Genomic DNA, 144179 nt, shown 5'->3' with positions numbered 1-144179 from the left:
TACGGCGAGGAGGAGACGAATACAGAAAAATAAAGTGGGAAGACATCTCGTTAAAGCAACATTGTGAACTTAAATTAGAAGATTTAGAGTTTAAAGAGAAACAGACGAAGACGATGACAGTGTATAACATTCGAAGCACAATAAATGAGAATAAAGTATTTCGGCCAACATTGTTTTCATATAGATAACCTGTAAATATCTACAAATGTTATATGAACAAGCGTCCAGGTGATGTTTGTGACACTCACCGGCCATTTTACCATGCTCATGTAATTCACGTACTTACTATTGGGCAAAAAAAGTAATTGTTTTATGGGCACATGTTGGGGCAAGAAAGTATACATAATTGGCTTCAAAGCGAATTATAGACTCGAGTGTCAGAAATATATATGTCAAAAACTAATAGAAAACAATGTTCCATACACAGGCTATACACGTCACTGGCCACAAAAATCATAACTCTCTCATCAAGTACCAAAAACGTAGTAACAAACATAAATGTGTTCTGTCAGACCTGCTTTCTTCTAACTTTGTTAAACATCTCCATGGTGCCACACTTGAATCAAAGATGTACATGAAATCAGACATGACAAATAATGCACTTATCAATCAGTAAAAATCATCTGTCCACACCTTATTCCGTTTGCAGATTCCCCTGTAACATATCCTTGCAATACTAATTGTACATGATTATCCGCTAGAGTCTGTGTTGGGAGGGTCGTTCATACCCCAGGGATAATTTTACAATCACTGTTAATTACAACACCATGATACCAGTTTCACCTTCTCCGGAGAAAAGGCGAAATTATATATGATAGTGACAGAGATCTCTAATTACCCAAGAATAACCAAACGCATGGTCACTCACGCTGCATGTGACTCTTCATTATGGCAGATATAGAAGTGTGCATCCAGTATTGTTTCATTATTTACCATAGAACATTTCTAACTTCGAACTGATGAAAAATGAAACATTTTGTAATAAATATGCATTTATTATTGCTAATTTCATATTAGATGAATCTATTAAATGTGAGAATACCTCAATACTATCAAACGTTTTAGATTTTGTTTTTGTTCTAACGAGTAAAAATTATTTACTTCAGATGGTCATGTCACAGCCCTCATTAACATATTGGTATGAATAAGCCGTACGTAAAACAAATGTAGATGATATAGTTTAAATATATCGATTTTGATATATTGCAGGGCAAGGTAAGTTGCTTTAATATCGGCTCAAAATGTGAATGGATCAACTGGCATACCGAAAACATAAAAATTGTACAAAGAGCTACCTCGCTAAGCGCTCAGAATTAAGAGGTTGGTGCCAGGACTGGACGGCTTGGTGTCAGGATAATGTGAATGGGTGGGACATCAAGCATCATGTCTGGAGCATGATGTCCCAGTGCTAAACATCACTATAAACTGTCACTCTGCAGACATCGTAGCGATATGACTGCAAAGTGTGTTAAGCTACGTTACAAATCAAACTCTCTCTCTCTCACACACACAACATACATATATCACTGGCTGCAGTGACCTTTAGGATACAATCACTAGGAATGTAAGTTTTATGCACAGGTGTGCTTAGTACTTTATGTTTAACTTGTTTCGCCTGCTTAAACAGAAAGCTTAATTTCACCATTTTTAACAATATTAAAGCTGCTCTCTGCATTTGATAGAAACTTCGGTTTAATATTTATACATATCTAGCATTTCCACACTGATATGCTAGGAATATATGTCATGTCTGCCTCACGAGATTATGCAGAACAATCGTTTTATCAATGCAAACAATGTTTACGTTTTCTCTTAGCATTTATGAAAGTCACATGTGTTCAATACCTTTCACTCAGATGTTCGTTAACAACAGACATAACATTATCATTTGTATTATCACCATCAGTCAGCCGTTTCAACACCCCGGCAGCAAATTTTTGCAAACACATCACTGCATTCATTATTGATATTAGATAGCAAATCGCAAACAAACACAAACAAAAATGGTAGTTAAGTCCCAGTCCTGATGAATGCTAAGTACCTGGAAATGAATATCTTTATTTGTGACCGATGGCAATGCTGCTGAATATGTGAAAAGTACAGGAACAATGTGTGTTAAGTATAGGTGTTAGAGTAGAACTCGTATGGCAACGTTACATTTGCAAATGTTACCATTGCATCTCACTTGTCTATTAATCCCCTTAAGATGAGCAATTATGACGCGGATTTAGGCGTCTCTTAGATGTGATGGTAAGGTGTATCAATGCCATTTCCGGTATTAGTAAGAACAATATAGTCATCTGCCGATTTATTGCTGTCTGCCTGTGTGTCGCTGGTTGATATTGTCTTAATTATTCCACTGGAAGTTACAGCACGCAGTGGCAAGGGTCTCTCTGCAATCTTTACATCAATGTAAAGGGACTCAACATACCAGAGCTCGCCTGTGCCTATATCAACAACGTCCCGGCTGGTAATCTCATTCAAATCCGCTTTGTTTCCAATCCTGGTTAACTCCTCATTCGTTGGTCCGCAAATATCAACTGACGTTCCGCATGCTATTAAAAGTACTTTTTAAGTGACACGATACAATCAGTACATATTTACTGGCTTGGTGGATGCTCGAGTTCATGCACAGCTTTAACAAGCAGATGTTCGCATATAGGACATCATATAAGACCCGCCGTATGAGTTTATCACCACAGCGGTGAATAAAACAGCGGTGGATAACTTTGTCGTCTATATTAATATTAAGCAACTTCAAATAGTGGTACAGGATCATGTGAGCAAACTTATAAATGATGATGAGGAGTTACCACGTATGCGTCCCAGTGTGTTTTAGGTCTAGTTGTCAAATATAGATGAACGTTGCCGGTTTACTTTTTCATCCCGCAAATATAAGACAAGAAAGTTTGACTGGATTTACCTTCGAGAATAAATCTAAATTGGACGGGTCATCTACGAGGCGACAACCGATAACCACTGAAGCTCGTGATTATTTTGCTTCCACAAATGGATAGTGAAAGACCTTTTATGTTTTTATGCATACACCAAATGCCCATTGATCAGCCATCCTGAATGCAGTACCTACGCCTTTGCAACCTCGTGAGCATCAGCTTCTACAAATGCTGAAATGCCCACATGGAACTGAATTATTACACATGATTTTGAATATGCGCCACATGTGAGTTGAACAATTATAATGCTCTGAGGTTTTATTTCATGTTGCCGCATTAGGGTCAGGCATGAAGGGACAATTCAATTTAACATTGTCGGAGAAAGCCTTAATGTGACCTTGTAATCTTTTCGAATTAATGTTAATTTTCGCAAGTTGATACTAAGATAGATCTTAACTTCGTCATAAGAAATCATTTTTTTTTAAAAGGTAAGAGATTTAAATACTGTGTTATGATTAAATGAATTCTTTATATGCACGTCAAGGGTCATCATTTGGCCAAACGTGTCCTCCGTAGCAGCCACCTATCTCAGGTATCACATATATGCAAATTGTATAACCACCGCTGACAGGGCAGCGGCGTGTGGATCATCGGTTTGAAGTATCCCACTTACATGTGGATAAAACTGGCTGTTAATATCAGATGGCATACAAACTCCAGGTAATCTAACGAAACGTCAAACATTGTGTGCATAGTATGGACATCATACTAGGGTATCCACGTTCGAAATTATCATTATTGTCAATAAGCACGTATTCAGCCTTTGTTTTACGCAATCCTGCATGAATTTTTATGCGACATACAAAGATACAATTTATGATCTGCATTATCAAATATGTTCATTTAAAACCTCATAGACTGGCCGGCATCTATTTCATACTCGTTGATGTATTTGGCAAGTACGATAACTATAGTGGCAATATCAACATTGTTGATAATTGCTTCGGTTTACTTTCCGTTTTGATGACATAATGAGAGCAATTAAGCAACGCACCATATGCCATTATTGACAGATCTAACCTGCGTTGTAGTAGCGTAATTGTTATTAAAGACATATACAAATGTTTCAAATGTTTATTAAAAAAACGGAAGAAAGAACTTCGATGTTTCCTCCGTTTATAATTATTCTTTTCCTGTCCTGAGTCCCTATTTGACTACAACGTTTGGTGCAGGTAACTCCAGCATACCCAAGTGAGACGTGTGATCCTCCGAATAATCTTATTAATCAATGGTTAATCTTAAATGTTCCTGTTGCAAATCCAATAACATTCCAGATACATCGGCGAACTCTAGTCATAAGTTACTTGTAAATACTTATGCGACTATTCTTGTCCGCTCCAACGTAAACTTTAGAACTGTCACGCCGAACTACAAGTGTTTATGTTTATCTAATTCCAACGTTTTAAAAGAAGTCTAAATATAGCACTTATTACAACATGGTATATTATCATTTTAGATTGAAGTGAAGAAAGACAATTCTGAAACTAATTCGCATAAAACAACTGTCCATTAGCTTCCATTAAGGCGTTAATTCCTCTAATTTTACCTTCAAATCAATTATATTTAATCATAAATCAGATTTGCTATCTACTTTAATATTGTAAACGTGATACATGGGACTATCCAGACATTTAGCGGCAGTATCAACTGAAAATATATTTTCACAATTGACTCATTCGCACAAAATTATCTCCAAAATCATTAAGTAACCTAATTTTTTCTTTAGTAAGTCTAACCCTAAGAAGTAGTAACTTGTGATATTACGGCATGATGCCTGTAATATGTATTTACATTTCATTAATGTAGTTGTAAGACATCTAATGCAAGTGATCTTTAATGGAAATATTGAAACAGACGAGACCTCTTTTCTCAAATTCCCTTTGTCGAGTCAAATCAAACAATGGCTGCCAAACATTTTAAACGCAAACAAAATATTCGAGAAGGCGGGGTTAAAAATGTTTTCCCACGAACGCAGCCAGTCAGATAAGAGACCATTGTACAATAATTTCATGGTCTTTATTGGACTAATCAGAAGCACATAAAGTGATATGTACACATGTACAATATAATAAAATATGAAACTTCACTCACTTTAGGCAAAGTGTACCGATATATAATATGTACACGTATCAATAACATACCACGAGATATATAAATTTCCATTGAAAGGAAATGAGGTTTGCCTAAGTTTCCTTGTAATGAAAAATGTATACATCGAGTGGTATATCAATGATACAGCGTACATACTATATATATATATCTTTTTATTTATACCACGTACACGTTTTCATTTTATATGGGAGATAAAACTGACGGCTATAAACAGTGCACTTTATGGGAGTGAACTCTTCACAACCCCTTGCATGTATGTACGCTCAAACAAGATGTTTTGTCATGACTCATACTTTCCTGCACTTCAATCATATTAATTGCTATATGTTTTCTTTAGTAATTTTAAATGAAATCAAAACACAAGACTGATTGTTAACATCCATTTTTTTAAAAAATAATGTGCATGCAAACATTGAACTCGCAGCGTTCGTAGTCATGAACAGTAACATGGCGGTCATTTGCATCCATAGCAACACTACGACTCGAAACAAAAACATCAAAATAATGAAGGTTACAAGAAGTAATTAAACAATTTAGCCCTAACTACATATAATTGATATCGTTTCTGTCCATATTTTGCTATTCCTACTGACTGTCAGTGTCTCTTTCAATCATTATCCTACGTTTCCGCTGTGTGGTCCCTGTTTGAGAATTCGCCTGTTGAAAGACATTAACCAAGTTAGGGATCTCGTTCACGTTTTGCAGGAGGTTCATAACAAACATATTTTGTACGGTGATGTTTGATTCCGTAAAATGGGTTGCTGATAATCTGCTTAGTTTGAATATTAACGTTTGGGAACTTGATATAATGCAGTCTGTTTCTGAGCAGTTTGAAATTTAATTTGTTTTGTGGGTGGGGGTTTTCATCATCCTTAATTGGGCGACCAGTGTTGCTCAGGTAACTGGATTACGTTTGTTCTTATTTGTCACTAATGTTTGAGTAGCTGTTTATAGAATGTACATTTGTTTGTCATGAAATTGGCATCATATCAGTTGGGGAATGTTTTCGTTTCTTCGCTACTGAATTAGGCACGTGTGACTACTAGTGTTTTTTTATTTCTTTCTTTCTGTAGTGCTTGCTTTTTCTTTCATTTTTTCATGAACCATCCAAGTTTGTTAATTCTAATGACTTGTTTCCTAGACCATTTTAGGATTGCCGCTGAGACTGGCATAGTGTTGGGCACAATATAGAAAGGATCTTCACGTTGACAAAGGTCTACTGGCCTTGGCTCAGCATACCGTTTGCAGATAACAAGCAGATCTCTCTCTCTTTGTTGTTTTTGTTTTAATACATCTTAGGATGTCATTGACATTGTCTCCTGTTGTTGGTTTTGTCTGCCTTTCATTGAGTTTAATATACTCGAGGCCATTCGCGTCTTACTTTCATGTTGCATCCCCCCCCCATTTCAGATTGTAATATTCAGTTACTCCCCTCGAACCAAAATACACAGAGTTGTTAAACCACAGTGTGTTAACAATGGCTTCAGGTGTTTCAATCCCAAATAGTGTTTTTTATACAAGGCATTTATTTCTTCGTCTGTGATCACTTGACTCCAGTCGGGTTTATTTCCTTTTCATTTAGATTTTAAATCTCTGTGCTTAGCCCGAAGAGTTTCCATTCTTAATGCAAAATTTGTGCATGTTCCTCTCATGATTTTACTTATATATTTCTTGATTTTAAGGTCACGATGAATGGATCTGATTATGCTTTTTACGCTGTTCGGTTCAAACTCAGATCCATCGTTTATCCTAACACTGAATATAAAACTAGCCAGGTGATGATCCAATTCAGATGTCTGTATCTTGTGTAAATTTCTCAATTCATTTTTTTACTGCAAGAATTCTGTCACTAGCCTTATATCAAAAAGTGTCTTTTTTAAAGTCTTTGCATTCTGCTTTCTTTCTATAACTTTCGGTGCTATATCATCATGTTCATGGTGTACAAATCTGTCTTCCCTAACACAATTATCATTTTCTTTTACAAATGTCTCATCCCTGTCTCCATCAAACTCTCCAAGTGACTCACACTTTAGTAGATTAAATGTTGCTTCATCATTTTGATCCTAATCTGATGCCATTGTTTTCTTTTTTCCACATAGTTGCAGTGTTTGACTTGTGCCAGAGAGAGTGAGAGAGAGAGAGAGATATAGAGAGAGAGAGAGAGAGTGACTATAAACAGCCGTGTTGACATAGATGACAGCAGACGACAAAGGGTGGAGCTCAATGATATTTATTTCCTGAATTGAGTATGATTACTTTTTGGGGTATACAAATGTTAGTTTAAATACAAATAGTTTCATGAATATCATTAACATAATTTTTAGATACGGACAAAATGCACACCCTCTCTTAAGCTTCCCTCAAAGACACTCACATTTTCTGGCCATTTCAGAGAAAGTTTTATTTGGACAGAATATATAAGTTGCAACATATTAATTTTGTACGTTATTTTGCAAACAAATAACAAGCAATGGTCACAAATGCATTCCGATGGAGAGATGTAACCCACCTTTCAAAAGTGTAATGGGGATATAATGGCATAAAGAAGAAGCAGTGATTAGTCGAATGTCCTCTCCGATAATGTAATTTCCTTGCGGGAAGTGTAATTTCATTTATTATTCAAACACATATTATCCTTGCTTTTATCCCAGGTAAATATAATGCATCTCATGTAATGATGGGAAGCCTTTTATATCCACATGTGACAATATAAAGATATATATTTTAAAAATATGTGAGAACATAGGCATTAAAAACTATGAAAAATATTTCACCAACAATTGTTTACAGTCCACACTTAAGTATGTAATACAAATGTAAGTTCTGCCTGTTATGATAAAGTATCATGTATACTAGTTTAGAGCTCATTTTGAAGCCAAACTTCCAAAATATATGATGTAATGACGTGTGTGGTATGACAAAACTTAGGACTATTTAAAAATTAACCACATATGTTACTACGTTCAAAGTATAATCGTCCAGACCTTAAATTTTCATCCATTTGTTTATAGGTACGAATCTGAATTGATTTATACTTTTATTTTGTTTTCGGTAATATTAATCGTTTTTACCCAAAGGTATGTACCACTCGTGTCTGTAATTGTGAATTGGTTCAAAATCATTGCATCGATATTTATTTAATATTGCAGACAGAATGCCAAATATAATTTGGACATAATGCTCGCATTGCAAACAAATCTATTAGTTCATCAAGCCGCAAGGACAAGCGGCCGTATGGTACTACTCTACATTCGTCGTGTTTTGTCTGTCAATAGTTGTTTGTTACCTCTCTGGAGTCCCTTGTTTCGATCCAAATATAATCGAACATGAAATCTGTTTTTACAACCAACATGTCTCAGACAAGTTGGATAAAAAGCGCGATAAGTGGTTGTTAAATAGTCGACACTGTATTTGACTGGCTAGTCTTATTACCACTGGAATCATACTTTTGATCTGAGATACGTGTTACTTGGAATATATGTTTATGTCATTAACATCTCAGACCTGTTCGATAATGAGCAGAATTGAAGCACATTAGTGAGGTAAATTTAATCCGATTATCTGGGCTGTTAGCATAATAGAGGCTGGATTTCTGATCAATATATTCTGATACTGCATCTAATTGATTGGGATTCACGCATTTACTCGCCCAAAATATGTACGTGCTCCAATTTTGATAAACCTTGGTATATATGTGTCTGTTTAGTGGGATTATTATCATCGTGATCATGGACTAATTCGAATATAAGCAAGCGTCTGTGCATATTACCGACGCCTTTATCTTTTACGAAAAAAACAAATGTTATCATGATATAGTGAAATCTTATAATAAGTTCTTGCTCTATTGTATAAGTCTTCAAATTAAACTGGTATGCGGATCAGTTATGTTCCGGAGATGAGAGATATCATGTCCACTTTGTTTCTACCTCTGCTATATGTGCTTTAGTATCTGTAGTTTTATTTGACATTTATATGACAAACGAAACAACTAGTCTTTCACCGGTGGACGTTACGACCAGAGAGAATAATGACACCGTAGCTATAGATACAATACCAATAAGGGAGCTGTTATTATTGCGTTAATTAAAAACTAAATTGATGCGGTAAGGACATTTATAGAAAAAAGATTGCAAGTTTAAGTGGAACTGTGCCACAACCACTGCAGTAATGTAGTAACGTAAAGATAATTGTGTGATTGCTGCTGTTTATGTGGGAACATATATTGTTTCCACTGATGTATTTATGGCAGTTGCGGCCATATAATAGCTGCCATCAACGGGCGCACTAGGCGATCCTTGAAACCACCCACCAAGCCCACATACGTTCTCTTGTAAGTTAGCACCATATTTAGACTGGCGCCCCATGAGGCCGTCTTGTAAATCTATACAGAGGAGCCGCCTCTGGGTAATGGACTCTGCAACCTTGATAATGACAAGGATTTAGTTTACTCAGGGTACCATGCTACACAAACTTCAAACAATCCGGTGTTCGTCAAAACTGATCACTTCCATTTAGGCATTATGGAAATTCAAACTTCATGCAAGAAGTTGTTACCTCTAAAATACAAGAGCTTCACAAACCTCGAGATCTCATTTACAAATCTATGGTCAAAAACTAGTAACAGAAAGAAGACAAACAAATACATTTTGTAAAACTGATATGCTAGGAGCACTTGCTTTTACAATATTATTATTATTATTATTATTATTATTATTATTATTATTTTAGATCTGCAAGGTTGTGACGATTCACAGTCTAAACGCGTCTGCAAAGATAATTGTTGGAAAAAGATAATCCGTGGGTTATTTTAAATGTTGCGATAAGGACATTTACAGCGTGGGATTGTGTGGAGGCGGTAACAATACTGTTATTGGTGATGTGGATCATCTCGATGTTGTTGATGATGATGATAATGATGATGATGATGATGATGATGATGGAGACGACATGAGCATTATGATATTACTGTTCCTGATTGTATTTATCAATATCATGATTTGAAATCACAATCAAATGTTAGTAAGATAAAAGTACAGTTGAATTGTAATTACATCACTGGTCAAGCAAACTCACCTATTGATGTTATCTACGTCTACTATAGAGGATATGATGTTATCTAGAAAACAGATAAACACCGCCCCTGATGAGGACATAATAAACAGTGAAAACCTGTAAATAAAGTAAAACTTAAATAAAGGTATCGATGGTCTCTAAATATTGTCATTAAGTTCATTGACAATTTACATTTAGCAGATAATAACTTGCTTTTAACAGCAATTAACTTGACATTGTAAAACAGTAATTTGAGAATGGAATGTAAACTGTCATGGTTGTAGTAATATAACATCATTTGGAGAATTGTTTTAGCAACAAGCCAATATATATTATCAATGTGTTATGATTTTCAAGAGTATTGCTTATAATCCGCTATAATTGTAAAAGATCAGTGGGTGAAGTTCTAAGAAAGGTATCATCGACAAATAACCTTTGCTATGTATGGCTATTCCAGTCAGGTCCAGCGTATTGACTTAGGTCATGACTAGATTTTTCTTTATGTCCTTTCTGTATAAAACAGGTAAGAAATAACAGTTTGATTTCTAATATTGAAATGTTGTAATTGTTCATTATTATTTTTAAATAGTTTAACAGAAAGGATTACAGTTAAGCACCACTCAACGTTCCTTTACATGACTGGCCTGTACGTCCAAATGGAACAAACATATACAGTGTTTTTGTAGTGTTACCAAATTTATGGTCTTCTAAGAGCGAAAACCATCAACGTTTTGTAAAATTCAACAAACAATTTTTTTCGCCCTGGAATACAAAGCGAAAACTTAAAATGATCTTACAGTATCGTGATTTAAATCCCAAAATGTTCTAGAAATTCTATATAAGTTCAAGTGCATGAAGTTCCAATTGAATTTCAGTGGTATACCAAATACATTCAAATATTGAATGTGTTGATGTCTCTGTAGTCTCAAATATGCTAATATGACAGTGTCATGAAAATATAAACCAAAGGTTTTTGTTTGAAATAACCGTAATCTCAGATTAAAGTTCCAGTCCAAGATTATAATTTAGGATTTTGGAATTCCAGTGAATAATAATTTGAATAAATAGTTCCACCAAGTTGAAAAAACTGAACAAAATAATAAGGCTGACTATGCTTCAAGATGTTATGCCTGGAATGAGTAATTGTTTAGATAAACAATAATATGTAGCACTTTAATTTTTAATGGTCTCAATTACAATTTCCTCAATTTTCTGAGAAGACTGCGTCACTTGACGGAAACGTTCCTTTATGAAGCATTGAGGTCAGAATGAAGACTGTATCCATTTACTCAAGTTCATGTAAACTTGTTTATATTAATAGTGATCAAACGTTTAATCAACACGCATGCAGAAAATTTTAAATAAATAGTACATTGTTTTTTCAAAAATAATTGTCCCTGTATAGGTACACAGCGAACTTAACATTGGACAAGGTCGAGTACAAAATACAAATGTATATAACATGAAGTCATTAAGAAAAGCCAAAAGGTAATGCAAATTTAATATTCATAACAGTAGAATGCACTTTCCGATAAAGGTGTACGATTAGTGCTTGCTTGTAGTCCTAATATTGTCTAATAAAGTTGTCGATCTGAAGACGTCGGGGAAGTTATATTTCCATTTAAATTTTAAAGCGAATAATTCCTTAGAAGATTTTCATACTGGGAACTACATTTCTCATGTTCATATATTTCTTATGGCACTTAGGCTCGAATAGACAGTAACACAAGACAGAGTGAACACAACAAGCCTTTAAAAATACAATAATTTATTTCCCTGGGAAAATTCAGTAAAAATGAAAAAAATTAACTTATGATTTTCTAGAATTAAATCCAAAATTGATCCCCAAAAAACCCGAAAACAAACTTTTAGCAGTTCTAATAACAAAATGTTCTACTGATTTAACGCTCGAATCGCGACATAGAATCCAAGATAGAAACGCTGACGTATGCTACAATCTGTAGTGTTGATGTCTACAGTTCCTTCTAGAAATAAGAATTATCACTTCGGTTTCTGATAGCTGAATAAATATTTTTAAAAAACCGTGCTTGTTCCACAATATAACATGAGCACCCGTATTTTCCAGAAAAATTAAAGAATTAATCCTTTTGAATCCAAGTAATCTGAAATAAATCCAAACAGAATAACATACAAATAACAATTTAACAGCCCAACTTCTACTGATTAATTCTCCAAAACATGGGTTATATGGGCTTTCTTAAACGTAAGTAAGGGTCAAGTGATCATCTTCTGGAAGTTTATAGAAGCAAGTACTTGTCACAGCTCACGCTTACCCAGTGTGACACTGAAGAAAATCAATCATTTTTACTCTAAGAAATAAAGAAACAAAATTGTTTATATCTTAAAGACAAGTTCCCATCACGACTGTGGAAACAACCAATCATTCTAAAATAAAAAGAGCATGTTTCGGACAGATTTCTAACTGTTCCAGAAGTTGCACCACAACATATATTCGAAATTATTACGCTTAGATAAAATATATGAAAAACACAGATATGAGGGGAAACTGTTGCTACTGATACTACAACTAACACTATGTTTTTCAGTATTAACTCTGGGCAGAAACTAATGCATTCATTTTTCTGCCTGAAGGGAACGATAGCCGCTATATTTTGTTCAAGACATGGCCATGTCTAGGTCCTCTATAAACCTTGCTTCCCCACCGACTGACTTAGTCTTTTTTAAATGTATTTGCACTTGGTGGCTTAATTTTGACATATTATCGTGCCGTGAATTTTCCTATAGGTCAAAGATCACTTGACTTGCCGACGTCTGGTATGTCCAATTACTAATGTTGGCGCATACACCAGTACAACAATCCATATTCTATTAATAAGCTCAACCGCCTCCCACAACAAATATGATACGATTTGATCATAGCAAATTATGATTGAATTAATAAAAGATTAGTTATGAGTTAAGATTAACACAATAGTCATATTACTTATGTGTTACTTTGACACACTGAACAAATTAAAACTGGTGTGCGAAAAGAGAACATCATTTTAACGGCTGGTACAATCCTATGTGTGAGCAAGCAGTACTATCGAATAAGCCAGATTAAAAGATACGCAGTTAGGTATATGTATGTGCATGTGTGTATGTTATTTTGTATTGTATATTGTATACTGACTGTCCAGTTCAATCCACGAACACACACAAATAGTGTAAGTATTTCATTAGTTCTATTTCATTCACATCGAGTATCAATATATAAAGCTGCAAACATTATATAAATACAGACATTCAAGAAAATAAATGTGTTCAATAAAAATGCAAGTTATACGTGGATATTTCACATGAAAAACGTAAAACCACATACAACGTTCCCCGTTCATTTTTTCGTATATAATGAATGCATTTGAAAATAATTAAAAATATGCTTTGCTATGCATATACAATGCAACACGCATCTATTTTATATAAGCACTAATTGAAATAGACAGTTAACAAATAAAAGTATGTACTTACAGCGTTCTTTTGCATATCAGGGCCTAGCAACGTGGAATGAATTGCCCACAGAACTTAGACACAAAGACACTGTGATCCAATTCAAGAGTGCTCTCAAAACTTACTTATTTCGACTCCAAGAACAAAACTTAAAGACCTAATAATGCGTCATACCTTAAATATTCTCAGCATGTTTTTTATGTTATTTAATTTCATGGTGTTTGTTTTTGTAATCATATCATTATATATGATTTTTATCTTATTGGTGTTGTATAATGTTGTAAAGCGCTTAGAGCTTCTAAAGATTAGGTGCTATACAAAGTCCTCATTATTATTAATATTAGTATCAAGGCCATACTTTCGTACATGCATAGGTCTGTACGCTTCGGTCTATGTACCTTCCTACATAATTGCCTGCCTTCCTACCTACCTGCCTACAAATTTACAATACAACATAAAAATATATACTTGTCGCTGATATTCACAGCTTGATACAAATATAGGATGTGTCAATTTATACTTACACGTTGCCAAACACAGCCAAGTTTCAGCCACTGGTCTGAACCAATTGAGTGATATACTTTTGTGAGCGAAATACGCCTGAAGAAAATCAACCAATCATTTAACAACGTGTCTAATACTGCAGCCATGACGTTATGAGAGACAAAGTAAATAAAACGGTATTTTGGACAAAGGTATTAGAACTCAGAAACAATTCCTGTACAATAATAATATGTTTGTTAATAATATATCTGTAACATCTTCGAAGCCGTTTTTACTGAGGATCGATACTTTAATGGTACGCTATTTGATTCAATTCAGGATTACAGCATATGAGGAACAATAAGCTCAGTACATATTTCGTTTTGAACAACTTGAAGTTGTCACATGCATTATCTTTATTAATAATCTGCATCAAGTCAATGTACATCACGTAGATGTGGAAATACATATTTATATCATTTTGTCCCTCTATATGTATGTAGATGCGAAGGTGCTTAGGTTTTATATTTACATATTACGTCCGGCATATGTGTGTAAGATAATAACTTTCTTGTTCTACAAGAAATAAGACATTCTTGGAGAAATAAGGGTGGATAATGTAATAAAAACTTACAGTCAAATCCATTAAAAGTCTGACTGATTCTCTATCACAAAAAAGGTGAAAGGAATGTATAATACTTGAAAACAATTGGCGTTTTAACCAAAGTGTTTAAAACAAACCCCCAAAAGAAGTTAAAATTATCGACGAAACAAATCCAAACAAGCTGTTCAGATTTTCCATATCATATACTGCAGAAGCAATAAGAGGCAACAATACAAATTTGATAATTTTGTTTTCTTTTCAAACTGCATGTAAATATCTACTGCCTAACTATCTTTAGTTCCGAGATGTATATTTACGTATGTCCTATATATAGTTCGTCTGGAAATTGTAATGAAGAAGGTTTTTCATTAGTCGATTATAGTGTAAAAATAAGTCGGCCAGGGAAATGAACACTACATACAATCGATATTGTTTGCATGTTATCAATGATTATTTACACTGTTGAATCCGATCGCAATGAGTAACGCGAAGAACCAAACAGGAAAAAGTTCGCAACCCGGTTGTTGGAGTTACTTATAGTGTAAAATTATTTCATTGTCAATACATAGTTTTAGGAAGCAACACTATATTGTGTCATGACACTACATACCTCTCAGTCTAATCGGCTAAAATGATACATATGCATACCCATTCTCAATACTAACGTTTACTATTCTTTCAATGTTCAGTCGCTATCTCTTCTATATATACATATACTTAAATCATTCAGCGAAATGTACACTAGCATATTTGATTAGTGCGGTGATAATACCAGTTTTTAGCTTTGAAAAAACACACGCCATTGCCTGTGTATAAAACCTTGTATCTATATAAAGAAGAATAAATCCGTTTCAATATATCCAGTCTGATTCCACATTTACCTTTAAAGCATTATGTCTCTAAGCATGACACTCTCGGGAAACCGGATTACAGAGAAACCACCTTGGTAACCCTCATAGTCTTTACACCAATGTTAGTTCAGTCAGAGGTCAAATGTCATAGTCACTGTCCTTGATTCACCGTTTCCATCTTCGCAGTTATTAAGAACATTTATCTTTTTCTTATGTTATATCAAGTATTCACTTAATCCGTCCATGGTCTTAACCAGTTTTGTGAGGACAAATGCTTCGATCTAGGACCATGTCAGGTATCAACATCTTCTTCAAACTTTTCTTTATCATTGTGAATAGGTGAAAGACCGTTTTAATCGTTTTCGTCTTAGTTTATTCTGCATTCAAACACAACTTACACTGTTAATCTAAATCATAAAATTGTTTCAGGTCACCTGTTTAACTACTTCTCAGAATAGATGAGATTCTGGAAATTTGTATTTACCCGTTTCGTTAGTTTTTAGCTTGTTTATTGATCTAGTTGATAAATCATGCTTCCAATGTCGTACCTATAAATCAAAGTTAATCCGTTTCGTTGCAAATATAGAATAAGAGTTTTCACTGTTTATTATGTCCTCATCAGCGGCAGTCTTTATCTGTTTTATAGATAACATCACATCCTCTATAGTAGACGTAGATAACATCAATAGGTGAGTTTACTTGACCAGTGATGTAATACAGATATGTAATAAGGTGCTAACAAATTCGTTACCAGGCAGCAGCCTGTAATGTTTTAGATCAGGAAATAAAAAATGCATTTCAATTATTTTCCAAGAGATATCGTCATAGCAGTGCGATTATAACAAGTGAGACCAGACGAAGAATGCTTTTTGACCAGTCATTTGTAATGAAGTCTTAGTAGAGACTTGATGTATTAAAATTACGACGCAGACTTCTAACAATGTTAGATATGTTACTACCAATGTTAATATAACCTAATATGTTAGATCATTGCCATATTATTACAATTCAACTTTAATTTTATCTTACTAACATTCGAATTTGATTTCATATCATTATATTGATAAATACAAACAGGAACATTAATATCATAGTGCTAATGTCGTCTACATCATCATCATCATCATCATCATCATCATCATCATCATCATCATTGAGATTACCCACATCATCAATAACAGTATTGTTACCGCCTCCACACAGTCCCAGAATCCCACGGGGCCCCGAGTGGCCGAGTGGTCTAAAGCGCTCTCCGTTACTGATCACTGCCATCTCACCTCTGTCTGCGTGGGTTCGAGTCTCGGATTCAGCTAATGTAGGTATGTGAGAAAGCTTGCCAGTAGCTTCTCGTAGGTCTGGTGTTCTTTCCGGGGTTTTCCCGGGTTCTTCCTCCACCATTAATACTGGCCGCCATGCATAGCCTATCGTGTGCTGGAAAATGGCGTTAAACCCTACAACAACACAATCACACGTTGCAAATGTCCTCATTGCAACATTTAAAATAACCCACGTAGAATCCTTTTCCAACAATTATATGTGCAGACGCGTTTAGACTGTGAATCGTCACAACCACGTAGCTCTAAAATAATAATAATAATAATAATAATAATAATAATAATAATAATGATAACAATAATAATAATAATTACAACAATAATGATAATAATAATAATAAAATTATAAATAATCATGATTATTATTATCATTATTATTACTGCTACTATTACTTTATTAGTATTAATATTATTATCATTATTATTATCATTGTTATTATTATTATTATTATTATTATTATTAGCAGTAGTAGAAGGTCTGAAATAATAATAATAAATTAGTAGTAGTGCTAATAGTAGTAGTGATAGTAAACCCTATCCCATATTTGTGATGTTAATCCTAGGATCCGTATGACCGTTTGTCCTTCTGTCTGGCATTTGTTCACGCAACTAGTCCTGCAGTTTTCATAAATATCTTTGAAGCAAGTCATATATGTTATCATTGTCTAAATTAGAGCACATCAGCAATGTATGCTAGAGTTACTTCCCTGTTAAACTATCTCTTTGGCGCAACTAGTCTAAAAAAATTTGATGGATAACGGGGCAACCGATCAGATGTTATTGGCAACCCTGAAGATACGTAAAGCGAAATTTCCCAAGTTTTGCAAGAGTTATTGTCTATTTTGTCTTATAGCTTAACGCAATAAATGACACAGTTCAGTGAGCGCAGCATTGCCAGAATTACCTTGAAAGGTAGAAATTAGTGAGTGAAAAAGACTGTTAGCCAAACGAGATTCTGACACATTCATTTTCAGATGTACATATCGGTTGATCACTTTGTGCAATGTTAGCTGGAGTTCTTGTCTTTTTTGTTCCTATAGCATAATACAGTGCACAACACAGTTATGGCAGCACAGCAAGTCTAGCATTTTGTTTGTTTGTTCGTTTTTCTTGACCTCCATGAAACTTAAGAAATACTATAGCACTTACCAGCAAATGCTCATTTCGACATGTTACTTTGTTCCCACAGGTTGTGTTGCAATCATGGCCGATTTTGGTTTGTGGCATAATGTATTGTGCAATACATCCCTCAGCTTGTATTGGATTGACATAAAACATAGAAACAATTGTGATAATCACCTGAAGATGGTAAAATCGATAGATCACTCTGCTGTAATACTTCTCGTCAGTGGCATTACCATTATTGCCTTGTATCAAAATTCATCGTAAGACACAATCTCGTTACAAGACAAATAATCCCTGTTTAAATTGGATGAAAAGACACATGATACATCAAGATGTATATATAGGCATATATTTTAGTCCATGAATTTCTTTTAGAGCTTACATTGCTGTCCTGTGACGCCATTCTATGTCTAAATCTCCCCCTTCTCTCTCTCTCTCTCTCTCTCTCTCTCTGTATATGTTGATTTTCTTGGCTTAATATATAGTGCAGTATATGAACTTGTCTCATTCTTGCAACTATACTTGTAGCTTTTGATGGATTACCAGCAAACCTTAGAAGCTGTTATGGTCTTCATCACTCTGCACCATAGTCGCTAAATAAAGAAACTGCTATCTGGCGATTTACTATCCAATTTCAGTTATTACTCCTACGCCGATCAGCTCTGAGGTCATGTCAGTATATATAAAATAACACTTCCGGGTATATCATTGATTGATTTTGAAGTTTAGAATGTTGATTTGTCGGTCTCACATCAATTAATTAATAAAATAAATAATTAATAAAACCTTGATATTTAATTTAACAAAACAAGTATAGAATATTCAATTGATCGTGTATATAAATGAATAAAATGATTCACATCTAGATACTAAACAGATAAAAATGGCCCTACTTAAATGACATTCCTACGGGCATTTAGTTAATAATAATTTGCATAAAAGCCTGACTCCTGTATGCTGCGAAGACTTCAGAATTGCCTATTGGTAGATGTAATCTGGGTGGGCAAACTTGTGAAGTATTGTTTTAGCTTCGAGTGCCTTTGGGACTTTTCTGGATGTTTGTCTCATCGATTAGCCCACTTGGTAACTGTAATTGATATGTTCCAGCTCCTCTTAATAATAATTTAGCTGCTAAATATGTTTCTAACATGGACTTAATTTTGGTTTAATGTGGGACATTTAAGCGAAAAATGGAAAATTGCGATCAAAATTGGCTTACGTATTCGCAGCTGATGGATTTTGGTTTTATGAATTTCACTTTATATATATATATATATATATATATATATATATATATATATATATATATATATATATATATATATATATATATATTTGTTTGGCATGCCAGCTATATTGTCCTTGGTATAATCAATAATCTCCTGTAACCTAATATTTTTTTATATGTCCTTCTAAATGTACTCAGACAAACATGACTGCATATATAATCCGTTTTAGCCATTAACATTTCTATCGTATTTGCCATTTATCTTGCAATTGAATTTGTACATTAGCAATTTATATAATTGGAGCGCTCCACAACAAATTGGTTATCTTAATGTGAATTGCTTATATTTAGACCTACGAAGACTAATTCATCGCCCATAACATCGTTTCTGCCAAAAAAAAGGGCCTTATAGTGACATTTGATCAGTTTATTTTAATCTTTTCTCTCCATTGTTCCTTTCTAGAAAGTATTCATCTCTTACCGGAATACCTTGTTATGCAATACAATACATACATTTGAAGATAACCTCTTTCTTGCCTTCATCTGTTGCCATCAATCTCAAACGTACCGTCTGCTCAATGTAAACACTATGTCACGTGTGTTGCTTATCAAACAAAAACGTCTTTGCATCGTTTCAATGTAAACAAAGTTATTATTTAAAGCATATTTACTTTTCAAATGTTCACAATGATTTTTATACTGTGCGTTTTCTTCTTTCCAAGGAAAATAACCTATATTCTGGTGGAATGTTTTTTTCATGGAGCTAAAAAGAAGTGTTTGAAAATGTCATGTAGCTATAATGGAATCTCAAAGACCACTTTTAAAAATTGAACAGATGTTAAGATCTGCATGTGTGCCTAAAAAGAATGAAAATCTAAAAGCTAATTTTATAAACGCTTCTAAGTGACTAAATTTGTTCATCATCAGTTTCCACTTGTATGGATTGTTTTTACTGGGATGTATTTTCTCATGGACGTCGTACAGTGGCTTTTAGCTGGTAACAAATAAGCGCGAACGTGAGGTTTCCTGGTTGTCATACGTTATCTGCCCATACTCGTCTGGTCTCATGGTTTGTTTTGGATTGTCCATGCGTTATCTTTCTAAGCTAACTTACTCCATTTTCAATCAATAGGAATATGGCTTGCTATATTAAAAGTCCCATTTATAGGCTTGACATCTTCAGAGATGCATCATTCTAGTGATAAGGGCCTAAGTTATAACTTTAATACATGCATTCTTAATTTCCTTAAATTCGTTTGCAGCAATGTATATTTTTTATTCAATAGCCATGTATGTGTTCAAGTTTTATCATAATGAACTGTTCCAAGATATATACATACTAGTAGTTATCATTCAATATGTTTTAATCGTTAAGGGACGTGCAAAAGTTTAAAATGGGCGTTATAACTATTATATTTAACTTTTCAAGAATATATGTAAACGCCTTTATCCAAACATTCAGACTTCATATTTGTGAACCGTTTCGTTATGTCTAAAGGATGTTCAATGTTTAACCCTTACGCCAGTTTCTCTATTGATTGTTCAAGAAATTTAAAACTGTACCCAATCCTGAATGGCATTTGTTCCTGTGATTTTTATCCCCTACGTTAAGTCCACAAGTCTATCAACTCATTGTTTAGTGAAACACATATTCCTCACAATGGTCGGTTTAAATTTTACCTGTACATCTGCGTCAGTTTTAAACACTGTGTTAAAGAACATATGCATATTAAGGCCGGATAGGTTTTGGATGAAGAGTATTCTATAGTTAGAAAAATGTAATTTGAATTGCATGTCCTTTGAAATGGATGTCTATATCCGCCTGTAAAGCGACTGTGGTCATGTACATTTCGATCTGTTACTGGTTTCACAGATTTATTGTATATTTATTCACTGGAAATGTGTTCCATCTTCCTGTCTACGCGTATGGTTTGCGTTGTTTCGTCCCTCATATTCGAACTTTATGATTTTTACCCAAGTATCGTACCATACGTCTATGCAATCTCTGTACATTACTGGGCAATATCTGTTGAGACTTGATTAATGCCAGGAAACGTTAGCAAGTATATTTGGATGATTTTAATTCCCCGTATTTTACATATATAACCAAAGTCATTTCACATAGATGATAGAATGTATATGATCCAGGTGAAATTTAATTGTTATATTTGTATCATTAATTGCTTCAAACAAATGTTTCTATCCTTTCCAGACCTTTATCCAAACTGATATTTCGTTCTAGAAATGTATTCATCCATATATTAAACCACTTTTCTAGTCTTGTGCATTTATATATTTGTTGACAGTATAATGATCCAGTTTTTATATCTCTGAACAAAACTGACATACACGAAGAGAAAAATGAGTTGGAAAAATAGAAGCAGAGAGGCACACTGAGCAATAAGTATGTGTGTGTGTGTGTGTGTGTGTGTGTGTGTGTGTGTGAGAGAGAGAGAGAGAGAGAGAGAGAGAGAGAGAGTTGTATGTAAAACTTATATATTTTGATATACAGCATGAGTTGTATACTGTAAAGCCGCTTAGAGAAAGAACTTGATTCACGTAACATATCTGCAGTATATGCAACACGTTAAGCTGATATATACGATGTACATACTCTTCTACGACCTGATTTGGGTTCAGTTCCTAATGATTGTGTCCATAAATTAAGCGTAATACGTAGTAAAGAGTCCATAACAAACCGGTGCCTTATACAGTATACATGTTTGAGATACATGGCCTACATAAACTCCAATATAATGATTACTTTCTCGTGGCATAGGTAGAACAGTGTCAGTGCATCACACAAGTGTAATGTAGTTGTGCTATCAAGGATGTTGACGTTGTGGGAGGTGGTTGAGCTTATTAACAGAATATGGATTGTTGTACTGGTGTATGCGCCAACATTAGTTCTTGGACAAACCAGACGTCGGCAAGTCAAATGACCTTTGACCTATAGGAAAATCCACGGCACGTTAATATATCAAAATCAAGCCACCAAGTGCAAATACATTTAAAAAAGACTAGGTCAGTCGGTAGGAAAGCAAGGTTTATAGAGGACCTAGATATGGCTATGTCTTAAACAAGATATAGCGGCTATCGTTCCCTTCAGGCAGATAAATGAATAAATTAGTTTCTGTCCAAATCTAATGATGAAAAACATAGTGATAGTTGTAGTATCAGTAGCAAGTATCTGTGTTTTTCATATATTTTTTCTAAGCGTAGTAATTTTGGAAGAGAGTTTACAGACGACTGTCATACGAATTTATCTTGTGGTGCAAGTTAGTTAGAATAGTTAGAATAGTTAGAAATCTGTCCGAAACGGATAAGCAGAATGTGCAAACCAAACATACCTGTGTGCTGGCTGTTTCTAGTTGATACTGTGTTTATTGTAACATAGCTATCACATTCATTGGGCTTTAATACATGACGTACATTAATGGAAGGATACGACCATTCATTGTATTTTTTGATTTTACGAGACTTTGCTTGCTGTTTGTTTGCTTGTTTTTGGCAGGGTCTTTCACTTCTGGTTTCTTTATATGTGTTTTTATGCGACTAACTTATGTAAATCCATCACAACATGAGCTATTCAATATTTGACTAACCTCATCGTCACTGCACTATGTAAGTTGATCACAGTCATATAGACGTGCAACATGATAGCAGCTAAAGCACATTCCGGTGGCATCTGCTATTTTCATATTCGACCTATCTTTAAGGAATGTACAAAGCTAAGAAAGCAATTAAGACATTCTCTAATATATAATCAAAACTAACAGATATAAAACAGATATATTTATTTGCGACTTTATAAGAGATGTATGTAATTCTCTTTATCTTTGTATTTCACCTTTACCTGTAATTACCATTTATTGGAGCTGCCGTGGATCAATGGCTAATATTCTGCTTTCTCGAAACCAAGAATAAAGTCCTACGATCAGATTAGTCGACGCACTTATTTATTTTGAAAACAAACCACAAACTAGTATGTTATGTATATTTGATTTAATTATATCTGACTTAATATATATTTATTTCAACTGAATTGTTTGTCAGTTTTAAATTTTCTTATTTTTCATTGCATGATATTGCAATGTAAATTTATTCACTAGATATGATACTGTTTTAGAAAATAGTTTGATTTTGACTTTTAGTTTATAAACACCAGGTGTTGATCTAAATCCTGATCTTGTTTCAAAATTTGTAGAAACCTTCCTAAACATGCTCTCTTTTATTTTAAAATGATTGGTTGTATCGAAAGTCATGATGGGATCTTGTCATTAAGATATAAACATTTATTTTCTTTATTTCTTAGAGTAAAATGATTGTTTTTCGTCAGGGTCACACTGAGTAAGCTTGAGCTGTAACAAAAATACTTGCTTCTATTAACTTCCAGAAGATGATCATCTGACCCTTGTTTACGTTTTGTAAAGCCCATATTATCCATGCTTTGGAGAATTAATCTCATTAGAAGCTGGACTGTTAAACTGTTAGTTGTATCTTGTACTGTTTGGAGTTATTTAAAATTACTTGGTTTGGAGATATTTCAAATTACTTGGATTCAAAAGGATTAATTCTGTTATTTTTCTGGAAAATACGTGTGCTCATATACTATTGTGGAACAAGCACATTTTGTTTAATAAATATTTATTCAGGTATCAGAAACCGAATTGATAATTCTTATTTCAAAGAATTGTAGCATACGTGATCGTTTACATCTTTCTTTTACCTCGCGATTCGAACATTAAATCAGTAGAACATTTTGTTATTAGAACTGCTAACATTTTATTCTCGGATTATTTATGGATCAGTTTTGGATTTGATTCTATAAAACCGTAAGTTCATTGTTTTCTCATTTTTACAGAATTTTCCCAGTTAAATAAATTATTGTATTTTTAAAAGCTTGATGTTTTCACCCTTTCTTGTGTTACTGTCTATTTGATCCTAAGCAAGTGACATAAGAAATATATGATCTTGAGAAATGTAGTTCCCAATATAAAAATCGTACTAGGAATTATTCGCTTTAAAACTTAAATGGAAACATAACTTCCTCAATGTCTTTAGATCGTCGACTTTATTAGACAAGCAATCACCAATAGTACACCTTTATCGGAAAGTGCATTCTACTGTTATCGGAAAGTGCATTCTACTGTTATGAATATTAAATTTGCATTACTTGTTGGCTTTTCTTAATGACTACATGTTATATACATTTGCATTTTGTACTTGACCTTGTCCAATGTCAAGCTTGCTGTGTACCTATACAAGGACATTTATTTTTGAACAAACAATAGACTACTTAGCTAAACTTTTCTGCATGCGTGTGGATTAAATGTATTGATCAATAGTAATATAAACAAGTTTACATGAACTTGAGTAAAGGGATACAGTCTTCATTCTGACCTCAATGCTTCGAGAAGGAACGTTTTCGTCAAGTGACGGATTATTCTGAGAAAATTGAGAAAATTGTAATTGCAACCATTGGAAATTAGAGTGCTACATATTTTTGTTTATCTAAAAATAACTCATTCCAGCCATAACATCTTGAAGAATAGTCAGCATTATTGTTTTCTACAGTTTTACATCTGGGTGGAATTATTTATTCAAATTAAGTCCTAAATTATAATCTATAACTGGAACTTTAATTTGGAATTACCTTTATATCAAATAAGAACCTTTGGTTTATATTTTTCATGACATGACATATTATCATATTTGAGGTTACATGGACATCAACACATTCAATATTGGAATTTATTTGGTATATCACTGGAATACAATTGGAACTTCATACATTTGAACTTGTGATAGAATTTATAGAACATTTTGGGATTTAATTCACGATACTGTAAGATCATTTTAAGTTTTCGCTTTGTATTCCAGGGCGAAAAAATTGATTGTTGAATTTTGCAAAACGTTGATGGTTTTCGCTCTTAGAAGACCATATATTCGTAACACTACAAAGACACTGTATATTTTTGTTTCCATTTGGACTTACAGGCCAGTGATGTAAAGGAACGTTGTGTGGTGCTTTACTGTGATCTTTTCTGTTAAACTATATAAAAATAATGATGAACAATTACAACATTTCAATATTTATTACCTGTTTTTTATAGAAAGGACATAAAGAAAAATCTAGTCATGACCTAAGCCAACGCGCTGGACCCGACTAAAATAGCCATACATTGCAAAGGTTATTTGTCGATGATACCTTTCTTAGAACTTCACCCACAGATCTTTTACAATTATAGCGGATAATAAGCAATACTCTTGAAAATCCTAACACATAGACTTGTTGCTAAAACAATTCTCCAAATGATGTTATATTACTTACAACCATGACAATTTACATTCCATTCTCAGATTGTTGTTTTACAATGTCAAGTTGTTTGCTGTTAAAAGCAAATTATTATCTGCTAAATGTAAATTATCAATGAACTTAACTATAATATTTAGAGAGCATCAATACCTTTATACAAGCATAGCGTGGCTAATAAAAGAATAATGGACAAGACGGCCACGGAGTCTCCCACAAATAGCGACAGGTTTACTCCAAGATACCGAGATTGATGTTTGACACTACCACTTACATATATTTTGCCGTGTGCACGTATGTAATCGGATATACATTACTGTTATGTTTCACAGCAATTATTCAAATATTGTGAAAAATATTAATAGTTATTTTGCGCTGGAGGGCATTGGAAGATTAAAGTGTGATATTTATCAATAATGTGCCGTGTACGTGTTTTTTTACCAGCTGTGGAGGTCTCACGCATACATCATTAAACTGGCAATCTCCATTATCAATGTTTTATGACATTATTAGTACAGACAACAATCCCATTATTATAAGTAATTCATACTGGTAAACGAAGCAAGAAAAAAATCTAACTTTGCATGTATTTAGAAAGCATGGGTATGTTTTTGTCAGGTGATTGTTCTATTCCTATCGAATTATATATAATAAAGACAGTATGCACATACTAGATAATATTAGAGTAAGTACGTTCAAACTTCCCAGGACAAGAAACTCTGATCCTAAGTTAATAAAATAGGCGATTAAAGAGAGGCGTATTCCAAATAGAGTGGAAATAATCATGTGAAACATTTAGGCAGGTACAAAATAGGATAAAAAGTTGTATGGTATGTTCACTATATCTAAGTACAGTGTCTGTTTTCTTTTGATTTTGGATAAATTCAATTGAATCACAATAGGGAGAGCATGTTCATAAATATAGAAACAAAATCGTTACGATAGCGTTCTTAGTCATGTGGAATTATCACCGTTCTTTCGCATATGATAGGCTATACATTACAGACAGATATCACGGAAAGAATATTGTAGTGGAGGAAAACCCCATGAAGACCATGTGAATAATTGTGTACCCAAAAGAAGTTACTCGAAATGTTTCACGCGCAAAAATAGACTTATAGTAATGCACAGACGGATGAACATCATACCTTTGGAAGTAGTTACTAACCAAAATAGTAGTAGTGTTTGTATTATTACATGTGCATCAGTAGATTGCTCACACTATAGCCATAACTATACAATCATTTCTTAATATTAAGATAGTAACGTCCTTAGAATGTATATCATATTGATATATGATACTTTTGACCATGCACCTGGAGGTGTTATAGAGAGGGAATTTAAAAGTGTTCATGGTTGTATATCTCACTCATATGATAACTGGCACGTATGGCTAGTGACTCGTACATCTACATATGAATGACAAAAATCGAAGGATCTTGTTTCCTTACGTCCCTGCTTCAAAGCATAGAAATTGTCGATAGTCTCAACTTAAAATCAAAATCATATATGCAACTGACGACGATGGTACCGGGATTCCCCCCAAGACATTGGAATTTCATCCCTGCACATAGCTTGAAACCTATTGAGATTTCTACCTTATAACTGTGCATAGATGTACTAGACATCTACATACACATTTATACAATCAACTGGCACTTACATATTTATTCATCACTACGCGTTCCCAGTAACAAAGACACTGATCTCGCTATTTGAAAAAACAAATAGATCACCACCTGTGAACCTAAATACATCTGAATATAAAAAAATAAACTTAAGGAAAGAGTCAGCCCGACAGTAAAGCAAAATAGGCGGTCGCCAAGTTGTCAGTCTATAAAATGCGCCAAATTAGACAGATGCGAATTTACTTCTCTGTGGGTGAGGTGCGGAAAGGTCATAGTTTGCCCAAACCCTTTGGCCTGCCATAGTTCCACAAGCCAGTCACATTTACCTAGGACCTATATTTACACACAAATATTTAACATCATTACTATAAATGACATCACCCTTAAACCATTGGCATAATTACAGCGCATTAGATTACACTTTCATGAAGCATTGGCTAATAGAAAAGACTTTATTCTATCCAAGAGGTTCAAAGGTTATGATGGTGCCCAAAACGGGTAGGCGTGGGACGAGGTTCTTCATAAGCATAGAATTCTACTTGTAATTATTATATTCGCTTCTATTGTCAGTAGTAGCAGTAATAGCACTGGTATTGATGAAACAGCAAATGATTATGTTGCGTCTTGTCTCATATGATAATTAGTGAAAATAATCAAGATAATTCATCGTTTAATGTATATTAAGTAATAATAATAATAATAATAATAATAATAATAATAATAATAATAATAATAATTGTTATTATTATATATGTTATTATTAGAAGTTAACTAATGATAACAGAAATATAATTTTTAATCCTACAATCTTTCATTAAAAAAATACTACTATTTCCTTTAGTTGTGGTCACGTTTGCATATTTGTATCATTATCCTGCAGATTGTTATTTATGAGACAGTTGGTCTTTAATACAAAGTCCCATCTAATGATATTATTTTTGCATCAACCAAGACAGAGGAGGTGTGGAAGATAGAAAACATACATTTCTTAACTGTCACGATTCGTTTGAATCGTATAAGCTGTATGGTCTGTCCTGCAAATGACTTGAATCTGTTTAAATTGCTTGCCTGAAACACATATATAACATAGTTTGCCGACTTTCTATTCTCTCTGTGTCTTATCGAATTATCTATCTCATATGCAGAGCAAAGAGGTGACACAATCTGAACTGGTGTTGAAAATGTAATCATGGGTCACTAATTCATTCGATTCGGAAATTTATCTCATCTTTAGATCGAAATGGAAAGACTATTAATTTTCTGAAACATATATTCCACATATTGAAAGTTTTCCAAAACAGCAATAATACTAGTCAGTGAAAGTTAACAACACATCTTTTGAAAATAATACGGTGGATTGGAATCGAGATACAAGCGAAAGACAAAATAGTCAGTCTTTCATATAAGCGTCTATCCTTCTTTCAATCTCCCATGTTATCACTCATGCGGACACACATAAGGCGATAAATATATTTAGAATGGTCATATATAAATGAAACAAGGACAAAGTTGCAATTTAAAAAAGCTTGCATCCTAGATGCATAATACTAAAGACCAGAAAACATCAACTGGTTCAGTGAGCGTTCATCCGTAAATATAATTTGGGATGGAAAAAAGTCTTTTTGTAGCTGTATTTATTGTTGAATCTGGTAACATTAATGCGTACTTCTTTCATGACGTGCTGCTCTGTATCGAAGTTATCTAGCAAAGTAAATAAGTCCACATTTGCAAGACTAAAAAATTAGCGAGTTCATCCTTGACCTCTTCATGGGTTGCATATTTAGATAAGTCGCCTTGCTGAGTCTTACTCACGCGAAAGGATCTTCGCAGAATATCTACCATTATACTTTAAGATCTGTTAAAAACGACGGGTCTACTTGTATAATCGTACACGACATTATGAGGTGATAATATTGATGAGGACACAACGTCGAGTACAGCAATTACTACATGACAGCATATCGGAGGATCTGTAATTGTTTGTGTAGGTAAGGTTGAAATACCGGACTGGAGAGTTTATTGAAGAGTTTATTGTGTTTACGTAATTTAAAACTTATTTTAATGGAGCCAGTCCTATTGAATCGAAATAAATAATTCCACGTCGTTCAGTTGTGTATGCCACCCAGTGAGTACCAGGCCCTAAATTTTAAAGAGATTAATTATGCCAATTTCAATATTGTTAATTTGTTTTGGTAATTGATCACTCATAAAAACGCCTCAACTACACTAGCAGAAAGATTGAGTTTAATGCCTGTTTTTGATTGTTGTTACTATTGAAATGTCTGAGTTGACGTTCTGACAATGATTATTTTGGCCAACTGTGATCTGAGGTACTTTTAGTGATATTTGTATTCCACAGTTTGTTTTTACTGAATTTGATTGTAGCTTTTTACTCTGACCAGGAGTCAGAATAACACTAGCATGATGATATGTCAGTTTTATAAGTAACACGTTATTCTCAACTGAGATGTTACATGTTTTCTATCGGTACGCCAACAACTCGCATTCATCCGCCTGCACCTTCAAGTAACGTCGCTTTATCGCGGAGCATAACTGCAATGGCTATGTAACAACCAGCAGGACGTCGAGCTACACGGGCTCGAAAATGTATATCACCGACAGATTTCCCGAATAAATCTAAATATTCCAACGAAAAGTAATAGATCGTATATAATGTTCTGAAATTCCGCTGAGATATTTGTAAACCAGTTTCAACATTTTGATCACTCCCCATAAATATTGTCAACCTATGATAAGCACGTGCAATATGATTGTGCTCAAAATTCAGTAGCACCTTTTCAGAAGGTTCTTAATGTCCATTTATCCTTAAATCAACATCAGAAACTTCAAGTGTGTCAAACAACATTGGACTTCTTTCCTGGAAATCTATTCTACCATTTTCCTGAAAAACAATAAATATATGTCGTTGTGCAGACACTCCTTGCTGTGTTGCTATTTGACATGTAAATATACCAGCCGCATTGCTCTGAACGCTATCTGTAGTCATTGTCAACCATGATAGCAATGATATACCACCTGCATTCATCAGAGCAAGTAGTTTTTCTTTATCAGCAAGCAATGGATTCATTACCGGCATTCACAGTGACAATTTTGTTAGTATTACTTTACCAGCATCAACTGCTTTGGGTCGCCAAATTTGTATCATTGCCAGTGGCTGTTCTTACCAGTACCACAGTGTGTTTCGCTCCAAATACAACATTACTAACATTTCTACAAAATCAAAATATATCTGATAGTGGAATTGTACATGAAATTTCGTATCCATTTAACATTGATCTACGTACGGCTAATCCTAAGTTGAAATTTCCGTTCATCTTTACAGCTGTGTCCCCAGCTGCATTTAGTCTAACTTTGCTACTCTCGAGTTGATCAGTGGTATCATCTGCAAACTTCGTGTACTCATCGCTGTATCTTGTAGCAATATCAACATTTTCGAGAGACGATTCAATATTTTTTCCGTCAATCATGTATATAGCACTGATTAACAATGCCATGACACCATTACTAACAAAAAAACTTGACCAACTATTCAGTATGCTGTATCAACTGCTTTCAAAAGTATGCCTTCTACTTCACTAAACGCTTCAACAGGCAAATAATATATGCTTGATTTTGAACATGTAGTTCAATTCGACCACGCTGATTTGGTACACGTAAGTCATAAGAATAATATTGATCATCGCGCATAGATTCATCTTTAAGAACTGATCATCCATATCAAACGCTGAATCGGATATACGGTGGAACATTTTATTAAAATTATTATCGTATAACACGAAGACTACTTACTGCTATTACACTTGCTGTTTCATTTTTTATTTTCATTTTTGTATAGCTACATGCATAATTTTATTAGTCAAATCTGCAGGAACAAGTCCATTAGCAGCCATCTATGCTAGTGTTTGATTTGCAGCGTGATTTATTATTTTACTAATATTTACAGGCATAATTTCAGTGCTGGGTAATTTTACTGGCTGTGGTTTTCATCGCACTAATCGAGCTAATCTTTCTTTGATTAACGCAAATATTTTACCAACAAGATTACCAACAGAACTTAATGCTTTATCTCGAATAGTTTGAATAGCTTTCATCCCTAATTGTTTTGTAATCGGTACTGCTTTTGGAGCCATCCTTCTGAATAAACCCATAACAACATCACCGAGTCCTTCTCCGTAAATCGCTTTGTTCGTTGGTAATCGCGAATGTACTACCCTAGCTGTGACATGTCTACGTTGACCATTGTGTATGAACATTTTTTTCAAATTACAAGATTATTAATTAATTGTTTTCAATCGCTGTAATAATCACCTACAATTTCATTAATGAGAGACCGATACACGTTACAGTCCATAGCACTGTCTGTAAATAGCCTTCGGCAAATATCAGAGATTTCATTAATAATTTCTGAAGAATGATTTCCTGCACGTTTCCCTCCGATCAGAAGTCCTCGTAGTTCAACATCGGCGAGAACACTGTCAGGACAACTTCACTGAGTAACAAAGCCACTTCCAGTTTTTGGAATATATAATACTTCCTCTTCTTCTTCCTCTTCTTTCTGTTGTCGTCTTTGTTCTTCTCTCTTTTCATTATATTCTTTTACTGCTTTACGAAACTGTATTAGATTAAAATCATTCCAATTGATTTTATCTAAATTACCTACAGCTCAATATACATCAGCAAACCACTTTATGGTGCTCGCTTGGGAAGAAATTGAGGTAGGATAAATTTTCCTTTTCATGATATTCCAATACAGCTATATCAATTAATTAAGCAGGATTTTTATGTTCTTTATTTAATTTCAGATTTAAACATTTTCATGGAAGGACCTGGTTGACCATCAAATTTTCTTTAAAAAATCTAATGCCATCTGAACTTTTTCTGTGCTGGAAATTCTCGTATATATATTTCAAGTTTATCTATATTATTTAGATCTCTTATAAAATCAGGATCATTATCTCTAGCCTGACTAATACCTTTATAAGCTGGATATACCTATTTTCCCATTTTTTCGTATCTACAATTTCATACGAAGATTTTCAGTATTTTGTTCTGTAATTATAAGAATATAACCCCGATTTAGCTAAATCTATGTCATTAAGTTTTTTTTTATTTCATCAATAACTCCTTGGTCTAATTTTTCACTTATATTTGTTTTATCTCTTTTTGGTTTAGGTTCTGGTGCTTTATCAACAGCACTTTCAAGTATTTCTTCACCTTCAAATTCGGGTTGTGGCTGAGGGTCAGGTTGTGATTGAGCGGAAACTAGTTCGCCAGATAGATCTCTTAAACTCATTTTTTTCTGTTTAGTTCTTCTTGCTATCTTTTCAGAGTGCTCAGCAGTTCGTTTTGATGCTGGAAAAAGACCCTCTGTAGCTTCCGCAACTCATTCAGAAACCTTCGTAACAGGTTTATAAAATTGTACTTTATCTTCTGCATATTCAACTTGTGCTTTCCTGCGTTCTTGCAGTTTTTATTTGAGAGCATCACGAACAGGAAGATGTCTTCTAATTGCTTCTAATCTTTCTCGAGCTAGTCTACTAGTATAAGATTCCATTTTTATATAATAATGATTTAATTACTCATACATTTATATCAGCAGAGAGGGTGCGACCACAAATGAATGCTACGGTGGGTTAATGAAATTGTTAAAAACACGAACGAAAAAGATAACCCAATTAGAGAAGCTCACGGTCAGGTAGAGGTTTCGTTTTGACGTTATTGACCATACCTTTTTCGTTTCGTAATAACCTTTTTTTCCTCCAAACCTGGACCTTCCAGCAAGTGGTCTGTTCGCTCTCCCTGCTGCTACGGATATGGTACATATTAGAATATTAGACCAATATTTTATACATATAATCAGTAATAGTCAGGGTTCTTATTAGGACGTCCACGTTCATGAAACCGTCAAGGTTTAAAGAATGTCTTCAAAAAGACATACAAATTTCAGAACTGTTGATGGCAGTTCTGTAAAAGATTTCTCTTCATGCATTCTCAACTTTCAGATGAATAGTGGACAATGGACTTCGTACGGGTATAACAAAAAAATGAATAAAATTTGCAATGATAGAGACTCGAGTTTTCATGCTAATATCTTTACTGGGATAACAACCTTATCAGCTTTTAGGACTCGCCTTTGTGTTGTTTTTAACCATGTCAACTAATTAATGTTAGAAAGTTAACATTTAGAAATTCTCATAACGTTATATACACTCTTCATACTCGTAATCTATCAATATATATATATATAGTCTATTTCAAAGGTTAAAAAAATTTTAAGGTGAAAATTAAATTTAGCTATCAACCATTCTGACATTTATATTCATGATATGCAGAAACGATACCGATATTTCAAAGGAAACATGATTGATTATCTTTATTCAAAATGAGACTTTGTTGAACGAAAAAGATATCATTTGTGGCAGTCATTATTCGCCTTTGACATTATCATAAAGTTTAACAATTCAATTGCAACTAAAACCTTGTTTTCCATTTTTGGTTTCACTTTTTGTTCATTATTTTTGGTGTCTTGTGTGTCTTTGTTTGTGCTTTTGGTTTTTCTTTTCTTTTGTTTTTTCGGAATTATTATTTCGTTAATTCTACTAGATAAGGTTTTATGTAAACATGGTTATTATTAAAATAGAGATGCAGAGAGACTCGTTTAGAGAGATACAGGTGTATTATTTAATGTGTACAAAAACACAATCCGTATTGTGGTTTTGTATAGATGCACACCAACACTTTGGAGGACATATTTGTCCAATGGAGACAGCGTTTTTACCGATCGAAGAAGCTTTGCATGAAAGAATCGACCCTGCACCCTTCTAGTGACGAGACGAAATCCCTAGCGATGCTGCTGAGCTGCGCTCCCCAAATATAGTTCATAATAATCATAGGTGACCAAAGAGTATCCATGGCTTTAATTTCAAACTCTATCCTTAGTGCCGTAGTGACAGTTTACTCCGATAAATCATCAAACTCTTAAAAAAACCCAATATATAATCAATAGCACCAACACGTTGAATGTGTGACCGGTTTCGTTTATTGCTTCATCAGACTGAATTCAGTATCATTACTTACGCCATATTACACGATGGCCGCTATCGCTTATCCGGCTTGAAGCAACTGTTTCGTTTTCTGTGCCGTTTTTTCATGATATATGTGCTTGTTGCCTGTTTTCATCTACGTTATTGTGTACATCATGCATTGGCTTTCCAATTCGTATGTGTTTCTTCATATCCTTATTGTCAAAACGAAAACAATTATACTTTTTCTCAGGTCTCTTGCTCCACTGCTACAACTTCCTTTGTTGTTGAACAAACCGCCATCACGTGATACTCGCCAGTCAACCCGTTTATGCTATGATGGACCCTCGTTAATTCTTGTAAATGACCACTCCTTGGCTCTCCACACTACATTGTGCTCTAGACTAAACGAACTGGGACTACATTTATCATTACTTAAATGTAAACAAAAGCGAAAAAAAAAAATGTTTCAAAGCTGGCCGGCGTAGAACAGGAAGAAGAATTCCAGTTATCTCCCTTATTTCGGCTCAACAATTTAAAAAAAAAATTGACCGTTAATTTAGATAACCTAATTCAAATCCCTATTAATTCGTCAAACTTTGAACTTTGTCTCAACTATCCAAGAATACCTCGGCGTTAACATTATTCAATGCCCAATCAGTAGGACCACCGTAAAAGCGCACAAAAATAGATAATTTTATCAACAATCAGAATATCAACGTCTTTTTCCTGAACGAAACATGGCTAAAGACATCAGGCGATGAGTCCAATTGCGCAAATCTAACACCCACCGGTTACTCCATTAAGTCGTTCCCCCGCCACTCTCGCAGAGGTAGAATTGCGGTTATCACAAAGAATTCCCATGATCAAACGTCTTAACCACATCACAAATTTCAATTTCTACCACACATCGTTTGAATTAGTCTAAACCACACTTACACTGGAACCAAGGTCAGTCCATTTGTTCTGTCTATACCGCATCCTCCTCGTAGAAAAAACAAGCTGACTGAATCTCTCTTTTTGGAGCAGTTTCCGAATCTCCTGGAGTATGTAAATTCGATAGGTGACAACCTGATTATTCTCGGAGATTTCAACTTCACTTTGACTGTCCCGGAAACCCAAATCAAAACTCCTACGTTTCGATAATGTTTTCAATCTCAAACAGTCACTTAACCAACCCATCGTGAAACATTGCAACATCTTAGACTGGATTTTTAATAGACCTGATGGTAATATTATACTTCCCTTCCTGGTATCAAACGACCTTACATCAGATCACCTCTGCATTATATGCCATCTTGACGTATCAGTCCCTAACCATCCACCTTTATTTGCTACTAAGAGAAACCTCCGTATGATAAATAGAACCAAAGTAATGCACGACATCCAAGCAAACCTAATAACTTGCCTACCTCAAACAGCAGAACAATTCGATAACCGTCTGCGTTCATTGCTCGACAAACATGCCCCAGCCACCAAGTGCAGAGTATCAATTCAAACGTGTTCTCCATGGTATAGCAGTGTTAGAGACCAGCTTCGCAATGATAAAGGAGACTACCGTAAAGCTGCGAGGCTTTGACTTTCCACCAGGCTCACTATTCATAAGCAAATCTATGAAGCCGCTAAGAAGAACGTAACAAGCAAAATCCATGCAGCAAAATTAGCCCACTACAGTACTAAGATCATGGAAAGTTCCAGCCGCAAAGAGCTCTTCGAGATTACTGACAAGCTAATGTCAAGGAACAAATGTACACCACTTTCAACTACCTTCTCTCCAGTCGACCTTCAGGACCTGCTTGCAAATTTCTTCCGTGACAAAGTACAACCCATTAGAGATAAGCTTGACAATACAATTTAAATTGACTCGTCGTCACCATACATTTGGGATACATAATTTCAGTGGCAACCATTAGCAGCATTTGAACCTGTCTCTATGGATTTCGTACGTACAATCGTGATGAAGAGTGCATCAAAGTCATGTGAACCTGATCCAATTCCAACATCACTGTTGCTTGAGTGGTTAGGTCCAGTATTGTCTTCGCTAACTGATGTTATTAATACATGTCTCTCATCTGGGGAATTCCCATCATTTTCAAAGCCGCCATTGAAAGGCCTCTGCTGAAGAAACCAACACTCGACCATAACGATTTAAAGAACTGCCGCCCAGTTTCTTATCTCCCATTCATATCAAAAATCTTAGAAAAGGTTGTTCTACCCCAACTTTTATCTCTTCTGAATTCAAAAAGTCTTTTTAGCACTGTACAATCTGCATATTGCCCTTGCCAAAGTACTGAAACTACTCTTCTAAAAGTAGTTAATGACATTCGATCTGCTTTGGATAGTGGAAAGATTACAGTCCACACTCTAGTTGATTTTTCTGCAGCATTTGACATAATAGAGCATGATATATTACTTCACCGTCTTCAGCATGTATTTGGCATTCATGATACAGCCTTAATGTGGTTCAAGTCCTACATTGTCAACAGGACACAAATTATGTCTGCAAAAGGAATACACTGCGGCCCAGTTAATTTATTGTGTGGTGTTCCACAGGGGTCTGTTCGTGGACCTGTTTTCTTCATTCTATACACTCAGCCGCTCTCAAGTTTCATACATCGTCATCCAGTGCCTCATCAACTGTACGCTGATGACACCCAAAAATACAATTCTAGCACCCAAATGAAGTTGATGCTACCATCCAATGTGTAGACAGGTGCATTTCTGATGTAAAATCATGGATGACATGTAACAAGCTGCAGATGAATAATGAAAAAGCTGACGTCATTCTGATCACAACACAAAGACTTTCTCAGTCACATCATTAACTCAAACAATAGTTATCAGTAACACCAACATTAAATTCAAACAGTCAGTACGAAACCTAGGTGTCACTCTGGACAGTACTCTCCCGTTGCACCAGCGTGTCATGAACATACGCAAGGCTCTATCTCGTGAGCTGAGACGCACCAGCTCCATTCGCAAATATCTTTCAGTTGATGCCACTAAAGCGCTTATATGTTCATTAGTACTTTCAAGACTGGACCATTGTAACTCAATTATGTCTGGATCATCTCAATATCTACTTCCGAAACTTCAGAAAGTTCCAAACACAGCTACTCGGATCATATGTAGAGTACCACTATCAGAGCACACCTCACCGCTGCTCTGTACCCTACACTGGCTATCCATTTGATCCAGAATCAAACACAAAATGTGTTCTCTGTGCCACGTTTCACTGACGGACTCCAGTTCAATATACCAATCCGACCACACCCATGTGTACAAACCAGCAAGATACTTACGCTCCTCTTCTGACAGTCGTATACTCATCTTTTCCACTACCAAAACGAAGTCATATGGGCAACGTTCTTTTGCATACCATAGCCCGGCAACGTGGAATAAATTTCCCACTGAACTTAGACATAAAGACACAGTGGTACCATTCAAGAGTGCTCTTAAAGCTCACTTATTTCGATTGCCAGAACAAACTTAAAGACCTAATAAGGTTCCCTACATTAAATATTTACAGCATGGTTTTATATTTTCTAATTTCTTGGTGTTTGTTTATTGTAATAATATCATTTTATATGTTTTTTATTTTATAGATGTTGTCTAATGTTATAAAGCTCTTAGAGCTTCAAAAGATTATGCGCTAAAGAAAGTCCTTATTATTACTATTATTACTATTATTGTTATTATTATCATTATTATTATTATTGTTTTTATTATTATTATTATATTCTTCATCATTTAATGTTCTTTCTACTTCTTTAATATAATCTTCCTTATTCATTATTACTATGGTGCTAGACTTATCAGCTTTTAAATAATAATTCGTTCGTCTTGTGTTAAGTTACGTAAAGAATTTTGTTCTTCTTTAGATATTTTTGTAAAATGTTTTCTTTTGGGACTGCTATTTACAAATTTAAAAATTCTCGTTTAGTTGCTTCAATATAAATAAATAGAGATAAATATCTCTTCCACTAGAAGGTGTAAATGATGATTCTTTTGTATTTAAAAAGGGCTCATTTTGTAGTTAAATCTACTTTTATATTGTGAAGATTTACATGATTCTGAGAAAAAGTATTTTAATTTTAACGATCTTGTGTAAATATATATTGTATTCTAAATTCCAATATGGTATGACTATATATTATATAAAGAGCTATAAACATTTCTTTTAGAACATTAGTTATTTTCCCTTGACCATACTATACGTGGCTATTGTCATTACACCTGTTTTTGCTGGCGCATTCGCTGAACACCGACGTCAGAATACGTCGAAATAAGTGATGCGAAATTCTAAATCTATTATTGCATTCCCTAGCCCATTTTATGATTGACAATTACCGTTTACCTTGTGTTATCTGCTAGGATATATTGTGACTCAGCACACCTTGAGTGAAGGCAATGATAAAATTCAAAACTATGAAATAATCTGTTTACTAAAACTGCAGAATGGCTCATTTTAGAATCGATTATGCGCATGCAATGATAATGCGACTGCAAAAACAATATTTTTATTTAAATCGATGGATTTCAACCGGGATGCAAAATAAATTAGAATCAGAACCGATTTTGAAATGAAAAAGATTTGTAATCCATCTTTTCTAGTGAAATCGTGTTTGAATTTATTCAGAGCATTTTAACTCAACCAATCTGACTTGTAAAATGATGCTACAGCCAATATCTGGTTTCTAGCCATAAGGGGCGAAATCTTAACTCTGTAAAAGACGGTGCTGAAAATTATTATTTTATTCAATATTTATCTCATTTGTGTTTCTATGTCAAACAACAGAACCCGGGCATATTAATTGACGACCATTCCTGAGGTGTCATTTCCAAATTTATTTATGGCAATGCACGTCCAGGTTCCTCTATGATACCGTGGGTTGAAGTTCTGGATATGGGCAATTTCGTGCGAAGGAAACGTCACATTAGGCGGTACATATGCTTGTCCCTCTGGCTAAAAATAAAAAAGAATTATAGAAATTAAAACCATTTTAAGCTACATACATCATATTTATACATATAAACTTCTTCACAGATGCGTACATACTGTGATGCATACAAATACATACATAGGGTATTATAACTTTCTATATGATTGGCTATGGCTGATATGGCTGAGTGCATATTATGTACGTACGTTCACGGATAAGTACCTACTAACCGAACCCCCTACCTAACCCCTACCTACCAACCTATATACATACGTACTTACATACCTGCATTCATGCTTGCATGCATGCATACATCCATCCACCTACCCACCCACCCATCCATCCATTCATCCATCCATCCATCCATCCATCCATCCATACATACATACATACATGCATACATACATACATACATACATACATACATACATACATACATACATACATACATACATACATACATACATACATGCATGCATGCATACATGAAATGAGTATACAAAAATCATAGGGGTGCCAGATTGTATTAATACGTCTAAAATTATACAAATATTGAACAAGTCAAGATAATGAAGTAATATCTGAAAATATAGTAAGCTGGCACTGATAGGCAGGAATACTCGTAAAGACAGCAACAATTAATTTCATTTCGTCTAAATGGGCATAGAGCCCGGAGAAAATTGTTTGGAACTATAAATATTCCTACAAATTTAATCTTGTTTTACTATACAGGTTGAAGTTGTTTTTGTACTTGTTCCCAGCTACGAATATTGACGGGTTAAGGGACCTATCGACTTTCCTCTAAACTGCCAACCATACCATCTCGAGCATTCGCTTAAAATTCGCTGGCATTCACTCTCGTGCGTTTTGTCTATTTCCAATGACCTTAATTCAACAGTTGATATCATCTGAAAGCTTCTTCTTAATAGTGCAAATATAATAAATAATTTACTTCTAGTTACCATATGACCACAAATCACTAAATTCGTATTCCACAGTTGCATGGTTTGTATTGTTTCACATTTGTTTGGCTCCCATGCAATATTTTCCACAAACTGTGTATAGATGTGTGATATATTCATGAACAAGTCACGGAGCTACTTTCGCAAAGTTCTTCCCGAAAATCCAATCGTTAATATTTTGTATAATGGATAGGAGTTGTTAATATTTAAAAATGTGTTTCCCATCCTTTAGCCTTCTGTACATATTTGTGATTTTTTTCGGATTTATAACGAACAATACCCCGCAAAAAATCATTTACTAGGCATACATAGATATGCACTTTAAATTTTTTAAATTGTATGCATCAATATCAGCAACCAAATATTCCTCAAACACTACCTTACGTACTTTTCCACTTCTGAAGATGATCGAAAGGAAGATAAAATAACCAACTTCTTTGCATAAGGCTGGTAGAGAAACAAAGTTATATGTATTAAAACTTGAGATCTATAATATGTTATAGTTAGTATTGCTAGTCTGAACATAAGCAAACCCTTTTGAATTGATTCCGAGGATACTAATTATTTTGAAATCATTTTGATGGCTAACTGAAATCGCTTTCGAGTAAGGAAGACGACCTGTCTTAATATGATTATGCTCATAGTCTTCGTCGTTGACTTTTCATTGTCAGAATCGTGCAGTATGTTTCTATACTACAGGGATTTACATTGCAAAACACGTGTCTAAAATTAGTATCCGGTGTTCAGAACTTATTTTGATTGTAAACAAACAGTGTACGTAGCAGGTGTATTAGCTTTTGATTTATTAGATTTGTCCTTTGGAAGATAGACCTGATAAAGGTGGGGATGGAAACGAATTTATTGAGACACCAAAGAAACTTTCAACCAAGCAAACGAATGACCGCGATATCCTCAATATCCACCAGATATGCGAGACACGCAGTATTGAATCTAAGTTTTGATAATTGAATCAGTTATTTAGGGTCAATACAAATAGCACAGACAAGCATATTAAGGCAAAGCGTTTTCCCATCTCCCTCAAAGACGTGCCATTTTACAAGTCGGTAAAAAGCAGTCAATTTGAAAACCAAAAACAAGAACAGAAGAAGGCGGGTTTTGATAGAAAAGCAAGATACTCAGGGCCAATAAGCCATGGCTACAAAGTAGACTTATTTCTGCTGGCGAAATGGGCTTTCACATCGCAGCTCCTTTGCAATTTTCCCTTTTTGATTATTTTGAGACAATTCGTTAATTTATGTTTGGGTTAGAAGTCATACAGGTCATGTACATAGCTGTGGTCCCTACTAAAAAGAACATGCAAATGTCGTCTCTATCTGGTAATAACAAAGGCAATATATATATATATATATATATATATATATATATATATATATATATATATATATATATATATATATATATATATATACAATTTGGCATCTTGTATTCCCCTCAAGTGTTATTTCTTAGTTATTCTGCTAATCAAAATTACATGGGTTCCAAAAATTTATCCGCAGCGCGAAATTGTACTTGGTGCTAATTTCGACCACATTTCCAACAAAAATCACGTTCTCCTTACTGAACTCAAAACAAAATGAATGTATTATCCCCGAGCGAACAGTATCTAATTTTCTGTTTTCCGGAGAATTGTAATTAAAATAATTCATAGTTTCCCATATGATTCTAAACAAATAATGACAACAATATAAACAATTGTGCAACTGAAACGATACCAGTTAGGTGTACATCGTAAAACATTAATGCAGCTAATAAATGCAATCCGTCACAACTAGAAAATCGGGATTTAGTTGCATAGATAGAAAAATAAAAGTCTTACTATTCAAGACCAACTGGAATAGTTGCCTCGATGACTCTAAATTTCAATTTTAAGTAGACCGAAGCGAGATTTATTTATGAAAAGATTGACTGACTTCAAAGATTCATAGGCTGCGTCATGAATATTGTTGCGATCTGCTGTTGAACCTATAGCTGCTTATTTATTTTGGACTCTTGCATGAATTCAATGTTTTATGTTGTTCTTTTTTTTGTTCAGCCTAGGGTAGAAAAGCAAACTGAGTATACAATAGAAATATTACTAAGATTATATGGAATTACAAACTCGATTTTTAAGTAATAGTACACACATTAGACCCCTCAGTATTGCTCTGAAAATTCATTCATATTTTCCCAAATGCAGCAACCTATATTTTTTTCAGAACTTTGGGAGAATAAAGCTAGCTCATTTGCATGGCAAGAGTACTCACATACATACACCTTAGATAAGACGTAGATATGAACAAATAACAGAGAAATGAGCACATGACCGATACAACAACACTGTGCAATAAATATAATATGGGTATACAGCAATCAACCTCAAGGGTCCTCCACGTAGCATGTGACACGTCACTGTACTTACTAAGAGGTTTAACTCAAAGTGTTATATGTGAAGGGTTGAAGAATACGTCCTAATGCAGTTCTAATTACATTTGTTTTTATTTTCACCAAGAATTTCTACATTAAAACATATAATTGGAGGGAGGGATCATATTTCAAATTGATCCACACCAAAGGCAATGTGAACCAAATACCTTTCCTAAACGCATTTCTAACACAATGGCACCGTTCCGAGTAGTAACACGGCAAATGTTGTAGAGAAGACGTAATGCAGAAAGATCGTAAACGTGGTCTTGTTAAGGACAAAGCCAAAAAGAAACATAACAGAAAGTTTGCGGGAAACCATTTCGGCCATCATGTGAGACCCCAACCCTGACAGCAGAATTACAATGAAGAATCCAGTCACTTGAAATGAGATGCTACAGAACCATCCTTGGCATCTCTTACATGGACCACATCACAAATGAAGAAGTGCGTAACACCATCAATCGCAAAGTAGGCCATTTCGGCCATCCGGAATGCCGATACTGTCATATACATATCATCTGTATCGTTTTCTGACTCAAACATAAGGTTCTTGTACAAAGGTCATATGTTTTGTTCCTGTCCCAAAATGTATTGGAACTGAAAGAAAACTTCAGGAGTCTTACACTAAGAATTAGATGCAGGGAAACGTGAAATAAAGATCCTGGATAACCCTTTGTTGGTAACTAAGACCCGTACAGATTATATCTAAATAGCGAGAATGTTCCAAGCGCTAGAAAAGTTTCAACTCTAAATGCATTCGTGTCTGTGGTGGAAAATGAGATTACGTTGCACAGAGCCACACTATAAAGGGCACTTTAACCCGAGAGAAAAGACAGTTGCAGAGGAAGCTGTACGAAAATGAAGAGAGTGTCATGAAGCCAGAATACAAGAGATCCTGCCTTGATGTAATCAATACATATGACTACAGTGCTGAGGCGAAAATGACGCGTGTAGACTGAACATTTTATAAGAAGCTCGGCCAAGACCCAACAGCTGAACATGTTGAAATAGTGTCCAACATTAAACACCGACCTACCTCCTATCATTTGATCCCAAACCAGTTTTCTCTCTAAACTACACAAGGAACGGAACCCTTGGAGGTCAGTCATTTCTGAAAACATCCATCCCACGGGGAAAAAAAACAAAATCTGAACTAGTTGGTTTTCTACTTCAGCCTTTTCGTGGAAAAGCTGCCTTTGAAGATCCAAGCTTCTGCTTACAATCTCAACAAGATATCACAGCATGCAAGGAAGAATGCGATCGTCGATCTGATTCTTCACATCCAGCGTGATATTTTGTCAAACTTGTAAGAAATGGTCTTAAGATTAACAAGTTTCAAATGAACTACTTGATTTCCTACAAATCAATGGAAAGGCAATGGTTACAACAATTTCACCTGGTTGTGCCAATATTTTCACAGGAAGGCTCAAGCAAAATATCCTTAATGAGGCACCTAATAAATATCATGGCTGGTTCAAGCAAATAAGACACATGATAGATTTCTATATCTGTTCCACCTATGCAGAAACAGAGAAAGGCATTATGCCACTAATCTAGCAATGGCGACCATATTTCATTTGCTAGGCTTGCATCTCTCCTTTTTTCTGATTACTGTGCCCAGGCAAGTTCGGCATATTGTTTCTTTACCTGCAATTGACTTGTACTATGTGCCAGGATGGAGCATTCGGATTAACCCTTCTCAAACCTCGATGGAAAAAAGTGTTTTTTTTCAGCACACAAAAAAAAAATATTGATCAATACGGATAATGGAATGTGCAATTTATGATTCAATAAGTCATGCGCTAAAATCAATTTAACGTTTGGGCTCAGCACGTTAATAATGTTTGCCGCAGATATAAAGTAACGTGAAGAGTAATCCTGAAAACTCTTCGACAGCCAACGTAAGTACGTTTCTAGGGTTAACCTTTTGAGTTAAGATTCGCGAAGTTAAATAAAAGCCGCTCTATCATATTATTTTTAAGTGGTTATGTTTATATTAATATGTTTTGTCTTCTGTACAACGACGTAGAATTATTTGCCATAGCAGCAGAGAAGGCTGCTGCCCTGTTATGAAGATTTCTGGCGCTCATGGTTCGTATTTTTCTTAGGGACTAGAAAATTTATTTTCATTTTAGAGAGGAAAGTAAATGGACATCCACTGTCTTGCAAAATATTCATTATATTTATTTATACTTTTGAACGATTTTAGCAAATTTTTATATAGACTTTTTTCTACTTTACAATACTTCGAATATTTATATCGAATATAAAGTTGCTATGCTCTGATTAATGGATGAATCATTGATTTTAATTTCCTATATAGAAAATGTCCTATGTATGTGTTGTAACCATTTGAACCTTGCAACAAATCCTTATGACATAATACGCAACGTTTTGAGTTAAAGAGTCAACATATTTGCTAAAATAATCTATATCAAGGACGAAACTCACCTTGCTAAAGGTCCAGTATATTACTGGTACTGGATAACCAGTTACGTCACAATGCAAATTAAGTTCTCGGTCTTGCATAGCTGTTTGTGGCGATGACCAAACACTGACAACATCAGCTGGAGCTGTAATGTCAAAAATAAAATAGTCCTATATTTGTATTTCTGGGTTCCTCGACCACTTGTTCAATACACGGAGGTTTCATATACACACACCACCACCACCACAATTACCACAGCAATATCATTAAGTATGCTGCTATAGTTGATTATTGTTACCAAAATTACTATTAATATATGTTTCTAGAGTTACATCTACAACTACTGCCACTATAGTGCAACTGCTACTACTACCACTACTATCATTGCTGCTACTATAATGACCACTACCTCTAATACGTGTACAAATTACTGCTACAAATACCACTACTTTAATATCTATTCATGCTAGTGTCGTACATATCAGTACCATACCTCTGCCACAAGAAAGAAAGTGAACAGAGAGAAATAGCTGTGATATTTCCGTCTAATCCGCTACAGTTATTACATATATCAGTGTAGCTGTTACCGTGCTTCTGGTGCTACTATTATCAACACCACCACTAACACCACATCAATGAAGTGTATATCAGCATAAATACATATTACAACTACTACTACTATTTTTGTCTAATACAAAATAGAAAAATTAATGTTACAAATACGTCACGACGCAAATCTTTTATATACATAACAAAACAAAAGTAAAATCAACAATTTGGAGCTATTTATTATTGATACTTTTTATTTTTGACTTATATTCACTTTAAATATAGATGGCATGGATTCTTAAAGACTACATATTGTGGAGTATTCTAGAGGTTGATGTTACAATTGTACACCACAATTCAAGAAAATGATTCCATGTTATATACCTAATCAGTGCCGTAAAACTCACAACTGTTTAGATAAAAATGGCTACTTAGTGAACTGGAAAAGACCAATATTTGTTGAAGAGCATATTTTGTAAAATTCAACATATAATTTACCTCCCTAGAATAACAGGTGAAAACAAAATGGACAGATTTTACGGTATTTGAAGTTAAATACCAAATAATCCTAGCATTACAAACAAAAGTCCAATATAATAATGTTCAGAATACATTTTACTGGTATTCAAAAATAAATCCCACGCTGAAAGTGTTGATGTGCCTGTGATGACCCGATTAGTAATGATGTACTAACATTCGATCGTTGAATCACAGTTATAATATCCAAGATTACATCAATATAATAATTTCACTATAAATCAAAGTCACAATTTCCTAGAATTTTATATCGATGAACACCTTATATTTCCAGTTAAGAAATAATTTAATTAAATAAATTGCAGCTCAAACTAAATACAGTACACAACTCTCAGTCTGATTTCTGCTTCAGATGTTATTGCAGAATAATTAAGTTTCCCGACAACAAGATTTATATAACAAACTAAGACGTAAAAAGGAAAATCCGGAATAGGGAAAAATATTCGTTGTTCTAAAAGAATTACAAGATCTATTACAGTAGAACATGTGACTTTCATTACATAGTCCAGGATCTGGCTATATGAGAAGTACAAATATCCATGGCCCAGTTTAAGAGAATAGTCCTTATTGTAATCTTATGTTGTTTACGAAATTTGTAACTGATCATTTGACAAGGGCAGCTATTAGATCAAATTTTACATTCCCAAAAGCATATAATGTAATAAAAAAAAACTAAAGAAAACCCACTAACAAACAATGAAAATTAAATATACATAACAGTACTCTCGGGTGCAACAGCTACAAAAATTAATTTGATTCGTGGAATTCGACACATTCATGAAAATACAAAACTTTTCTCATCAGTGTTATGTAATGGGGAAAATAAGATAGTTGCTTTCAATACTAAACGAATATTCACGACGAGAAAACAAAAACGTGTGCAAGACCACATGGTGTAAACTATCAGATAAACTTATAGTTTATCGTTAAGGGATAATAATGACATGATCAAAACGATACAGGATGTCACGTTTTAAATTTTAGAACAAGTTACATGCTATGTTAAATGAAACATAATACATACGCAAAGGTAATCGTTGATCGGGAACTCATTAATAAAACCAGTGTGACACAAGATAGTATTGACATATTGAATGATACGAATAAGAAAGGACTTATATTATTTAGAACGAAAGTTTATATGCATTCAGAAGTGTTTTTATCAAGTTAAAGGTTTTATTCAATTCATACTATAACACATCAAAACATAGAGACACTCAAAACTGAATTGAACTCTAAAATTGGCATAGTTTCTTCCATTCCGTGGTAAAATGGATAGATTAAAACATCAAATAATTAGGTACAATTGAACTAGAAGAATAGAAAACAAAGCAATTCGTATATGTCTCGCGCATATTGTTTTTCGAGTGAAATTTATGTCAAACGAGAAATAAAATATGTAAGTCAGGTCGATTCTACATTTACCCAATAATAAGATATTGAACGAAGTAGACTATTCTCTATTTTAACGGTGACATTATTCCACAGGCAGTAATTACTAATAATTTATAAAACTATGGTCCGTCAGTTTCCTTAGTAGAAATTGCAAAGAATATATAATTTACAGAAAATTCGCATTAAAAATCAATCAATCAGATTTATAATTAAAAGTTAAAGGTTGCAAGCCTGACAGTAACTTATATTTAAATTTTACTGCTTGTAAATAATCGAGCGCTGCTTACAAATCCGACTTTAAAAATGTAGATGCCATATGAGCATGACCATAAAAATACAGACACTTGGACGGTGTTTCGTTTATAATATTGAGTATATTTCTGATTAAGAGATCATAAAATATGTTTGTAAACGGAAGATCTTATCTACGCGCGCAGATGTCAAATCAGTGGACGATTTGCACGATGTTGCCATCTGCAGAAGACAGCATGCAAATGGGGATTAAAACAATTTTTAGCAGACATTATACAAACGGGTACTAAATAAATTTGCCGACGATTATGAAACTGGAATTGAAATAGCGTGGCTACATGACAATTCAACTCTGAGATGTATTGTCCGATGCTAGTTTTTATATAGAAATGGCAATGAATCTCCTCAAACACCTGCCTCAATCTTTAGCCCCCTGCAACCAGCCACAAACTTCAAATCGCCAGATGACTTACAAACGAATTGACAAATCTTACAATAACCATTTCTAAATCACCAACAAAACAGTTTAGTTGAAAAGAATATCATTATATTTATATTGTTTCTATTTTAGTTTCATTATATTTATATTGTTTGTATTTAATTTTCTCAAGCCATTTGAGGGTCACATTTTCCACAAAACATGAAGCCCTTGGGACAGTAAATGGTAGGTCCCTGACATTACTGATACTTTGCTTCATCAACATCATTATAATAAGGATGGTTAAAGCGATGGTGTTTATGATGATGATAGGAAAATCGAATTGTAGTTATGTCGTGCTGATTATTATGTCGACTTGATCTTCAATTCTGAAATCTGTCTTACTCTCTGCTATATTGATTGTTGTCTTTTACCTCTGGGTAATAGATGGATTTAACGCGATTACCTAAAGCCATATTTTCCTAAAGTGAGCATGATACACTCTCCTCGCAGTCGACAATGCAAAACGGCGGCCATTGGGACCAAGATATTCGATACAGTGCCCGTAGGCTGTAGTTGCTTCGTTGCAGATTGGGTTCCCGCTATCGATGTAACTTACCAGAAAGAGGAGTTGCGCCTCGGTCTCACCCATCATCATAGATTTGATGAAACAATTTCCGAGACTAACCAGGTGCATATCGAGTTGGGTCACATCCGATGGTCATAAAAGCCTTGTGTGTATTTTAATTTGCTTCTTTTTTCATAATGTTCAATTATTGAACAGGTTCTTATTTATAACGGCGATCCCAAGGGTTTAAGATGGCTGTCTAGACGATGCTACGAAAGTACTTAATGGGGGCAGTTTAGCGATAATGGGAAAGTGCGTTACAAACCCCCTTGGGCAAGTTTAGCGACAATACTTTTTAGCACATACTGGGCAAGTGTAGCGACGAATGGAATTGAACATGGGGAATATTGGGCCTGTATAGCAACAAGGGAAAGTTGGGTTGTTGTATAGGGTAGCGGGTAAGTTCAGCTAGTGCAATGGGTAGCTGGTAGCGGATAAGTTCAAATAGTTCAGCGGGTAGCGATTAGCGGATGCCGGTTAAGTTCAGCTAGTTCATAAACTATACCAATAAAACAACGCTTGGCGGGGGCGGGTGTGACAGGATATAGATATAGACATAGACATACAAAACATATACAACACGTAATCATTAAAATCGACTAAAATAGGATTTGTAGACAAAGCGAATAAATATATTTTGGAGGCATATGAATGGCCCTGGAAAAAACCATTGTTTTCTTCTTTTTGTTCTTTTAATTTCTTCTTTTTCTCCACCAACTTCTTATTCTTTCTTGTACTTTCTGAAGAAACACCAAATATACCATCCACACACGAGAAGAATAAAAAATTAACACAAACTGAATCAGAATAAATATTATAATCAGAATAACTTAATCAGAATAAAAATATATATGAATCCGTTCAAGGATAAATATTATAAGCTGAATAAAAAGAAATCTAAACCTGAACAAAAATAAATCTGAATCCTTTGACAAAGTCAAGGTTAAATATATATACACTGGTCTGACATGTATATAAAGGGACCCATGGCGTTTAAATTGCAGTCATTTGATAGTTTGCAGTCAAGATGAAACGATCGCATCATGTCGTGGAAAAAGAGAAGAAAGTAAGAGGCAGAATCGTGACTTAACACCTCGCACAGTAGCTGAAATATTAGCTCAGTTTCGTGCCAAGCGAATTTGAAGATGACATGGGTGAGCCAGAATCCAGACCCAAAGATTCTACATGCAACCAAAGTCTACCACCACCACCCTTAGTAAACCTTCAAAAGTACTACCACATTCGAGTGACGGAAAAGCGCTCCTCTAGAAAATTTGGAACCACAGCTTACACTCACACGGCGAAGTTCAAAGATTTCAAGTCCGAAATACCATTGGAGAAAGCAGAGGGTTTTATCACAGAGGTGTGGGATTCTCTGTTATTCACACTAAAACGGCAACGTCAAGCCAAAGAAGACGATCGATTGACACTTTCTATTCATCACGGCAGTTTGAAGTCCCCTGTTTGGATCGAGTTGAGCAGACCATCAGAACTGAAGCTTTCCAAAATGATCGACAAGTTTCAACACGTGCAACAATCAAACGACAAGTTGTACATCGCTGATGGAAAAGCGACACTGTTCATGACCCACGATTCTCTTCCCCAAGAGACCAGACGCAAAAACATGTTTTTGCTTGACGACCTTCGCAGCGCCAAAAACAAAGAGCCTCGTCCGAATTAACAACACTCAAGACAAGATGTGTTTAGCCCGTGCCATCCTCGTAGGACGAATGTATGCCGACAAGATCGACACGTTAGATGGAAAAGAGTCTGGAAAACTATTCAACGATCGGACCGAGCGAAACCACGAATAGAAGAAGAACACCAATTACAGCAAGCGAGTCTATCCAAAGACACACATTGCGGGATTCCTGAATTGAAAAATTGCAAGGCGTCCTGGCTCCACGCTACACCTTGAAAGTACACTCGCAAAAAGTGCATGGACCTCTATTGCTTCGAGGCAAAGTTTTCAAAGGCGGAAAAACATCCACGTCTATTATCACGATGAACATTTCGATGCTATCACCAATATCGCCCCATTCCTGGGATATAGTTATTACTGTGAGAAATGCGACTATAGCTATAACAATCGAGAGCAATACAAGCATTGTGGATCGAAATGATCAGGATCTTTGTCCTCTAAACCCCGTCTTGACGAAAGACAACAGCGAGTGCTTTACTCAACTTGTCAATGCACTTTTTTCAGTCCTACCTGTTACAAACAACATCAAGAGACGCATGGTTCACAGAATAAAAGTGCTTGCCAACTGTTGTGCCCTACTTGTATTCTAGACAAGGCATACGTACCAACAGTTGCAAGGCACACTTATATTCAGGAAAGAAATGATGTCACATTTGTCGCCAAATCGTGGACTGGAACACATATGCTACATTCAAGAATACCAGCCCCAACATGAAGAAGATGACCAGAAGAAAGGCAATTTCATCTTTTTTTATTTCGAGTGCATGCAAGAGATTGGCATTCGCATTCCTAATTTCTGAGTGTCTCATCGAGCGTGCGAGAAGTGCATACAAGAACCTATTTTCAGTTATTGCCCTCACTGCAGTAAGATTCCTGGAGGGCGTGAAAAAATGTTTCGAGGACCGAACACGCTAGCCATTTTCGCCCAGTGGATCTAAGACCCCATCGACGAGACGTGGATTGATTGATTGAATGATTATATTTTTACGGCGCATCAGCACCAAGAGGCTATTTAGCGACAAACAAAAGGTTATATGTAGGGTTATTTAAAATTGGTAAAAGGTTTCGTATTGACCAGCGATATAAAACCAGAGTTGAATGTAAAACGACAAGATGAACAAAGTAATAAATAAAGCTTCCCGAACAACGTGGAATGTAAATGGTGTATCTTTATGATGACAGATGAAAAGATGTTGTATGTAAATTACGGTTTATACATCACTTAAAACTTCTTAACGTGATGGCATAAAAGTTGTAGCTTAGAATAAATATTTACTTCTTTTAAGAATTCTAGAATACAACTAACGTGTATTGTATCAAAACGTTCCTTCATGTCATGCACATTTTAGTACTAATCACGCGTAGGTTGTATGTCGAAACACTCCATCACAATGTGCTTAACAATGAATGGTTCATTGCAAGTAACGCACTCTGGTGGGTCTTCACCTTTTGGTATGAGTGGATTATATAAGTATGTCCAATTCGAATTCTTTCAATGACTACCTCCTGTCTACGGATGATTCTGTAGGAAGGAGTCCATTCTCCTAGGGTTGGCTTGATTGCATGAAGTTTGTTATTCACTGCATCATTCCATGATGCTTGGCACTTCTCACGTAATAACCTTTTGATACAAGGTTTAAAATCAGTGTACGGTATTTTAAAATCAGATGGTTCTTGAGTAAGGTCCATTTTAACAGCGCGATCTGCTTTTTCGTTACCTTTAATACCAATATGGCTTGGTAACCAACAGTATATTATATCGTGGGAGACACTCAGCTCGGTATTTTTGACGAGAATGTTTTTCAATAATGGGTTCTCTAGTTTTCTATTGTATAGTGACTGAAGTACTGATATTGAGTCGGAGAAAATGATGCTGTTTAAAATACGCTTGTTTTCGATATATTGCAGAGCAAGGCATATTGTTCTGATTTCGGCTTAGAAATAAATGATGTGCCATTTGGTAAGCGAAAGTGTGTTGTATTACTTCCACTAATGAAGGCTGCAGCAGCCTTTTCCTCGTCCTTTGATTCGTCGGTATAAAGTCTTGTGTAGTTTTTAAATTCGGTGAGGAGTTCATGATAAGAGTTGTCGAACATGGACGGGTTTGTCTCAGATTTTTTCCCATCATGTAGCGTAAAAAGTACTTTTGGTTGTTTAAGCAGCTAGGCTGGAGTTTCTGGAGTTGACGTTTTCTGAATTTTAGAAAGATCAATTTGTATACTGTCAAGGCTGGATGATACACTAATGCCAAAGAAATAAATGGCGTTTGGTTTATTTTCTAATAATGTTTTGTATTTGGGTTGAAAAACAGCCGAAGAAGCAGGGTTCAGAGGGTTTGATTTTAATTTGAGAGCATACTGTGCGGAAAGCATTTCTCTACGATGTTAACGGTAGTTCGTTCGCTTCAGCTAGAAGGGTTTCACACGGGGATGTATTAAATGCTTCCAGAGCGAGTCTTATCCCTTGATGATGAATTGGATCAAGCATTTTCAAATATGACTTTCTGGCTGAGCAATAAATAACGCAACCATAATCCAGTTTGGAGAGAATAAACGTTCTATATAAATTGAGGATTACGTTTTAATCAGTACCCCAGTCAGTGTGCGCTACTACTTTAAGTTCTTTACGTGTGGAATAAGAGTCAGTTTTCTGTCGAAGATAATACCTAAAAACTGTGTTTCCTCAACAACTGGAATAGGTGTTCTGTCAAGCGTGAGTTTAGGTTCGTCGTGATGTCTTCGTAACTGACAGATATGCATACATACCGTTTTTGATTTCGAGAATTTGAAACCGTTAGTACTGGCCCAATTTGGAATCTTGTTTATATTTGATTGTAGTTGTCTTTTGATTGCATGTATGTGCTTTGCTCAATAACATATTAGAAACTCATCAGCGTATAGAGAGAAATCCACACCAGGAATCAAACACTTGGTGATGCTATTAATTTTGATGTTGACAAGCGTCACAGATGAAATACTGCCCTGGTGCACACCCATCTCTTGCTCGTGCTGATAGGATAGAGCCCACTCGTACTTTGAATTATCTGTCTGAAAGAAAGTTTGATATGAAAGAGGCATACTGCTTTTTAGAACCAGATCGTGAAGTTCATTTAGTATCCAGTAGTTCCATGTCGTGTCATAGGCCTTTTCTAAATCAAAGAAAACCGCTACTAAATGTTCCTTCTTGATAAATGCATCGGGAATACGTGTTTCCAGTCTAACCAGATGATCATTGTTACTTCGGCCATATTGAAAGCTACTTTGGAAAGGAGATATTAAATTGGTAGTTTCCAGGTACCATACAAGTCGAGAATTGAACATTCGTTCCATTGTTTAGCACACACAGCTTGTTTGCAATAGGTCGATAGCTGTTAGGATCTGGGCTATATTTACCTGGTTTGCGAACTGGTATTGCTGCTTCTTTCCAAATGTTTGGTACATTACCGGTAATCCATTAATCATTGAAGATTTCCAGAATAACTGTTCATGGATGTTCTGGAAGGTGTTTCAAAAACTGGTAATGTATTTTGTCAGGCCAAGCGGATGTATCGTGTTCCTTATTTAGAGATTGCATCACCTCAAACAGTGTAAACGGTTGATTAGAACTTTCTGAGTTATTCGATGTGAATTTCAACCGTGTCTTTTCTTTTTGAGTTTTAAATCTTCTGAAGGCTTCTGAATAATTAGACGATAAGGATTTTTTGAGAAACTATCAGCAATTATATTAACTATGTCAAGTTTGGAATTAAAATTCTTGATGTTTAGTTTGAGATGTCGAAAGGAATTGTCTTTTCCCTTTCCACTTTTTTGCGGATTCTGACCCAAACGAGAATTTAATGTTGAAACATTTTTTCCATGACGCTCTTTTACTTTCTTTAATCGTGCGACGGGCTTAGACCCGAACAACACGGTACTTCGTGAAATTTTCAGGCGTTGGACGATTATTAAATTTTTTCAGAGCTTCTTGGCGTTGTGTAATGGCCTCTTTATAATCTTTTATAAACCACGGTTTTGGGTTCTTTCACAGCTTGGATTCTTCTACAATGTCGGTTAAATCAGATGTTAAATAATGAAAAGGGTTATAGTCGTTTAACACGGTATTCCTGTTAAGCCTAGCTGTGCAAAGTGTTTCAAATTTGGCCCAGTCGGCCTTCTTTAAATTCCATTGTACAATTGCTTCGTCAATTGTAGCGTCGTTGTTCTTAGGAGAGATTGGAAAGTGATCACTGCTGTGAAGGTCACCAGCGACCTTCCGTTCATAGTCCAAAAGCAGCGATGGGGAACAAATTGTCAAATCGATACTCGTGTATGTACCCTTTCCTGGATGCAAATATGTCGGTGATTTGTTGTCGTACAGAAACAAATCGTGTCTAGAAATGAAGTATTCTACTTTGTGGCCTCGGTCACTCGTATGGTTTGTTTCCCACAAAATGTTATGGACATTAAAATCCCGGAGTAAATCAAATGATGCGGGAAGTTGTTGAACAAGTTTGTCTAAAGCGTTTGGTACCACGTTGGTGTTTGGTGGTAAGAAAATAGAACAATATGTAGAGTGACGCTTACAACAATGGCTTGCAGATTTGTGTTTAAAGGGATGACACTATGAGGGACTCTATCGTTCACAGGAAGAGAAATTACTCCTGAGGCCATGCTAACATTTTGGGAGTTGGTGTTAAACAGGGAGTGGTTTTTAAGTGTAATGTTACCCGTATCTTTCAGGAATGTTTCCTGAAGGCATAGTACCGCAATATCATGTTCATTTAAAAGGAGGAGAATATCATTGTAATGTGCTCTAAGTATTCTACAGTTACATTGTATGATGGTGTTTCTTCATTATAAATTTAAATTGAAGATTGTGGTGCTAGGTTAGACCTTATGCTGAGGCGATTTGTGTGGTTATTTCTCTGGAGGAAGTACGGGGGTGAATTTTTCGTTTTTAGGTCTGGATAACCTTGAGCGCATGGAGCAGTGTCTTCTGCATCCATGTTCTAAAATGTCTCCAAACCTGTTATTGAGTTTGATGGGGTCATCTGACCCCACTGTTTGTCTGTTTCCATGAGCTTTTTTATTCTTTCGTGATTTCGGTGGTGGTGTATTAATAAAGGTTTTCTGAGTAGATGCCGTGTTTGTCTGCGCTTGGTAATGGGGGTGGGTGGGTTAGAACTTGGTTTTGAATCTGATGTATATGTTTGTGTTTGAGCGTCCTTTGTTGTTTTCGGATTGTTCTTCACTACAGTGGAGAAGGATGGGCCAGGATGGGCTGGTTTGACCTGTACGAGTTTTCTGGCTTCTGGATAGGGACTGTTAGATGTGTACATTACCCTCTGTATTTTCTTCTCCTGTTTCCAGGTCTCACAATCCCTTCCTCCCCCGACACGGGACGCAACCCTCGGCAAACAGGTTGCCTCTACTTAGTCGCCTCTTACGACACGTAGTGAGGCACGTCGTGCCAATTATACAATGCCGGACCCGCAGGGTGAGACGAGACGTGGAGCCCAGAGGACATCGAACGTTACGGAGATTGTTATCGCCATGCCAGAGTGATGGTTTACAATTTCTCGGGATACGATGGACAGTTTCGTTTGGGATACTATACGGAGCGAAGTACCGAAAGTCCGAAAGTGACTTTGAATGGAGTCAAGATCTTTTCCATTCAAGTGGGTCGAGTGCATTTTAAAGATTCAGTGAGTTACTTGGCCATGACTTTCAGCTGAATTCCTAAAACGCTTGGAATGACAGAAATGACAAAAGGCTATTTCCCGCAGTTTTTCAATCCCGGGAGCCAATCAACATGCCGTTCTACCCCATTTGCCTGATGCTCACTACTACGACCCCGATAACATGCGTACCGAACAACGAGAAGCCTTTTGCACTTGGTACAACAGTTACGCCTCGGACCCTTTTGACTTTCAGGCATACGTGTTAAAGTATTGTCGTTCCGACGTGGACATTTTACGGCGTTGCTGTGGAAAAGTTAGAGCATTATTCATGGAGCACGGCGGGACCTACCCTTTGAAAGAAGCCATCGCCATTGCCAAAATGTGCTCCCTTAGTCTACCGTCAACGATTCATGTCCAAAAGCTGTTAGAAGCCCTCAAACGACGAATTTTGTCAAACGTCAATACTCGGTCAAAGCCTTATGACGGCTTCATTGCTTGTGCAATAAAGAAGACAAATGGATCCTGTACGCATGAAACGGTAGAGGAGAAAGGCAATCGGAAGGGATTCGCTGGATGATTTGAATCTAGAAAACGCCATGATCGTGTACGAATTTACGGGTGCTTATTTCAAGCAAGGATAGTGGTTACAGCGTCCGCCTCGGATACGAGAGATCGTAGCTTTGATCCACGTCCGAGATATACCAAAGATGGTACTAACAGTTGCCTCGCTTGGCGCTTAGCACTGAGATGTTAGTGTTAGGACTGGTCGGCTCGGTGTCAAGATAATGTGACTGTTTGGGATATCATGCTACGTGGCTGCGGCATGATGCCCCAGTACTAGACATCACTATACACTGCCACAGTGCAGATATCGTAGCGGTATGGTTGAACAAGTGTTAAAGCTACTTTAAAAATCCAAATCACACACACACACACGCATTCCACGGATGTCCCATCTGCTACTCTCAACGTGACACTACAAATAAGTTTTGCAATGTAACATGGAAGACTTATACCGGGCAATTGTCAGTCTCGTTTGATTTTGGAACAGCAATAATTCCAAGTGGCGGAAATGTGGGAACACGAGTACGGTCACCGCTTGAAAACCGATCCCAAGTTTATATATATCGTGGAAAGTTAAAAGTTGGTGGACCATCTGAACGCACGGGACAGTTTGTACGAAAGACGAATGAATGTCAACTGTTTCCTGTACGAAGCCAACGAGGAGGAAGGAGAAGAAATCAAATACTTGGACGTATGTCCGCTATATTCTTACGTTTGAAATATTGCCACTTTATCACAGGGCACCCACAATTGCTGACCGAATACATCGACGTTGAAAACATTAGAGAATATGAAAGATTGATCGAGTACAAAGTATTACCTAGAATGGACCTGTTGCATCCTGTTTTTTCTCACCTATGCCAAGAAAAACTGACGTTTCCTTTGTGCCGTACTTGTACCGAAACGTGCAATCAAGACCAGCCTTATCAGCACACCCAGGAAAAACGCGCCTAGACAGGAACGTTGGTCAGAGTGGAACTGTTCAAAGCTCAGGAAATGGGATGCCAATTGTTAGAAGTGTACGACAGTTACCACTTTCCCAAGACAGAGATATACCACAAGGGCGACCAAACTCAGAAAGGCATTTTTGAAGACTACGTTGATGTCTTTTTAAAACTGATACAAGAAACCAGCAGTTATCCTTCCTGGTGCCACATTCCCGAAGAAATTCAAAGAGAAATACATGAAGCAGGAAGGCATCACTTTAGACCATGTGGAGAAAATTGAAGAAAGGCGATAGTTTGCCAAAGTGATGTTAATTTGCTTGTAGAGTAAAATGGCACAACGACCGTGTTTACCAAAGACGGAGTATTTGTCCGAACCATCCAGTTACTTACAGATGATTTACAACAAAACCAAATAAATGAAACTCGTGGACCTCCTGCGTGGGGACCTCACTTTAGTCAATTACAAGGAAGAACTGGACTTTGTAAAAGCTGACGAATTTGGAAACATTATCATTGCGGCATATATGACAGTTCATGGTCACTTAAAATTGTACGAAGCTTTGGAACTGCTAGGGACCACTCCGGTGGCCTAGTGGTTAGAGCGTCCGCCTATGAAGCGGGAGGTCGTGGGTTCGAGACATACCAAAGACTTACAAACATGGTACTAACAGCTACCTCGCTTGGCGATCAGCATTAACAGGTTAGTGTTAGGACTGGTCGGACTGGTGTCAGGATAATGTGACTGGGTGGGACATCATGCTACGTGTCTGCGGCATGATTCCCCAGTGCTAGACATCACTATAAACTGCCACACTGCAGACATCGTAGCGATATGACTGAAACATTATTAAAGCTACGTTAAAAATCCTTATCACAAACACACACACACACACACACAGAACTGTTGGGAGATCGCGTCCTATATTTTGACACGGACAGTTGCAACTACATCGATCGGCTGGGTCACCGGTATCCAGACATTGAAGGACACTGTTTAGGATTCGGGACGGACGTGCACTCCGACGACAAGATTCTAAGTTTTGCTAGTGGCTGTCCTAAAATTACTGCTACGAATACCGGGACCCACAAGGAAAAGTGCAAACGGAGTGTAAAGTGAAAGGATTGAATCTCAATTATCGCAAAAGTCGACTGGTGAACTTTGGCGTATTGAAAGAATCCTTGCAGTCTGTACAGGATGGAAACTTTAAAGTGACCACGAGCGAACCGCTCAAGATTGTATGTTTGCCCACAGACCAAATCTTCAGTCGACCTCTGGAAAAAGTGTATTAAATCGTATACCAGAAGCAAGTGCGACTTCCCAATCACTTAATTTTACCGTACGGACACGTAGAGTTTGGTCAGCATATAAAAAGGAAAACGTCCAAGACCGATAGTTCGTTGTAAGTACAAAGACCAAGCGAGCAAGCGAGAAAGATGAAAACATTTTAACAAACATAATTCAAGTTCGGAGATTCTCAAGTGGAGTGTGATGCTGTGCCTTGCGATGAGAGCGATGCCGTACACTGTGACCTCAGCGACTCAGTACCACAAAATGGGAACTTTGATATGACTACTTCAGCAGAACATCATGGGAACATTATAATAATAAATAATAATAATGAGGACTTTATATTGCGGCCAATACTAAGATGCTCTAAGCGCTTTATAACATTAGACAACACCTATAACATAAAAAACATATATAATGATATGATTACAAAAAAAACAAACACCATGAAATTAGAAAACAAAAAACATGCTGAATATATTTAAGAAGGAAAAATTATTAGGTCTTTAAGTTTGTTCTTGCAGTCGAAATAAGTGAGTTTTAAGAGCACTTTTGAATGGGATCATGGTGTCTTTTTGTCTAAGTTCAGTGGGCAATTCATTCCACGTTGCTGGGCCCTGGTATGCAAAAGAACGTTGTCCATATCACTTTGTTTTCATAGTGGGAATAATGAGTATACGATTGTCAGAAGAGAAGCATAAGTATCTTGCTGGTATGTACACATGGGTGAGGTCGGATAGGTATGTTGGACTGGAGTCCGTCAGGGAAACGTAGCACAGAAAACAAATTTTTTGTTTGATTCTGGATCGAATGGATAGCCAGTGTAGGGTACAGAGCAGTGGGGATGTGTGCTCCGATCGTTGTATTCTAAACATGATCCGAGCAGCTGTGTTTTGAACGTTTTGAAGTTTTTGGAGTAAATATTGAGATGAACCAGACAGAATTGAGTTACAATAGTCCAGTCTTGAAAGTAAGATAGAATTGAGTTACAATAGTCAAGTCTTGTAAGTACTAATGAACACACAAGTGTTTTAGTGGCATCAACTGAAAGATATTTGCGAATGGAGCTGATGCGTCTCAGCTCAAGATATGCAGCCTTGCATATGTTCATGACATGTTGGTGCAATGAGAGAGTACTGTCCAGAGTAACACCCAGGTTTCGTACTAACTGTGTGAATTTAATGTTGGTGTTGCTGATATTTATTGTGTGAGGTAAAGGATGTGAATGATTTGCAGACACAATATGTGTCCTGTTGACATTACAACTACTACTACTACTGGGGCCCCGAGTGGCCGAGTGGTCTAAAGCGCTCTCCGTTACGGATCACTGCCATCTCACCTCTGTCTGCGCCGGCTCGAGTCTCATATTCAGCCAGTGTGGGTATGTGAGAAAGCTTGCCAGGAGCTTCTCGTGGATCGGTGGTTCTTTCCGGGGAATTTCCCCTGGTTCTTCCTCCACCATTAATACTGGCTGCCATGTATAGCCTGTCGTGTGCTGAAAAATGGCGTTAAACCCCACAACAGCAACAGCAATAGCAACTACTACTACTACTACTGCTGTTGCTGCTACTAATACTAACACTACACTTACCATGGAAAGTGACGCTGTATAAGGCCATAACCAAAAATCGCATCAGTTATTTTTTATTAACAGGCACAGGAAATTCAGAGATAAGCTTGACCTTAGCATATATAGGTTTAACTTGTCCATGTGGAACGATGTGTACTAGAAATGTTACACTAGCAAGGCAGAATTCACTTTTAGATAAATTAATTGTCAAACATACATCTGTGAGTCTGTCAAAGAATTTCCGAATTGTTGCTAAATGTTCTTTCCAGGTGTCGTTGTAGATGATAACATCATCGATGTAAGCATCACAATCGTCTAAACCAGAGGTAATCATATTCATGAGACGTTGAAATGTACTTGGCGATCCTTTCATCCCAAACGGCAGTAATTTATATTGGTAAAGTCAATCTGGGGTCACGAATACCGAAATTTCCTTTGCTCTTTCCGTTAGTGGAATCTGCTAAAACCCTTTAAGAAGGTCAAATTTGGTGACATACTTGGCATTTCCGATCTTATCAACATAGTCATAGATCTTTGGTAATGAAAATGCATCTTGTTTTTGTCACACTATCTTTTGTACACTTTTTTCTTTTTTTTTGTCTTTGAGTAAAATGAATGGTGTTCGTCTGGGTCACACTGGGAAAACGTGATCTTTAACAAGTACCTAGTTTCTATAAGCTTCGAGAAGATGATCACGTGATAAGAAATTTATTTTGATTTCCAAAACCGAAGTGATAATTCTTGTTTCTACAAGGATCTGTAGACTTCAACACTACATATTGCAGCATACGTCATCCTCTTCCATCTTGGATTATTCGACGGGTTTCGAACTTGAAGTCAGTAGAACATTTTGTCAAAAGAGAGGAAAATTCAAATCAGAAAATTCCCAAGGCTCATCTAAAACCTATTCCTGCCTTTGAACAATCATTTAGTAGGATTATGGTAGGTTGTGTTGCTCCCTTACCTAAGACCAAATCAGGTAATCAATACATGATGGCCATTATGTGAGCGTCAGCAAGGTTTCCAAACACAATTCCCCTGAGCAATATAAAATCTAAAATAATAGTAAAAGCGTTGATAAAGCATTTTACTCAATTTGGCCTTCCCAACTCTATCCAATCGGGTCAAGGGTCACATTTTAGGTCTGGAACTCTCCAGCCTATTATCTTTGAATCTGACGTTCAGCAATTCAAGAGAAAAGTGAAATTATCTTTTGACAGAAATATAGCGGATACAAAACTTTTTTGTATTAATGGAGATCTGTCTGTCTTGCTCATTCTTCAAATTTTTCTTCAGGTTAGATATTACGGCCCTTATAAAATTAAGAAGAAAATGAATGACTTAAATAATATTAGTGCTCCTGGGATCTAAATAAATTATAGGAGTACTAGTATATTGAAAGAGATAGCCAGGTTAAACATGCAATTAATTTAGTTGTTGTTGTTGTTGTTATAGGGTTTAACACCATTTTTCAGCACAAGATAGGCTATACATGGCGGCCAGTATTTATGGTGGTGTAAGAACCTGGGAAAATCCCGGAAAGAACCACCGACCCACGAGAAGCTACCGGCAAGCTTTCTCACATATCCACATTGGCCGAGCCCGAGACTCGAACCTACGCAGATAATTTAGTTGTACAGGTCCCACTCATTGAAGATTTAAGTGAATGAATATCATCGGATTCTATATTGATATATGAGTGACAAATCGTCGGAATTCAGACATCATGAAAGATCTGGACCAGAAACGTTCAAATTTGCAAGAGCAAGAAAGAAATGAACATAAACAGTTATTATTTGAATATGAGCAAATATTTCCAGATGTTCCTACAAGGACAAACAAAACTTTCCATGACGTTGAAATTGTAAATTCCAAACCTGCCAAACACCACCCATACAGGATGAAACTTCTCGAACAGGAATACCTCAGAAAAGAAATTGAATATTTGCTGAAGAATGATTTTACAGAGCCCAGAAAAAGAGACTGGAGTTTACCATGCATACTTGTTCCAAAACCAGATAAAACATTCCGTATGTGTACTGATTATAGAAAGGTGAATAGTGTGACAAAAACAGATTCGTTCTCATTACCAAGAACCGATGACTGTATTGATAAGTTCGGGAATGCTAAGCATGTCACCAAATTTGACCTTCTGAAAGGAATTTGGTAGATTCCACTAACGGAAAGAGCAAAGGAAATTTCGGTATTCGTGACTCCAGATGGACTTTACCAATATAAAGTAAAGTCGTTTGGGATGAAAGGGTCGCCAAGTACATTGCAACGTTTCATGAATATGATTACCTCTGGTCTAGACAATTTTGATGCTTACATCGATGATGTCATCATCTACAACTACACCTGGAAAGAACATTTAGCAACAATTCGGAAATTCTTTGACAGACTCACAGATGCATGTTTGACAATTGATTGATCTAAAAGTGAGTTCTGCTAGTGTAACATTTCTAGAACACATCGTGGAACATGGATCAGTTAAATCTATGGATGTCAAAGTCAAGGCTATATCTGAATTTCCCGTGCATCGTAATAAAAAGCAACTGATGCTATTTTTGGATATGGCCCGATACTATCGAAAATTTTGTTCCAATTGTTCTATAATTGCTGAAGCCCTGACAAATTTACTGACTAAGAAGGACAAGTTCCTTTGGACTGAAAAATGTCAGGAGGCTTTTGATAAGTTGAAAGCCGTACTTAAAAGTGCGCCGGTTCTTACAGCTCCAGATTTCAGCCACTATTTGTTGTCGATGTCATGATGGGACATAGGGTTTAAGATGGAAACAATTTATTTTTCTTAGAGTAAATTGATTGGTTTTCGTCTGGGTCACACTGGGAAGACGTGATTTTTAACAAGTACCTAGTTTCTATACGCTTCGAGAGGACGATCACGTGACCCATTGTTTACGGTTAGAAGTCGATATAACCTATATTTTAGATAATTATTATTAGTAGAAGCTGGACTGTGAAACTAGAAGTTCTATGTTGTGCTGTTTGGAGTTATTTTAAATTGCGTGGATTCAAAAAGATTAATTATATTATTTTTCTTGAAAATACATGTGCTCATGTGAGATTCTTAATCAAAGACATTTCCTATAAGAAATTTATTTTGATTTCCAAAACCGGAGTGATAATTCTTGTTTCTACAAGGAACTGTAGACTTTAACATTACAGATTGCAGCATATGTCATCGTTTTCCATCTTGGATTCTTGGACGGGATTCGAAATTGAAATCAGTAGAACCTTTTGTTAGTAGGACTTACAAAAATTTATTCTTGGATAATTCTTGGATTATTTTTGGATTTGATTATAATGGAACCGTAAGTTCATAATTCTTCTCACTTTTATAGAAATTTTCCACGGAAATAAATTATTGTATTTTTTCGAAGCTTGTTGTTTTCACTCTTTCTTGTGCTACTGTTTATTCGAGCCTAAACACGTGACAGTATTTGTTCGCGTACGTTTGTGTGGATAGCATATTTGGGGTCTGTTTTTTCTCCTCTTCTCGTGTATGGATAGTATATTTGGGTTATTTTTCTGTTCCATTGTGTTGATAGTAGAGTGTGTGTTTGTATGAGTTCGCGTACGTTTGTTTGGATAGTATGTTTGGGTTCATTTTTTCCTCTTCCGTGTGTGGATAGTATATTGGGGGTTTGTTTTTCTTCTTCCCGTGCGTGGATAGTAGGGTGTGTGTGTTTGTACACGTTCGCGTACGTTTGTGTGGATATTATATTTGAGTGCTGTTTTTTCTTCTATTCCCGTGTGTGGATAGAAGAGTTTGTGTTCGTTTAATTTCGCGTACGTTTGTGTGGATAAGATATTTGGTTTTTGTTTCTCTGCTTCCCGTGTGTGGATATTTGAGTGTGTGTTTGAATGAGTTCGTATGCGTTTGTGTGGATAGTATATTTGTTTTTTTTTTCTTCCTCTTCCCGTTTGTTGATAGTTTAGTTGTGGTTTTGTTTTGTTTTTTGCTCCTTCCCGTATGTGGATTGTATATTTGGGGTTTTTTGTGCCCCTTCCCGTGTATGGATGTATATTTGGGTGAGGGAGTCTCCTCTTCCCGTGTTTGGATATTATATGTTGGGTTTGTTAAGAAATTATGAGAAAGAATAAGAAATTGGTGGAGAAAAAAAGGAAATTAAACCAAAGTCCCTTTTCAGGGCTACTAATATGTCTCGAAAAGATATTAATTCTCTTTGCCTAAAAACGCTTTTTAGTTGATTTTATAGATTAGGTGTTGTTGTTATCGTTGTTATTGTTGTAGAGTTTTCAACACAAGATAGGCTATACATGGCGGCCAGCATAAATGGTGGAGGAAGAACCCGGGAAAACCCCAGGAAGAATCACCGACCATCGAGAAGCTATAGGCAAGCTTTCTCACATACCCACATTGGCCGAGCCCGAGACTCGAACCCAGGCAGACAGAGGTGAGATGACAATGATCCGTAACGGTGAGCGCTTTAGACCACTCGGCCGTTCGGGGCCCACAGATTAGGTGTTGTATATATTCTATACGTCTGTGTCTATATCCCATCAGTCCCGCCCCGCCAAGCGTTGTTTTATTGGTATAGTTTATGAACTAGCTGAACTTAGCCGCCACCAGCTACCCGCTAAACTAGCTGAACTTACCAGCGACCCGCTACCAGCTACCCTATACAACAACCCAACTTTCCCTTGCTGCCATATAGGCCCAGTATTCCCTATGTTCAATACCCCTTGTCGCTAAACGTGCCCAGGATGTGCTAAAATGTCTTGTCGCTAAATGTGCCCAAGGGGGCTCTGTAATGTATTTTCCCCCTTTCGCTAAACAGCCCCCATTAACTACTACCGAAACATATAGGTATTTTATTTCCACTGGTTGCAGATGACCTTTCTTAAACGCGATAAAAATAATAACACAAAAGGCACAGCATATCCATGTATAATACAGTCCTGGGATTTCAGGATATTTTTGTTTTAGCTTTGATTCCAGCTTCATTTAGCTCTGAGACATTTTTATGATGTAAAAATAAATCAAATTATTACTTTGTGCTCCTTTATTTTCATTATAGTGTAACAGATCGATAATTTACATTTTTGTGAAACAGTCTCCTCACGTCTGATTGGTATAGTAAATTTTATCTTTAATTTCTACTGTTTTAATATCCGTATGCGAAAGGGGCTGCTTACTCTTTTTAGGTTGTCTAGCAATTATTATATGATTTTAAAAACACCCCACCTGTCATGCTGACCTATATTACAATAAAATATAAAAACAGAAGAATGGTCCACACTATCGATATTATATATATATATATATATATATATATATATATATATATATATATATATAGAGAGAGAGAGAGAGAGAGAGAGAGAGAGAGAGAGTGAGAGGTAAATCTTACCTTCTTTAATTGTGACTTGGATTCGGGCTGCCGCTATTGCTTCCTCTTTAGAAATTACACAGGTGTACATCCCCATCTTTGACTCCGTCATATTATGTATGTGCAAAATATTATCACGTTCAGAAAGGAATGTACCCTATAATAATAATAATAATAATAATAATAGGAAGAAGAAGAAGTAGAAGAAGATGATGATGACGACCACGACGACGATGGTGATGATGGTGATGATGATGATGATGATGAATCAGCATCATTCATCTACTTCATCTTCTTCTCCTATCTTTCTTCCCCTCCTCATTCCAAATATAGGTCTTTCAATAGGACGGGCCTTCCGCATTTACCTTCCACTCTTTGCAACATGTCGCATCACGTATCAGCCATTAAAGTACAGATTACAAATACGGATTATATATATTATTACGACGTAGGGACTTAATCTACGTAGCAAAGAAAAAGTGTCAACCAAGACGGCCTGTATGATTCAGATATATACATTTCTATCCCTAAGATATAAAGCGAAAGAAATATATAAAACAAACTTATATCGGTTAATGAATTCATTAAATCCTGAAGGTTCTATCCATTACAACTACTACAAATATATTCTAAAGATATTCTGAATTATAACAGTCATGTGCTTATGTGCGAACGCTACGTAAAAGTCACTATGTTTCGAAATCTAAAATGTCCTTTGACTCTGTTAGAAATATATCCAAAATGTCATTCAATGCTTCGTAATATTTCCGTCAGCAATAAACATTTCCTAGCCTTTCAATGTATCTTGTCTCTGCTGCAATTCCAAAAAACGATAATAATTTCAGTAGACAAATCAACCTACTCAATGTAAATATTCCAAGTTCGCTAGCTCGTAAGAACGCTGCGTACAAAGCTATGTATCAGTTAATACGCAACAGAAGAAGCACAATACTAGTTTTATTTACAAAATAAATCGTTTTGTTATTTCGAAATGTCAGAAAAACAACTGAGTCAGATTGTCTAATCAAAACGCCGGACAAGAGCCGTTCTCAGAAGCACCCGTGAAATTCATTCTTGTCACCCGTGACCTATTTGGATATGGAGTTCTTTACCTGAACTCCAGTACACTGATCTTGGATTTTTATAACTGAGAATAGTGTCACGCATTACACACTTAACGCGACCTCACCTGTAAATTGCATGATACAAGGTTAGAAAACAAGTATAAATTATGGTCATGAACTAAATGACAATTACTAACAGTAGCATTTTGAAGAAGAAAAAAAAAAATATATATATATCTATATACGGCACAACACTTTCAAATTCCTTCATTGCTATAAACAAACTTGATTTCCGCATAAATCATCGGGTGTGTTGATACGATTCTAAGACCTTAAATTATGAAATGGGAAGGAAGTGAAACCAATAAATTGGATAAAATCAAAAAAATAATTTAAGAGGAACGTACAATATTGTGAATTAAGCCCTAAGCAATACTAAATGTCATATCACAAGTCCAAAATTATAAACTGTTCCAAATAAGTTCCTGGAAGCTTGAATGAGTTCATGTATCACAATAATAATATCCAAACGATAGTTCAATGAGTCGTCAATAGCCCCAAGGCAGTGTTTTCATTCCAAACATCAATAAGAAATGTGTAATTCCAATGAGTAATTTAAATAACTGAGTCCTTATCAATTAGGTCTGAGCACAGCTATTTGTACTTCATCGGCCTTATATATATATATATATATATATATATATATATATATATATATATATATATATATATATATATATATATGTATGTATGTATATATATAGTTACAACGGTGTGCTCTTAAAGTACGTAACAGAAACAAATGAAGAAAACAAATTTTCTATAATTTAACAAATAATTTATTTCCCTGGAATATAAAGTACAAAATGAGAAAAAGATCTTACGCTATTGCGAATTAAATCATAAATGAATCCAAAAATTAAAGTCACAAGTCCTAGAAATAAAACGTCCTGAATAAAACTAAGTTCAAGTCCAAAAGAGATCCAAAATTGAATGCGATGACGTGTTTGTTATGGCCTGCGAAGTGCTGATGTGTCAACACTCACTTGTTGAAACACAGAAATATTATTCCAGGTTTGAATTCAGTATAAATTCTAAAGAATTTCTTTATACAAGAATTTTGTCAGAGCACTTTTGTATTTCCATAGAAAACAATCACGTGAATTCAATAATTTGAAGAAAATAAAATTCAGCTGAAACTGGTCACAACATGATACAACTTCGAATGCTAGATGTTAACGTACGACTGGGAAACTCCTCACCGTCACAAAATAATATAGTTCTCTGCATGACCTCAGGTTAATATTTTTAATTATGCAGATTGCATAAACCAGAGTTACCTCAGTTAAATTGCAATTCAGCGTTTGCATCCTCAGTGCTACAATTGTTGGGCATGTATGACTAAATTACTTGAAAATTTAACTAGGCTACATCTATTAATTTACACCAACACATTATAAATATCTGACAACAATTGTTTTAGTTTCCTCCTCCACCTCCTTTAAGGATTAATGATATATCATAAGGCATTTACCTTCGTTTCAGTTATATAAGACAGTGTGTTGAAAATAACTATGTCAACTTTAGATACTGAAAAAGGATAACAACAATTGCCTGCCTTTTCTCAAGCAATTTGTAAAACTCCTAGCCTTAAGGGTAGTCATAAATATTAATTCAGACGTATTCATTAAACAAAATGCTTATAAAGTTACAAATTTCAGCATATATATATATATATATATATATAGAGAGAGAGAGAGAGAGAGAGAGAGAGAGAGAGAGAGAAAGAAAGAGAGACAGACAGAGATAAAGACAGAGACGTACAAACAGCGAGTGTAGCCCCAATGCTTTCTAAGTTGCACCGAAAGGAGTATAACTGTGTACATAACCAAGGTATCGCATGAAAATCCATATCTAACATGTACCATGTGTCGAAATGTAGGTCAGTAATTATGCAAGCCTGTTCTCAAACATATTTTATTAATTGTTTACGTATTTTGTGACTGGCTATTTAAAAATGCCATCATCTCCCTCCTACGGGGGCTGCATTCAATTTTAAAATCGTTACCACATCTACGGACTACACCTAAGGTATCCCATGAGTTGAATGCTTGAAAGGTGAAGGAGTTAGTCGGCACTACTCGTACATGCACGCACGCATCTACCGGCAGCCGGAATCACATACTCAATCTTGCGTACGAGACGCGGTGACAATCAATGCAGGAATCTTCATTTTTTTAGTATTATGACTTTAGCATTAATGATCAAGTCTTGGTGCTCAGCATTTTCTCTTTTTGCTTAAAGTTCTTACCTCATTAAATATCCATGTGTAACTGACGTGTTGTGCATTTGACGTACAATTTAAACTTCCGTTGCCATGGTAGGTCAGTGACGTTGTCCCACTTATCTCAGCTTTGTATACGATACTCGTTAGTGTTGTAGCTTCTGTGATTGATGGTTGACTGCTTGTGTGGTACACCGCTGAAAGGAAGAATACTATTCTAAATGATTATTTACTGTACGTTATATATATATATATATATATATATATATATATATATATATATATATATATATATATATATATATATATATATATATATAACTGTGTGTGCAAACTGTACACATGCAAGCAAACCTTCTTGTTTCAAATTTCTGTACCAGTTAATTTAATATTGAAGTCATCGTAAATGCATTTGCATATGAATGTTTACACCACCTTCTTTCTACCTCGTCCTTAAATATCGAGGATCTGAAATTGCAGTGGTGATCAAACAATTATTATGAACTATTGCAATTAAACGGATTATAGATTAAGACTATCAATATTATGCATGAACATGTTGCTTTCGATTTTGCATTCACTGGTCCTGCATCAGAGATAGAAAATGTTCATCTGTAAATAGCAAACACAACTACATCTTTGAATTAATTTTTCCATACATGATGGTCGGACGAAATGACTGTCACCTTAAAGTATCCCATTTTATTTTCCACTTTATTTATTGCGTTCATTTACCTTATAATCTACGACAATGAATGACTTCTGTTTCCTTTATCTCAAAAGCAGTGTTAGTTTTGTTTTAAGATTGTCTGTATCTGTAAGAACACTGTTCAGTGAACGCACGTTCCTCTTTTGTCATATGACGTTTTTTAAATATGATGCAACGTTTTACGGGTACGAATTTCACTCAAGTAACATTCATTAACCAAATACATAGCTGATCCTGGACACGAAATTCAATCGCGGAACAATTTGTTTTCTTTTCGTTTTCCTTTGCTTCCTTTTGACAGCGGGTACCTATTTATATCTCTCGAAATAACCTATTTCATATTTTTATTTTTCCAGTTTTCATGTTCATAACTTTTAATCGAACTGGTGTTTAACTCTTGCCTGAATTCATTACATCCGGAACTGAATAGCTTCAAAACGTGAAAGAATTTCTCACCTCCTAAACTGGGCAAAAGTCCCGCAATCAGCAGTATCAATTTTGTGTTTTGCAAAATATATTTTAACACATTTTAAGAATAATCTTATTTAGTTCAAATTACGATGAAGGCATATATTTGATCGACGTAAGCAAGTCATCACAGGAAACACACACACGCACACGCACACACATATATACATGCATACATACATACATACATACATACATACATACATACAGACAGACAGACAGACAGACATACATTCATACATTCATACATACATACATACATAACATACATTCATACATACATACATATATACATACATACATACATGCTGGTAAAGTATTACTGACAAAACTTTCGTTATGGATGCCAGTAATGACTCCATCAATCGACGAAGGAGAACGGTTGCTCTCTTTTATGAGTCAATGTGGCAGATTAACATTATCGTGGTTGACCACATATAGTATGCAAAGTAATATTAATGGTTTATTTACATGGAAAATAGCATCACAGCAAGGTGTTTCAGCACCAAGACATATATTTGTTGTTTTCAAGATGTAACACGAGTAAACTCACAAACATGTTGTCCAATGATATTTGACAAACATGGAGTTAGTGAAGTTTCATAAAGGATAAACGGGCATCAAGAACCAGCTGAGAACATAATACTGAACTTTGAGAATAATCATGTTGCACGTGCATATCATCGTTTGATGACATTCATGGGACGTGAGCAAAATGTTGATTCTGGTCTGCAAATATCACAGCAAGATTTTAGAACGCTGTATCCATTTTATTACTTTTCTCTGGAACATTTGAATTTAGTCAGACTATCTGTCGTTTATATACACTTTCGAGCTCGTGTGGTAATATGAGCTTTTGCTACTTATAGAGCAATAACTGTCATACTTTCAGATAAAGTGATGGTGCTTGAAGGTATTAGTGGACGAATGAGAGTCACTGACGCCCCAGTAGAAAACGTGTAATTACATCGCTCATGATATTAAAATGACATATCACCATGTTAGTGTCAGTCTGACAAAGGGTCGGATTAAAAAGCTACAATTAGTATCAGCAAAAAACTGTTGAATGAAAATATCACTAAAAAGAGATCGGATCACAGGTGGTCAAAATAAACTATCATTGTCAGAACGTCAACTGAAGCAATTCAATAACTCCAAACAATGAAATACCGGTGTTTAACTTAATCTTTCTGCCGGTGCTATTAAATACGCAGTCAAGACGGGTGGTATATTTTCACTTCTTCCAGCTATACCAGAGTTAATAGCCGCTTCAGCCCCAGCAGTTGCAAAAGCAGCTGCATTTGGTGCTGTAGGAACTGCTGCTGGAATGACATTAAAGAAAGCGACAGGAAAAGGAAAAAATACTTCAAAAAACAAGAGAAGGGGCCTAAGATTACCAAGAACCCCTCACTGGTACGGAAAAGCTCTGACACTTCCAAGAACACTTCATTAGACGTAAAACATCTTCCTATGAAAAATGTTGATTTAATTGACGTTGTTAAAATAAATTAATATCAAACACTTCAGAGGTGTTTTTTGCGTGATGAATTACCAAGACAACCAAACCTTGTTGAAACCGGTATCATTAATCTCAATAAAAGATCTCGTACATGTACTCATTGGGTTGCATACGCAATTGATCCATGTGAATTGTTTTATTTCGATTCGTATGGACTGGCACCAACAAAAGAATTTCTAAAATATGTCAATAACTATAGAATCGCTGTAAAAAATACTCCCGTCTGGTATTCGGCATTACCAATAAAGACAATAAGCGATCCGCCAATATGTAGCCTTGAAGTAATTTCTCTACTCGACGTTGTGTTAAAATCTTCCGATTCAAGTCATAAAGTTGCACATACGTACACGAGTTCAGTTTTTATATAATTACTAAACATATAATGGTTAATATTTACGGAAGATCTTCTTCTATCAAAAGGAAATGAAGATGATATTGCTTTGTCGAATTACGCGACTGTAAATAATCTTGCTGATCTTATGAACCCCTCTGGAGTTGACCGGGATGAAATTGGTATGTTTCAGGATAAATGCGGTGTTTTAAAGACGAGTAACATTAAGTGGGTCGACATAGCTGGTAGAGTTCTCAGTGCTACCACACACAACATTGCAGCAATTACTGACGGCGGTAGAATCAGAGACTCAAATGTATCAATCGCAACTATCACAAATGATATTATAAAAAGTGTTGCTAATCGTTTACGATCCACCGGTGATACAATGACTGGTTCTCTCAATATGGCTAACAGTAAATTACTGTACTGAACTTGGAAAACCAGAATCAGACAATGATGCTGTAACAAAGAAATACATCGACAGTAGAAACCTCCCAATGATGAACTCATTAGTTTCAATTAATAATGAAATGCTCACATTTAAATCTAATTACACTACTCATGTGAACATATTTATACATTTTCGCAAAAGAATAAATGGAAACGTTAATGATCTCTTTGGGAAACCAGTAGTTACCGGTATTAAAGTCTCAGAAATTAACACAAAACTCGGCGATATTAAAACAGCTATGTCAGACATTGAAACGATTAGGTGTTATCAGATATCGTAATCATTTTCAGAGCTAATCACAATAGCGCAGAATAATATCGTTGATATTAGAAAAAAACTAGAAGATACTCACAGTGAAATTCCTGATAGTTTTAAAAAAGATTAACCTGATTAAAATTCCTCACAAGCAGATCATCTAGGTGGTATACACAGTATCATCATGATCATCAACATGGTCACAGCAAAATAACGCTATCAAACATACCGCGGAAGTCACTGGTGTGTATAGGCTGTCAGTGTTCAGCGGTGCAAAATTTAATATATTTAACACGTAACCCTGGCGTCATTCAACCGATATTTTTTTTTTTTTTCTGGAACCGTGACTATAGTGTTAAATAAAGGAGACGATGAAACATTTATGCTGGAATCATCTAATAAAAATTAACTACAGCGTCTTACTGGTGGTGTCTGAAATTTGTAACTGAAACACCTCAACTGATTGCTTCGTAATTAAAATATAATGAATTCCCCAATCGACGTTCAACGTTACAGCTGCAATCAAGTATGTGAGTGGCAAACCAAACTGAAAAGTATTGTTGACGAGTATACAGTTAAAGTAAACAAATATAGCAGACGTGTAGTTGTCGTTGACATAATTGTGTATTCGACGTCGACTGTTATGGCTGGAACGGCGTATTGCTATCAACAATAACAATAACATCACCAGCAATTATAACAATTTGTGTTTCAGCTGCAACAACTATTGTTAATATTCTTAATATCATCGCCAAAAAAAGTATGTACATGTACAAATACAAAATTGCATGAACTTACAATAAAATTACACAAAGCGACGCATGCCTACTCCAAATGAACTTCGTTGATATCATGAAGTCTTAATGTTGGAATAATATCAGATGCTGAGTTCAGAGAAATGATTAAAATTTACAAAGAAGAAATGACTGTATCAGAATCTAAGTCTGATTTAAATAATAATAATAATAATAATAATAATAATAATAATAATAATAATAATAATAATAATAATGACATGAAACGAATTACTACAACAAATTGTTGTGAATACAACTCCGTCAAAAAATAGCAATGATATCAGCAAGCTCAACAAATCCTGAGATCAGCGTAGATTTTCCAACTGAAATTCTAGCGAATGAAATAGCGCTAGCACAATTACGAGTATATCATAGTTGGCCAAATCTTAGATCAAAATCATTTGGTGGATTACCAGAAATAATGCACTGGTATTTGCAGATAAAATATATACCAGACAGAACTCCCAATTGGCAAATTGTTGGTATTCCACATTTAATTATCAACTTGAACAACTCAATGATGCATTCCATCGCATAATTAAATATATTATTAGTATTAGGATGTCCTGAGGTTCCGCCAGAATATCAAGGACCGTTAGAACCAAAACTCGCGGATTTTATCATAGACAAGAAAATATTCTTAAAGAATCCAGAATATCGAAAGAGCCTATGGAGACAGGTTACACATGACATAAGAGGGAAAATTTAGTTTACTGTATATGATAAGATTCCTCATGCATTAGAATGAAAATTGTATGATTTTAAACCAGGAACTGGAGAAGTATGTCTCGATGGAGCATGTATTGACACAATTTCTAGAGAGCTTAAATATGAACACACACATGCACCCGGTAATTTACGAAATTTATTTTCTAGTATAATTCTAATTCTGAAGAAATAAAACATTGAACAATAAAACATTTAAATCAGGTTACATCAGATCTTGATCGTGTTAACGAAAATATCGCATAAGCAGTGATTGACCCAGGTAAGGAAAGATTTGGTGCTGTAAATGTTAATATATCCAAAGGCGTATTTAAGCAATTATTGTAATACGGTTTAATATAACCGAAGAACAATTACCAACGTTTGCAAAACCAGAATTTACTACAGACTGGTTTAAAAACACCAGTCAACGATCTTATCGATGAAAATATTCCCAAAATACTTGACGCATGGAAATAAAACAGCCCCACCGGCAGATATTCTCTGACATAACAATGATCCATACAGCGCGGGCAGACGTATTTCGCCAGGAATTGTAAATATAACATCAACGATCGTAGTACATCTTATATCTGATGCAATTGATTGCAGTCTCAATTTGATCTTGAAAAAGCCAGTCAGGTTCAGCAGGGATATATTTTATGTACATTTGCACCTCAAGTACGTCCTGTATATTAGATCGCACAAGAAACCATTAATCCGGTCTATTTGCGACGTCATAATCCGATATTATCAAGGATGCCTTTCAAACTTACTGACCAATCCGGACACTTGCATGATTTGAGATACGCAATTTCAAATTTGAATCTGTATGCAAGATCATAGATCTTCACGTTAATGATTGATTTTCAATCCTGATTCTTAATCAGGGGAAATAAAATACATTATCCTTGATAAAGTGAAGACAAAATTTATTTTTTTACTGATTTTCGTTCAGATTTCAGGTAAATGTTACTCAAAATAACAAAAATTAGTTAGATTATTATATTTTGATGGGGTAAATGTGACTCAAAAAAATGTTTTAAAAAAACAGAAAATCTTACATGATAATAATATTGATAATAATAATAACAATAATAATAATAATAATAATAATAATAATAATAATAATAATTTCACCCTTGAAATTGTCAAGAAAAAATTATATATATTATAAGAGAATTTATTTTTTACTGATTCTCGTCCAGATTTCATATAAATAGTACTCAACCTTGACAAAGTCAAGGCAGCCAGATTCTATAATTTGATGAGGTAAATGTTACTCGAAATTGTGAAAATCCTACTGAAAAACAGATAATTACATAATAAATATTATTATGAGAAAAAATATCAGAATAAATATTATTATCCAAATACAAAATTCTATTCTTCACTAATTATTGTATTTGCTAGAGTAAATAGTACTCAGAATTTTGATCATCGATCACATTTCATAATTAGATGGGGTAAATGGTGCACATAATGGTGAAAATTGGTCAGACTATATAATTTGATAAGGACAAATGCTACCATAAATAATGTTTATAGGACTGATTTCATAATTTTTTGTGGTAAATGCTACTAAAAATAATATTTATAGGACTGAATCTGAATAAATATTGTATTCTAAATATAAAAAAAATCTGAATGCCTTGACAAAGTCACGGATAAATATTATTATCAGAATTAAAATAAATCTGAATCAATTGACAAAGTCAGTGATAAATATTGCACTCTGAATGACAAAAATCTGAATCCCTTGACAAGGTCAGGGATAAATATTATTATCAGAACAAATATTATTATCAGAATAAATATTATTATCAGAATAATTGCATTCATCGCTGATTATTGAATTTGCTGGGATAAATTATATTAAAACTACGAAAATCATTCAGATTTTATAATTTTATGAGGTAAATGGTATTTAAAATTATAGACATCATTCAGATTTTATAATTTCCTAGGGTAAGTACTTCTAAAAATATCGTAGGACTGATGTCATAATTTGATGTGGTAAATGGTACTAAAGATAATATTATAGGACTGATTTCATAATGTATTGAGGTAAATTATATTAAAAATAATAGGATAGGATTGAATCAGAATATATATTAGTATCAGAATAACTTAATCAGAATAAAAATAAATCAATCTGAATAAATTTTATTATCAGAATAAAAAATAAATCTGAATCCCTTTGACAATCAGTAGTAAATATTAATTATCATACTTGCCATTGGTTTCATAAGAATCCGTTATCCCAGATAAAGCTGAAACGTTCGCTGTTGCCATAACTTTCACTTTCACAAGCCTCTGTAGTGAAGTTTTCACTACTTTCGTAATCACTACGGTCACGGATGACAGAGCATTTATTTTCACGATCTTACATGCTCTTTCACAATTGTCTTACGCGTGTATTAATAATGTTTTTTTGTTTCGCATTCGTGAAATAATTCTGGTCTAATTTTTTCAATAAAGCATGAGAGAGAAACGAATTTCTCAACTTCTGTATCTTTGAGTGTCGCCAAGGATTAAAACATAGATTGTGGAATCAGCTTAATGAATCAATATTCTGCTAGTAGTGTATATATATATCTTCAAAATTTCGTTGTTGTAGTGATTCAAAATCACAAATAATTTTTTTTCAGGATTCAGTTCATAACATATTGTTATACAGTCATGTTTTAATGTTTTAATTGCAGAAATAATAGCATTAATATTTTCGCAATTCATCATGCAATAAATATATATTTAAAATATAATTATAAACAAAAAATAAACCGTAGCATGATGAGCAATTATCATTCTACAGAATCCCTTCTTATTTGCCTTTGTGCGTTTCGATAGGGTCCTTTGGTGAGACATTTATTGCGGTCTTCTTGGCACCCCACGAGTCTTTTCTTTTTGCCTGACATTCTGTCTCAATGTTTTTGTGTTGGGTGCCCTTCAGTGAGATTGAGAGCTCACATGAGGCTATTGTTTAATTTTTAAGGCTCCACAAATTCTTGCATAGACACCCCCGCTGCGAATCCTTAAACGAATTTTTGTTAAAGATTCAGAGGGTTGTATGCCTTTCAATTTCATGCACGAAAAAAAATTCATCCCCACATATCATACCCGGGGGAAAGTGCCAAACGCACTCACCACATTGTAAGACGTGGTGAGGAGGTGTTCATGGAAACGCTTAGGGGCTGGAGCCCGCATTTATTCATAATGAAAAACCGCAAACTATTCGCCACCGTCGACAGTTGTCAGTCACGGGACTGGAACGCCAGACCTCCACTATGAGTATCAGTCAGCCACCACTGTACCAAGGGACTATCCTTAATGATACATGTTTCAGAAAATATTATGAAGTGATATATGCTATTCCAACAAATCACTATTATATACTGCGTAAAATCATAATTCATGTAAACTGCAGCGTGGATTTATTTCCATTTTCCAAAACACATCGTGTAAAATAAACTCATATATATTTCTGCCTAGTTCATACTTGTAGGTCTGTCTACAGCTATTTACCTAGAGATCTAAAATAACTTAGCTTTATTGTACACGTAATGGAGCGTGTGTGATTTACTGTTTTTTTCTGAATTTATCAGGGATAAAGTTACTAGGTGTAAATACACTTCTGCTAATTTAATTATAACAAAATTACGTTACTCCACTTACAGCTAATTTCTTATAGACAGTTATTATTGTATAATAGTTACGATGGCACAAAATTAAATAATCGCACAGATATTATGCAGTAACAACCGGGTCAACAGCTTGATTACTCTACCGGAGAGAATTGTGCTTTACAGAGTTATCTCCCTTCATAATTCTTGCTACATGCAATACTGAAATGTTATTTTTTGTTTCTACTTCGTAAATGCCGATTTGCCTATTTTATCTGCGACATGTTGTACAGAAGGTATGCAAATGTTATTTCTAGACCGGTTTCTGTATTTACGGATTTAACGACGCTAGGAAATCTATTATATTTCCAGGTACCACCAAATTTGTTATTCTGACTCTGTGTAGTAGCTCGTAAATCACTCAAGGAATGATCTTTCTGATCTGAAATAATATGATCGATCGCAAGACCGTCTTCGATTACTCCAAAAGAAAACGCTCCTATATAAATATGTGACAAAGAAAATCCTTCCCCCCCCCGCGCTAAACATGAGATAACCAGCATTTTTAACAAAACTGACTGTTGTTTTAATCGACAGTTCCTAATTTCACCATCTCGAGATGCCTCATAATATTTGATAATAGGATATTTCGCAAATTCATTTTGTTCCATTTATATAATAATATTATTTGTCTAAATAATGATTTCGAAAATCTGGCGAGATAGTCTAAGGCGCTTTTAAAGACATTGTTATTACCGGTTTATATTGTATCATAATATATTTTCAAGTCTCTGTATTTTTTACCACCACCTTGTACACACAACTGCGTTTCATCTCTAACCCCAGCACCACACTTCAACCACGGTTTTGGTCCTAGATTCCCTCTTCGTACGCTTTGCTACAGTGAGTTGTAGAACCTATCATTAGCAATCTACAGTAATTCTTTGTCTGAATCATTATATATATATATATGTGTGTGTGTGCATATTTGTCCTAGTTTTAATATGGAAGAATTTGAGATATTATCTAGCATCGACTCTTCTAAATCTAGATTCGATATTGACAAGGGAACCCTGGACATGCGGAGGCGAGCTCTGGCTGATCCGACGAAAACTGATTAAAAGTGTTCGTGGTGCCAAAAAAAAAAATAGCGACGATCGTGCAGCTTATGTGTGGTCAACATTCAGAATCTTGCACAATACCGAAGGTGTTGTCGATACTACAATGAATGACCAACGAGCAGCGACAATTATTATATATCTCGACAATCAAAGATATTTTTTAGAATATAATTTATGGCGGAGCTAGACGATAATTGCATTATCCGTGACAAGCGTGACTCTGCTGGATTACATCACACTGGAAATATTGTTACATTTAAATACATATTCTAAGCCAGGAATGTTGACTGGTATTGATAAACAGTATTATGAACAAGCGTATTCTGTAACTGCGTTCATGTATGCAATATATCCGATGAATGATAAACCTAGCTTTGATGGTCTCAAACCAATGAAATTTTTGAAAAGAAATTGTGTAGCCGAGAGAATTACAGAACACTTCACAAACTCGATAAGTGGAAATAAACTAACGGATTTAAGACGTAAACAATAAACGAGTGAGGAAAAACTGTTAAAGATACCTGAGCATCTATCAAAGACGTTGCCGAACTAGGAAAGAAACTAAAGTGTCTAAAAATGGTAAAACAATAACTGGAGATATTTTGTACGAATCAAAATATAACTCGAAAGAAGCTCCGATAAATAGTGTTGATCATAATCAGCATGCGTGAGCGGTGACAATATTTCCTCGAGATAGAACAGTCAAATTTTATCAAGGAAATAGTTTCAATTGTATTAACTAGGTTAGCAAAACTGATGCTGTATCTGTATGGTTGTTTCAAAGCTCTGAATATGATAGTGTTCTGATAAGGCCTGATGGAAATCTTTGTAGCGAAGAAAAAAGATTTGATCAGTTTGTAAGACCTAATGGTGAGGTTTATCGAACATAATTTTTTCACACAAAAACGAAAGATCTTGGGTTAAAATATAGCGACTATGAACATTTACTCAGTAATTGTTTTACTGTTCCATCTGTGGCGGCTCATTGCGCCAGAGAGAAAAATTCCTGGAAGCCGACTTGGTCTGATTTTTTTCGATGATGTGATATCAAGTTGTGTCGAATATGGACATCGCTGAGTATGGAATACCAAATACGATTGCATAAATATATCATTTGATATAGCAGCTTGTTATCCTGGAAGTTTGCTTGAAATGGGAGAATGTTCGGAATATTTTAAGAGACTTGTACAGCCAACACATGAAATGATTCGAATTTCTTTAAACGGACCTCTTCCAGATTTTGACGTAACGGGTTTTGTACGAATTACATCATTTACTTTTGATGAAATTTTTGCTCCGTTTTGTTATGTCTGGTTTGGCAAACATTTTTCATAACAAAAATGTGGGCACCAACAGTATTGTTATTATACATGCTTGATTCAGAAATTTGTATTATTGTTAACAGTGAGTGAAATATTAATGTCGCATCGTTCACAAAAACAAGTTTGGTCGCCAGAAGAAAGAAAAAATCTTTGGACCAGTTTGAGGATGAAGATAAGATTGAATATGAAATTAAATAAGCAAAGGATCTCGGTAGAAGGATACTTGGAAAATTTACGCAAGTTGGTTTATGTAATCATAAGCTAAACTGTTGTAGGTTAGTTATTGACGATGCTGAATTTGATTTGATCATCGCCGATACAATAAAGAAAAATGCATGACTTAGCCGAGAAACAGCTTTCTTGTCAGATGGAAGTAAATTAGGTACAATTGTGAGTTACATTGATGGCGACTCACCACAGTATACTCATTTAAGATCTTCGATGCTCGCGTATGTTTCAATAAATATATTGTCGATGGTGCACAGATTCCGTAAATTAGACGTTAGGGTAGCGACGAATTAGTTTTATAAAGATAAGAAACATGCAGATTTGTTAAAAAAAACTAAATATTGGCACTGAATCATTGTGGTGTGGATGGATATTGAAAAATGAACAACTACACATTTATGATGAATCAGCTGATGTCGAGTGTAAAAATACTTATTGTGATATTCAAGAGACAGTATCATCGCCACCATCGATATATGATCCTGTTGCCAGACATAAAACAGTTTATATAAGTGGACCTGGGGTTCTGGTAAAACAACACGTGTGATCGAATTATTTAGTGGAATTGATATGGTTCTATTAACACCTACACATATATACTTATAATAGCTTCTTTTGGTCGAAAAGTGATAAATGGACTCGTGAAAGAATGGGTGAGAAAAATATTCCAAGAATTAGTATTGACATTAAATATGTACCGTTTAATTAGAAACTTTAAAAATATTTCTTGATTGGTTGTTTACAAAAAATACTGCTGTAATAATGTGTGGCGATCATGGTAAACCTCTACCGTTTTTTGGATTGTCTCCATATGAATGGCTGAGGAATTTTGTAGATTATTATGAGGAGATAACTGATGATCATAGAGCGCTTGATCAAGAATTAAGAGAGTTTAAGAAATAAATCAGACTACAACCAAATAAAAGTAATTGTGAAATAATGCGTGAAATAATTTCAGAAACTCCTATGAACAATTTTTGGAATTATTGGAGACCAGATGATCTGATAGTTGAAGTAGAAAGATAGATCATGATACACTTCAACAACATTTATTTCTATTACATCAAGTAAAATTTTAAAATCTACTCGTACCATTGTGTTATCGACCAGCAGATACTCGACGGCAAAATATCGACGTTCAAAGATAGTAAATCTTGTACTAAATGATATTGTTTTAGTTCCTGTCAATGTTGTTGAGAGCGCGTTAACGATGGACAAAACTCCTTCGACGCTAGGCTATGCTAAAACGATTTATTCGTCACAAGGACTAACTATGTCGGATACTAATATTTGGAGTGTTGATGATCGTATTCAATGTCAAAATTAGTTTATCTTACAGTGTTTCAAGTAAGAAGAATATCTCAGCTGCGGAGGCTTATTAGACTTCACAGAAAATCAAGCTCAGAAAGGCAATAGCGATGATGTAGTAAGAAAAAATTAGTTAGAAACAGTGTGACAAACAAAATGAGCGCGACTTTAATCTCCATGCTAAACTGATCATGACGCTGAAACAACTACATAATAATCAGAGTGCGAGCTGTAACACAGTAATGTTGTGGCAGTATTCAAATAAAAATCCAAACGTTTACCGTAGATATGATAAATAATAGCCTTGGTCACACACGCAAAAATGTGATGCTGACTTGTCTTGAGTGTAATCGACGTCGTGGTGCTAGTTCACAAAAGTGGAATCGGTGGTAATTGTGTGTCTTCAGAAATTACTTGTAATTCTTCACGTACAAATCTACGTTGAGGAGCAGTTGAATTTAGTCTGTAGATTGCATGTGTACCCGTGGATCTTACCACGCTGGAAATGTTATGTGTTGTCACGCTCCAAATAGGATCAATTGCTCTTTTTTACCACCTTCAAGTTCACCGGGCTCATATAAATACCACACAGTCACATTACCTAGTACTAGTTGCTTTTAAAAGTCATGTCGTTGTATTTGTCTATGCTTTTTGTGATCGCATTGGTAGGTTTCATGGAAATTGTAAGAGTAATTTCATTATTTAACGCTGCTATCACACTTGGTAGTCTTACAACCCATTCACGAGATGTCTTGTCTTTCTGAATTATTTCCTTCGCATACTGATATCCAAACAATCCCTCAGCAAATGTTCGATTAAATCGTTCAACAATTGCCTGATCACGATGAATTACTGGATGTCCCCGTCGGATTTTGACATTATATTTTTTCATCAGAGATGATACTGCACCAAGATATTCCTTGTCAGGATCAGCCTGTAGTAAATGTAGCCATCCCAAGGGTCCTCGTTGATAAATTCGTTCAAACGCAGATGCAACTTCAGTTGCTGTTTCAGTTAATAGTGGTTCTGCTTCCATCTTCAACGACAGTCAACGCGTATTTGTATGTGCGTGATTGACGTCTACTAGTTTTAACGGTATCTTGTGGTAAAAACAAAATATCTGTTTGATAAACTTCGTTTATAGTGCTCACATTAAAATGTGCATACTGATTTTGTTTAGGTGGTGGTAAATACATTTGCCATATTAACTGTCGTGCTAACCAATTTTTAGTAACAGTACGTGTGACATTTGCTGCATCAGCAAGTGTATTAATCGCTGCTCTACTCCTCCAATATCCTCTTGGGCTATAATAAATCGATTCCATTATAATAACAGTAATCGGTTGATTATTTACCTGCCCCTAATACCAGTTTACCTTTCATCGCAGATCTTACTAGGAAGCTAGCAAGTTTTTCTCTGAGAGATTTACATTTTATTCAATTTAACGAGTGAATCAACTTTGCATCTGCAATATGTCGTTGTTGTAAATCATCATTTGTATACGCTACATCGTGAATATAGCACGCTTGATCAATCGTATAATTCGGATACTCTCCATGTCTTGGTTAGTCTCGTTTGTTCAAGTCGGATATCAAGTCGCGTTCCAGGATCACAATAATTATATACTGGAAGATGTTTTTCTCCTGGATACTTATCTCATGGAGCTGCTGATAATTTTCCTAATGAAGCAGCGATATCACCACCTGTCTTCATACGGGACAAAATAAATTTGTATTTGCTGTACCACATTTTAAACACTTGCCTATAAGTGCACGTCATCTATTTTTTTGTTAGTTTTGTTAATCCAATGGTGGGTTTGGATGTTCTTCGTCGAATGCAATATAAATTCATATTATTTATTATATTTCTACAACACGGATGTCATTGATCTATCAGCAACACGAAAATAAGAGCCAGTAAAACATCATCTAGCGTTAACAAATTACATCAGACCAATTATCATAGGTCCATCCGGGTCTGTTAAGACGCATTTATTACTTAATCTGATAATGAGATGTCTCAAGTGGGATAAGTTATATTCAGTGGCACCATCGGTATATATTGTTGATTTTATCACCGATATTGATGAAGCCCTATCTGTAGATGACCTCAATTGATTTATTAATAATCTCGTAGAATACGAAGATGTGATGATGGAGAAATAACCAAATCCAGCTCAGATATTTTCTCGAGGCAGACAGAAAAACACATACGTGATTTATGTTACTCAGCGATATACACAAATACCTAATGTGATCAGAGATAGCTGTAGTATTTTAGTTGTGTTTAATGGAGGTAATACACGTAGTCTGCGAAACATTCATCAGACTTTGTTTTCAAGGGATATAGATATGATTAAATTCAAAAACTTCTTTCCAAACGCGCAAGCTACTCCAAACGGATTTATAAAAATACATTTACATGAACCTTGGTCGCGATATCGTGTAGGTCCTGACAAAATCTCTGGACAAAAAGACAGCAGCAGGGGGTGTTACACAAAATGAGTGTCAGGTGGCTAAACAAAAGTACTGATACAAATTTGAAAACACAAACGACAAAAATGAAGTAACTAAATGACCAAACACAATTAGAGTAACCCTCGGTTTTGATGAGAGGCTTCCGTTTGAGGTTATTGACCTATCTTTCATTTTTGTCGTATGAAGTTTTATTTTCAAATAAGACTTCTAAAAAGAGGTATATTCATCTCCATCCTTATATACATACATACATACATACATACATACATACATACATACATACATACATACATACATACATACATACATGCATACGTACGTACGTACTGAATATCTGAGTAAAATTTATATTGGATATTTTACAACACTTTTTGTATATTACATGTAACAGCAGAAAGAACGATATGACCCTTGTACCAAGGCTAAGTCGAGGTAACCAAGGCTGTTTGGTAAAGGCTGGTATCTAAATTAGAACCTTGGACTAAACGCCAGCTGCTTTACCAACCGAGCTACCAGTGTTCCCTTTAACAGTATGTGGGGGTACATATTGTGTACATCTTATGTTTCATCGATATGTGTAATAACTGAAATTGTACTGCAATACATCTTTCCATCAGTTTCTTGTAACTAGTACATCGTTGCATATGCCAACGATGAATGAGCAACAGTATTTTGTAAGTGTTACAAATGTAGTTACATTTTGGAGGAATTACCTAAACTGTGTCGTGTGCATGGAAATATCGTATTGTAGGATTTATTGATGTTTTTCATAGACAATAACATACAAGGGTATGACAAATTAGTATACAAATTTTGGATGCAATTTCACTTCCAAACACTGCAATTTAAACGGAACCGAACGGAACAGTTTGATCATCATCTTATCAAGTGATGATACGTTCAAATACGTTCAAAGGCCTTTAGTTATATATGAAAACATCATTAAGTGAAAATGTATATTCATGGGAAGGATTTAGCTTCATCCTTCGTGTTAGTGTAGTGTTGTATAAGACAATGCATACCGTTTCTTGGTTTGAAGTCTTGTTGGAGTGCTAGTTTTCTGTGGATATATTTTTCATTGCCTGTACCTTTAATTCTATCGTTGCATTAATATTTATGGTGAGAGTTTGCAAAGACCTCCTTACGTCTTAATCATAAACATTTCTTTGGCATACAATGTGTGCGGTGTTTTCATTGAATCGATACCAATTCATGTTCAGTTCTCTTACAGTATGCAAGTGAGGTATTTCAAAACTGATTAACAGTCTATTTTTGTAAGATAAGATGATGTACGGGAAAAAAGGGAGACAAAGGAGGTACACATTCTATAGAGAATAATGATGACAATCATAATAGTTCTGTTGTATTAAATTCTCTAACGTTCAAAGAATACGTGGTGATCTCGTAGTGCACATTGTGATCAGGAAGCAGTGGAACAAGGACGCAATGCATACATGTGATCAAAGTCCAATTTATAAATGTCAAAACACATAATTGTACATTAAATAATGCTAGTTGTTGGAGCTAGTATGGTTTAATTTCTAAATAGTCTACATTCCTTCGAAGAAAACATTGTTTACGTTGATACACCTCCAGCTCTTGTCTATGCCAAGTTTGCATCTTTGAACAAAAGCGCGAGTAACACACCTACTAATGCCAGGGCAAATAACCATGTGTTCAACGAGGAAACGGGGAAATAAACAGCTTCTCTAGCACTCCTTGGAAACAAGCCTATTACACTACTAATAATACCATTTGCAACTCGCAATCGTTACAATAATTGACGTTACAGGGGTAGTCGCTTACCATAAAATGTACATGTACAGGGAAAATACATTCAGAAAATAATTTTCAATATCGCCTTAGTGACGAGTCAACTTGAATGACTAAACTTTGCTGCTAGTCGTCAATCTCTTCTCGCGATTCCATTTTTGTTTCTTCTTTAAAATGATTTCCCTAGACAAATATATAACGAGAATTTGTCTAGTGGAAGCAATGGATCTGTTGATCCAGGTTAGATAGATCAAAAGCTCGCATAACATAGTGATCTTTGAATTGGACCATTATTTATGCATTATTAGTTTCGTCTCTTACCTCTTGCTTGGAAACCGTAACATTATATTATATTGTGTAGTCACTATACGATATTGAGTGAATGATGGTTTTACTGACCATTGTATTGTTGATGTCGATGTAAGTGTAAGTGTGACTGTCTCTGGAGATGCTCTAGTAACGTTTCGTCCTATTCAATCTCGAATTGATTCAACATCCTGTAATCCAAGATTGTTTAACCTATCCGCAGCAACATTTGTGATGCTATCATGACATGCATTGCAAATTGTTTAGATAGCGGTACAGCGCGCAATGATGGGGATACGAGCATCTTTGATGCACTTGTAGACAATCCACGTACAACATAAACTGAATTTTCGTAATGGGCCATATAAACTGTTTTTCTCGATTTGACATCATGCACTAGATGGTAACACACGTCAACGTATCACTGTCATTGTATTTAAATGTCCGGTTGATGTCTAATATACCGTTGCAGTGTCAATATCTCGCCTCATAGGTCCAATACGCATCGATCATGGTCTAGATCGGGGAAACAAATATGTGCAAACCGACCATTAAGACGTGAAAGATACACGGCATTCGCGGGGTTAATCGATATCAGACAACCAGGATGCTTAGTAACTAGCGCTAATGGGGCAACAGGTCAGATTAACCTGAATCATTGAGGTAATAACGAAAATGTCTGGCCTGATATTGTATTTCATATGTAAGCTTCATTTGTCTACGGCAATGAGACTAATATATATGGACCCAGAGAGATCAGTTCTCAATTCTTGCAAACTATCAACCGTGTATCTTGGAGATTCCATCGAGATTGCAGAGCTGCGTGTGGGGCCATTTTCGTGCATGAACATTCTAGAGCCTTTACCCTCTATTAGATCCAATTATTTATGGATTCAAGCTCGTATGCGCCAGTGAGAAGTCTTATAACATTCGGATACCTTTTGACCACACTCTGACGAAACAAAGACGAGTTATCTTTCTTGATTATCAATATCCCGGACACACAAGTAGATATCCCAGGATTGGAGCCCTGGATTCACCACTTTACAAAGTTGGGACACAAGTATCGCTATATAAATGAATATCCCAAGCGAGATCATACAAGAGATGGAGATTTAGATTTAATGAGGTTGTGTGGTTCAGTACGTAAATGCGGTTCAATATCGATACTCGTTTCAGAGATTTGGCTACTTTGATAAAAAGAGAAGAAAGCAAAAATCATTATTATAAAGAAGTTTCTGGTAATGCTCATAACGAGATATGTTTAATTTGCATGATGTATTGATCATAACTTGCTTAAGAGACATCTCGCTCTTTTGAAGCACATATACGTAATGTTATATAAAAGGATTTACTTATATTACTTGCACTTTTCAATATAATTCTTTCCGTGCTTTAGGGTAAAATCGAATGTAACACCTGTCTCCTGATGGTTGTATATACCTAACACCAGCTATTCATTCGATACATTAAAATTTATTGAATAAATACATTCAATAATAATCAATGATACAGTGTACGCGAAATGTCCGCACTATACTACATTTCCAAAACATATAGCATATGGATTCAGGAAGCTGACCAGAAAATGTACAATTATTATCTATTATACTAATTTTAAATAAAAATTTATTTTAGCAATAATTCTGTCCAGAATCTTTATTTTAAACCCTCTTATTTGTGAACACTTTGTTAATCTGGAATGTAAAACCAAACATGTGTTGCCAGTTATCATCTCCCATTTTACAACATTTTTGCCCCGCGCCAGGGAATATTTTCCGTGGTTGGTTTGACGTGATAATAATTAACGAAGTTCATCAGGCAAATTATTTGCTTTTTCCAGACGATCGTGAACAAGGACGTAACTAAAAGTACGCCTGAACCATCGTAGATGCGCCTAAAAGTATATACACACGTTCACCAATAATATCGCCGCAGCTTTACAAGCGGACCCGAGCAAAGAATTTCTCGAAGCCGTTGCTGCATTGTGAACAAAGTCTAATGTGTTGGCTGGTGTTGGACACGTTAACATGCATCGCGACCTTGCTAATGTGGAACAATTTAACCATATACATGCCGAACAATTATTTAGGTATTCAGAGTGCTCTATCTCACAATTGAGTAATACGATTTCCATCAGTCACAGAAGCGCAGAATAACGAAACCACACATGTTGAAGCTATTCGACAGAAGGCTGTCACAGACACCTGCAAAATGATTTCAAAACCACCGCGGTTATATACACTCTGGAAACAGTTTTGTTCGTATTTACATGCACCGGTGGAGTTAGAAGGCACGCCTCATTGCAGGTGAGAAAATCGAACATTTAATTGTTATTGACGAGTGCCTGTTAAGCAGTCACTGCCAAGGTTGCTCACATATTGTCCTGGCATGAATTTAAAAACTATAATGAATTAATGAATTACAGCTGCCGAAACCTGAATGCCACATTATTCTGGGTTAAACTCATTGCAGCTTCTGATACTACAGCAACTAATTTTATTAAATGCCCTTCATAACTATGCATGTTAAGAAAAACCACATGGATTTTGTTTTCCTTGGTCACATTCGCAATTGTAGATTGATTGTCCTGTGTGTGACTCCTGTATATATACTAGTGAAGAAGTGACAGTGGTCACGAATTTTGATATCAGACCCACGTGGACCATCACAGACCCAGCAATGAGTGTCCGCCGAAAACTTGCGCGTGCCATAATTTGTATAATCAAATCTGCGGGCGATGGGAGCTGTTGTTCGATGTATTTTGCCGTAACCTCGAACGATTTAGGACTCTATCAAGACCCAGTGTTGATTAATGTTTCGAACGTTTCGGGAATCATTCCAAAAGCTTTAGAAATTTTCTCATTAATGGTCTAATTTGCGTTACAAATCAGGATCACACAAGCAACGCTATCAAACCTGGGCTTGGGATTCTGGTTTTAAAGGCGTCGTCCTTGTGACAGTTAAGTGATATAATTATATTCACATGGAGAACTATCTACATCTTATATGTGGAGGTGTCAAAGTCCTAAAATGATGCCATAAGTGCACGGACGCATGTTTGAAAGAGGTTTCACTGCGTCACTACCTGTTTCCAATTAGCTTGGGATAATTGCCCAGTATTGTTCTATATCACCAGTATTTCCATCTCAAATTTGGAACTTTTAGTTGTCGTTTTCTGTCCACAGTGGTAAAGGTATGTAAGATCACCATCGCCAACAAACTGTCCTATTTTGGCGCAACTGGCCCGTGTAGGAATCTCGACACGATTCTGCTCTGCTATTACATTGTCAACTGTGTCAACTCTGGAAAAGGTTCTATTATTACAAGTATGTCGGCTTTTCTCATTCCGTTTGATATTCATAACCCCTGCTCCCAATCAATTTGTCTTACCCCAATAAAAGTCGGCTTATTGGTATATAATGGAAAGATCATTTTCAAAACAGACATTTTTGCAGTAATGGTTTTTCTTTACCAGGATTATAAACTGATATAACTTCAATTATGTCTAATTTTCAATAACTTATTTATCTTGTTCAAAAGCGTTGAAGTCGTCGGTTGTTGTAACAATATTAGGTTTGATGAGTCTTCGTCTGCTCGTGTAATATTACACTGGACAAAATTGCTTGACCGGCAGTGTTGATTACACGAATCCGAAACGACCTTTAAGATATTGTTGAGAAAGATGACCTACAGATATCGCAAGCAAACGTGATTTACAGTATTCGCAGCGACATGTTTTCTGAATTCATACTTTCCTAGGCACAGCATACACCTTTGCAATCATTGCATCATAATGCCATTGAATATATATATATATATATATATATATATATATATATATATATATATATATATATATATATATATATATATATATATATATATATATATATATATATATATATATATATATTTATATATATATATATGTATGTATTCATGTGTATGTATGTATGTGCATGTATATGCATGTGTACATAAGTGCATATATATATATATATATATATATATATATATATATATATATATATATATATATATATATATATATATATATATATATATATATGCACAAACTTTATCTAACTGACTCTTTCCAGGCGCCGCTGATCGATCTTTTCCTGCACATATTGTGGTATCTTAAAAAGATGTTATGCGAATAGACTGATGCATCTTTTGTTATAGTAATTGGACGTTTTGTATATGGGTTTAGCAAAATAAACAGTCTTGTTCTTTTTGTGATCAACATTATTTTCCCGTGAAAATCTTTATAAAATTTCCATCAAGTTGGTGTTCGATTCAATGAGCCCCAATGATTCCTCACTGAGTGTTACGCCATCACGAACAAGGTATGAAATTGTAGGTTAAATCGAAGGACATCAAACGTTTTGGAATGCTTGTATATCTCAACTACAGTTACTGCTTCGTCGGACATGGAATTTGCTTTCTAGACCTTTTTCTTTTGCTGGTGATGCACTGTTTCTGAGGCGTTGCAGATAGTTTCAAAATAATAACATTCCTTACTGAAGTCAGGTACAGATATATTAGCTGTGTTATTATCGAAGAATGCTTTTCGAATTGATTTGCTCAATGCTATATTTACTATCAGTTTCAAAATATTCATTATCGCTGTTGTTGGGTTCATCTACTGATGTCAGCAACATGATGTTTTATTGTACAATATGAAACAATGACTTTTCAAGCTTTTCTGATAAACTTGATTAAGTCGACGTCATTATGCTTCGAATAGAATTCCTAAGTCTATGAATTTATTACGATCATTAGAATTGAAATTTCAGCGAGCATATGTTGTGTCCATTTGACAAGTCTGTATGACGCACTTAATCGAAACAGCGATTTAATATTTTCCTGTGATATTTACAATTATTCTATTCCTCGGAGATATATATAGATAGATAGATAGATAGATAGATAGATAGATAGATAGATAGATAGATAGATAGATAGATAGATAGATAGATATAGGTATATATCTTTGATTAACATACTATTCTTACATACTTAATATAGTGTATAGTGACACAAAAAATATATTCCTTGACAGTATGGTAGCGATTGATAATATTATTCCTGCAGTAATATTTTCTTTAAAAAAAAAAGGATTCACCAAATATGCAGTCCCAATAAATATATGGGCCTGACTGAATACTTCACATACGTCACAGGTAATGTGTATGCTGGTTGTCGGTTGATTCAAATCATGACAATGGTCAGTGGATAGTGGACAAGTAGTTTGCAAATAGCGGTTTTATCTGGTTACTGATATAGCTTAATGTGTTGTGCCCCACATGACTTTCCTCTGGCATCGGTGTCTCTTGAAACATTTGCACGTACGGGGGCATATGTGTACGTTCATGTAAAGAAAAGGTCATGATGTTGAAGGCTTTAACCGTAGTAAGTAACATAAATCCAACATTTATACTATCATACTACTCATGGTAAGTAAGATAAATCCAAAATTTACATTATCATACTACTCACTAGTAAGTAAGATAAATCCAACATTTCTATTATCATACTACTCACTAGTACGTAAGTACGAGCAACACTGGCATACTACCCATATTAATTTAAAGCTTATTATGAAAAAGAATACCGTATCAACTACTTTAAAGATCAAAATCAGCTTTATATGTATGTATGAATATAAAATGGCACACTAACCTGTCCCGTTGATTCCACATTGATATAAGTTACACATATGTGTATCACAACACTCAGTGCACATATTGATAACTGATATATGTTTATAAGCCTCGCATTGCTGGAAGAGAAAAAAAAACATGAAAGTAATAACCTTTTTAGAGTCAGCATATTAATATTTCAACCGTGCAATATTAATGCCAAAATATGGTATTGTTTTAAACAAATGAGTTATATGCTTTATCACAGAATTGACAGACATACAGGCATGCAATAACGGAGTGCCTCAAAACATACATGATCAGAAACATTTCTCACGAATTAGTTATTTGGGACCTTGGATATTGTACTTTACTTCTACAAGCTTTCTTATTGGAAACGTTTGGATGAGTCCGGCAGATTCGGGCATGTTGTTTTCAAGACATAGACACTATAACAACTTCACTGGTTCTTCATCATAAAAATACTATTTTTATATATCAGTTTGGTTTATATTACATTCAAAGATGCCTTTCATAAAATCAGTCCGTTTAATGTATAAATATAAAGGAAAATATACAAAATAAGTACTCCTTATCCATACGAAAAAATAAAACACAAATTTCAATCGTTGTCCAATTATGAATATATTTTGGTTCGCACGCCTAATATAATACAAACCTTTTCATAAGACAATGTTTTACATATTGTTTCAGGAAAATGTGTCTGTCTAACAATCTATATTATTACGATTAAAATGATCACCTTTTTATAGCAAGTCATACATATACTAACGGCTGCATACATAGATAGGCACATACATGCATGTCTACATCTGCGTACATATCTGTCTACCTACCCACTTATTTATCATCCCGTCCAAATGTCATCCTACCAACCTACCTACATACCTATTTTTCTACCCACCTACCTCTATACATACATACGTACTTTCGTATATACGTACACACATACGTACATACGCACATACGTACATGTATACATACATACATATATACATGCATGCACGCATACATACATACATACATACATACATATATGCATACATACATACATACATACATACACACATACATACATACATACATAACATACATACATACATACATACATACATACAAACATACATACATACATACATACATACATACATACATACATACTAACATACATACATACATACATACATACATACATACATACATACATACATACTGTGACGAACCGAAGACAGAATTTTGCAGAATCAGTGGATGTGGGCTGGACGTCCCAGTAAGAGTTACATAATTCTGGATCTCTAAATTGGCTTCAAAGGTATTTGATCCTTCTACAAACGGGGCTTCTGCCGAAGGGCATATTCGGACCGGATACACCGTATCGCGCCAAGATGGTGTGCAGAAACTTGGACCCAGGCGGAAAGAACATCAAACGGTAGTGGTGTATAGGGGTTGTTTAGGGACAATGGGACTTACCATTAAAAACAGGGTCCTGGCACTATAGGGACAATGGGAATTTAACATGGGGAATACAGGTCCGGTACTCTAGGGACAATGAGAATTTAACATGCCTAGGCCTGCCTAGGGACAATGGGAATTTAACATGGTGGGTGTGTCTAGGGACAATAGAAAAAATACATTACAGCAGAGATGATACAGAGAGAACACAGGCAAGAGACAAGAGACAAATACTGATACAACATTTTAAAAAATTTGGAGGCATGAAAGTCATTTCTTTTCGATGCCAATGAATGGCCCTGAAAAGGGCCTTTGGCTTCTTCTGCTTCTTCTAATTTCTTCTTTTTAACACCAACTTCTTATTTTCTCTCCTACAATTTTTCTCTTCTTCTCTTATTTTTCTTTCTCTTTTTCTCCTTCTTCTCCTCTTACGTCCTCTTCTCATTCTCCTCTTCTTTTTCTATTTTTTCATTCCATTCTCTTATCTGTTTTCTGTCCTCTTCATTCTCCTTCTCCTCCTCTTCTTCTCTTAGTAGATATATTTTCATTTCCTTTGACTTTCTTAAATTGTTTATCTCCATCTTCACTCGATGGGGACTATAATAATAGTGATCCTCGTCCAGTTGAATCAACATCTCCTCTATCATCCCCATATTATCTAACACCTCTTGCAATTTCTTCATCTTGTTAAGACAGTTTGAAGCAATCTTCTTTCCTTTATTCCTTAGAATGGTGTGAATGACGAACGCTGTGAGTTTTTATATCTAAAGCACGGACGTGAAGGAAAACATCCGCTACTTTTCTCTTCACGTATTATCTACTATCCACACAGAGATGATGAGCCATAAAATTAACCACATTATATACTATCCACACACGCGAAAAAGCAAAATCAAACCCAAAATCTACTATCCACACACGCGAAGAAGCATAAACATAATCAAATCTACTATCCACACACGCGAAGAAGCATAAACATAATCATAATCTACTATCCACACACGGGAAGCAGCAAAAAGTCAACCATAATATACTATCCACACACGCGAAGAAGCATAAACATAATCATATTCTACTATACACATACGGGGAGCAGAAAAAAAAACATAACAACATCTAATATCCGCACACGCGAAGAAGAATAAACATAATCATAATCTACTATCCACACACGGGAAGAAGCAAAAAATCATCCATAATATACTATCCACACACGCGAAGAAGCTAAACACATAATCATATTCTACTATCCACACACGTCAATCAACAAAAGCATAACCAGAATATACTATCCACACACGCGAAGGAGCAAAATCAAACCCAAATATAATATCCACACACGTGAAGAAGCAAAAAAAAAAAAACAACAAACAAACAAAACACAAACATACCATTCACAAATAAGGGAAGGTTGAAACTCCACACACTCTACTATCCACACAAACGTACCTGAGCTCATACAAACACACACACACACACATAACCACATTATTAAAGGAGTAAATGTTTATAATCACATTACTCCACATTCACACAATTGGCAAACTGAATAGTGTTTCTTTTCTAGCATTTTGGTTAGCCCTGAAAAGGGCTGTTGTTTGTAACTTTAGATGCACCTGGTTAATGATGACATCTCCCAGGTCTAGCGCCGCAGAAACATTGACGACTCCAATCGTGATCCCAATTGATAGATGTGGCTGGGATCGCAAAGGAGGGATGATTGGCTCCAGAATCCCAATTTTCCGTTTGTGGGGTTCTGAAGTTTTCCTTCTGTGCCACACTCGTGGTACTGCTACAGGTTGTGGTACTCGTGTTTGCTGTCGTTATTGTGGCTGTGGCTTTCGTGCTGGTGCTGTTGCTACCTGTGGAGGCGTCCTCGCCTCAGGTTTCACCTCACACTTAGGTATCATCATGGGGTGAGACCTGATCCATATCTTGTTGAAAACTCAAATTGGCAATGGCTCCACAGATGACACAATACACCGCAAAGATCTGGCATAAAAAGACGAGTTGTGCTTTAGGCACACCTTCTCCACACCACACCCACAAGGGTTGTTTCTGTAAATCTTGCAGAGAAGAACTGGGTGAAGGAGTGGTCGCTGAAGTGGTAGCAGTAGCTGAGTCTGTGTGAGAAGGCATGATGGTCACTTCCTTTTATAGTCGATGACTTACAAAGCGTCGATCCAAGAAAAAAAACTGGGAGGATATCCTTTCCAACGCACTTTGACTTCTTTGACACGTCATTTGCCCACTTTAAGGGTTCTGTGTTCGAGAATGCTTTCTATGTCGTACACGTCGTCTTCTCTTTTGGTGACACGTTGTAACGCAGGCAAGTAAAACGTTCCTTTTAACACATCTCCGTTCATGTCTTCCACTTTATAGACGGCAGGATGACGACCATACACTCATCAAGTGACACGAAACAATTCGGTCGTCCAGTTAGGTAAGTAACCTTTGTCAAAAGTGCCTTTGGTTTTGCCAATGCGCACCCAATCTCATACGGTCAACACTTCAACTTTCTTGGGGACAGCCACTGTTGGGGACGTACCAAACAGGAAATCAGAAACCAGCACTTCGTTGTCGGGAGTCACCATTTGGGGGGGGGGGGCACGTCCAATGGTTCGATGGTAAGATTGGTTGTACGCTTGCACCAAGTGCGGTAAGATGTCGATCTACTTGAGAGTGTGGTGATGCGTAAATTATTTCCACATGCGATCTTTAAAAGTGCGTTGAAAACGTTCCATGATGCTGGCCTTGGTTTCAGGATTCTCGGTGGTAAAACAATGAATGTCACGTTTCTTTAATTCTTTTTGGAAAGCTTGCATCAGAAATTTGGTGCCTTTGTCAGTTTGCCATCGAAGAGAGTGACCACAGCTTTGTTTCAACACCCGTTGCAGGGCTTGCACTAACTCGCTGCAGGATATAAAGTCAATGGCACGACCCAGGCAAACTTGGAAAAGACACCGGTGACACAAAACAAATATTTATAGTCGCGATTATAGATGGCCAAATGAGAGACATCTGCTAAATCGGCTTCCCATTGATAATCTATGCCTTCCAATTGGGTGCGACGTCTGGAAAACATGCGTCGAATGGCATTGTGCCAAGTGTAGGTAGCTTGTTTTTGTAACCATCGTTGCATTTGAGGTATGTCACATAATTAGGGAAAAAAATATACATGCGTACAACATTATCTAGGGTGAATTCGTGTTTTTCCAGGTAAGCGACTGTATTAACATGTACCTCACCAGAAATTACTTGCAACGAAGGGACATTAATAACATGATATGCCCGGGTATTTTACCCTGACTTTTGCGCTCGCTCTCCTATGGATTTAAGTAAGATCGATTTCTAAACCGACACTAGTCGTTTTGGAATACGTCAAAGAGTGTACGCTCTCCATTGTTCTCCAGCCTTAAGGGTAAGTGTTAAATTTACATTTAGTTCATATGCGAAGCTTATTCGGTTTGTAATGTCTTATCGTGTAATAATGCATTTATTACAACGCAGATTTGAACTTTGAATTACAAGTCACTATTAGAGATTAATGTATTAGCATATATCTAGAGATTTTACAGAAACTAGTATTATGACCAGTTTGGTTTTATTGCAGCTGATTGTGACTGTTACTGTGGGTGTGACTGTGACTATGACTAGAGCTGACTAGAGTTTACTAGAGATGTCTGGAGCTGTATAAATTTGTTTAGAGCTGTCTGGAGTCTCTATAGTATTTAAGGCTGCGTGCTGTCGATACGTATGTGTGCATGTACGTATGTCTGTGCCGCGGACGTAGACGTAGCAAATTCAAAAGGGTGATGTATGCTGTCTGTACGTGTATACGCATGACTGTTCATGTTGTGGATCCATAAAGGGTGCGAGCGGCCGATAAGAGTGTACGTCAACCCAAGGAATCGTTCGACTGTACAAGGGGTCTAGAAGCATACGTTTGGTTCAATTATTGTTTTAATTGCTTTTTTATGTTCATAAGATTATTTTGAATCTTAGTTGTGTTCATAAGATTATCTTGAATCTTAGTTCTGTTCATAAGATTATTTTGAATCTTAATCGGAGTTCATATGTGAGATTCTGTGAATCTCTCTTGTAGTGTAGAATACTGTTTGATGCGTTTCTTGGATCTGTACTTCATATTGATTTCATATTTTTTGTTTATTTTCAATGTTTGAATGTTGTGTAGAGTGAAAGGGTCAATCGTATGTTGAGAGCGTTATAGAATCATTGTATTTTTACATCATATATTTTTCTTTATTAATTCATTTCATAAATTGTAATCTTTCTCACACTGTGTTTGTCTTATTCATTTAGTCCAAAAACTCACTCGGTTTCTATTCTTCGACAAGGTAAACGGAGACTTTTCAGTTGCGTTTTGGCAGCACGATACAAAATCTCTGAACTCCTCCGTAATCTGCAGGATGGGATGGATCGTAGTAAATGCTGGCTAACACCTTCTACATTTTTTTTTTGTTTGTTAATAAGTCACCCACTCTTCGCTGATGCTACTCTTTTTTTGTGTGGTATTTTCTTGGCTTGTAATGCTTTGCGTGTTCGGCGAGCGATATGTGTCGAGGTGGAGGATGTCTGAACAGGGGTAATCGGTTTTCCTTTCACTTCTGTCTTCACCTTCTTTTTCTCTTCTGATGAAGAAGGACTGGTCATCATCTTTTTAATCCATCCAATTCTGGATGTAGGTGGTGTTGTTAACTTGCCAACTTTTTCTGGTGGTGTTGTTATAATTTATCTGGCAGAGTAAGATATTATTCTTCACCTGTTTCTGTCTTGGTCACTTGGGGTAGTAGTGGTGATGGTGGACTTTACATCAAGGTCTAAACATCTTTCAGAGTGGGTAGAGCTGTTTCGTCTAAAGCTTTCTGGTGAAAGAGTTGCAGTTGTTGCAAGAGTTGACCGTACTTTTGCGATTTTTCTGTTTCGGACAAATCGTGGCGATCTATAAATGACTGCAGTTCGTGTTGTAAGTGGAAAATCTCGCTCAAATGGGGATTGGGAGTTAAATGCTGGGTCCTCTGTTCGTGCCAACGATGGTATTCCATCCATCGTTTGTAAGGCACTAAAGCTAGTTTTCGTCCTTCCATTCGGTGTCAAGGGTCACGTCTGAGATCTTGGGACTCCAGAGGGCATTTTTCTCTTGCTCCCACAAGTCCTCCCAACATGGTTCCCAAGACTCCTTTCAGCAAAGGTCCTAACAAGAGAGGCAAAATTCCTCCACATTGGACCAACATCTTCTTTTGACGAATGTGGATTTTCTTTTGAACCATTTGGCGAAGAACGTGACGATGTTTGCCTAAGCATTGTTTCTGGTGTTTTGACAAAGGGATCGTGCCTTTCAAGACGTTCAAACAACATTCGCACACGGTATCGATGACATCTTTGGAGGCCGTTTGAATGAGTTGTTTTTTCATGGGTGGAGAAGCTTTGCACGGGACAGACATGTCCCCATGCTTTGAAAAAACGAGGAGGCAGTCCTTTCCTTTTCTTTTATTTGGGTTTAGAAAAGGGATGTTTTCTGGGGGCTAACATCTTTCTACAAAAACATTGATATCCATGCTTTGTCTCAGGCCTTTTTTATACTGGAACGCGTCGCCACTGATTGTCTTTACGTCGTGTCAACTTGATGACAGGCATCACGCATCGCGAAGCCGTTCGCAACGGACTAAATCCAGCCAGTTCTTCCTTGGACAAATCCAGTAAACTTTGTAACATGCCCGATCTCTCATGGACATTGATTTTGGGAGCAGGTACTTTGTGAGCAGCTGCCACTGCACCTAAAGAGGAGGAGGGTGTCACCATTGGAGGAGAAGTTCTTGGAGTCATCGGCTTTCATGGAGAAGTCGATGAACCTGAGGCTACCGGAGACGCATTCACCGTCATTGCAAGTCGTGGCTTGCGAATGTAAGGTTGCGTCCTAGCCAAAGTGCCTCTCTTGCGTGTAGAAGCTGTTTTCTAGGGGCTTTTCTTTTTCTGGGGACTTCTCTGTTTCTTTTTATGTGGGCTTTTCTTTTTCTGGGTTTGTGACCTGGTCTTGACACCGTTGTTCTTTTTTTTTCTTGGGGCTTCGTTTGGCTTTTTTGGGAGTAGCTTTTATCTTGGGGAGAAATTTGGGAACATTAGGATCCCATTTTAAAAGGGAGCGAAGGATGACACCTCCTAGAGTACTTCTCCCTCCAGGTTTCAAAAGAGGGAGCAGAGACAGCAGAGGTAGCAGTAGTGCATGGAATGTCACTTGTGACACGAAAACAGACAAGACAAGAGTGTTTATACTTTTTCAGGACACGTTTATTGATGTTTTAAAAATAAGCACGAAAGACTAAAATACATAAGAGCCAAAGGGTAAAGTACGACGATAAATTGCACATCTATACGTTCAAAGTAGAATAGAAACAAGTTTATGTACAACATGTTTTGGGTAACCAAGATGTCTAGGAACAATGTGAAACATCGTCATACACTTATTCCGTACTCAAACGTTGTCGAATCTTTATTTCCCGTAAAGGTCGAGAGGTATCCAGATGAAAACGCACAGCTTTGAGCATAATGAGTCTCTCGTGGCCATTTAAAGGTACCAATTTCATGCTTGATTGGTTATTAAGTACTGTTCATAAAGTGTCCACAAGGAATCAGCTGGTAAACGAAAGCCCAGAAAACAAGTCACTAAGACACCACACGTCCACCCAAATGCAATGGATACAGTTGTCGTACTAAGTGTTGGTAATCATCCAAGGTTTGAATAATGTCATTGAGTTCCTTCCACGGAATCTGTCGAATCACTTGCGATTAAAGCCGTGGCATGGCAACCTGTTTTTATACCCTCTAGCGAATCTAAATGGTTCAGTCACTGACTGAACCATTACACTTTGTTCCGAACCTTCCCTTTCACTAAGTTTATGTTGCGTAATGGATTTTTGTAATCCTTCAACTCTTCTTCCTCATTTCGTTGCAGTAGGTGTATCTCGAAGTAACGAAAATCATTCACATACCGATCCTTCTCGTCCTCGAAGTGTTGAACAAGGTCTGACCACTGCAATACTTTTACACGAATCGGTCCTCTTATAACATTCAAGTACCAGTGGTTAAAACACCGGTGACATAACGGATGCAATTTTTCTTTACGTTTCACTTGAATTTTGAGCAGTTCTCTGTAAATGCGTTCTCTCAGCTCCACATGTAAGCCGCGAATGTTCTCTTGTAAAGTATACATGATGAGGTCATACTAAAACCATCTTTTGTCGGAGGTAATAAGTGTATTTTCTGTACCAATCTGAGTGTACTCCAGTAGCTAAACCAAATAGTTTAGTCTCTAGTTGACACACTACACATCGCAGAGAATTTTGCTCTAGAGACAAGATTCGATCACATAAAAAAATTTGGTAATCCACTAACCCTTCCTCTGGTTCTAGTTGTAGTATGGTCAACATGTAAGTAGTAGGACGAGTAGACACCAAAGTCTTACTGTCCTTGTCCAGCTGAACAATATCTGACCACTGGAACATTTTCAAATGAATCAGTCCTCTTATAGCATTCAGGTACCAGTGGTTTAAACTCCGGTGATGTAACGGATGCGATTGTTCTTTACGTTTCACTTGTATTTTGACCAGTTCTCGGTAAATGCGTTCTCTCAACTCCATAGGTAAGCCACAAATATTCTCTTGTAAACTATCCATGATGATAACAGTCACGAACAGAGTGAAAAGAAACGAACATAGTGAATAATTTCTGGCCACTCCCATACAGGGTAACGCCCAAGAATGCTACTGAAATCTTCTACTGTAAACAGTCTAAAGTAAAATAATAGGATGAACGAACACTTGATCCAGAGAAATCTAACACATTTGTTGACTTTTTTCACTTTCCTCTTGTGAATTTCTCGACACAAAAGTTATACAGTCACCCATTGAGATTTCGCTCTGGCAAGTCCCTGCCAAACTTCCTTGCAGATCTTCTCTTGCAGTTCTTTTGGTAATGATTCAATATCATTTATTAAATGGGATTTAAATACAGGTCTCGGTGGTGTTCAACGTTTGACTCCTAGCCAATCTTTTTTCTTAAACGACATGGTAGGCCACTTCAATGACTCGGTCCCACTAAAGGTAGGTAGTGACAATTCGGAGACCATTGAGCATGTTCCAGGTAGGCTGAATCTTGTTGCTCCCACTTGTGAAGTGACACATCGCAACTGAAGCACTCGACTTTATCTCCTTCGCCCAAGTATAAAAGTCCGGCTCTGGTTAATTCTTCAGGGGTCGGTCTTAGGCCATTTCGATTTGAACGATTGAAGACGATTTTCAAAGTCGCTGTATTCAGGCAAACGCACAGGGAACGAATATTCGTCTTTCACAGGTTATTCCATGAGGGTAGGGTGACATCGACAGCAGTTTGCTCCGGGCTGGATAATATCCGTAGGCTGGTAGACATGAAAGTTGACATACACCATCAAAATCAGTAAAGTGTCCACGATGACGAGTGGCATCGCTTTCGCATCCGTCAGGTTTGACACGCACAGCATCTTTTTCCATGATAGGTGTAGTGGTAGTAGTAGTAGTAGTGAGAACAAAGTTCCCATGATACTTTACTGCATCACTGAGGTTACAGCGTACATCATCGCTCTCATCGCAAGGCTCAGGATCGTAATCAGCTACGCAATTACAATGGTAAACGCATGGAGACTTACAGTTTACTTCTGGACATTTTCCGTTGCAATGCTTGGGTCTTATCCATCCACAACTATTTACGATATGGGGAAGTAAAAGTTTTGTAGAATCCCCGAACTTGAATGATGTCTCTTTTAAAGGATTCGTCTTGTTGGCTTGGTCTTGGTTGTCTCTTTTAAATACTAGTCGCAATGAAGTCTCAAGCTTGTACATCCTTCCTTTTTTATGTCTAGTTTTGGAAGTCTTCCTTTTTTCTTCCTGGACAACGGTACTACCTTCTATAAGGTACAGTCATAAATGTATCGTTGTGTAATGGGTGGAAAGGACATAGAAAGGTAAGGATAGTGCGGAGACCATCGAGTATGTTCCAGAATAGCTGAATCTGTATAGATACAGAGATCCTTTCGTAACTGAAACACTGTACTTCGTATCCCAATCCAGTCTCAGGTCCCAAGTAGACAAATCCTGTTCCAGCTAAAACATTCGAAATAGGTAGTCCTTCCCAAACCGTGGGCTAATTTTAAAACCTTTCCAATCGTTGGGCACAATCACAATAGTCAGGCAAGAAGACCGGAAAATTGTAGGGTTTGAACTTGAGTTCTCATTGGGTTTCTCACTCAATTCTTGCTGTGGCGAAGTCATTCTTCTTGTTGGTGGCTATCCTCTTGCAACCAATTTTTTATACCGACATGTCCACACGGAAAGTGAATTGGTTGGGAAGACGAACTCGCTTCTGGTACACAATTTGATAGACTTTTTCCAAGGGTCGACTGACGATTTGATGAGTGGGGAAACGTACAATCTTGTTCGGTTGATTGGTGGTCACTTTAAAATTTCCATCCTCTCCAGATTGCAAGGCGTCTTCCAATACCCAAAAGTTCACTACTCGACTGCTGCGATAATTGAGAGTCAATCCTTTCACTTTACACTCAACGTGCACTTATCCTTGTTTGTCCCTGTATTCATAGTCGTAATGTTTAGGACCACCACTAGCAAAACTTAGAGTCTTGTCGTCGGGGTGCTCGTCTGTCCAGGTTCCTAAACGGTCTCCTTCGATGTTAGGGTGTTGCTGACCCGGACGATAATGTGAAGAGACACGTGGGTCATGGATAGTGTCGCTTTTCCGTCGGTGATGTGAAACTGGTCATTGGATTGTTGCACGTGTTGAATCTTGTCGATGGCTTTGGAATGTGTCAATTCTGAGGGACTGCTAAACTCGATCCTGGCAAGGGATTTTAAGCTATCATGATTGTTGGAGAGTATCAAATGATCGTCTTCTTTGGCCTTACATTGGTGTTTTAGTGTGGTTAACAAAGAATCGCACATCTCGGTGATGAAGCCCCTTGCTTTCTCCAACGGTACCTTGGACTTGAAATCCAAACTTCACCGTGTAACTGTACGCCATAGTTCTAAATTTTCTAGAGGAGCGCTTTTTCGTCTCTGAAATGTGATAGAAAATTTCAGGGTTTACTAAGGGTGGTGAACTTTGGCTTGGTCTGGATTCTGGTTCACTCATGTTATCTTCAAAATCACTTGCATGAATTTGTGCCAAGATTTCAGCTATTGTACGAGTCGATACATGACGTTTTTGCCTCTTACGTTCTTCTCCTTTCCGCACAAGTTGATGCGATCGTTTCATCTTGATAGCAAAAGGTAAAATGACTAATGTTTAAACACCATGGGATCTTTTATATCCATGGCAAACCAACGTATATATAAAGGGGTGTGTCTTGCCTTCCACTATTCATTTCACTCTCAAACCGAGCAGAATGATGGAAGAGCCTACACAGATCGAACTTTTGATCAGAGCTTTGCGAGTGGTCATCAGAAAATTTTATTCAGACAAGCCGACGGCCTACTCCCCCTCCTTTCGAGATAAAAGTCAAGATACTTGCTATATTTGTAAGAAGAAAGGGTATTACGTCTTCAGAGTGTCCAGACCGCCAAAAAAGCAAAACTGGGGCTAGAAGAGACAAAAGTCAAGATACCTGTTATCATTATCAAGAAAAAGGACACTGGTCTTCAGAATGCCCTAAGAAAGAACAAGAGCAAGAAGAAGAGAGGGATTCTGGAGAGGAAAAATAGGTACCCTCCCCAAGGAAGAACCCAGACACGTGCAGAAAGAGATACTGGAGAATAAAAGAAGAAGGGGAGAAAGTGAGGAAGAAGTGGAGGAAAAAACTGTGAAAGTGAAGAAATTGAAAAAACAGAGAGAGTGAAGACAAATACAGAACAAGCTTATGAACGTTTTAAAGTGTTGTGTTGTGATGGATTGAATTGTAAAACCTGGAAACGTAAGTGTCTCTTGGTTTTGATTTTTAGAATAAGAACCTACACTCATGCACTCATACATTCACACATACAATAGGGGTAAAAAGGGCTTTTTGAGTTTTAATTGATGTTGGCAATTGAAATACTATATCTTTTCGAGAGAAATGGGTGGCCCTGAAAAGGGCCTTTTGGGTATTTGTTGGTTTAAACAACAAACTTAGGAAGCAATCAACTTTAACTGCCTTACGCCTTTGACACGGCCAAGGCCTACTTCTGGACTGCGTCCTATCAATGATGATTTGGTAGAAATCACTAAGGGTGGTATGGTAGGTGTAGTCACAGGGTTGGGTTGTTTAACTCGAGAAGGTCTTTTTCTCTTCGGTCGTAATAAAGAAGTCTGATACATTTGTTTCAGACTCCTAAACTCTGCTAAAATGTCTAACAGTACCGTTTGACTTTCACACTCTTGTTTCTTAGCTGCTTCTTCTTCCTGTTGATTCCTTCTTACCTCTTCTTCTTGCTGTTGTTGCTGAAGGAGAAAAGCTTGTTCTGCTTCCTTTTGTTGCTGTAAAAAATTTCTCCAGTTCTTCTTTATGTCTCTGTTTAAAATTCTCCACGTGTAGTAAGGAAGGAGAAGGTGGCGAAGGTACTGGTTCCGGAACAAATTCTTGCGAAAGAAAATCGACAAAATCCCAATTAAAATGGGAAGTAGATCTCAGTTGACTTGGGTAGTCCCTATTATTTCATCGCTTTTCGTCTCCACAACCGGTGCACACCGATTCATCATCTTCTTAATTTCCGTCATGTTTGAAAACGGTATCGCATGGATTGACTGCGCTTAGTCGCTAGCGCTTCTATATAGGGAATGTGACGTCACAGACTGCTCTCTTCGGATTGGACGACTGAATCCGTGTGGTGACTGAATTTTGTAACGCGTGTTTGGATTGTTCAACAAAATCAATCCGTTTCGATCTTCCCTTCCCCTATGAATAACCGCTGCTCGCTGCATTCCTTCACCTGTTCTCGTCACAAAATGTGGACCGACGTAGAATCCTCTAGTCTCGTATCTTCAATGCTGTTCCGTACGGACTTACACATGTATGTTAGATCATCGTGGACTATTGTCAGGATGACGGATACAAGCGTTTGAAAAAGAAGAATTTATGTGGAGAGAAAATGTTGTTTAAAGAGAGTTCTGATTTACGGACCAGAAGTCAGACAGCGTTTGAGGAAAAGAAGAAGACCTGTACGACACCTTCTATGTTAACGTTATAATGTTAACATAAAACCAAAGGCCCTTTTCAGGGCCCCTCATTGGCCTCGAAAAGTAATGATTTTCATGCCTCCAATTTTTTTAAAAATGTTGTATCAGTATTTGTCTCTTGTCTCTTGTCTGTGTTCTCTCTGTATCATCTCTGGTGTAATGTATTTTTCATATTGTCCCTTGACAGACCCACCATGTTAAATTCCCATTGTCCCTAGACAGGACCACCAATGTTAAATTCCCATTGTCCCTAGACAGGCCTACCCATGTTAAATTCCCATTGTCCCTAGAGTACCGGACCTGTATTCCCCATGTTATATTCCCATTGTCCCTATAGTGCCGAGACCCTGTTTTTAAAGGTAAGTTCCATTGTCCCTAAACAGCCTCCTTATACTACTAACGGTAGGCGTGTCGACTAATAAGGGATGAGAGAAGCTAGATCTTCCGCTGGGAGGGGCTAATACTTTAGGCGGGAAAATGCTTCACTCTTAGTCGTAACCGCGCAAAGACCCGTCAGTGAGTTGCTAATTCTCGGGGAGAGATACGTATTGTCTAGTGAAGCAGGAAGCTTATGTTGAGGAGGGGATTTTAGCTAAAAGCCACTCCGAGACTTAACTCGTAAAAAGAAGCGAATTGAACTGGGTAAACAAGCTTCTCAACAGTAAGACGGTATCTTGGCCGAGTCTTTGTGTTTGATTTGAATAGATAGTTGAATCTATTAGAATACTGAATCCTCACTTAGAGTTGCATTTATTAGACTATTTAATCGCATCCTATTGTTGAATTTATTAAATAATTGAATTATGACAGGTACTGAACATATATCAGAATGTAGATTGTGCACTATGCGACATTAGACAGAGTTGCATTTATGTGCATATGTATATATATATATATATATATATATATATATATATATATATATATATATATATATATATATATATATATATATATATATATATATATATATATATATATATAATTCTGCAATAGGAATGATTACATAATAACGATGGGTAGATACAGTATATGTTACAAAAATTCATCGAGTAATGCTATTCGTGCGTAGAGCGCAAGGCATGAATCCGATAAGTGGAAATTTATATGTACATAGGGCCTGGTAAAATTGTTCGCCCATTAGTCTGATGGAAGGACCGTGAGAGAGTGGATAATTTCAAAGAGTAGAGTAGGGAGATAAAGGTGTACGTCCCTTATATTTCTTCAGGAAGGTCCCAGGGTGCCGTGAGAGTCGTTGCTGAGATATTCCAGGGTGTACAAAGAGACGACACCGAGAGAATAAGAAGGAAGCCGTGGAGGCTTCCAGTGTGTACACAAGAGGCAAATAGTATAGAAGGACGAAGATAAAGGAAGGAGGAAAGAAGAGAAATTAGATGAGTACTTGGGAAAACTCACTGAACAGAGACTCTCTCACAATAGGACAGTTATTTCTATATGACGAAGTAAAGTGTATAGGGCATTTGGTCAACCCGGCCATTATTGTATTATAATATATTGAGCTGAAGATTTATGTCCTTGAACTTTTTGCATTTTATTTTGATAAAATTGTTATTTGTTCAACCTTGAGTTGTTATATATATTTAGAGAGTCGGCACTGCTGACTGAGGGCTCGTCAGTCATTAAATTTTAATGCACACCTTCTGCAGAATTATTTATAATACCGTAGTGGATCAGTATTATTTATGATACAGTAGCGGGGTTGTAACACATACATACATACATACATACATACATACATACATACATACATACATACATACACATATACATGCATGCATGCATGCATACATACATACATGCATGCATGCATGCATGCATGCATACATACATACATACATACATACATACATACATACATACATACATACATACATACATATAGAGAGAACTACATAACGATTGTATACATTTTTACTTACAATTTTTCCAAGACAGCCAGTTTCATACCGTGGCTCAAGATCAACTGGATCCAGGAATTTTTGAGCGTAACACATCTGTGGGAAAAGCATGGTTTAGTGTGACAATTGTTAAAGAATAACATAATAGGATAGAAAACGGTCCTCTTAAATGTCGTAATTTCTATGTTATTATTCCCATGTCTTATCTCCCAAAAATGTACACTCTAAAACAATTAAATTCGAATTTGAAAAAGTATCATTCGTGACAGAAAATACATATGTAACATATAGAAAGCTGATTTAACAGGGATACAAAGATTTAGTGGTATGTCATTTTAATCGAACCCTGAGTGCGCGCGTGTGTGTGTGATTAGGGTTTTTAACGTATCTTTAAAAATTTTTTCGTCATATCTCTACAGTGTGGCAAGTTTCTAGTACTGGGGCATTATGACGCAGACATGTATGTAGCATGATGTCACACCCAGTCACACTATCATGACACCAGGCTGACCAGTCGTAACACTAACCTCTTAATGCTGAGCGCCTAGAGAGGCAGCTGTTAGTACCGTTTTTGTAAGTATTTGGTATTACTCGGCCGGGGTTCGAAACCACGACCTACCGCTTCCGAGGCGGACGTTCTAACCACTAAGCCACCGGAGGGGTCAATCGAACACTGAAACATAACATTATTCATAGTATTTTTTATTTTAGAACAACACCAAATATTCGCATGTATATATGTATGTATGTGAGTGCGTGTGTGTGTGTAGGTAGGTAATGTTGTTTTGTATGTAGGTAATATTGTATTGTATTTAGGTAATATTGCATTGCATGCAGGTAGATATTGTGATATATATATATATATATATATATATATATATATATATATATATATATATATATATGGGAATGAGGCTTATATACCTACAGCATCTTCACTACACTGTTCAATATGGTCGCAATGGCCAGCGTGCATACTGAATTTGGGACAGATCAAACATCGTAGCCCTCTTGGAGCACCTTGACAAGAAAGCATAATCGTTTGATTGCTAATAATATATACCACATAACCAAGTCGTCTTTTTGTATATTAGAATATTGAATCCTCACGTATAGTTGCATTTATTAGACTATTTAATCGGATCGTTTTGTTGAATTTATTAAATAATTGAATTATGACAGGTATTGAACAAATATCAGAATGTAGATTGAGCACAATGCGACATTATACAGAGTTACATTTATGTGCATATGTATTTATATACATATATATAATTCTGCAAAAGGGTGCCGTGAGAGTCGTTGCTGAGATATTTCAGGGTGTACGAAGTGACGACACCGAGAGAATAAGAAGGAAGCCGTGGAGACTTCCAGTGTGTACACAAGAGGCACATAGTATAGGAGGATGATAAAGGAAGGAGGAAAGAAGAGAAATTAGATGAGTACTTGGGAAAACTCACTGAACAGAGACTCTCTCACAATAGGACAGTTATTTCTATATGACGAAGAAAAGAGCAAAGGGCATTTGAAATAACCAAAAATGCCCTTGACTGAATTCACAATAATCCAAAAATAGTGATTTAGTCCTGAATCAATGAGCATTTTGGAATTCCAAAGAAGGATTTAAATAAATTTAAAAAATCATCTCAAATGAACACATTTTAAATTGATTCCATTAAGAGAGATGTTAAAATACGGAATGAGTAATTTCCGTAGCAAACATCTTTATATACCATTCCACTTGACCTACATCACAATTACCATTTTCTGAAATTACTCCGCCTTCTTAATGGAAAATAACTACAAGCTGTAAATAAAAAAAAATTTTCTTGAACCTTCTAATGTCAAAAACAATTCTATATCTAGAATTCAAACTGAAACAAACCTGATTATTACTATTAATTGTCTTCATACATAACCTACAATAATATACAAATATTAGATGTGTATCATGTCGTTTACAAAATAAATGCCACTAATTAAGTAGACGCTTAGTATATATTATCATGCACAAATTAAACACACAGTATGCATTATATATATATATATATATATATATATATATATATATATATATATATATATATATATATATATATATTGCAAATTATCATATCTGTGTAGGTTATTTAAAAACAGATAATATAATGTGTTCTTATCAGAATAAGTGCGTTTGAGCGATTTAATTCTTTTCATATTGTTTTTAGTTCTCTAATTTAATCATATTTGAATTTCGCACTGTCTTATAGCGATTTTCCGCGTGATTCGTCTTAAATTCAGTACAAGGTCTAAGACACTTGAAGTGATTTGAATAAATATTTTTTTTCCGAAGTCGTAAGGAAGTTTAGCGTGAGTTTCATGAAAACAACTCCAGGCGGAAAATGGGAGGGACTTCCCACATACGTGTACATTAGTTAGTACGTTCGTCATTCAGAGGTTAAGTTCAGTATTTTGTTGCATATGTATAGATGCTGTTATAGCTGGATACAGAATAATTAGTGAATGGATGCATCTTGATGAGCACATCACACTTGTTACTAAAGTAGTTGACTGTGGTCCATTTTTAATGCTTCAATGACTTCAATTAAAATATGGGTTTTGTGTTGATTTCTCAACATTGTTCATTCTAGATAAATCAGACTACATGCCAGTACACATCTCTTGGTATAACATCATAACAGCTAAAGGTTATCCCTGTGACCAACGTGTAACCTTTTTATTTATTTCGCATTTATCTTATGATAACTTAGCTGTGTAGTAAATAGAATACCTTTATTCCTTGCAACATAAATCTCAGTTGATCTTGCTTTTAACCAGTACTACACCTTTGTCACAAAGTAAGTCCTTGTGACCTATATTTCACACTTCACTAAACTGGATTCAAATTTGTTTTTTTATTCTATTTTTTTTCTAAAGCACAGTCGATGTTTAAGTTATTAATGTACATAATTGTATGTGTAAATGTCCTTAGTTGCGCAAAACTTATACAGGCATTTCACATTTTACTGACCGGGTTGTGTTTATTTTACTTTTAGCTCAAGACCACGTATTTATCTTATTGTTCCCCCCCGCCGCCCGTTTTACATTTTATATACACACTTTTAGAGTTCATGAAACGGGGTGAAATGATGCATTATTTAATGAATACTACACACTCATTACAAACGTAGGTCAGTGCTACCTATATTTCATGCGTCACTGACTTCTGTTAAATTTTCTATTTTAATTGTATATGCAAGAAATCTTTAGAGTGGACAATAATATACAACTCTGTTAGTACCACACCCTTCCGAGGTTTTATCGCGTATGTTCTACCTAGAGTCATGAAAGTTGTTGATGGGCGGTATTTTGATGAGTGGTATGGTTTCATTATAAACGTTGGCCATTATGCTCACATGTTACTCTTCTCTGAGTATCAACGAACAAAATAACCAATGCATGTGTTTGTCAGTATTCTTGACCAAACACAATTCTTATATAAATGTAAATCCTTTTGGTCATTCGATGCGAGATTTCTGTGCAATTAGGAAAGAGCATATGCTTCATTTACTTGGAGAATTCATGTATATTCATTGTTTCTTTGGAACGCTGAGGGATGTTTTCAAAGAAAATTAAATAGGTTTAAATTTCAAATTATTTCACCTTTTGGGACTTGCAAAAAACGAAATGACAAGGAACTGACTAATTTCATGAAATTGTCGCTCTACTCATTTCGACATAAAGAAAATTATCTGTTTACACCAAAAATAAAGTAAGTCAGATAGCACAGATACCTAAACCTACCAAAGTTCCCCCTGTCCTTACAACAAGGACTTTCCCTGCAAATAGTACTTCCATCGTTGGTCCAACAACGCCTTGCTGTCTTTTTCAAGATGTTTTGAAACTGCTAGTAAAATATAGCTTCTCTCTCTCTCTCTCTCTCTCTCTCCCTCTCTCTCTCTCTCTCTCTCTCTCTGTGTGTGTGTGCGTGTGTGTGTGCCGTTCCATAATTGATTGCCTAAGGTTTAGGGTATACCGTGATTGATTAGTGACTTTTTTTAAACCCAAGATTAAAACTGAGTAATTGCACACACATCATAAGAATCAACACTTTATGGTCAGCAAGATTAGTCCAAAACTGTTGTCTACAAGTCATTTATTGCTAATACATGAATTTAAGATTACAATGGCCGCACTTCACAATAGATTTTACGATGTTATCGCAACCCCACACTGGCCGTTTCATCCTCCAGGAACGTAAAGTACATATAATCTTATAAATTTGTTATATTCAGTACCATTGTGGGATTGCTGGTTGGTTGTGACTGAGACCACTTGTAAGATTTAGGCATTATGGGATTACTGATTGGTTTAGGATGAGACCCCTTATAAAGTTTATGCATTATGGGATTGCTGATTGGTTGTGACTGAGACCACTTGCAAAGTTTATGGATTATTTGATTGCTAATTAGATGAGGCAGAGAACTACTTGTAAGGTTAAGGCATTATGGGATTGCTGATTCGTGGTTTTTGAGACTACTTGTATGGTTTCGGCATTATGGGATGTCTAACTGGTTTTAGCTAGGACTAATATACATGCTGGTTGATTTCAAATGGTCAGCCAAAATTAGTACGAAAACTGGAACTGCTTCGTTGAGGAGGCGGAGATAATCATGTGGTAAGATTGAATAGTGGAACGTCATATACAATGAAGCCAAAATTGGACGAGATAAGTTCCAAGCTGACGAGACACTTATGGTGAAAACTATACTTTCCATAGTCGTATTTGTAGGTTTCCTGTAGATGTAGTTCACACGGTACTGGCACAAGGATTTCAGAGACAAAGCATGTCTCTGTCATTGGGTATTAAAAGCTTCCTGAATCGTAGAGGGGCCCAAAACTGCCAACTGAATTCTCATACCATATGTCAATGAAGAAACTCTCCCAAACACCCCATTCATGTATGTGTGTGATTATGATTTTTAACGTAGCTTTAACACTTTTTCAGTCATATCGCTACGATGTCTGCAGTGTGGCAGTTTATAGTGATGTCTAGCACTGGGGCATCATGCCGCAGACATGTAGCATTATGTCCCACCCAGTTACATTATCCACACCAGGCCGACCAGTCCTAACACTAACTCTTAATGCTGAGCGCTTAGCGATGTTAGTACCATTTTTGTAAGTCTTTGGCATGACTGGCCGTGGTTCGAACCCACGACCTCACGCTTCCGAGGCGGGCGTTTTAACCACTAGGCCGCCGGAGCCGTCACGTCCCATTAATTCTAGGTTTGGTATACATTTATCATCTTGGCAGTAGAGATGGGAACAGTAAGGTACCATATCCAGCTTCATCCAGAATTTAAAATAAGACTTTACGGAAGGAAAACACTGGTAATGTTTTAAAATTGCATGTACTATAGAACACCTGTTCTAAATGTTTTGATTACGACATTTGCTGCATTTTCTGAAACTGGATCATTAAAGAAGTATTATTCTGAAGATGAACTACACCGAAACAGTTGTTCACTTTGCTTTGAAGAAATCGTGCACGTAAAGTTTAATATAGTGTCAAGATTATTCTTAAGGATAGTGTATGTATGTATGTATGTATGTATGCACGCTTGCATATATTTATACACAATTTTATTTACTAATATTTTTACAGTTATTATTGGATAATATATAAGGCGGACACGCGAAATTTAGGATTATCCAAAGGCATTGTTATAACTAAGAAAATAAATAAAATTATTAGCATATTGAATGTAAAGATTAATATCTACGAATTTATGTGAATTCTTTGAAGGAAATTCCCTTGAGAAATTGGTATTTTTGTTCTAATCATCATCTTCATTTTTTTCTTCATCCTCTTTTTATAAGCACTTCATTATATCGTCATAGCTTCATCCAATTGATCTTCATTGATATCTATCAACGTGACATTCATATTTACCTGCCACACACAATCCAACGTTGCAAAAATCGCTATCGCAACACTCGCTACATACAACCATATTAGTTCTTTTTCCAACTGGTATGCCCATGCTCGTTTGACAGAACTGAAATAATAATAATAATAATAATAATAATAATAATTGTCGTCATCATCATCGTCGTTAATATCATCATCATCAGTATGTTTATTGAAAAGTAAAAATAAGATGCCTCATTTATATGAAGGAATGTGGGGTGTCTCAGTAATTTAAATAATAGTTTCAGCGTTTTTAATTTGAAATAAAAAGATGTTGAACCGTTGCAAGGTAAAAGAAGAAGTCTCGTGGTTTCATAGATACCCAACTCGACTCACGAATAAGATTAGAATAAATTAAAATATTTCTGTTCAATAATTTTAACCTTACATATAATAACACAACATATTTTTGCAGCTTGTGTAGTCAGTTGTATCCAGTCGCTATTTTGTGACTTATGTTCGTAACACATACCAATAAAAAGTGTTCCAATGGAACAGAATATTCTATTCCAATATTATCAATCCATCACTGTTTTCTCCTCGTATCGCAATTTTTCACCCAGAGTAAGCTAGTTTCAACCTGGCCAAAGTTTTAATGACATACATGTTCTTTCCCAGTGCAATGCCGGTTTCACATGAAGAACATATGAAAAGCAAATACCCCACCCCGACCTTTCACATCTCTTTGCATCTATATTTCTGTTGAAATTGTCTTAAGTAAAGATTTTGTAAAGACGCTGTATATGCATCTTTTCATTTTAATATTCCGTATTGTATTGATACTTACAAGCATTCTATACACAACGACAAAACAAATGTAAAGAGTACAATCAAACAACTAATATATTGATTTCATATTACTTTTCTCTCAGTTGTCTTAGATAATTATCCACAAATGCAAATAGCACTTTAAAAAATAAGGAATCAAATCTTAGACAGTTGTCGGTGATCTACAGCGTAGCATGCATCGATTATATATAACGACTAAGAGAAATTAAAAGATTTGATTATTATGTTTTGTTCCTACTAATGAGGCTACTATTTAAATAAATTTTTCCTTCTGGTTTTGTTTCTTTACTTGCTATTATTTTGTTGGAAGTGTTTGGTCGTGCGAATGGATTCTCTTTCCGAAGATCTTTCATTATACCAGACGCGTGTAGAGATACTAGGGATTGGGCCCTGGATTCACCTCTTTACCAAACGTATTAACAAAAGTATCATTATGAAAATAAATAAGTTAGCGATTTATTATTTGTACGTGTCATTGTCATCATTTCAAGCTGGCTTTGAATTGGTATTGGTACATCAGGGTGGTCCCAACTGATGATTTCTATTTGAGCGTGCCAAGATAACATTTGAGCTTGTACGAGGGTATTTTAATGGTATCATTTTCAAGCTGATATCCGTCGATAACAAGAACGAAACTGTTATCGTTGTTGGCATCACTGTTCACCCATTTCATACCTTCCATATCCTCGGAAATTTTGCAATCTCATCACCGCAGTCAGAATACATAATTATCAATATAATATTAAATACAATCACCAAAACGGGTTATGTACCATCCTAGTTAACTGCTCATTCATTACAGATAAATGTCACCGCAAACAAATAATGATCTTGATATTGTAAATGTAAAAGACAAAATCTCCACCAACACAAATGCTGCTTTTGCTAACAGGTACCATTGGTGTTAGCAAATTACGATTCTGTTGATCATTATTAGCATCGCTATTTTACCCCACCACCCATTATTTCTGCTTATGATAATAAAATATGATCTGGACTGCTTACCATAAAATTAAATATGATACGGACCAAGAGAACTGAGCCAAGTCGGACATTTGCTACAGTTATCGAGTTAGGTTCTTCCTCTGCCTGGCTGAAATTACTGCGCGTGGTGGTGGTACCTACGTGATCTTGACATTTAAGTATTGTTTCATCTCTGTATTGGCAGCATTGACATAGTCTTTGATCAATGCAAGGGGCACAACTGCGTCTCTGATTTCCCCGAGTTCACTGATTTTAAACCAGGTTGTTCGCGACATTGTCTCGTAGCTACGAAACAAACTGAGTGTCAATGTTATATGATTGCAACTTTCAAGTTTGATTATAAAGAATCACAAGCTCACCAGAGTCAACGTCAATAACAACCAGGCTTGTAAACTCAGCTTTGATGGAATACCTGATCATATCCACATAGGCGTAAATAACAACAGGCGTTCTGTACAGTAGTAAACGTTGTTTCTATATGATGAATAAACTCAACAAGAGCGCGATTCCGTTTTACCACCTTCGTGGGATCATCTAGTTCAAGCCTTTGACTCTGAATTGATCCTGCGTAAAGGCAAATGGGACAATTTTGGTCGCTTTTACCTGTGAGGTAATCTAAATTTATCAATGCAAAGGCCATTTGCCAGTCTTTGCAGGTATTCGCGGACCATGTCATTTTTACTTCGCCTACGAGACGCTCTATATATTTTCTAATGAGTTTTTATCAAAGCCATCATGGGTGTGGTTCTGACAGCCGCTAATTGCAGAAACCAACGATGTTGGACCGTTCTCCTTGTAGGGGGAGTCCCCGTGTGTAGCAGGGTGTGTTATAAAATAAATGACTTATCGATGATATGCTGACAGAATGCTCATCCAAAGATTTTATCGAGAACAATGCGATATCGTGTTCGTGAATCGTGTGAATTAACTATAATGAATCCATGTGGGCTTTTCTAAACATGTGCAAAAATGTTTTTGAACTTATTAATGTCCATATCCACAGAAAAGCAAGTCAGATGAGTATTTCGAAACGTATGTGTATTGGCGCCATTAAAGATAACCAAAAAATTACAGTTATCTCTGATCACTTTCGGGATTTGAGAGTGTCGCTGCTTAACGTAAGATAGGATGTCATATCCGTGTTTTTATGCCAGCCGCGTGAAAATATTCTGGCTTGATTTGTTTTGTTATTTTGCTTTTTTTTTCCCTCAAGTATGACATCATCGTAAACCACAAGATCATTAACGCTACCATCAAGATCGCCATTGATATCAAGGATAATTTGAACAACATCCTCATCGGGCGATAAGGAATTCTTTGCAGATTCTTTGAATTCCTTGAAGACATTATAACATCGCTGGTCTTCTGTTGATGGCGCTACTAAATACAGTTTGACCCATTTGAGCCATCTCATTATCTGGTTGAGTAGCAACTGAGATCTACCAGAACCAGACGGACCGATGATACTGCCGAGGATAGGATTTGTAATTCTGAATGATGCTTGATTGGTTCTTGTTCTTGTGGTGATGAAACATCAATCACGTTCATGTTGTACGACTATGTTATTATGTATATAATAAGTGTACATTGTATTAGAGGTAAGATGGTCATTAATACTATTGTATGAAGAACAACAACTTCAAAGTATCGTCGATCGGCACTTACAGGTACGGCGTAAAATGCGGTATACAAAATATACGTTTGTGTCTTCAGCAATTCACGAATCGACAACAGCATCTAACTATATGGCATTCAAGAGTAGTGATATCGCCGCGACACTCAGAAAATTACCAGGAACTTCATGGGCTAAGAATCCTAGGCGAGAAACCTCTTGCAGGATATCATTATTTTGGTCCTTGAACACGGCTTGTTATCAAACGTGACAAAGAAAACCGACGATAAGCTGGCTAATTTCCTGTGAGTGATACTGATCATGCTATGCCATGTGCACGACAACGTCTACGAATAAAAACTATGTGCTGATGTCAATCTTGTTCACAGGCTAATATCAATGAAGAATAAAAATATATGGAGTCACTGGCTAACTGGTTGATGAGTGGTGAAATAGAGGTGGATACTTTGTATTAATTGCTTGATAATTATGACTATGAAATCAATTTAGTTTAGTCAAGGACGATAATGGAAATGAAAACCGGCTATTAGTAAACTCGCTGATGCAGCGGGTTTCAAGCGTGATATCTCCGCAGATTGGTCATCCCGACAGACAACATGGCAAATCTATCTGCCACTACCTAAAACGACCTTCTATTGACGGTTTTGGTGATAGCACTCCCTACTAAGTTCATCAATAAGGTATCTCGTTTTTGCCCCACGACAATGTACACACATGCACATACAAATACGCGCTCATGGTCGTTGACTTTGCAAGCAGATACAATGAAGTGGAATCATTATCAACTAAAGTAGCAACTCGTATCGCAGCCGCGTTTAAACTGATTTATCGACGTGATTATTTACAATGGCCAGGATAGCTACAGGTTGTTCCTGGCAAAGAATGCATTGGTGCCATAACATCGCTGATGCAGAATGATAATGATGAAACGAGACGGCATACATCGTGATCAGGCAATCGCTAAGCAGTTTAATCGAACGCTTGCTCAGCGAATGTTTTGACATCAGTACTCCCAATAATTGCTGATGAAGGACACTCGGTCTCGTAAATGGTTTGCAAGACTATCAAGCGTAATATCTGCGTTAATCAACAATGTCACAGGTGGAATTGCAACGAAAACCATCGATGCAATAGCAAAGAAGCACACAGGCTTAGAGACGCTATTCGCCAGCAAGACCATTGCTGTATACCAAAGGCAAAGTCATGTATTTATATGAACCTGGTGAACACGAAGAGCAATTAATCCTATATGGAGTTTACCCACACATCAAATATCAGCGTGATAAGATCTACGGGTATGCCTGCAATTTACTCACTAGATTCGGCGGCCCCTATTTCGAGAACAACTACAGGTAATGTCTGAAACCAAAACTCATTGTTGCGACCGGTGTGGATCTGGCATTAATTTAGCGGCGCCCTACATCGTTTGCATTCACAACATGTCAGCGAGACAATTTCGTGTGTATACACCAAATTAATATCGAGTCTGTCCAGGATAAATTGTCTTGGGTCATTTTAAAAATATTACCATAACATTATTGCTGCAAAGCACGCAGTCATTATTTTTCATTGTTTCAAATCCATGATGAATTCAGGATCATGATCAAACTCGCATTTATTTATTTTGTCATCTATCTTATGTTCAGCCAACTCTATCCTTAACGTGCCGGGGACTCATGTTACGTGAATTGGTACGCCGGGTACATCCTGAGGTTGATTATTTCCAGTCCATACCATTCTGTGAAGCTGAGAGATTCTGTTAAAAATTTGACCATTCTGCATGATCATCGATAATCCAAATATTGGTATCTGAGATTGTTAAACCGTGCAATGAATGAATCGTTATTACATATCCTAGAGACAGTCATGATGGCTATACCTGCTTCAATGGAAACATGAAAACTATCATTAAGAACAAGTTTTCGCTGGGTCGCTGAACCTAGAATATCAACCAGAATACACCGAAGACCACTATCCGGTAGACGATAACACAATGGGACCTGTAACTTGGGAGATTTCTCCTCATGGTGCTAAAATAATTCAGTTTGAAATGAACTATTTTCCTGGATATGACTGTCAGCTCATTAGAGCACCACATGTTCCAGAAATCATCAATGGACGATGCGCAATATCGCAGTTCGAATCCTGTCGGGTTTTTGTCTCATCATTACCTTTCGAGCTTGTAATGATTCGTCCACGTCCTTCTGGTCTTCTAAAATTTCCTTGTAATAATCGACATATTTTTAGCCATTTGTTTGGTGGTTCTCCTGTAAAATGAGGATGTAGTCATTGATCAACGCACATGATAATTACCTTTCTATGCATTTTGTTAATGTTTCCTTGGACACACTGTATATTTTGTCCCAAATGATTTTGGAATATATTTTTCTCCCATCCGATCCCGCTATTGAAAGAAGCTTTGATAAGTATTGCCCTTAACCCCCTCTTTTATCTAGAAAGCCTGTGTGTAGCTGTTAAACCATCATGTCGGTGTGGGTCACTGGATTCCACTATAAACGAACGACTTGTTTTACAAGAACCACTAGGGCCATTAAGCTAAATTGTTTTATGTTACGAAATATGATCATGCGGTGAGTAAACTGCGGAGAATCACCGTCACAGTAACTGATAATAGTACCTATCTTAGTTCCATCAGTAGGTCAGCATTAACCCTGATGGAAAGCACACCTTCTCGCGCAGTATCAGCAATTATAAAATCAGGTTCTACTTCGCCCATGATTAACCTTGTGCAACGGCTCTTTTTATCGGATCAGGCTACGTGCGTAAATGTGCCAATGATTTTTCGTCCCATATCTTTTGTAATCGATATATCTTCCTTATCGATGTTTTCTAAGTTAGGTAGAAAGATTTTTATTTGTTATTGCTTCACTCTCCGTCAGCGATGACGGTGTTGTTTATGAAGCATGAACCACAATAATGCTACAGGGCCCCAACTACGTATATTTTTTTCATCAGACACATGGATATATTTCTGGGTCTGATTTATTAAAATGACGCCACAGCCAAACAGGAAAAACTGAATGAATATTTTTGACAAACTAAAATGATTCGATATCGTCAAATACAGTTAAATCAATGGGATGCACCGACAGCGGACTGTTTTCTCAGCTCACAAAACTACCAGATTGTATCACTTAGTGCGTTGGAAGGCCAAATCGCTTAAAATGCGACCTGCATTCGCCGTTTTCAAGACAATTTTAAAGAAAACAAGCTAATATACGAATATAAATAAAATTCTCGGGATTTTAGTTTGTGTTTCAAAGGCTACAGTGTCAAATTAAATACATGAATGCTGTATATACTCAATTATATCCCTTGGTGTTATGGTCCATGAGTTTTCCTTTGTTAGGCAAAATGAACAACGAGAGATGAGATTGTAAAACAATTATTCAGCAATTCATCGACGAGATTGGTGTTGTCTGCTATTTTAATACCACCCATATCATTTGCTGATATACATATTTTGGACGATATTGTTTGCCAGAAGGTAGCACGAAGTAACCAAAGCCCATCATCGGATTCTTGATCACTCTGAAACAGCCAGATTGATACTGCATCGTTTGTGATAATGCTATAAATATTATTAATACATCAAACATATTAGCGTGATACAATCTGGTAGTTTTGTGAGGTGGAAATGTGTTTCGCTTTCTTGAGCGTTGTGTCAACTATTACTATCGGGAAGCATATTGTTTGATAGTCGCTGGAATAGTATTAACCCTCGTCCGTTATTGTTTTTACTAGTATAGGAAATTTTTATAGTTTTATTTTTGTTCGCAAGGCGGCGATTTCTTTTCTTTTGACTCCGTTCTCATTTACACTTTCGGTGCATTCGCTTGTTACCTTTGCGCATAATAATATCGATCTATTTCATAGTCGCGTGTTATGTGCCCCTTTGAGATATGCAGTTTAAGATACCAGTTCGTAACGGTTGAAGAGCATCAACATTAGGTTCGTTAACCGTATGAGGCGCGTGAACAACGACTGTCACAGGATATGCTTTTACGTAATACGGCCTGTCAATACCTGTCAACATTACAGGCTTAGACTTTTTATCTAAACAGCGATGTGCTGACCAAGCCACGATTTCCAGCCAGCCACAAAAAACTTGATCCTAAAGAGCACATCTTATCATCCCTTAGACGATCAATAAATATTCTTGCCCTTTGTTCAATCATCGTCGCACTGATGAAAACATTGTCACGGAGATCAATCCCAGGATTATCAATCCAGAACGTTGACCTATCGTGCGCTGCTCCATCTTTCCTAAACTCAGTATATATAAATGGAGGAAGTATACGTTGATGATGAATTCAGAAGACATTCCAGTTTTGTCAGTTTTTGTGATTATGAGGCAAATCGCCATGGCGAAATTAGAAATTGCCGCTGCAAAAGATCCCTCAGCTTTATTAGAAATACCGGATTATTTTTCTATAAAGTAGGGAGACAGCTGTGCGTGGGGGTGATGATGTAAAATATATAAACTGAAAACCAATATTTAATATGTATAATTATTATGAATTACCTGACCTAGACCCACAATTCCTTGAGAAGGTCAGGTCGCTTAGATCCCTCTGAACCTGCTAGAATGTCTTTTGATACCTAGTGGATCGCTATGGTCATTGCTCCAGCACAAATTAATGTTGATCAGTACAGGTGCCTGGAGGCCGTAAATATAACATATATTTACATCCTTATCTTACCTTAGCAGCGTGTTTAAATCCTTGGAAACACAACAAATGGACATCACCTGAGCACGGTCGTCTCCTTTTGGTGATTTTAAAAACGCTTAATTAAATATATTTATTGTATAATAAACCTGGAAAATATTAACGTGATTGAGAAATTAAGGCTGGATGGTATTACACATGATCCTCAAAAAAATCAACGATTGTAAAATTATACAAGAGCAACAAGAGGATGGTATATATACTTTAGCAGCGGAATATCGATTAATCAAATAGCTCAAAAAGCAATGTAAAATTACCTTGCACTTGTCAAAAAGGATAGCGCGATTAGTAAATGTGTTCGTCTGAGAAGCGTCATTGAGAAAATTGATCAACGATGTCATGACAATATGAGAAGGAAAAAAAAAACGTTGGTAATTGTACATTTGAAACAGCTATCGAAATTTGTGGAGTAACCCAAAGACTTCGATTGCAAGCAATCTAAGCATGTGATTATTCGGGCAATGTGTGGCGGCGGAGCACTCACTCTACCGCCATGCCCACAATTCACCGAAAAACAAGTATAGGCAGCCTAAGCCGGGAGCTTGCCAGCATCAATACATATAACATATTATTTCCTTTTCTTTATTCGGAGTGTTATCTTTTTAGTTATTTTTCATCGCTCAGTTTCAGTCCCTGACATATATTTCTGACAAATAATTCTTCTCCGGGGATGTCAAGTAAAAGTCTATATTAATCGTTCCGAAAAAAATCGTAATCGTGAAGACGGATGATGCGAGCGTAAATATACATGATTAGTGGGCACGGACACAATCAAATGGCCAGGGTATCCTCAGGAGAAAGGTTATAAAAATATATCCTTGATGTGCTTGCTGAGATCGAAGTCCATTTTGATCCAGCCTGATAATTACTATCCACAGCATCACAGATAAGATTTAAATAAATCGTCGACGGTATATGATGACCACCACCACCTGGATCGTTGTTGTGTTTGAGAATTATGTTCATTCCATTGATTCCATTTTCGAACCAATTGTGACAAATGAGTATCAATCATTTTTCTCAATTACCGATATATCAATTTCTGGAACTGGAAAATTTATCTCTAGACTCTCAATTCCACCAGTATCAACTTCTGATCTAGTATTTCATCAATGGTAATTTTATAATAAGCTCAAGATGCATATATTTCATTATTAGATAAACGTTTCCAAAGGGAAATGGGCGATGCTCTCTGGACCCGAACTCTGCTCCCGTCATTATCTCTTCACGGAGTTTGCTAACATATTTCATTACGTATCCTATCACAGCTAGGACAGTAAAGATTTCAGAAGCAAGTCTAACCCGTAATTCTTCATTTGGATATTATCAAAGTAGTTGTGAAAATGTGTTCATATAGCTTTCATAATAGCTTCAATTCCATGTCGTGTTTGTTTCATAGTTTCTTTGTATCGTTTAACATTATCTTCTAATTGGCGTATCACTGGTTGCTTAAAGATATGCCCACCCCTGAATTAACATCAAGATCGAATCTGAGGTGGATCGTGCTCTGCTCTACCCCAGCCCCAAGTCAGGTTTGATCGTTCTGTTTAAGAGGACGATTATCAGTGATAGTTTCTTGCCATCACAACACAGTTCTAATCGAAAACTGATCTATATTAGCGGCGAAATCTGCCGTTCGTGTTTCAACGGCGCTTAGCGTTGTCTCGTGTTCTGTGATAGCGATCATTGATACGTTTCCATTAATATATTTGATTCAGCGATGACGTCCATTACTGTTTTGACGATTTTATATGTTCCTGTTGGAATGCCGACGATATTCGGGCATTCCATCATCCTTATTTTTTTATACGCGAATACCAGTGAGACCATTATGTCCCTTCCTCAAGCTGGTGTCAAATTCCGGCTGAGGTGACGCTGATGACATGATATTAATCGTCGGCGTAGTTGCGTTAATTTTCTCCAGTCGTGTAGTAATTTCTGCTGTCCTTATTATATTTGAACTGATTCTAAATGTGGATTCATCAATGACTAAAGCTCGACAAAAATACTGTTGATTGCAATAAATTCATCATCTTATAATTCGATGTCTTTCATCTCAGATTATATCAGCGATGATATAGCGGTATGTGCAATTGTCGCCGTCGACAGTGTATCTGTGTGCTTATGTAATGTCCTACTCGCATATGCTGATAGTTTTTTTTCGCGATAATATTATGAATATGAGCAACGCCGACGAATATAGACCAAACGATTCCAACTGCGGGTGCTATCACATACGTCGCCGATCACGTACCGATTAACATTGTTGCTCAAGCGACTACTGCAAACATAGATACATAACGTTGTTGATGAATACAATGCACCTGCTATTATTTGTTTTCTATTGTCAAATATTATATATAAGACACCACCAGTACATTTACCTTTTTGTCTATGGGATCAATTATGAATATTTCCTCCGTATTCTGATTTAGAACAACTGACCACGGAGCTCCGGTGGCCTAGTGGTTAGAGCATCTCCATGATGGGGAGGTCATGGTTCGATCCCCGGCCGAGTCATATCAAAGACATCAAAAAATGGTACAAACAGCTGCCTCGCTAGGCGCTCAGCATTGAGAGGTTAGTGTAAGGACTGGTCGACCTGGTGTCAGGATAATGTGACAGGGTGGGATATCCATGTCTGTGGCATGATGCCCCAGTGCTAGACATCGCTTTAAACTGGCACACTGCAGACATCGTAGCGATATGACTGGAAATTGTTATAATGCTTGGTTAAAAATTTAAATCACACACACTCAAACAACAAACGACTGTCAGAGTTAAAGAACATCGATTGGTTGAATGACGCCGTTGTTATGTCTAAATATACTCAATCGCACAGAACTGATCTCTGATATCCTATACACGCCGATGACCTCAAGGGTATGTCTGATTGTATTATTATGCCTGGCCCCTGATGCTTAACCAGACCCCACCAGGTATGCAACGTTGATGATGGAAGTCGTATGTATTGCGTCCGCTTCAATCTTTCTAATGCACTCTGCGTTCTACTCGAATATATATATATATATATATATATATATATATATATATATATATATATATATATATATATATATATATGATCGTGGCGATTGATTCTTGAGCGTTTGCTAGATCACCGAGTTTTGTATTAATTTCAACCAGATTTACATTGTCGACCACTGCATTTCTAAAGAAATATTCCAAATTTGTATTAAGTCACTGAAAGTTCCCGCGAATACACATAAGCATTTTTACGTGAACATCATACTCAGATTGCAACGTGGCTAATTTACAAACAATCATTGCGTCTTTGTCGTCCACCAATTTCTTTTTTGAGGTGTCGTAGTCAGACGCTGGTTTTATCCAAAGAACAGTTCTAAGTCGGTTCATGTTGAGTTTACCGGTCATTGTATTGTCGGTTTTAACAACATGTTTATTGAACTCCTTTCTGATGGTCGCGATTGGTACCCATGAGTATATGATTCTTCCGCCATCAGTAAATACGACAAAGTTATCGCTGGCCACACCTACAACTCGTCGGATAACATCGACCCACTTAATATTGCTCGTCTTTAACATTTCATTATGATCCTGAAGAAAAATCAACTTCGACCTCGTCAAGCCCACTAAGTGTCATAAGATCAGCAAGCCCATCTTTAGTCTCATACGATGACAAAGTAATGTCACCAGGACCAAGTTTAGCTTTATCCCTAGCGGCATGAGATCTTCTGTAAATATCTACCATTATAAATTATTAACCTGTTTCAAACGACCGCAAGTGCATACGTGTACGGCTTTATGAAGCTTTGCTGATCATCTTGATATGGTGGTAAGTACTGGAAGCGCTTCTGAACCACTTATAGGTGTATCCATCCGCGTCCGCGTTGGTTACGTTGAACACCAGATCGGGGGTAGGTTCTAACTTCAGGGCAGCGATATACCCTAAAAGTTCTTTTGGTAGTTTTAATCCGTGCGAATCAAATTAAACAACACTACATGGATCATCTTGATTAAGATATCATTTTCAAAGCGGTTTGGTTCTTTTGGTAATTTATATCACATAAATCCCATCCAAATGTTTTAGTTCTTAATTGACTGGAAGCATCAAGTAAAGCAAAAATGGACATAGGAAACTGGCTTAGCGAAATGTTCCTTGTAGTTGCAGACCTTGACCGTACCGAACCCTGCAATGGATCGTTCCTGTTAATTGTAGGCCCCGTCCCTTTTTTGTTTTAATTTAGGTAATTCGGTCAGTCACTTGACCCTGCCCCGCCGACTTTTTCAACGCCATCCTGCGAGCGGTTTCAAGGCACCTAGGCTTCTTCAACAGCTGAAGCTACGACTGCAATCACGGTTGGTATAGGTGCAAGACGTGGAATACGTCACCAGTATTTATTGTATCGTTGATCGCACTAGTATAAAGAACAAGTTTAATACCAGTCTTTGATTTCGTAGAGTCAATAAAGTATTTAAATTAACATTCGGTCAACAATAATGTATATGGGCCTTGCAATGCCGTTGATTTCAGTAATATTGTTAGTTCACATTTCTTTGTCGATGCCGACTATATCATTTTCATCTGACCAGGTCTCAGGGTAACATTAACGTCCTAATGGGACATTTCAAACAACATCATGAATGGACTGTCCTCATTCGTCCACAACATCTTCGTGCTGTATTGTTTTGTCCGATAAGATCAGAGCAATGGTTCTGTAACCAGTAACTGCTGCTGCTGGTGCTCCCACATGAGCTCGAAAATGTATGTTAACGACTGAGTGTCTTAACAACTCTAAGGATTCCAGCGAGAAATAATACATCAAATATAATTTTATGAAATTCCACATGGATATCTGCAAACCGGAATCAGCATTCTGATCTCGCCCCATACATGTCAACAAACAAAGCTAGCTCAATCTCAAATTCCATATCCAGTACTATATGCTTTCACACGTTGACCTTCGATCTCAATGAATGCCCTGGCGGGCAAGAAATATCTGCTTGCATACTGAACTTAAAGTTCATTTCTTCCAAGTGGGTCGGGTACACGTGCATCATAAGGATAATACTGATAACAGATCACGGATTAAACCTTGAAGACGAGCGCTTCTGTGTCAATTGCAGGGTCAGATATATGTTTGAACATTCACTAATATTAACTGATGTTTAAAACGCCGTCGAGTCAGCCCATTTCTGCTATTAAATGTGTGGTTAAATTGTTTTCTCCCTCGGTAGCTTATTGGTTTGTCAGTGACACGCCGGCTAATTCTTTAAACTGTTTATCTGCAGCTTGCTTTATTTTTTATTTACACTTACTGGCATTACATCGGTGCTAGGTAGTTGTACTGGCTGCGGTTTTCATCGTAGTAATATTGCGAATCTGTCTTTGACCGCTGTGAATGCTTAACCAGCACAACAATCAACGGCGCCAGTAGATTTATCACAAACGACCTCGGTATCTTTCAATCATAATGTTTTGCAATCGTAATCTCCTTTGGGGCAACCGTTCTGAACGTTTTGAACAACATAACCGTTGCCTTCTCCATAACTTTAAATACTAGAAAGGATGAATATATCACCCGGACTATTAAGGCCCTACGTTGGACATTGTGTATAATCATGTTATTTTGTTATCACCAGTCTAATTGTGTCGTCCTCAGTCGCATTTGTGATCATCAGTAATTTATTGAAAACTTCCCGATAGACGTGTCTGTCCATGACCCCACCTGTGAATGAATGCTGACAAATAGCAGCTGCTTTATATATAATCTTATAAGAATGATTTCCCGGTCGTCTTCCACCAATCAGAATTTCTAGTCGATCAACATCAGCGATGACGTTAATGGGGAAAAGTTTATCGCGATTCGCCTGCGATTCATGGGTTACATTTCTTCATTGCTTTGTTTACGACCACGAGAGGTTAGTCCCTCTTCAATGTTTTCTTCAGGTGACGATTTGTGATGCAAATCTGGTCATGGTTCCACAGTGCGCTGATGCACAGCCTATGACGCAGCTTTTTCCTCTTTCTTTCCTTGCTTGAGTTCGAGTTTTTTACGCTTTATTTGCTACTTTCTTTTGTTGCATTTTCAAGGTGACGTTCCATTACTTCATTATTTTTCCCTTTCCTGTTCTATTATTCCAGCATATGCCTCTAATGCTTTGCTAAAGATGTCAATTTTATAGATCTCTTATTTAGATTTGACTTGCTGGCTATTACTAGCAACGCGATATACATCTTTAACCCAATCAACATCATTAAGACTGCAAATATATTTGGGTTTTACGTATGGATCTATACGATTCTATCCTAACTCAGCAATATCAAGTATTTGGACTTTATCCATGATAGCGGCAATACCTTACTTCAGTAAATGTATCTAGTATGTTGGACGACCAGCACTATTAGCATGTAGTGTCTCAGGGGCTTTTTTTGTTGCCTCGGTTGCTGTAAAATGTTCTCGAGTTGGTTTGACAATTGGTTTAAATAACTGCTCTGTACCTTCTGTACTTTTCACTTGAGCTTCCTGACTCTGTTGTACCTTCTGTTTGAGAGAATAATGGACGGAGAGATTGTTCTTAACAGTCTCTAGTCGTTGTCGAGCTAGCATAGCTGTGCGAGATCCGATAGCAAGCAGAATCACTAATTATTATTATACTTAAAACAACGATTTAAGTACAAATCACCTGTCAGAACATCAACGATAAGTCAGTTATTTTATAAAAGCCCTGTTTTCCTCATGGACACCCCCTACAAGTGAGGCGGTTCACACGATACCTTCGCAGACCGAGGATAGAAGGCTCGGATGGACATTTTAATACAAGATCTCAACATTTATCAAGGCCTAGATGTTATAAACGTACCATTAAAAACAATCGCCCTAAACTTGTCGGTTCTCCCTTTCCCTGTGTTGCTGTCTGTGGTTGCATAAGAACCGACAGCAAATGGTCGTCTGTAGCAAGCGAATGGGTTAGCACGGGCATCTATAATGTTAATATCGACAACAAATCTGTGCTAGCATCATAAAATGTACGTCTAAAAATATCGATGACGTTGTTCATGCGGAATAATCTGTCTTTGTCTATAAAAATAACCTTGTGGCATTCTGACAAATCCAATATCCGACTGAGAGCAATGGCTCAAAAAATTCTCAATGACCCTCAACAAAATTGTTCTTGACGTTGCGTGTATCAACCGTTGAAATTGATGCTGAAACCTATTACTAAAGTTAAACGTCTGTAGTATTAGCCGTGTCGGACTGTTGCTGCGTTAATAACAAAATATAAGGCACACTTAAGATGTATGTGTGTGTGTGGGGGGGGGTAATTTGGATTTGTGAGGTAGCATTAACAATGTTGCAGTCATATTACTACGATGTCTGCAGTGTGGCGTGTATAGCGATGACTGGCAATGGGCATCATGCCAAAGACATGTAGCATCATGTCTCACCCAGTCACATTATCCTAACATCAGGCCGATCAGTCCTAACGCTTGCCTCTTAATGCTGAGCGACAAGCGAAGTAGCTGCTAGTACCATTTTTAAAGTCTCTGGCATGACTCTGCCGAGGTTCGAACTCGCGATTTCCCACAACCGGGACTTACGTCCTAACCACTTAGGCCACATGAGCGGTCAGGGTGGCTTTATAGGATGATTGCGAACAAGTTATTGTTTTATGATTTAACCATCCACCTGATGAATAATACTTCAGACCTATGTATACGCAGGAATTGCTAATGAGGACTCTAATCAGGGATTAATCTCGAAAGTGGATACCTTTGAAAAAGAACATTCACATCCCACGTTGAACATTGAACGCTTTTGCTGTTTCTTGCACAGTCGTTTGTTACGGTTCTTCGCTAATTCCACCACAATAAAAGTCATAGCCGTCAAGCAGATGTTACGCGGAAAAACAATTCAGGCAATGTAACGTTATGTTCTGGACAGTCCTCATATTTTCCAAGGCATACACCTTCTGATTGTGTCGTATTGTCATCGAACGTCTTATATATATTTTTAAAAAAATTATGTTGTAAATATTCCTCTATATTCTCTAACGATGGTGTGGGTAAACTCAGGCGCTTGTTCTCCTCACCGGGGGAGGGTTTTACATATACTTCCAGTGCATAATATTTCAATATACGATCATTCACTGTAATATACTCTTCGTTTTTTGTAATTTCTAAACTCTCGGCAATTCGTTATAGAGAAACATAATCCCAGGCTAAATACATTGACGATTGTGTGTTGGCTATATTGTTTTCAATTCAGTATCTTGCCAACACACTGCAATGCTGTTGATTAGAATTATTAATCCAACTCGTAAATCACACCGCTTGTATTGTGAGATCCAAGTGTAATGCAGACAAATACATGGATATATACATGGAGAGGAAGTTAACTGGGTTGCATTCTGATGAATGGAGATGGGGGGGGGGGGCGTCAGATAACTAGGTTACAAACAGAAACGTCGATCAAAATGTTTGAAAACAAAACTGAAAAAGACAAATTTGCATAATAACAGACCAACATACATATGAATGGATAGATACAGGCCTAAAGATGTGAACATTACTGGAAATAATAATAATATGCATTCATTATTAGAAAGAATAAAAGCGTTTCTTAGACACAAATATCGATATAAGACCCTACAGCATATACTTACTCTTTTTGACCTGCAACCGGAGTTAAAAATGTTACTATGACTAGTAACGACTTCCTCCTCAAAGCATTCCTGCAAAAATATATAAACCTTGTTCAATGGTGGTCTTTGCATCGCTTTCCGTACAAAATCATTTTTGGACTTAAAGTGTCGTGATTGTCTGAAGAAAGCATACTTGTGCCAAGCAATTCCTTCTCATTTAATCCATTACGTAGCTATCCGTCTAACTAGGCCTTAAGAATACGTTCTAACAACGTTTGTATCGTCTTACGATGACGGGTTGATCTTTTCTCAGTATCTCAGGTCTATATAAGAGTTGTGCATATAAAACCAGTATCAATAAAGTAACGTCGTTCTCTAAGACTAACGACTCCTTTCTCGGCTTTAAGATAAAATAAAAATTCTTTATTTCACACTAAATTAAAATATAGATATAAAGTTTTGAAAAAATGTAACCATAAAAGAACATATATATTATACATACAAGTATACAGATACATTTACACAATTAACTGCGCCCTGCATTATTAAGAATGAAATTAAATGGCACATTTAAATAGCATTTTGGTCCATCTACTGATAATAGGAGAATTGTATTGAATGTCTTAGTTCCAAAGAGATTTCTATATACAGTCCGTACTATTAGATATTCTTGTCATCATTGAGAACAATACTTTCTCATTACTTCATTAAATTCTGAATGCATTATAATTTACAAACATTTTGGAGGCACCTAGGAAGAACTAATAAAAACGAAGACTAATATTATAACCAATAACTAGTTTTCTTTTCATACATTCACTAAACTTTGTCCACAGAGGAGCACAATACATGGTGCAGCAATAAGATTTGAATAATCTAATTTTGATATTCAATGAGCAAATCTTAAATTTATTTAGAAGCATGTTTGTTCGAGTACACAACAAGCGGAAATGTCACATCATATCTTCATTATTTCAAAATATGACCCAGATACATTTAACTGTTGACTTACGTACGTAAGAACATTGCCGTTAAGATGTACAAGGGGAGGAGATGGTAATTTGAAAGAAGTTGGCTGAAAGACCATGCATACTGACATTTTCTGTTATAGATGATATCATTCTCAAATGCGTATTGTTCATATATCTGTAATAATTTTCTTAAACCTGTGATAGAAGGACTTATCAATGACATATCATCAGCAGAACTAAAATTGTAAAGAAACAACACATTTGGTGGCAGACGTAGCCCCACGTAACACTGACCGAGCTTACGGTTTATTTCTTGTATATATATGGAGAACGAAAGGTGAAGGAATACTAATATGCCTCATCCCATTGTCTACATGGAAAGTGCTGGATATTACAACTGTTTGCCATACCAGTTAACAAAAGTATGCACTATGTAAACAGGTGTTTTAATATCAATCAATTTTTTAACGTGTGTCCATTGACTGACCCTATCCAATGCTTTGCTAGCGTCTAAAAAGCATACGAACAAATGGCTTGCCATGTTCTACATAACAGCTGACAGTTTCCTTAAAGACATATATGCATAAATCTGTTGAATGCTGCGTTTTAAAACCAAACTGATTATCGGAGATTGCGACTTCACATCTTTGTGTATGATGCATTCAAATATTTTTGAAATAATAGTCGTAAGAGCTATAAGTCTGCCGTTATTTTTGTCCGCCAGGTTACCAATTTTTCTCTTTACTAGCTTTATAATTGTAACTTTTGTGAAATCATCTGGTACAAAGGAATGCAGAAACATACAATTAAATAAAATCATCAATAGCACATGAAGTCTAGTATCTGAAAATTTAAATGTTCCACATATAAAAATATAATCTGATCTTGGACATTTACCACCTTTTTTGTCTTGTTATTGCACTTTGGATCTCAGATAATGTTATTACCTCAATACGAGCAGAAGGTGAAAGCTGAAAGTTAAATGCCCAAAGCACGTGCTTCTTATTCGATTCATTTTTAACGCTATTGAGTATGTCTTCAAAATGATTTTTCCACATGTTGCATATATTATTCTGACCATGGTTTCCATCAATGCAAATTGGTCGTTTATTGGAAGTTGTCGTAGTATTTTGTTTAACTTGCTTCAAGAATTCACGTTGGTCGAGATTTTCAAATGTTTGTGCTATGTTATTTTCAATGCTAATAATATATTACGGGACACAATTTGGTCCCGAAAAAGGCTCCTCTAGACTCCTATTCCTACAGTAGCGTATGTTTTATAAACTTTGGCTAGGTAGCACGTTCGTAGAAAGTTTTCCTTCGATGTAGTTCGTTGTATAACCCTGAAAGAAAATGGTATAACCACAGCTGGTGGTCCGCTTCACGTACCAATCCAAATGTTACATGTGTATTCTTTCACTTCTTAAAATATCTTACCATCTTGAAACAAACTCTCCCGTAACATGCAATCGATCTCTCTCTACACTAAGTTTAGCAAGACATTAATTCAATCATAATTACTTAAGAAGGCGTACCAGCCAGTAACGAGTCAATAAAGGTTTGTCCTGATTTGCTACATTGATGTCTTTATAATGACAACGATCTAAACATCATCGTGCCAACATCGGTTGCTAAAAATTGATTGACATTATAATAGTATCAACCATTAGGTCAACACACTGGGAGTCCTTATAATCATACCTCTCACTGAAATTATAAACTCCAAAACAGTCCCGAACAGATGCCGGATGACTGGATAGAGTCGTGTAATTTACATAAAACAGATACAGAATATACGACCATTTATCATAGACTAAGATATTGGAATATACTATAGATGACGATTCTTTCTAAATTGTAGTCCGGTTAATTGTTTGCTGATGGTAAGTTATGATGGAGACCAACAAAAAGGCAATTAAGATTGATATTTTGATTTCTAGCTTACGAAAAAGAACGATAATAGTATAAAGGTACTTAATAATGCCGGAAGACATTTACTTTTTATTGTTTGATAAACGTACATGTGAACAGAACTTTCAAAAGCACTATAGACCGACGAACCTTACCTCGTTGCTGCCGCATCTTTTAATATTATCGCAGTCTGTAGCAGATGCAGCTCCAACGCAGTTATAGCACATTCTTAATGCATCTGCAAAGCGAATCAGGATATATATATATATATATATATATATATATATATATATATATATATATATATATATATATATATATATATGTGTGTGTGTGTGTGTGTGTGTGTGTGTGTGTGTCTGTTTTTTTGTGTGTTTGTGTGTGTAATTTGCGTGTTAGTGTGTAAGTGTATGTGAACGTAACTTTCAGTCATTTTAATTTTCTTTCAAAACTACAAATGTTTCGAGTCTCGGGCTCAGTCAGTGTGGGTATGTGAGAAAACCTGCCAGTAGGCTCCCGTGAAATTTCCAGGGTCGGTGGTTTTGAGCGTGGTTTTCACAGGTAATTCCTCAACCGGTTATAATGGCCGCCATTTATATATATATGGCCTATTTTGTGCTGTTTAATTTCGAGTATGGTTATTTTCAATCATTTACCGATTTAAGACACCAAAATCTCTCGTAAGACCAGCAATGGTTTGTATTATGGAAATCGGGATGCAGAATGGCATTATGGGAAACAATCGGGATAATGTTGTGCACGAATATAAATTGCTGATCATATATTTCATTATTTTATTTTCAGAAAAGTGCTGTTAATCGATTACAAGTATTCCTGTCAGATCCTGAATTTACTTTTCACAAATTACCAGTGTTATTTTCTCCTAATTCTAATAACAATATTGTTGAGGAGATTAATACAAAACATCTACTACCGTGTCTCTCCCTCACTCTGCGTCATTGTTGTTGAATAAATAACCTTGCAAACTGTATCAGAGGATCTCAAGACACTCGTGGCATTCAGTGTGATCAGATGGTAGTGCATACCCAAGAAAAATGACCGTTATCTTGATGCATCTTTTAAAAATATTACGCTTGTATTAATAACCTTAACAGAAGAATCACTTATTGTAACTAACATATACCTACCCCTGTAGGACGTAAGAAAGGTATATCATGTGCAATGATGCAGATTATAACACGTCCAGTGACATAATTTCCTATTTCTAGATGTACATCATTCAGGTAAATATAATAGAACTTCAAATTTTGCATGATTCAAGAAGCCATGACGCTAGAAATCGATTAATCGATTACACACTGCATGAACAGCCATTATGTCATCAGTCGTATGGTTTATACATCTTCGCTACAACGAAAGGTTCTCTGCTATTAGGCGATTTGCCATACAGTTTTACAGTTTTGTAAATTATGTCTACACCACCCTACTTGGCAAACACGAATAATAATAATAATAATAATAATAATAATAATAACTTCATATTAATAATAAGGACTTAAGTTAAAGAAGAAGCTCATTTCCTCTACTGATCAATCTTCCAAGAGGACTTTTCTACGATGTATGTAAGGAGTCTTACAAAATTGTTCCACCCAGTTAACACCTTTCCTTTATTCGTTGTAATGACTTGTTACGATCAATCTGATACGTGTCTTGATTTTAATTTAAATTAAGTAAAATGCTTCATAAAGATGTGGCAGTAAGAGGGTTTGCAGAGCGCAAAATTCACCATGCACATTGGAAAATTCCATCGTCAAATCTTAATTTTCTGAGGTCATCTGTGTCGGAGGTAAGTACTTTTGCATATAGTCTGTAAATGGAAGTGGTCGTTTTTGAAGGAAACATTAAACTCAGTGGAATCTAGACACAGTGTAGGTTTACATGTTTACACGAACATGTTTTTCGGATATCTTTGAACTAACCTTTCCTGCTGTACGTGGTAGGACCATTATATAATAAACTAATAAATTCAAGATTAACGGATTACCTAATGCGATTATAACCAAATTATTTTTTTTAGATAACATTGCTAAAACTTTGTTACTCTTATTCTCATTAGTGTGGTTAATTTTAATTTACTAGGTGTCATTATCAGTCATTGGTATCGTCGATCGTAAGGGATATTTTGTGGATTCATGCGGTTGATAGTTAGGTTTTGCTCACAGAAGAATACCACCAGATATACACACTTCAAACTCGATGCAGACGACGTGGAACTGAAAGAAAGACTGAGATCTCCACTCAACAGAATGCTGGATTATTGTTGGCATAGGAATGTTGAAGCTATGCATACATGTTTGAAAAATATACTTGATCCAATCAGAGAGCTACTGTTTTCATGTCTCAAGAATGTGCAGCACATTGGTGTAATTGTTCCATATTTTACAGTGATGTTACGGAATCAGACTAACAACAGCGTCTGTAGAGTGATACAGACGAATGCGATTCGTGTATATTATTCAGAGGCATATTATAATTTAGGAGAAGAACCAATAACTATCATTAGTTTACAGAAATTTCCCAGAGATCATGAGATTTTCTCTATGTACCTGAATTCACAAATCTATCAATAATATTGATATTAGTTATGATGTACTTACTGCTTGAAGATATGTTTATTCCGATGACAACTCCCAGAAAAATAAAAACGGTCCCTGTAAATAAATGGCGTATGCTATATAGAAACATTATATTTTTTACCAGCTTATACAATCGTTGCAGACAATGCATTTATTTTAAAAATTAGTTAATAATTCAATCAGTTCATGAGTAGGTGATTATGAATAGAACAGACACACAAAGGGCGTGCTTTTGTTTGAGGATAAATGTCTATATGTATGTATGGATGGATGGATGGATGGATGGATGGGGATGCATGGATGGATGTATGCATGTATGTATATATGTATGTATGGATGGATGGATGTTCAGATTTTGTACGATTATGACGTCACCTTTTAACATGAACGTTCCTGCGAACGATAAAACATATATACGCTGATCTATATCGTGTTTCCCCTTTTTCTTATATTGTAAGTGTACCACACCTAAGGAATCCGATCGCATCTGCCGCTCTTTATAATGTATACCTCCTTCCAAAAGTGTGCTAATGCTATGTGTAGGTGAGTGAGTAGGGATTGCAGACCTTCCAAGAGATTCGTAATAATGTATCAAAAATAATTCCGTTGGAGATAATAGAACCTTCATTGAAATGTATGGAGTTTTCATCTAAACAAGGATATCGTATTAAAAAAAAATATAAAGGTAACATATCTCTTCTATTTAAAATGTCCACATATTATTGAGTCTCATCAAGATTTTTCTTTAAAGCAGTAGGTGACTTTTTCCTGTGTTAGTTACTTGAGAATGGAGAGAAAAGTTGTGATTTGATTACACTCTGCTACTATACGTGAATAATAATAATAATAATAATAATAATAATAATAATAATAATAATGCTCATGATAATAGTAATAACAATGGGCAGATTTAGAGCAGGGTATAGGTTGAATCCACCGTTCGTTCCAGCAAAATGTTTGTTTTCATTGTGAAAACATGGAATAAAGAACACTTCAAGAGAATGAACCATTCTTATTGAAACTCGAATGTCGTAATGAACTTCTGATATCGGCATAACAACGTTTGTTACTAATAGCAATAATATATACGTTATAAAATAACATTTCCACATCTAAAATCATTTTATCATTGATCATTGATTTATGAAGGAATCGATCCCAGCCCGCCACGAATATTAAACCATAATGAAATAAGAAACGCCAGAGATATTGATATCAAAGGGTTATCTTGTTTTCCTCTGCAAAATGAGCTTAATCAACCTTAATACTAGTCGCATTTCTATATTAGACTTTCATTGTGTATATTCTATAAAATCATATAATATGAATGTTTCTTTTACCTGTCATGTTCCTTGTCTATCCTTGAAATCTGAGATATTGTCCTGTTTCTGCCCTGGCAGTGTCCGTGTGTTGCATGCGAAATGTCAGATGGCATCTAGTAGTGTCTTATCGGAATGAACGTCCCTGATTGAGACCATGATTTTAAGTTTTGAAACAGACAGTTCTGTGCGAGCGAGGTACAAGAGATTGTGGATACATGGGTCACATTGTGCCATGTGCATGGTAATCTGTACCAACATCTCCCGAACACTAACCCGCACTCAGTAACCCAAGCTATACTAGAATTTATTTCATGAAGGTACCTGTGCTAGATACATATTTAGATACTTTGTATTTTACACCTCGTCAAAAATCTCATGTATGTCAGCTTTTCTTGCTCTTCTTTTGTATTTGTATAATACTCTCACGTGCAAATTATTTTAGTTGTTGCACTAATGTTTTTGCATTGACAACCGGTGGCGGATTAGTGCATGTGTCTTTTGCATACGATTTGTTATGTGTATTTTACGTTGTTATGTGATTTGATGAATCTGAATCACGGTATGGATGCTTATATAAGGGATGGTTTCTACTTAAGAAATATGTATGTAACTTGTTTAGTGTTTGCATTATACCAGGACCAGAAACTGCAATTGTTTGGATCCCAGCTATCATTTATTTCTGTATCTGTCAGTGCAAAAACTTGGAATCACAAGTGATTTTGCAGCCACAGTGTATATGGTTTACATGCCTTATAATGTTAGCAAACAGAACCACATTGTCGGCAACGTGTTGATTGCGTAATTTGACTACGATGTGGAATTTAAGACATGGCCATGGACAGCTATCTATCTATCTATATCTATCAATGAGTATATGTATCTACCTGCCTATCTATCTATCTATCTATCTACCTATCTATCTATCTATCTATATGTCATGACATGGTTTGCATCGTAACCTTCTTCTCATATCTTGATATGAGAAGGGATTGCTCATAAGTTAAGAAATGGCTTTGCCCATGTTCAGAGAGAGAGAGAGAAAGAAAGGGAATTCAGACTCTCTAACAAGGGTGTCACCAATAACCGTGAAGATACGGCTACATCTTTGGGGAATGAGGTACGGAACCGCTGTAAGGAAAAGACAGAGCTGTTCTGACTGGAGCAACGAATTAATTCTTCGTAAGCATGATTCGCTATTTATGCAGTTTTTCGTTTGCTCAATGTTAGTGAGAACATGCCCTTTGAACTTTTCCATGGCCATGGTGTGTACCATCTGCGCAACGCATCCAATATTGATATATTAATAATTTGCATGTGCTGCAGCTTTCCTCCAAATCTAAATTGATGACATTTAGATACGAGCCAAATGTATTTTGTACTGACAATTGTTGATTTTTAGTTACGAGCAAAATGTACTTGTGCTGATAAATGTTGACATTTAGTTACGAGCGAAATGTATTGTATATTTTGTGTTGACAATTTGTTGATATTTAGTTACGAGCGAAATGTATTGTATTTTTGTAAGGGTTTCTGCACCTGCTTGTAAAGTGCGATCTTTTATAAACTAACATACAGTTATATTTCACAGATATAATATTTTTATCTCCATATATTTTAGTGGAAAATTATTTTCAATGTAAAGTAATGAAAAATTACTTTTAATACAATTTAAAATAAATTTTAATCGTAATACTTTTACTTAAAGTTCTGTCCTAATCTATCTATCTATCTATCTATCTATCTATCTATCTATCTATCTACCTACCTACCTACCTACCTACCTATCTATCTATATATCTATCTATATATCTCTCTATCTATTTATCTATCTATCTTTCTATGTATCTATCTATCTATCTATCTGTTTTAAATAAGTTTTAAATTACGTAAACACAACAAACTCTCAAGTCCGGTATTTCAACATTACCTACACAAACAATTACAGATCCTCCGATATGCTGCCATGTAGTAATTGCTGTACTAGACGTTGTGTCCTCATCAATATTATCACCTCATAATGTCGTGCACGATTGTACAAGTAGACCCGTCGTTTTAAACAGATCTTAAAGTATAATGGTAGATATTCTGGGAAGATCCTTTCGCCTGAGTAAGACTCAGCAAGACGACTTATCTCAATATGCAACCCATGAGGAGGTCAAGGATGAACTCGCTAATTTTTGAGTCTTGCAAATGTGGACTTATTTACTTTGCTAGATAACTTCGATACAGAGCAGCACGTCATGAAAGAAGTACGCATTAATGTTACCAGTTTCAACAATATATACAGCTACAAAAAACTTTTCCATCCCAAATTATATTTACGGATGAACGCTCACTGAACCTTTTGATGTTTTCTGGTCTTTAGTATTATGCATCTAGGATGCAAGCCTTTCTAAATTGCAACTTTGTCCTTGTTTCATGTATATATGACTTTTCTAAATATATTTATCGCCTTATGTGTGTCCGAATAAGTGATAACATGGGAGATTGAAAGAAGGATAGACGCTGAAAGACAGACGATTTTATCAGTCGCTTGTATCTCGATTCCAATCCACCGTATTATTTTGAAAACATTTGTTGTTAACTTTCACTGACCAGTATTACTGCTGTTTTGGAAAACTTTCAATATGCGGGATTTATGTTTCAGAAAATGAATAGTCTTTCCATTTCGATATAAAGATGAGATAAATTTCCGAATCGAATGAATTATTGACCCATGATTACATTTTCAACACCAGTTCAGATTGTGTCACCTCTTTGTTCTGCATATGAGATAGATAATTCGATAAGACACAGAGAGAATAGAAAGTCGGCAAACTATGTTATACATGTGTTTCAGGCAAGCAATTCAAACAGATTCAAGTCATGTGCAGGACAGACCATACAGCTTATACGATTCAAACGAATCGTGACAGTTAAGAAATGTATCTTTTCTATCATCCACACCTCCTCTGTCTTGGTTGATGCAAAAATAATATCATTAGGTGGGACTTTGTATTAAAGACCAACTGTCTCACAAATAACAATCTGCAGAATAATGATACAAATATGCAAACGTGACCACAACTAAAGGAAATAATTGGATTTTTTTAATGAAAGATTGTAGGATTGAAAATTATATTGCTGTTATCATTAGTTAACTTCTAATAATAACATATATAATAATAAGAATTATTATTATTATTATTATTATTATTATTATTATTATTACATAATATACATTAAACGATCAATTATCTGGATTATTTTCACTAATTATTATATGAGACAAGACACAACATAATCATTTACTGTTTCATCAATACCAGTGCTATTACTGCTACTACAGACAATAGAAGCGAATATAATAATAACAAGTAGAATTCTATGCTTGTGAAGATCCTCCTCCCACGCCTACCCGTTTTGGGCACCATCATAACCTTTGAACCTCTTCGATAGAATAAAGTCTTTTCTATTAGCCAATGCTTCATGAAAGTGTAATCTAATGCGCTGTAATTATGCTAATGGTTTAAGAGTGATGTCATTTGTAGTAATGAAGTTAACCATTTGTGTGTAAACATAGGCCCTAAGTAAATGTGACTGGCTTGTAGAACTATGGCAGGCCAAAGGGTCTGGGCAAACTATGACCTTTCCGCACCTCATCCACAGAGAAGTAAATTCGCATCTGTCTAATTTGGCGCATTTTATAGACTGACAACTTGGCGACCGCCTATTTTGCTTTATTGTCGGGCTGACTCTTTCCTTAAGTTTCTTTTTTTATCTTCAGATGTATTTAGTTTCACAGGTGGTGATCAATTTGTTTTTTCAAATGGCGAGATTAGGGTCTTTGTTACTGGGAACGCAGAGTGATGAATACAATTGTAAGTGCGAGTTGATTGTATAAATGTGTATGCAGATGTCTAGTACATCTATGCACAGTTATAAGGTAGAAATCTCAATAGGTTTCAAGCTATGTGCAGGGATGAAATTCCAATGTCTTGGGGTGAACCCCGGTACCATCGTCGTCAGCTGCATATATGATTTTGATTTTAAGTTGAGAATATCGACAATTTCTATGCTTTGAAGCAGGGACGTAAGGAAATAAGATCCTTGGATCGCAGTCATTCATATGTAGATGTACGGGTCACTAGCCATGCATGCCTAATATCATATGAGTGATATATACAACTGTGAACACTTTTAAATTCCCTCTATCTAACCCTACCTCGAGATGCATGGTCGAAATTATCATATATCAATATGATATGCATTCAAAGGACGTTACTATCTGAATATTAAGACAGGATTGCATAGTTATGGCTATAATGTGACCAATCTACTGATGCACATGTAATAATACAAACACTACTACTATTTTGGTTAGTAACTACTTCCAAAGGTATGATGTTCATCCGTCTACGCATTACCATAAGTCTATGGTCTTGATGTGGTTTTCTCCACCACAATATCTGTCCGTAATGTATAGCTTATCATGTGTGAAAGAACGGTGATAATCCCACATGACTAAGAACGCAATCGTAACGATTTTCTTTCTATAGTTATGAACATGCTCTCCCTATTGTGATTCAATTGGATTTATCCAAAATCAAAAGAAAACAGCCACTCTACTTAGATATAGTGAACGTACCATACGACTTTTAATCCTATTTTGTACCTGCCTAATTGTTTCACATGATTATTTCCACTCTATCTGGAATACGCCTCCCTTTAATCGCCTATTTTATTAATTTCGGATCAGAGTTTCTTGTCCTGGGAAGTTTGAACGTACTTACTCTACCATTATCTAGTATGTGGATATTGTCTTTATTATATATAATTCGATAGGAATGGAACAATCACCTGATAAATTCATACCTACGCGTTTTAAATACATGCAAAGTAAGATTTTTTTCTTGCTTCGTTTACCAGTATGAATTCCTTATAATAATGGGGTTGTTTTCTGTACTAATAATGTCATAAAACATTGATTATGGAGATTGCCAGTTTAATGATGTATGCGTGAGACCTCCACAACTAGTAAAAAACACGTACACGGCACGTTATTGATAAATATCACACTTTAATCTTCCAATGCCCTCCAGCGCAAAATAACTATTAATATTTTTCACAATATTTGAATAATTGTTGTGAAACATAACAGTAATGTATATCCGTTTACATACGTGCACACTGCGAAATATATTTAAGTTGTAGTGTCAAACATGAATCTGGGTATCTTGGAGTAAACCTTTCGCTATTTGAGGCAGACTCCGTGGCAGTCTTGTCCATTTTGCTTTTATTAGCCACGCTATACTTATATAAAGGTACTGATGCTCTCTAAATATTATAGCTAAGTTCATTGACAATTTACATTTAGCAGATAATAATTTGCTTTTAACAGCAAACAACTTGACATTGTAAAACAATAATCTGAGAATGGAATGTAAATTGTCATGGTTGTAAGTAATATAACATCATTTGGAGAATTGTTTTAGCAACAAGCCAATATATTACCTATGTGTTAGGAGTTTCAAGAGTATTGCATATTATCCGCTATAATTGTAAAAGATCTGTGGGTGAAGTTCTAAGAAAGGTATCATCGGCAAATAACCTTTGCAATGTATGGCTATTTTAGTCGGGTCCAGCGTGTTGGTTTAGGTCATGACTAGATTTTTTTTTTTATGTCCTTTCTATAAAAAACAGGTAATAAATATTGACATGTTGTAATTGTTCATCATTATTTTTAAATTGCTTAAGAGAAAAGATTACAGTAAAGCACCACACTATGTTCCTTTACATCACTGACCTGTAAGTCCAAATGGAAACAAAAATATACAGTGTCTTTGTAGTGTTACGACTATATGGTCTTCTAAGGGCGAAAACCATCAACGTTTTGTATAATTCAACAATCAATTTTTTCGCCCTGGAATACAAAGCGAAAACTTAAAATGATCTTACAGTATCGTGAATTAAATCCCAAAATGTTCTATAAATTCTATCACAAGTTCAAATGTATGAATTTCCAATTGTATTCCAGTGATATACCAAATAAATTCCAATACTGAATGTGTTGATGTCCATGTAACCTCAAATATGCTAATATGCCAGTGTCATGAAAAATATAAACCAAAGGTTCTTATTTGATATAACGGTAATTCCAAATTAAAGTTCCAGTCCAAGATTATAATTTAGGACTTAATTTGAATAAATAATTCCAGCCAGATGAAAAACTGAAGAAAACAATAATGCTGACTATGCTTCAAGATGTTATGGCTGGAATGAGTTATTTTTAGATAAAAAAGAACATGTAGCCCTCTAATTTCCAATGGTCGCAATTACAATTTTCTCAGTTTTCTCAGAATAATCCGTCACTTGACGAAAACGTTCCTTCTCGAAGCATTGAGGTCAGAATGAAGACTGTATCCCTTTACTCAAGTTCATGTAAACTTGTTTATATTACTATTGATCAATACATTTAATCCACACGCATGCAGAAAAGTTTAACTAAGTAGTCTATTGTTTGTTCAAAAACAAATGTCCCTGTATGGGTACACAGCGAACTTGTCATTGGACAATGTCGAGTACAAAATACAAATGTATATAACATGTAGTCATTAAGAAAAGCCAACAAGTAATGCAAATTTAATATTCATAACAGTAGAATGTACTTTCCGATAAAGGTGTACGATTGGTGCTTGCTTGTTCTAACATTGTCTAGTAAAGTCGACGATCTGAAGACATTGAGGAAGTTATATTTCCATTTAAGTTTTAAAGCGATTAATTCCTTACATGATTTTTATATTGGGAACTACATTTCTCAT

The 144179-nt window shown here is 36.1% G+C and overlaps 1 protein-coding gene across 1 annotated transcript; it reads right to left on the bottom strand.

Moving 5' to 3' along the window:
- Nucleotides 1-38980: 38980 nt before the first annotated feature.
- On the bottom strand, nucleotides 38981-137524 carry LOC149793821 (uncharacterized). Its single transcript, XM_089966470.1, has 12 exons — nucleotides 137398-137524; nucleotides 136079-136132; nucleotides 133616-133698; nucleotides 130600-130668; nucleotides 113779-113884; nucleotides 108772-108863; nucleotides 107865-107939; nucleotides 92276-92375; nucleotides 69218-69387; nucleotides 65864-65999; nucleotides 44982-45103; nucleotides 38981-39167 (listed from the first exon to the last, which is right to left on the bottom strand). Exons 1-12 carry the CDS (start codon nucleotides 137402-137404, stop codon nucleotides 39012-39014), a joined length of 1170 nt encoding a protein of 389 aa, XP_089822596.1. The 5' UTR covers nucleotides 137405-137524; the 3' UTR covers nucleotides 38981-39011.
- Between the last annotated feature and the right edge of the window lie 6655 nt (nucleotides 137525-144179).

Source organism: Sinohyriopsis cumingii, chromosome 8, assembly GCF_028554795.1.
Source record: "Sinohyriopsis cumingii isolate HCF-2022 chromosome 8, ASM2855479v2, whole genome shotgun sequence".
Taxonomy (NCBI): Eukaryota; Metazoa; Mollusca; class Bivalvia; order Unionida; family Unionidae; genus Sinohyriopsis; species Sinohyriopsis cumingii.
This window is presented reverse-complemented; position numbering and strand designations above follow the sequence as displayed.

Coding starts and splice junctions, on each gene's coding strand:
- LOC149793821 (XM_089966470.1), bottom strand. Junction 113,885..130,599: donor CCGGTTGCAGGTCAAAAAGA/GTAAGTATATGC, acceptor TTATTATTTCAG/TTCTGTCAAACGAGCATGGG. Junction 108,864..113,778: donor CGTTGGATTGTGTGTGGCAG/GTAAATATGAAT, acceptor TTTCTTGTCAAG/GTGCTCCAAGAGGGCTACGA.